This window comes from Lutra lutra, chromosome 2 (assembly GCF_902655055.1).
Source record: "Lutra lutra chromosome 2, mLutLut1.2, whole genome shotgun sequence".
NCBI lineage: Eukaryota > Metazoa > Chordata > Mammalia > Carnivora > Mustelidae > Lutra > Lutra lutra.
Genome location: NC_062279.1, coordinates 202802944 through 202947122, shown reverse-complemented (window position 1 = coordinate 202947122; position 144179 = coordinate 202802944). Strand labels below are relative to the sequence as shown.

Sequence of the window (144179 nt, the reverse complement as noted above, 5' to 3'; positions counted from 1 at the left end):
AGTGTTCCCAGCTTGCTAATTATCCCCCAACCCCACCTTTAATTTAGCCCTAGCCCCCATTTCACTAATTATTTGATTACTTTAATTTCCTCAGCCATGATGTCATTTATTTCTTTCTTCAGCTGGTCTTGAGAAGGTGAAAACGTAGCATGTTCTTTGCGGGGTGTGCTGACATGTGTGTGAGGTGGGGGAGGGGAGAGATGCTTAGCTCCCCTCATCTTTGTTTTCTAGTGAGGTTCTCTCAGACAAGCCAGTTAATCCCTCTCAGTTTTTGTGTTCCTTCTGTAAGAAGGAATTATGACGCCAACCTCATATAGGTGTCACAAGGATAAAATGAAGTTAGTATATGTGAAAGACAGTTGACCCAGATAGATGCCCAACAAACGTTAATGGGATTGGATAATTCTTTCTAGCCAGTTGTAACCTCTGAGCTACAGAGAAAGGATTTACTACAGGAATTAAACTCTATGCAATTGTGGGAGACTGGGAACGTGGAGGTCTGAAGGGTGAGCTGGAAGATCACAGTGGACAACGACCAGCCAATCTGAAAGCCAGGCACTTCCGGCCACCAAAGCGAGACCAAAAGGGGAGTCAGTGGAGAAGTCTTTGGGGAACTATTGCCGGTCTGGATCCAGAGCCACCCATCTGTTGATGGATCTGGGATCTCTGTTAAACAGCAGGGTGAGCAGTCAGGAAGAAGAGCTTGACCTTGGGTGGAGGAGAGTGACAACAATATGGAACCTGCTGGCACCTGCATCGTCTGTCACCCACCTCCAGGCTTGAAGACCCCAGAGAATAATGGCTGATGCTTCATTTCCACCTTAGACATCTTATGCAAATTCTAATTTTCCCCAACTTGAACTCCATGTAATATACAGATAGAAGTATTCTGGGAAATGTAGTTTCAGCTTTACCAGGTTGACCCAGAAAAACCACCATACCGGTCTTTTCCATTTTATGGCTAACTTCTTTTAGCTCTGATTTAAATTATCTTTTTTTTTTTTTAAAGAAATGATAAAGGTTACCAGTTAATCATGATTTTAAGTTTATAGAATTATAGGAGTAATATTCTAGAGTGGTCAGGCCCTTTACTTTGAAATGCAATGTCACCTGAGAAGAGGATTTTTAATGTAATCATTTATTAGTTTCCTTACAAATGGGAAAGGGAGAGTTTATTGACTATAATTAGGTTTAAATTTCAAATATAGGCTACAGTCACTATAGCCAGGGTCCTTCCAGTTTATGCATTTATTTGTTGTTTGTCTCCTCCCACTAGATTTTAAGTTTCATTGTCTATCTTGCCATCTCTTTTCTGAGCCTCTTGGGACTCAGGCACGAGAAGTCTGGATGCTCAGATCTGCACTTTTCTATTTTCAGTGGACCCAGAACACTTGTAGGTAAAGACTAAGTCAGTAAGTACCATCTCTGATTTGTTGAGGAAAAATAAGTGTTAAGGTTCTTGAGTATGTAAGGTGAGGTTAAAATTTTCTTAATAAAATGTGCTCTCCCTTCCTCGAGGCCGTGAGTGCAACTGTGAGGACACCGACTTCAGGAGTTCAGTGTAGTTTAAAGCATCCATCATCTTCCTCATTGAACAACGGGGAACGGAAAGATGAGTAAGATGCCTGGCACTATCTCAGGGCATTTAAAACCTAGTGTGTCTGGCGGGAGGGAAGTTAGATAGTGAAATAACTTTAAGAGTGAGGTTCTCTGGAGGAAAACATGACCAGTTCTCTGGGAGAAGAGGATAGAAACTGGGGGAAGCACCCCGAGAAATGCATTCAGTTGTCGGCCCTTCAAGGAGTCTGTGGAGCCAAGAGAGCAGCCAGGGTGTTTGTCCCCAGGGGAGGAGACTCAAGGAGATGTGGGTGGTTGTCTTTCAACAGCCCTGGTTGAGTGACCCTCCGGAGACGTTTCATTCTTATTTTAACAAATTAAAATCTGACCAGAATGGATGGGGAGAAAACAGAGAAGAAGCCAAACAGAGTGAGTGTGTGATTGTGGAAGGTAAATTATTAAGGAGAGGAAGTTTATTTTTAGCATCTCCTGTTATCCCCTGGGGGTCCCTCTAACTGCTTGGCCCTGGGGTTCCAGTCACCGTGTGCTCTCTGTGGTTGCTCTCTCTCCTGTAAGGCCATTCCCTGGCTCACCGGGACTCCCTTTCCCCCACTAAACCACTTGTGTCTTTGTCTTCCTCTTCTGAGGCTGTTTAATAGACTCCTTATTTACCCAGATACTCACCATCATCATCCAGACACCTGACATTTGTAGGGTTCTTGAAAGCTTGCTGTGTGCTTGTACATGTCTAAACCACAGCATTTGATCAACTTATTAGAGCAAATTAATATATCAACAAATTAGTCCCTCTGGGTAATATACTGATACGTGAACAGGAGGCTGTTGGAAATAGTACAAATGTCCCCTAAATACCTTAGATTTGCAGGGTTTTTTTTATACTTTGTGTTTGCACAATTGTTGCTGAAAAGGCTCTAGGAACTGGGCAGTGTGGACAGACTGGCAGAGGAGATTCGAGGCAGAGCCACCACATGGACAGCCCCAGAGAGTGCTATTGTCATTGTTGGTCCTTGTAGCTGTGCAGGGCACTGCCTGTTAGCCGCCCGACACAGAGCCCTTCATGGTCTTCAACTCATTACTCTGGTTCCTCTGCCTGTGCTAGAGAAGATGGCTTCACCTGCCAGGCAGTTGCGAATAGGAGGGGCAAGACGGAAGGAATCCTAACCCTATGCTCCCCAGGATGGAATCACTAAAGCCCCCATAGTGCACCCTTCTTCTCCAAGTCCAGGGGCGGCTGGGAAATTATGCTTAGCAGAGAATTATTTTCTTCTTCATTTTTTGCCTTCTTAGAGTTACAATGAGAGCAGAGGCTGGAGATTATAAAACCATATAAAGCTGAACAATATTTTTTCCTTTTTTTTGCAGAAATAAGTACTAAATTTATTAAATTTGTTAAAATTAATGACTGTATTTCTGTTTTTTTTTTTTTTTAATTTTTATTTCTTTTCAGCGTAACAGTATTTGTACCACACCCAGTGCTCCACATTAGAGTGCCGTCTCTAATACCCACCACCTGGTTCTCCCAACGTCCCACCTCCCGCCCCTTTAAAACCCTCAGATTGTTTTTCAGAGTCCATAGTCTCTCATGGTTCACCTTCCCTTCCAATTTCCCTCAACTCCCTTCTCCTCCCCATCTCCCCTTGTGCTCCATGTTATTTGTTATGCTCCACAAATAAGTGAAACCGTATGATAATTGACTCTCTCTGCTTGACTTATTTCACTCAGCATAATCTCTTCCAGTCCCGTCCATGTTGCTACAAAAGTTGGGGATTCATCCTTTCTGATAGAGGCATCATACTCCATAGTGTATATGGACCACATCTTCCTTATCCATTTGCCCATTGAAGGGCATCTTGGTTCTTTCCACAGTTTGGCAACTGTGGCCATTGCTGCTATAAACATTGGGGTACAGATGGCCCTTCTTTTCACTACATCTGTATCTTTGGGGTAAATACCCAGTAGTGCAATGGTAGAGTCATAGGGAAGCTCTATTTTTAATTTCTTGAGGAATCTCCACACTGTTTTCCAAAGTGGCTGCACCAACTTGCATTCCCACCAACAGTATAAGAGGGTTCCCTTTTCTCCACATTCTCTCCAACCCATGTTGTTTCCTGTCTTGCTAATTTTGGCCATTCTATCTGGTGTAAGGTGGTATCTCAATGTGGTTTTAATTTGAATCTCCCTAATGGCTAGTGTTTGTGAACATTTTTTCATGTGTCTGATAGCCATTTGTATGTCTTCATTGGAGAAGTGTCTGTTCATATCTTCTGCCCATTTTTTGATATGATTGTCTGTTTTGTGTGTGTTGAGTTTGAGGAGTTCTTTATAGATCCTGGATATCAACCTTTTGTCTGTACTGTCATTTGCAAATATCTTCTCCCATTCCGTGGGTTGCCTCTTTGTTTTCTTGACTGTTTCCTTTGCTGTACAGAAGCTTTTGATCTTGATGAAGTCCCAAAAGTTCATTTTCGCTTTTGTTTCCTTTGCCTTTGGAGACATATCTTGAAAGAAGTTGCTGTGGCTGATATTGAAGAGGTTACTGCCTATGTTCTCCTCTAGGATTCTGATGGATTCCTGTCTCACGTTGAGGTCTTTTATCCATTTTGAGTTTATCTTTGTGTACGGTATAAGAGAATGGTCAAGTTTCATTCTTCTACATATAGCTGTCCAGTTTTCCCAGCACCATTTATTGAAGAGACTGTCTTTTTTCCACTATATATTTTTTCCTGTTTTGTTGAAGATTATTTGCCCATAGAATTGAGGGTCCATATCTGGGCTCTCTACTCTGTTCCACTGGTCTATGTGTCTGTTTTTATGCCAGTACCATGCTGTCTTGGTGATCACAGCTTTGTAGTAAAGCTTGAAACCAGGTAACATGATGCCCCCAGTTTTATTTTTATTTTTCAACATTTTCTTAGCGATTTGGGGTCTCTTCTGATTCCATTCAAATTTTTGGATTATTTGCCCCAGCTCTTTGAAAAATACTGGTGGAATTTTTATTGGAATGGCATTAAAAGTATAGATTGCTCTAGGCAGTATAGACATTTTAACAATGTTTATTCTTCCGATCCAAGAGCATGGAATGGTCTTCCATCTTTTTGTGTCTTCTTCAATTTCTTTTATGAGTGTTCTGTAGTTCCTTGAGTACAGTTCCTTTACCTCTTTGGGTAGGTTTATTCCCAGGTATCTTATGGTTCTTGGTGCTATAGTAAATGGAATCGATTCTCTAATTCCCCTTTCTGTATTTTCATTGTTAGTGTATAAGAAAGCCACTGATTTCTGTACATTGACTTTGTATCCTGTCACATTGCTGAATTGCTGTCTGAGTTCTAGTAGTTTGGGGGTGGAGTCTTTTGGGTTTTCCATATAAAGAATCATGTCATCTATGAAGAGAGAGAGTTTGACTTCTTCATTGCCAATTTGGATACCTTTTATTTCTCTTTGTTGTCTGATTGCTGTTGCTAGGACTTCTAATACTATGTTGAACAAGAGTGGTGAGAGTGGGCATCCTTGTCATTTTCCTGATCTCAACAGGAAGGCTGCAAGCTTTTTCCCATTGAGGATGATATTTGCTGTGGGTCTTTCATAGATGGATTTTATGAAGTTCAGGAATGTTCCCTCTATCCCTATACTTTGAAGTGTTTTAATCAGGAACGGATGCTGGATTTTGTCAAATGCTTTTTCTGCATCAATTGAGAGGACCATGTGGTTCTTCTCTCTTCTCTTATTAATTTGTTCTATCACATTGATTGATTGATACATTGGGCCAGATGGACCTCATAGATATATACAGAACAATCCACCCTAAAACAACAGAATACTCATTCTTCTCAAGTGCACATGGAACCTTCTCAAGAATAGACCACATACTGGGTCACAAATCAGGACTCAACCGATACAAAAAGACTGAGATTATTCCCTGCATATTCTCAGATCACAATGCTTTGAAACTGGAGCTCAATCACAAGGAAAAGTTCGGAAGGAACTCAAACACCTGGAAGCTAAAGACCACCTTGCTTAAGAATGCTTGGATCAACCAGGAGATCAAAGAAGAACTTAAACAATTCATGGAAACCAATGAGAATGAAGACACTTCAGTCCAAAACCTATGGGATACAGCAAAGGCGGTCCTAAGGGGGAAATACATAGCCATCTAAGCCTCCCTCAAAAAAATTGAAAAATCCAGAATACAGCAGCTGTCTCTACACCTTAAAGAACTGGAGAATCAACAACAAATCAAACCAACTCCACACATAAGAAGGGAAATAATCAAGATTAGAGCAGAGATCAATGAGGTAGAAACGAGAGATACAGTAGAACATATCAATGTAACTAGAAGCTGGTTTTTTGAAAGAATCAATAAGATCGATAAACCATTGGCCACACTAATCCAAAAGAAAAGAGAGAAAGCCCAAATTAATAAAATTATGAATGAAAAAGGAGAGATCACAACTAACACCAAGGAAGTAGAAACAATCATCAGAAGTTATTATCAACAGTTATATACCAATAAACTAAGCAACCTAGATGAAATGGATGCATTCCTGGAAACCTATAAACTTCCAAAACTGAATCAGGAAGAAATTGACAACCTGAATAGACCAATATCTAGTAATGAGATTGAAGCAGTGATCCAAAACCTTCCAAAAAACAAAAGCCCAGGATCTGATGGATTCCCTGGGGAATCTACCAAACTTTCAAAGAAGAAATAACACCTATTCTCCTGAAGCTGTTTCAAAAAATTGAAGCAGAAGGAAAACTTCCAGACTCTTTGTATGAAGCCAGCATTACCCTGATCCCCAAACCAGGCAAAGACCCTACCAAAAAGGAGAATTTCAGACCAATATCAGTGATGAATATGGATGCTAAGATTCTCAACAAGATCCTAGCAAACAGGATCTAACAGCACATTAAAAAGATTATCCACCATGAACAGGTGGGATTCATCCCTGGGCTACAAGGATGGTTCAACATTCGCAAATCAATCAATATGATATTTTTTTCCTTTTAATATACAGTCCTGTCTCCTAGGCAGCTGCCATTTCCAGCTAGGTTACTACCCTTTTGTTGCCAAGGACCTGCAGACAGGTGGCTGTGATTTTCAGTTTTCCTGGTAAATTTGGAAGGTACCCTAGTTTTAGACATAGTTTGAGTGCTGTGCACTGGCTTCTTAGAATCTTTTATACATCAAAGTAGTATTTTCAGGGTGTCTTGGTTCTTCTGCTATACAGTTAGTCTCGCTGTGACATTTCTGCTTCTTAGGTCCAGGAGGTCTGAATGGGCTCCCAAGGTCCCTACCCAGTGGTTCATTGGGAAGTCTTCACAAAGTGTGGCAATTTTACAAGAAAAAGGACCATTTTGTCCATACTTATTTCACATATTTGCAATGTAAGATTAGCAATAGGCTTCAGAGAAATTGCTACATTCCTAACAAACCAAACTTTTCTAGAAGTGTTGCTTATGTCAAAAAGCCATGAGGGTCAGCTGCCCCTGCCCCATTACTGCGTTTCTGCTGGGTGGGAATTTCAAAAAGTTCCCCATCACTTCTCCACGTGCAGACAGATTTTTGTCCCAGACTTCATAGGAACCAAAAACAAATGGCAGAAGCAAGATGTTTTTAAACATTCAGCCTTTCCCTACTTTTCACGACCCTCTTTGCCTTGGTAGGGGATTCAGAAGCACGTCACCTTCTCTTATTCTTGCCTGGAAAGGTGGAGATGCACAGAGATAATGTGATACGTTCGAGCAGCCACTGGGGGCTTCCAGCAAGTGAGTGTACAAGTAGCAGGTGCTCCGCACAAATACTTCCATGGAAGCTGCCCACAAAGCCACTTTATTTGAGGGCGGCATTGAAAGTTTGAAGGAAGTAGGGTTTGTGGGTTGTAGGAACCTAACCTGCGTCCCAGCTGCCAAACCCTCAGCCAGAATGGAGATCTGGTCCTCCTCTCTCTGTTCACAACTGTTTTCTTTGAACTATACTCTAACATTCAATTCCTACCAAAATCTGGCAAATGGTTCTTACTTAATATTACAGATGAAAAAAACAAGTAGATGTTATCTTGGTCATCAATTTAGGATCAACATCTTAATGAGTGTTGTTATTTGTCATCTTAGGTAGTTTACGGAAGTGAGTGAATACTACGTACATGTGCATGCCTTGTGCTCTCACACCAATACCTTTTTCCTTTAAGATGTCACACTCACAGTCTCTCTGTCCACCTCACACCCAAACTGGATGGGAGGCCATTACAAACTGTTACACATAGAAAAACCCGGCAAGGTAAGTATTCTTCCTCAACCCCTTTCTACAGTTGCATTTTATTTGCTGTTAGTGTTAATGGTTATTACTCTTGATTTGGGCTGTTGTGTATCTCAATTTTAGCACAATAATTCAAAGGCTTAAAAGATTTTCTCAAAGTCTAAATGTAATGATAACAATAGTCACATCAATACTATAACTCAGGATATACAAACAGAACTTCTTACAATAGAATGTGAATATAATGAACATAACACTGTGAATTTCCACCGAGACAAGAAAATCCATGAGAATGATGATTCTGCATAAGAAACAAAAACTCAGTATGATTACAAGGCATAATCATAAATATCTGAAAGTTGAATGTTAATGGACTGATGACTTAAGTTTCCTAATACTTAGTGTATTATCTATTGAAAAACATAGTCATTAAAGCTTTTGCATATTTTAAAAACAGAGTAGAGTAATATATCCACTTAGGAATAATTTTAGCTGCATTTAAGAAATTGACCTCAAAATAACAGTGTCTCATACAGAGAGAGATTAATTTTTCTTTGTCAAAGAAGTCTCAGGCAGGCAGTCTAGGTTTGATATAGTGGGACTCTGGCATCCTCAGAGCCCGTGGGTGGCTTCTGTTCTTATAGTTACTTCATGGCCGAAGATGGCTGCTAGAGTTCCAGACATCTCATCCTACTGTACCCAGCAAGAAAAAGTAAGGCTAGACACACCTTTCCTTTCAAGGAGACTTCTCAGAAATCTTACACAAACACATTTATTTATACTTTACTTACCTGATCTTAGTTACATGACCAACTTAGCTGCTAAGGAAGTGGACACGTAGTCCGTCATCTGAGCAGCAGAGTGTCCATCTAAAATCTGACATTCTGATACTAAGGAGGAAGGGGAGAATGGACATTGTCTTGCACTTTCTTCCACAAATGATCTCCAAAGCAAATTAATCAGTTTTCAAGAATGAGCATAAAATGGAGCTTTCCAGTATAATACCAATAAATTTTGCTGCTGAAGGCAAAGAAGAGACATCAATGGAAGAAGAATCCCTTAAAGTAGTGCTATTTATGACAGAATGAGTATTTGTCACACAAATCACAAGAATCTTGTAAAATCATTCACCAAGTTCATGATAAATATGCATAGAGTTATTGGTAAACCTCTTTATGAAATGGCTCTGTTGTATATTGCTCAATATCAATGAATTATCATGTGAAGGGGTGATTACTATCACGAGTGCCTAAAATAGTAAACATTTTGTTGTGTGGTCTTAAAAAATCACCAGTTTCAGAGTTTTAAATAGTTCTTGACATTGGTCACATTATGTCTGAGGGAAAATTGCTTGATAATTTTTTTTGTTCTATTTATTTCTGAAAACCCATGATATGGGAGATTTTAGTTCATTCAGTTATTCATGATTCATGTAAGTCACGATGCAGATGGGAAGATACACATTTGAGATTAGTTCTGAAGGAAGACCAGCCGTGTTCAGAGCAGAGTCGACGGGAATGTGAAATCACTCACTGCTTCATTCACATGGAATAGCTGGCATTGGCCTGGGCCACAGTTGTAAGTACAAATAGTGGTACCTAGTGCATTATGTTCAATGTATTGTGCAAAAAATTGGGCAGCAAGTGAAATCTACCCTATGGCAGGTGCAGCACAGCCTGGGGCAAGGGGTGATGGTGGTGCAGTTGTTAAACCTTTTTTAAAAAAGAGATGTATTTATTTATTTTTAAAAGTTTTTATTTATTTGACACAGAGATAGACAGTACAAGCAGGCAGAGCAGCAAGCAGAGGAAGAGGGAGAAGCAGGTTCTCCACTGAAAAGGAGCCCGATGTGGGGCTCAATCCCAGGACCTTGAGATCATGACCTGAGCCGAAGGCTTAACCACCTGAGCCACCCAGGTGCCCAAGATTTATTTATTTTTATTTTAGAAAGAAAGGGAGAGGGGGAGTGAGAGATGGAGTGTGAGCAGTGGGGAGGGACAGAGGGAGAGAGAGAGGGAGAATTTCAAGCTGATTCCCTGCTGAGCATGGAACCCATCATGGGGCTTGATCCCACAACGCTGACATATGACCTGAGCTGAAATCAAGAGCTGGATGCTCAACTGACTGGGCCACCCCGGCACCCCAATTGTTAAACCTTTTAATAGCGGTGAATTGGGATGGTATGTAGCCAACACCTTGACTTTGGCCCTGTGAAACCCTAAGCAGGGAATCTAGTTAAGTCTGCCTGATCCTCTGAGCTACAGAACTGTGAGGTCATATATGGTGTTGTTTCAAGTAGTTAAATGTGTCGTAATTTTTGCAAAGACAGAAAATTAATACAAATTAATACAATGCATTCCAGAGAGTGGGAGTTAAACTCTTAAAAGACTCTGGGGCCCACAACATTAGTGCAATTTTTAGGCAAATGGTCTGAAGCAAACTAGAACATTCTCTCCTGCTAGGGGCAGATTATTGTGTCTTGCACTTCCCACTACCAAGAGGGAACAGAGCACCCAATGGCTGCCTTCGATATCTGGAAGCAGCACACTGAGAATGTTGACTTGACCCATTTACAAGGATGACCCATAAGATTGCCATCATTGTGTGGGTCTCAGAACAGAAAAGGGATCTGCAGTAGGTCCAGGCTGATGGGCTTTTCCACACAATGCTTGATGCCTATTCCAAATATGCATTTGCTTTTTTGGCCCACAGTGCTTCAGCCACTAACCAAGGGCTTAGAAAGAGTTTGATCCATAAACATGGGATCCCACATAAAATTATACTGGACCAAAAGACTCATTATCATTACATAGCAAAGGAGGTGAGCAGTAGGCATGTGACCATGGTATCTATGATCCCATCATATATGTCACCATCCGCAGGCTGATAGACTGGCAGAACACTGGGACAATCTGTCCAAGGTCTAGCAGATGTGCCATCTTGGAGAGAATACACTGTGAAGATTAAACACTATCCTTTAAGATGGGGTATACACCTCAAATCATTAAATACTATATGGTGCCGTGTTTTCAGGATGTAACAGGCACGGATCCAGGAAGCAAGAGGTGAAAGTATCAGTGACTCTACTTCCCATCGGCCCCAAGGGCCCCTTTAGGGAGTTCGTGCTTCCATTCTTTACAACAGTGAATGTGGACACTTCATAGTCTTGATTCTTAGCAGGGTTATGGGTCTACTAAGGAACCCAGCAAGATCCTGTTAAGGTAATATAGGATTAGGCTCTTAGTTGGTTACCCCAAAGATCTTGTCTCAAGATCCTACCAGCAGGCAAGGAAAGTTCTCCCCATACTGGTAGGAATAATTGACCCTGACCATCCAGCACAGGTAGAGCTGCTGTTCCACACTAGGGTCAGGGAAGTATATATTTGGCACTCAGGGGTTCCACTCGGGCTGCTCTTGGTAACTGCCCAATTCTAATGATAAGCATGGCAGCAACCACAGCCTGGGAAGGTCACGGCAATAGGTGTCTGTGTCTTCTCAGCAGCCTAGCCACCTAGACCAGCAGAGATGCTAGTTGAGGACAGAGAGACTTCAGAATAGATGGTGAAGGGCAGGCAGGATGAGCTTTTTTATTTCCTCAAGATCAGGGGCAATGGCAGGGATGGCTAGTTTTTCCCACTAAGCTTCCTCCTGTAAGATTCTTCCAAGAAGAGAATACAGAATACCAGAAGAGCTTCTCTTAGAATTTATTATATAGAGTTAGCGGATCCAAGTGGAGCAAGGAGTTGTCCACAAAGGATGAGGCTATTGTCTGCCACCCAGATCCCCTCCAGGTCGGTTCATTCATTCCTCCATCTGGTAGGTGTGTGGTGGCAGATGGCTCTAGCTGAGTTCCTCTTCTGGGACTTTGTATAGGTTGGAGAGAGCTGTCTTGCCTAAAGTTCTACAGAGGGGAAACCTGCAATTAACACCCCAATTTGAGACAACTCTGAGGGACCATTTCAGCCCCCGAGCTCCCTTTAGGATTGACCTAGACCTTTCTGCAATGGTATTAGAGTCCCAGTTCACCCTCTGCCCACTCCTGATTCTTGCTTTCCTTCTCAGGTGTTGGTCTTTATGTAAATCACCCCCAATAAACCTCTTGCACATTAATCTCTATCTTGGAGCCTGATTTTTGGCTTTATGACCTGTGACAGAAGATTTGCACCAAATTATATCCCACTAGAAATATATGAAATAATAGTTTCATCCCAGAATTTCTGCTATTGGATGCCTTCATTTTTTTAAAGTTGGGGATTCAGTTTTCATATTCTAAATTTATAATGCAAAATGGTGTGCTAGTTTTATTTGGAATTTTTACTAGCAAGGTTGAAAATAATCTTAAAATGTATGAGGCACAAATATTGCCGGACCTGGTCTTTACATGTCATCTAGCCATTTCTTTTTGCCTTTCCTCCTTTTTTTTTTACGTGACTCATGGCAGAAGATTTTGAGGTATGCTGGTCTTGTTTACCATCAAATAAGATACTAGTCTGTCCTTCAATCTCCCAGATTCCTAGAAGGGCCAATTAATAAAACTGGGTTGGAAATGGGCTAGATATAAATAGGTATTTTATTAGAGGACTGTAAACATGCTTCATGACTTCCCTTTGTTTGTTTAAGCTTTTCAAGCTTGTGACTTCAAATTTTCCAAGGCTGGACTATTTTCTCTGGATGCAGGGGTACATATTTTGGGACAAAATGTGCAGACAGAGCACTCAGCATCCATGGCCGTGAACTGGGATCACACTTCAGACTGACAAAAACTTCAGCTTTTATCTGACTTCATTAGGAAAGATTAAACACAGTGAAGGATATTTGGAAACCTTTTCAGAAACCAGAAATGCTTTAATAACACTCCAAACTGCTACTGACATTTAAAAACTTGATTATGCAAAGAACTTCATCTCTGGGACACGGAATTACCTACTGCCAAAAATAACTCATCTTTTTCCAGCTCAGAGAGAGGCAATGTTAGTAGGATTAGTTAACAGACCAGAATCCCCATTTTGAGCAAAGACATCATATGTACTTAACAGAATATTTGGAAACAGACACCACCTGACTTGGGATGGCTTAAGTTGAGAAGTGCAATCTTTATAGGCTTATCGTAAGTAACGCTTTAACCACGCCGAACAGGCTTTATGTTTATGTGTACCCACCAGCTGAACCTGATGTGTTTTTAGAGTAGACTTTAGTCAATGCAGATTATTAGTGTTGACCACGTGGTGTGCTGTTTTGAAAGGTGAAAAAAAGCATTGGAAGGTGTGAATTCCTGGTTGGCTAAGAAGCAAGTTCCTCAATTGAGCTATGAATAGGTACTGGTTGTCACCTTTTAAAACTCTTATGGACAGAGCTTGGGAAACCATCAAAAAATGTAATTAATGCTATAAAGAATGGTTTAATCTTGGGGTACCTGGGTGGCTCAATGGGTTAAAGCCTCTGTCTTTGGCTCAGGTCATGATCCCAGGATCCTGGGATCGAGCTCCACATCAGGCTCTCTGCTCAGCAGGGAGCCTGCTTCCCTTCTATCTCTGCCTGCCTCTCTGCCTACTTGTGATCTCTCTCTGTCAAATAAATAAATAAAATCTTTAAAAAAAAGAATGATTTAATCATTAGGAAGAGGACAACTGGCTGGTAAATTTGAGATTTCAGGGGAAGCTGAAGGGGCTGGTAAAGACATGGACAGCTTCTCTGGAGAAGTTGGCTGATGTCTTCGACGATGAAGGTTACTGTTCAAGATCTGTGTTTAATGTTTTTGAAACGGGAACAGGAGATATTGTAAGAGAGGCTACCTTTGATGCCCTCCCTGAGAAGTGACCATTTATGTTCAGTAACTCATCTGTGGAAAATTTTTCCTGAGGTGAACCAAATATTGAACATATGTAGGGTCCCTAGAGTAATGACAACTGTTGATTCTGATTATAAAGAAACCTACTGGGAAAGGAGACCCCTTCAGTCCACATTTTGCTTGAATCAAATTTTCAGGAACAAAAGTTAGCTTATGCCAATCAAGATATTTTCAAATATAGATTTATATTTGTGTTTGGTTGTATTGTATATATTGTGTTTGGTTGTATATTTAAATATATGTTTGTCAATGTGTGCATCTAAAGTGAGAGGTTTTTCTTTTTATGATTAGTATTTGGCATATTATTATTATTTTTTATTTTTAGTTTTTAGAGAAAAAGAGAGAGCCTGCAAGCCATGGGGCAGGGGTAGAGGGAGAGGGAGAGAAAGGCTCTCAAGCAGGCTCCATGCTCAGCGTGCAGCCCGATGTGGGGTTCGATCTCACAACCCGGAAATCATGATCTGAGTGGAAACCAAGAGTCAGACGCTTAACTGACTAAGCCATCCAGGTGCCCCTTGGTGAATAGTAGTTTTTTATTATGATTGGTCAGTTTGTATCACATTGTAGCTATGTGATCTTGAGTAAGCTACAGTTTCCCCATCCTTAAAATCTGTAAAAATAAATTATCTTACATGGTGGTTCTATTCAGCAAGCATATGCTTTTATAGTCTTTGATCTGTGCTCTGTGTTCTTCAGGTATTAATTCCTCTAACTTCTGTAATAGGCTAATGAAGTAGATACCATTCTGATCCCCATTTTATAGATAAAGTAACTGAGAGAATGAGAGATTAAATATTGTTTTCAAGGTGACACAACTGGTAAGTAGCTGAGGTGAGATTCAAATCCAGATCCTTGAGCTCCAGAGTCTGAGTGTGTAATGTCTATTCCATGCCACAAAGCACCTGTCCTGCTTGCGGCACACGGCAAAGGCCGAGTAGATGTCAGTTCCTTTCCCATCTTCTCAAGAAATACCTTTGGAGAGGTGCCTGGGTGGCTCAGTGGGTTAAAGCCTCTGCCTTCGGCTCAGGTCATGATCCCAGGGTCCTGGGATCAAGCCCCACATCAGGCTCTCTGCTTGGCAGGAAGCCTGCTTCCTCCTCTCTCTGACTGTCTCTCTGCCTACTTGTAATCTCTGTCTGTAAAATAAATAAATAAAATCTTAAAAAAAAATACCTTTGGAAATTGTCGTGGGAGGCAAATTGTGAATTTATCAGTCGGCCAACATGCTTTCCTAAAATGCCCATGTTTGGACATTTTTGGCACCCTGTGGTCTTTGGGGGTGCCAAGCAATATGTGAACATACCTCTCTCTGATGAGGCCTCTCTTGTGTCATCTCTTCTGTTGAAACATTGGATTTCCAGGAAGCAAGACAACCACATGCATTCATGTGTGTGCAGTGACAGCCTGTAGAGCAGCCAGTGATGACAGTTTGGAGCTGAGCAGCTGGAGGGCAGAGCTGATATTTCCAATGACCAAGAACAAGGTAAGGCAGCCAAAGGGATTGCATCTGACAGTAGTGTGCCCCTCAGCCCTGGCCAGCTGCTGCTCAGGGTTCCTTGATGATGATGCTTTAGGAATTTCAGGTGAGACAGTCTGTACTGTGTAAGACTGTCCCAAGAAAATCAACCCCATATTATTTCATACACTGAAGGATTTGAGGCATCCTTAACTCCCAGATCTGAAATGCTGGTAACTCTGCCAGTCATAGCAACAACTAAGACCCCAAGCCAAAATATGCCACCACACCTTGCTGCCCTTGGGTAAGAGGTGGTGTTATCAGCCCTACTTAGAAGGGCTCACTAGGGCGTACCTGGGGTTATGCGTAGAAAGCTCCCTTACTTCTCAAAATCAAGGGGGCAGCGAGGACCCCCTGGCATCAGCACCAGCTGGGAGCTTGTTACAAAGGCAGATTCTCATCCCTGATCCCCCACCTGTGAATCAGAACCTGCATTTTAATGAGATTCCCCAATGATTTGTGTGTGCATTAAAGTTTGAGAAGCACCATCATTCTAGACAGAATACGGGCTTTGGAGTAAGAGAGTCTAGTGTTGAAATCAAGACTTCGTCTCTTACTGGCTCTGTAACAATGGGAAGGCCACCTAACCTTCCTGAGCCTCAGTTTTCTGGTCTCTAAAAAGATCTAACAATCTTCCTCCTGGAGTAGTAGGCACAGCACAAGCCTTCAACAAATGTCATTTCCTTTCTCCCTCTCTTCCATCAGAGGATACAGTCAGGAAAACCAGTTAAACTTCCTGGTGATCCTTAGGGAATTATGATCATAGAAAATGTGGCAAGATGAAGAGAGGATGATATTCTCTCTCCCTGGCCCCTCCTCACTCCTCCTTTCTTTCTGTAGTGAGAGACACAATAATTACCACGTTCCAGCTGAGGCATCCTGGGCCATGACAAACCCTGGGAGCAAGGGCTGATCTGGGTGTGACCAGGGTAGCGAGAAGCCAGGACCCTTGGCTCAAATGTCAGTCAGGAGGAACAAATTAAATTTCTAAGATAAAATCTGGGACTGATGGCAAAGGACAGATCTTCAAAAGCATAGCCTAGAGGGCAAGTTCAGATCCAGGAAATTGATTAGGCAGATGGTGGGGGAATGAGCATCAGAGAGACATCTGGGAATAAGGAAGATGAAACTCAGCTTGTCAGGATACTGTCCGCTCTTTTTACTACATCCTATCCTGTGCTCTCTGTGTCTCTACATATTACCTAGCATCCCGTGACTCTGTGCGGAGTCCCTGTTTTATTTTTAGACTGTTCTATTCTTAGACTGAAAGCATTTTGAGGATGAATATTATCTTGAGGATCATGTTTTGTTTCACTTGTTTGTATATCTAGAATATATAAATCAGTACTGTTTGTTGAATGGTGAATAAATGAAAATTTTGCTTCCAATGGTACATTCCATCACAGTCTACTCCTTACTGGAATCCATGGGCCTTTAATCGAGCAGTGAGGCTCTCCAAGAACAAGTGCCTCCCAGTTGGCCCCTAGTCCCATAATGCCTCTGGCAGGTAGCACCCTGGCTTTCCTGCTGCCCACTCCCTTCCTACAGCTAGTGTCCTAAGCATTGAGGAGACACAGAGAGGGGAAGGATACAAAGCAGAGCAGAATACCTAGCCTACCACTTCTCCTTTGTCCATGGTTTTGACTATGGTTGGACTGAGAGCCCGTTAGTCCCCTGGGGACTGGATGCCTCAGTTTCCAGGAGATTGTGGGGGCTAGAAAAGAATGATTTGCCTTTTTTAAAAAAAGAGTATATTTGTTTATTTATTTATTTATGAGTGAGAAAGAGCATAAGCAGGGAGAGCAGCAGGCAGATGGAGAAGCAGGCTCCTTAGATCCTAATGCAGGACTCGATCCCAGGACCCTGAGATAGTGACCTGAGCTGAGGACAGATGCTTAACCTACTGTGCCACCCAGGCGTCCTTAATGACTTGCCTTTTTTTTTTTTTTTTAATTTTTTTATTTTTTTCAGCATAACAGTATTCATTATTTTTGCACCACACCCAGTGCTCCATGCAATCCGTGCCCTCTACAATACCCACCACCTGGTGCCCCCAACCTCCCACCCCCCACCCCTTCAAAATTCTCAGATCGTTTTTCAGAGTCCATAGTCTCTCATGGTTCACCTCCCCTTCCAATTTCCCTCAACTCCCTTCTCCTCTCCATCTCCCCTTGTCCTCCATGCTATTTGTTATGCTCCACAAATAAGTGAAACCATATGATAATTGACTCTCTCTGCTTGACTTATTTCACTCAGCATAATCTCTTCCAGTCCGTCCATGTTGCTACAAAACTTGGGGATTCATCCTTTCTTTCTTTCTTTTTTTTTTTTTTTTTTACAGCTTTATAAACATATATTTTTATCCCCAGGGGTACAGGTCTGCGAATCGCCAGGTTTACACACTTCACAACACTCACCATAGCACATACCCTCCCCGATATCCATAACCCCACCCCCTCTCCCAACCCCCTCCCCCCATCAACCCTCAGTTTGTTTTGTGAGATTAAGAGTCACTTATGGTTTGTCTCCCTCCCAATCCCATCTTGTTTCATTTACTCTTCTCCTACCCCCTCGACCCCCCATGTTGCATCTCCTCTCCCTCATATCAGGGAGATCATATGATAGTTGTCTTTCTCCGATTGACTTATTTCGCTAAGCATGATACCCTCTAGTTCCATCCACGTCGTCGCAAATGGCAAGATTTCATTTCTTTTGATGGCTGCATAGTATTCCATTGTGTATATATACCACATCTTCTTTATCCATTCGTCTGTTGATGGACATCTATGTTCTTTCCATAGTTTGGCTATTGTAGACATTGCTGCTATAAACATTCGGGTGCATGTGCCCCTTCGGATCACTATGTTTGTATCTTTAGGGTAAATACCCAGCAGTGCAATTGCAGGGTCATAGGGTAGTTCTATTTTCAACATTTTGAGGAACCTCCATGCTGTTTTCCAGAGTGGTTGCACCAGCTTGCATTCCCACCAACAGTGTAGGAGGGTTCCCCTTTCTCCGCATCCTCGCCAGCATCTGTCATTTCCTGACTTGTTAATTTTAGCCATTCTGACTGGTGTGAGGTGATATCTCATGGTGGTTTTGATTTGTATTTCCCTGATGCCGAGTGATATGGAGCACTTTTTCATGTGTCTGTTGGCCATCTGGATGTCTTCTTTGCAGAAATGTCTGTTCATATGACTTGCCTTTTTTTAAGCTGAAGAGTCACCTGTCAGCTCCTTGGATAGCTCAGGATGTCAGCCTCTGAGGAGCTAGTTCAGGGTTTACCTGAACTCATGGGTGCATTGAAATTGGCCTGTGGGAGACAGATATAGAAGCCAGCCTCTCCACTCTGGAGGAGAAGAGTCCAGCAGCCAGGTATTGCCAGGAACCCTTGGCAGGGGCCAGGCAAAGTCTTCAATGCTGTGCCCCCATGGTTAGGGCTGCTTAGTGAGTTTGGCTGCTTTCCAGAAATGGCTATTCAGAAGGACAGGCACCGTCCCTCAAGCAGGCCCTGGGGCCTCAGGACTTGAGATGAATTGCCATTGGGGGTCACTCATCTTGTAAGTTAAAAGTATTTCAATTCATTGCTTATAAGCTCCAGAGCTTAGATCCTGAAAGGATCTAAACTTTGGCAAGTGTAGAACAGACTCCATTTACTGCACTAAAACAGCATTTATCAGGAGTAGGGGTGCTGGAGGGCAGAGTGGCCATGGAACGTCTATGTTGTAAGTGAATGCATGAAAGGAAACCTTTGCTCTTACTGCTCCCCGCCCCCCCCCCCAACTCTTCCCAGCAGGACTTTTATCAAGTTCTGGCTTTCTGAACCATGCAGCATTGTCCTTAGGAGGCCCCAAGCAGAGATGAGGGGCTGGGAGGAGTTGGTGGGTGGGGATGGGGGTGTGGAATGACCCAGGGCTCTGCATGCAGTAAGGTAAGTGCTGAGAATGGTTTTGAACCTCTTCTCTACCCTACTTTTTTTTTTTTTTCTCTTTCATGGGGGTGGATGAGGTGGGCTGGAGGGTTGGGGTGGAGAGAGGAAAGAGCAATGAAAGTGGGGAAGGAGAGTACTGGGCACTTGGGGACCATGTGGGCCTCTCTCTCTCTCTCATGTTCATTTGTTTGTAGTATCCAGTTCAGGAGCTCCTTTGCTTTTCCAGTCCCCAGATTTTCCTCACATTTCAGCAGAAGGTCTGAGTCCCTCTGCCACGAAAAGAGCCATGTCCAGATGAGATGTGGCTCCAGACAAAAGAACACGGAAAGGCTATCTGAAGAAGGAAGTTCTCAATACCAGCGTTGTCTGTCTCGTGATCAGTTGCAGCAAGGAAGTCTTTTTGTAACTATGCATATTCTCTTCCTCGATTTTACACACACGTGTGTGTGTGCGTGTATGTGTGTGTGTGTGTGTGTGTATTCATCAGTTCCTCTTCTCTTTCTTCATCCTCCCCACCTTTATCCAATGTAAGGTGGTTAACCCCATAATTGGGCATTTAAGTTGTTGGATATCAAAGGAAGATCGCATCTTGACTAGGAGTACATGTTCCCAGAGCTCAAGTCACACATGGCATATTCTATGTCTTTCTCTTTCTTTTTGGGGGGCAGGTGAGTGTACCCTTAGTTGTGTAAGGGACAGTTGCTTCACCTTTGGGATCAAATGATGTTGTTTATTTTCCTTTTGGAGAAGTTCTAATCTTGGAGGAGAGAGGGTAGACTGTGCTCACTTATTCACTGCTCAGCATCCTTCCCACATTGTCTAAGGTCTCCTTGGCAGGCCAGGGGGAAAGCCAGAAATCGCATTTCTTCCAATTCCCTTTCCTGCAGGATTTGGCTGGAGGTTGTCCATGAGAGGTTCTCAGGTGAGATAGGAAAGATGGAAAAAAGGGAAAGCCATTCCCCGGAAACCAATGTAGTCAGGTGTGGGGGCAGCTGGGGCTCCCCAGTGAGCTCTTGAGGACCCCACCTCTTTCCCACCCCCACTATCTCCCTGCTGGAGCCAGAGATGGGGGCAGCCTTCCAGACACCCAAGAATTTCAGCCATTACCTGCTATGGCTCCCCTACCCACTTCTCTTCCTGCTCTTGAAAAGTCTGGGTGAGACTGATTTCTATGTGAAATCCTTAGCTTTGTATTAAGATTTTAATATTCCAGGAATACATGGACAATTGTTTTTTGTTTTCTTTGATGAGTGCCTGTTCCCAGCCTCAGTGTCCTTGTGCGAGGCACGCATCTCCTACCACCTGCCCACCCCTGCTTCTGACGGGCTTGAACTTCTCAGCACTTTGCCCAGCAGTGTTTGCTGTGGTGAATTCCGTCCCCATGCCCAAACAGGCACGGTGAGTGGGAGAACACGAGAGTGTTCTGCACTGTGTCACCACAGCCACCGTGTGGGTCTGGTGACAAGGGAAGGGTCAGCCTGGAGTCAGTCACCTGCTGTCGAGCTGGGTGTTGTCAGGTGGGCGACCTTGCCCAGAAGCACCAGAATCTGGACAGAGGCAGCCCAGAGTCTGTGAGGCCAGAGCCCTTCTGATGGAAGGGACCTCTCTTCTGCCATAGGTGCCCAGCCTTGACCACAGCGGGTCCAGACACACGAGCGTCTCAATGGCGAGTGAAGCAACTACGCAGGAAGCCCTGGCACTGAGAGGGGGCCTCTGTGGAAGGGACGGAGAGCATGGACTCCAGAGTCCCACTGCTGGCAATTAGGAGCTGCGGGACCATGGTCAAGTTTCTACACCCTTGGCCCTTAGTTTTCTCATCTGTACAATGGGCACACTGCATTGATAATATCCACCTCCTAGGGATGTTAATCCAGGTAATGTGCTTGGAACAGGATCTGACTCATTGAGTGTTAGGTGAGAATAAGCTATTATTACGATACCAAGGAAAGACAAGTTCTGGAAATAATGGAACCTTAGGGCAAGAGAGGAAGAGAGTCTGAGGATGGAATCTCTAGTCCAGGCTGCTGTGGACTCACACCAGTTTCTGTCGGGGAGCAGGGAGGCTGCAGGTGGAAATGAGGGGAGGTTTCTCACTCAAGTCTGGGAGGCAATGGGGCCTGTGTTGGTGCTCAAACAGAGTTGGGGAGGCGGAGGCAGCCTCTTCCTTAGCAGAGAACACAGCCCAGTAGGGTAGCATGAAGTGGCAGGGAGGTGACAGTGCCTGGTAGGGGATATGTGCCTGGGAGCTGACCGGGCTTGCTCTGGGCCACCTGCCAGACCTCCTTGAGATCACCTAAAATAGCTGAGGGGAGACTTGGCAAGAGGTGGAAGGTCCCATTTTAGTAGAAGGTGTGAGCACTGGGTTATACTTAGATCAGAAACCAGTCCCTTGAGTGGAAAATAACCTAGGACTTTGGTGACAGACCTGGTTGGAATCCCAGCCCTGCCATCGACTAAACTGTAAATATGTGGTGAGCAGGGGCCCTCTTACCCGATACAGAGTCCATAGAAGGAGTCAGTACTTGCGGGACTGCATGTTGTGTCCTGGAACCTCAGTTTCCCCATCTGTAACATGGAGAGGGCAGTGACCACGACCTTGATGCAGGACGGCATCAGACAATGCCCACGGGCACCCGAAGTTCCTACTGGAAAGTATGTTCCTTCTGTTTTATAGTAAATATTCGGTATCTTGCTTAAAATAGAAACGCAATACATTTCTTGAGTCAAACTGATAAATGCTGCTTGAGTGCAGTAAATGGCGTCTGTTCTACACTTGCCGAAGTTTAGATCCTTTCAGAGAAGAGATCATACCTCTTTCAGGCTTTTTTCCCCAACCTGATCGGTACTTTTCAAGCTCCATGCTTTCTGACGAAAATCAAAACACAGCCAGCTATTGGTAAATATCGCTGACCTTTAGAAGAGTAAAAGGTGGCAGACAGGTGACTAAATACTCGAAGGGTACTATGATCTGACTTGGAAAAGCTACAATGTAGGAAAACATCGTTTTGGACTCCGTAATTCGTAATAGGTAAACACTACGCATTACCATTAGGCCTTTCCTTTCCATGCACGTTTGAAGTGTTTTCTGACCGACGGCGTTCAGGCAAGCTTGGAATAATGGAGTTGGCACTTGCTCTTGTACCCATGCAAGGCCTCCAGAGACGGCTGCTTCACCAACAGGAAAGGGTCTGTTTCGTGTTTGGTCCTCTTTCTTCCTCCTGACTCATTCCAGTCAATCCTCTATGCTGTGCCACTGGACACCGGGCACCTACACTTACTAAATCTGACCCCAAGTTTTCAAATCGTCCGATCACCTCGCTCTAGCTTGCAGGTGTTTCCAGTCCTCTCTTATGTTGCAACATGCATGGGTTTTATTGTGGCTCTTTTCTTCTGAGTCAGGATAATCTTTGCTTAGCTCCCGACAGTTGATACTATATTCTGAATGATTGAAATTGCTTGCTATTTTAACTGTCAGGATGCGTAGGGTGAACTTAATTTTTTTGAAGGAGGATGAAACAGGCAGAGATCAACTGTACTGCTAATGCGGATTTGCCTTAATCTGACTTGATTTTGTATCCCTGCCTACTTATTCAATTGACGTGTTTATTTTTACATCGATTTTAGAAGACATGGTGTATTGTTAAAAGCAAAATCACTGCTTGGAAAGTTTCTTCATTTCTGACACCCTTCAATTCTGTTTCGAGATCAGAGAGACCTTCCCGCCGTGCAGAAAATATTATTTATTGATGTGGGATAAATTTTTTTTAAGAACAAGTCAAGGCTACTTAATATGAGTATATGAGCTGAATGGCTGGAATAACAAAACATATCAAAATGTGAATCACCACTGTCAGATGCAAGCTTTTAACAACTTTAATTGATATAATTATAATTAGTATGCAATATGTCTTACAACAAATGTAGATACAATTACATCAAATATCAAAGAAGTTGCACATCCAGCTTTAAATGATGTTGGCTACCTCACCCCAAGAAAGCAATCTGGCATTGGTCTCTTGGTTAGCACTATTACCAGTACCAACCAGCACTTTAAAAATCAAAGTTGAAATGGTACATTCATTTGCCAAAAGGAGGTTAAAGGCAAAGAAGGTGAATCAACGTGCAAATCAACATGGCCCAGTTGCAAAATTCATTTCCCACACACGAGGGATCGAACCATGCATCCTTGCAAGCAAGATGAAGGGCAAACGGAGGACATCAAACCAAAACCAACTCCACCAAGAACTCAGAAGACTTCAGGATGGTGAAGGCCAGAGGCCAACTGCTCTCAGCACTCAGGTGTCCATCTTCTGTTCCCCTAACCTTCTGGATCCTAACTGAAGAGTCTGTGAGACCCAGTTCTGGGGCTGTCTTTCCATTTGGAGACAGGAACCATTCTCCTGGTCCTGGGCACAGTTCACCCTGCGGTCAGCCGCACTGGGGGGTCGCTCAGAGCTGGACCAGCTGCCTGCCTGCTGTGGCCAAGATCCAGCTGTCATTTTATAGATTTAAGTCAAAACAACACGCCAGTGTAACAACAAATAAGAAACTGAAACCGAGATCACTTATATATCTAGGTAATACTTAAGATCCCTATAAATATTTTTCTCCAGAAACTGAAAACACTGTAGACATCATTTCGTGAATCCTCACAACACATCTGTGAGGTGGCATGGAGTGAGGTCAATAGGAAAGCATCACCCTCATTTAAGAAATGAAGACAGACATCCAGGGAGGGCAAGAGACTTCACGAGGGCCAAAAGCAAAGAAAACAAAGTTGAATCCCACTCTTCATCATTTGCAGTCTACGGTCTAGAAGAATCTGCTTGCCTCCTTCCTGCTCTGACAGTCTATCACTTTATGACTAGTCCTATTCCTGGATGAAATATGGTGGTTTTAGATCTCCTGGAGCAATTTCCCTTGGACAGATCTGGACAGAATCTCTCCCCGATGTAGAGGACATTAATTATCAGCGTGTATTTCTGGGGTGTGTGTGTGTGTTTCAAGCAACATGTGTTGAATACAGTTCAAATTCTTTGGCCAACTCAGAAAAAAAGTACTTGGCAAAAAAAGTTCAACCTATAGGTATTTTATACTGACATAACAAGGAAAGTTAGAGTTTTTTACGGGAAGCTGTCACCTTGCTGAATATATTTGCTTTAGGTCCAGATCCCTCTCTTTGCCATAAGGATTTGGAAGTTAATAGGAGCAACAAACCCATCAAATGCTGTTGCACAATAGAAGACTCTGGTAAGGGAAGATGCTTACTGAGTCTGTGGTCATAACCGGTCAGTGTACCCCGTGAAGACACCGGTCCCTCTGACCCAGTACTTAGGACTGGAACAGCATCTAGAAGAGAACCACTCTGAAGGTGTTCCATAGACATTTTGTCAAAATGTTTGTGGCCGAGGGAGGAATAAAAGGGATGTCCTGTTTTTATTGAATTGTCCTTTGCTAAACTGAAGGCCTACAGGCTTTATAAAGGGAGTGAGGGTAGAGATGAGAGACAATTATTCAGGCCCAGCATGGCCAGAGGGGGCACAATGGGTCATCCCTGGGCATTTTTCTGAGAATGTCCTTTTTTTTTTTTTTTAAATAATCAGAGCTATCAGAATTCCTGGTGGCCTGCTTCTTATTATATAGTCCTATTGTAAAATACCTCTGGGGCTTGCTCATTCTCCTTTGATCTGTAAGGAATTTAGGGATAAATTCAGAGTGTGGAAAGGCAGGCTGTGGAGAGTGGCCCAGCTCCAAGCATCTCGGAATAGCGTGGCCACAGCAATTTTCCTGTTGGCACTTTGCTGGACCACAGTAAGTGACAGGTTGAGCTGAGGGTCAAATTTCTGGAAACAGCAAGGCAGCAGGTTCAAGTTTAGAAATAAAAATTGATCAGTTTCAAGTTCTCTATGGCACTAGGACACTGTAGGACAATAGGACGCATTCTGAATCAGGACCTAATCCATGAAGTTTCCTCCTGCAATCAAGACACCAGATGGCCGGTCACTAACATCAGGTGCTTCAGGAGGACAGAGTCCTCACCATGAAATAAAGCTATCTAGAGAACACACAGAAATAAAAAGGCAACCACACATGCCAAAACGATCCATCCGCCCACAAACTGAATACTTTTTAGGGAACAATTTAACAAATCATTTCATTTAGTTAAAAGTAAAAAATGTTACTAATCTGGGTGTGTCTTGTTTTGTCCACCGTGGGCATTTCAGTAAACCAGGGTTTCTCGAACTCAGCACTCCCAACATTTTGGGCCAGGTGACTGTGGGCTGCGGTGGGCTCTCTTGTGCCTCGCAGGATGTTTAGAGCATCTGTGACATCTACCTCCTAGTGGCACCCCCAAGTCGTGGCGCTCAAAAATGTCATGAGACATTTTTAAAAGGTTCACGTGGGGGAGCAAAATTGTCTGCTTTTTGGTAACCACGTTGTATCTGGACATCTGCAAACCATACCAGTTCTTCAAAATTTTGAGACCAAGGAGCGTAAGGCCATGTACCCAGGAGTGTTCATTAATTTGAGAGCAGAATTAGGAAGGTAATCGTATGGGAAGAATAAGCGGATTAATCGTGGTGTCTATTTCCTGTGGAAACGCCTCACTGAGCTACTGCAGATAGACTAATCCTTTACAGTTTTTTACAAAATGGTCTGCAGCCGTTTTCCAACAGACAGAAGGCAGTGAGCCAGCTGTTCTGTGCCTATAAAGCAAGGGTTCTTTCTAGAGGTTCCTTCGAGCAGTGGATGTCTCTGTTAGTTATTGGGGGCTGATTCCTTGTTCCCCCCAGGCGGTCATCTGTGAGGGTCACCCCTTCCCTCCCAACCCAGTCTCCTCCACTGCCCACCGCACGCTCCCCCGCACACCTCCCCTTTTCTCTTCTCTAACTGAGCTCCTCTCCCAGCCTTCTCCTGGGGACAGCCTGCTGCGGCCGACCACAGTGGGCATCTCGGGCAGAGCTGGGCGGCCTGGAGGGCGGAACAGGTAGAGGGCACGCTGCGATCTGACAGCAACATGCCACGCTGTCCCTCGGCCTGCTGGCCTTCTCCAGGGCACCTTCTAGTTTCCTCCTCCACTAATTAGGCCGTTAAGAAGCCGGGACCCAGCTCACAGAGCCAAGCAGGCAACCTGTCAGATACACCAGGTAGAAACAGAGATTAAAAAGGAATCGGAGCAGCCCCTGCTTCCTCACCTGCAGGGTAAAATACTCCCAGGGCGCATTTCCTTTCCCTGAACCGAGATCTCATGCAATTTCCTAACTCGAAAGTTTGAGAAGTACCACCAGCAAAAAGTTCCCCTAAAAGTAACCGCCAATGCAAGGACTCACTCTCTGGCCCTCGGTCCCTCTTATAGTGGATCCCGCGGCGGGCACGGAGGCTTCCACCACGGCGGTCTGGCTCCGGGTCTGCCTCCTTCAGCTGCAGAGAAGCCTCCACTCACCTTTAAACAATGATTCTTTTTGTACCAGAAAGGGGAAGTGATAGCAGCCAGAGGAGAGGGAGGAAAACAAAACAACCAAACCAACGAAACAGGGCTTAAGAGATTGTCGCTCGATGCGTGTCAGGAACTTGTATTAATTCTACTGGGAAAGCGCTTATAAATAAACAGTTCCTCCTCGTCCCAGCCTCGCTCCTTCGTTAGGAGTCGTCGTACAGAGGGTTGTTGTAGTTTCCCCAGGATCCGTAGTCATGATCGTCCAGAAGCCTCCCGTAGGAGGAATGCCTGTGGGGGGAGGAGAGAGCTGTGGTTATTTGGAGCGGTTGCCTGTCCTAGGGGAGCCGAATGCCCGGCAGCCTGCATGGGGGAGGCTTTCAGGGCCCACAGGAGGGGACACGTGATTCTTCCACCCACCAATCCTGGAGGCCTCAGTCTACAAACTCATGGAAGTCAGGACGGCTCACGTGGGAGCCCGGCTGGCACCTCCCATTGAGGTCACCCGGGTCCTGGTCTCTGTACGTGATCTCTAGAGCTGGAGAAGCAGGAGGGCCCATTCCTCTGGCTACTGAGTAAGAAGTAGTCGTGAAGGGAAGGTTGTGTTCCTGGCATTTGACTTCGGTCCCGGACGGAGTTTTCCCAGGAGTCATGAGGACGCCACCACAACCACTACTGCTCTCACCGTATCGTGTTTTACAATCTACACCATGTTTCTGTGTTCCATTTTCACTTGATCCTCAAAATAAGGCCACGGGGCCAGTATTGCTTGTTTCTCTGACAGGGAAAGATTTCCCTCTCCGAGCTCTTGAATGATGGGCACGAAGTTACCCAACTGAGCTATGGGTCAGATTCTCACCTCCTGGGTCTAGATCCCGTGCTCTGAGCTTCCTAAAGTGTGATTAACATCGTTAGTTCAATGGCACCTTGGGTTTAATCAGCTTTGATTGGTCATTTTGGGAACCTGTCTCACAATATTATTTCTGAAACTGAAATCAGATAGTTCTCACTCCTCTGTTTAAAACCTTAGAGCCACAGAGTGAAAGCCAAAGTCATTAGCATGGTTTGCAACACCCTCTGGGATCCGGCCCCTGTTATTTTTCTGAGCACATCAGCTGCCATTCCAGTCCTTCTTGTTCCCTCTGCTCCAACCATGCCTCCTTGCTCCTCCCTATCACGTCTGGCACACTCTTGCTTCAGGGTCTTTGCACGCACCATTCCCTCAGCTTGGAGCAGCTGGCCTCCAGATCTCCTTCCTTCACCTCTGTCAGGTCTTTGCACAAATGTCACCTTCTAAGTGAGGCCTTTCTTAAGAACCCTAACTTGAAACTCCCACCCCCCTCTCCCAGCTTTCCTGGCTTAATTTTCTCAAAGTACTCATCACCTCCTAACATACTATATGATTTACTCATTTATTTCGTTATTGCCACCTTCCCTGACTAAACTGTACATACGGATGATCTGCCCACTTTGTGCTTGGCACTATCTCCAATGCCCAGAAAAATATCCAGCACATATAAGTCCTTAATAAATGTTTACAGAAGACACAGTGATTGGAAAAAAAAAAAATCTCCAATCTGTTCACAAGAGGGGAGCTTCCCAGAGAGGATTACAGTCATTGTATGACTAAAAGTGCAGTCAGGATTAGGAGAACATCACAAAATGAGCATAGACTGGCTCTCAGCTTCATGTTCGTGCGTGGATGATTACACCCGGCCACTGTAAATCACAGCGGCTGTATAGTGTACCAACACACAGGCCGCTCCCCCTAATTTTTTTTCTCAGCTCGACAGGAAAACTGAACAAAATGAAAATACAATCTGAAAGGCACAAGAAGCATTTGTTATACTTCTATCTGTTGCTAAAATCACTGCTGTCGCTCTTCTGAAGTTATTTACTTATGCCAGACATCTGAAAAGAGAGGATCTGTTGCAAAGCACCAGGCCCCTGCAGACTTGGTTTCAGATTCTTAGTCCTCTGGATTCTGCAGACCGGCTCAGCTGACCCCGCCTGGGCACCTGCAAATTTGAGGATGTTCCACAAGACCCTTTCTTCACCCTAAAGGCCCACTCATTTCTGTGGGTGTGAGGAGGACAGAGACCGCAGATAACACACCAGTGATCTTCTGATCCCCGGGAAGAGGGGAGGCCAGTTTTGGTAAACAAGGTCACTGGCCACACATGGCCAACCCCTCCCCCACAGTTAACACCTCGTGCCTCGATCAAATCCTTCAACAGGACGGGATGGTTGAGCAATGGGAGCTCGATGAACAAGTAAAAGCCTGGGGATTGCTCGACTGGAGCCAAGCCTAAGTTTTAGTATGACTTACTGTTGCAAGCCTGGTCAACATCTACCTAATAAACCTGCTCCTTTATTGATGGGATACTCCTGCCTCACCTTTGTATGGTAATATAACTTCTCGCAGCATGTTATATCTATCATATAATTTTATTCCCACGAAGTATCAGTTAGGTCAACAGATGTATGTCCTCGGCTATTTTTTTAATCCCGTGTTTCTTCACCTATAAATTGGAGAAACTTAAAATGTGTTATTGCTGGCGGGAGGATGAAATGAGGTAATGCATATAAAGCCCTGGCACATAGTAAATGCACAGTAAGTGTTGGCCAGTACCGCTTTTTGATGTTTATTATAATGAAACTTACAAAAGCACATGGCAAACCTGCAAACAGTGGAAAAGGGCACAGAGGGAAAATCAAGCCTCCCTCTTGCCAGGAACTCCTAAAAGCACACTCCGGGCACAGTTATAAAACCGGTTTCTTATTTGATTATTTGCATTTTTTTTTAAAAAAGCATTATGCTGGAGGGTCAGAGGATTAACAATCTCTTGGTCATCAGGTTTTCCTGCTTATAGTTAGTCCAGGCAAGACTATTTGATCAGAGTTCTGCCTGAATCTGCTGTATTATAAGAAACATTCCCTACGCAATTACAGAAAAATAAAAGCAAAGGATGGATCTTTACTTTCATTTTTCTTTGCCCTCTTGTTGGAATGAACAGGGAGTTAAGCAGAATACCGACAGCCAAGGAAGGTGAAGCCAGAGATATAGATAAGCCATATTTGGGAATGTACTGAAGCTGGAGAGCTTGTTTTAATATATTAATGTGTCTGAGCAAGAAGCATTGGGTGTGCTGGGACGCAAGCCAGGTTTGGGTCAATCCTCTAATACTGTAGAGAGAGGAAGACGAACACGTTTGTGCATGTGTACATGTGTGTGAGATAAGAATAACTAACGATCCTTTTAAACTCTCTCTCTAGGTCAGAACTTCTTCAATCATGCACGTCTTAGATGGCGAAGGGGAGGTTTTCATATTGGTCCTCGGGGAGTCCCTGAGGGGGAACTCGCCTTCGAGTTAGGGAAGGTGGGGCTTGAGGAATCCACGTGACTTAGTGGCAGAACTGGTGCTGAAATCCGGGTCTTCTGGCTCTCTTGTGCAGCACTCCTTCGGCTCGTTTCACCCGGAAGAGCAGGGGGTACCAGCGCATCATCGCCGGGGCACAGCAGCTTCGTTTCCTCAATTTCTTCGTCAAGCCTGGTGCCGTCCCATACAGCCAGCGCAGCCTCACCGTGCCTCGGCTCCCTCAGACCGTACACCTCTTGGGGGCAAACCGCCTCTTTTCTGTGCATCTCACACGTTACTCTCGAGGCAGCGGTTCTTCCACGAATGCCTGATGCCGAGGGCTCCCACCGGGTACACGTGAACAGTATAGACGGAGTTTGCTCCATCAGCACCAGCAGGGACTCGTACAGTCCAGGGCAATTCCTTGTGTAATATAACCGGAGCAGAGGGGAAATATTATTAACCAAGCCAACGGGTCAGAGCCACCATTTTGACCTTAATTATGAGAAGAGGAAAGAGAATTTTAGCTAAATTCTCTGAGGCAAGGACGTAGCTTTAAAGCACTCAGCACAGAGCTCGCGGTCCCTGTGGATCAATGGTCATGCGCTGTGAGCCTTGTGTTGCTGCTACTGCGCAGCTTAGTGAGCTAAAAGCAGAACCCACGGGGGACAAAACAGGGCGTGATTTATGTCAAGTCCTGGTCTCACGGCTTCCTTCTCAAATGGCTTGCTTTAACGAAGCAGCCCTTCCTCCTCCCCTCATTCCTAATTGCTGATGCCCTGTGACAACTGGTACGTGCAGCGATGACATCTGCAGTTGGAGGCCTTCTCCGCAACTGCACTGTGGTACCTATTTTTTTTTTTTAACTTTCTTTCTTTCTTTCTTTCTTTCTTGGAGAGAGAAACAGAGAAAAAGAGAGAGAGAGAGAGACAGCATGAGCATGGGGGAGGGGCAGAGGGAGAAGCAAGTTTGCCGCTGAGCAGGGAGCCTGAGGGGCTCGATCCCAGGACCCTGGGATCATGACCTGAGCTGAAGGCAGAGGCTTCACCAACTGAGCCACCCAGGTGTCCCTGTGGTACCTCTTTTAAGATAACTGCAGAGGCAATACTTAATGGAACCCAATTGTCTTTGAAAATGAATGAAGTGTTTTCCTTCCCTTGTGTGGACACATAGTTGTTGGCGAAAACGCCTTCTCCTTTCTAAGGGTCAAGCTCAGGGCTTCCTCCGGGTTCCAGCTTTGCTTACTATCACACCGCCCCAAGTTCTCTCCTCTCGAGTCAAGTGATTTTTGTCATTCAAACGTGAGTGCTCATCTGCGCTAAGAAGGAAGGATATAAAGATGGAAAAAATATGGCGTAGTGCTGGGAAAGCACAGCCAAACTTATAGCTCATTAGTTGCTGGTAATTAAGCCTCACACTCCTACATCCACTTGCAAAGCCAGTTTGGTTTAGCTGCCACTGTCTCCTTTGCTTACGTTTGGGGCTTCTTGCTTTCTCTGATTGTCCTTTCCCTGCCTGGCTCCTTTCATTAAAGATTCAGTGAAACCTTATGACCCATTAGGCCCTATTTGGGGGCCGGGAGATGCCTCAGTGAGCTAAACAGACCAAAACCCCTGTTCTAAGGAAACTTCCATTCTGGTGGTGGGGGGGACAGGCACAACAAATAAGACATGAAAAATAATATGGCGGATGGTAATATGTGCCGTGGAGGACAGCAGAGCAACAGAGGGGAATGAGGAGTTCCAGTGCAAGGTGGGGAACGGTCATTAGGAATATGGCGATCAGAAAAGAGTCTCACTAAAATGACGCATGAACAGCAGGTGAATGAGGTGTGGGGTGAGGCACGTGGATGCCTGAGGTAAACCATGCAGAGAGGACAGAAAGTGCAGAGGCTTTGAGGAAGGGGCAAACAACATCTCTGTGTGGCAGCTACCAAACTATAATTGTTTCAAAATAAATTATTCAATTATCGGAATGATTTTAGATTTATAGAAATATCGCAAAGATGGTACAAAGAATTGGCGTATGCCCTTCCCCTGCTTCCCTTGTTAGTGACATGTTGTATAGCCATGTCACAACTGTCCAAAGTAGGAAAGGAACATGGCCAGTGACGGTGTTGAGGCTAAGAAAGCTGTGACCATTAGGGGTGAATTTACAGCTACTGTAGCAAGATAGTGGCAGGATGAGTATCATAATTTAGGAAACATATCAGTGCTGTCTTTCTGCCCAAATCCCAATGTTGGAAAGCTTCCAATCAATCACTCATTTTCAAGGTGTTCTGCCCACAGTCTGCATTTCTTTTAAAGAGCAGTTACTTTTGAATTTATCTTTAAATAATCACCTTTCCTTTGAAGGAGTAGATGAAATTTGTTTGTTTTCTCTTTTAAAACTATCTGCTGGTATCATCCTGGCAGACGCTCACCACAGAAAAGGCCCATATATTGAAACACTTATTTGTAAAGAAGTTCAGAGTCACGAGTAAGTAATGACGAGTATATGGTTTTAACAGATTCCCACAAGCTTCCCCTTCTCTAAACCCTGTTTCGCCATATTAAGAATAAACGAAGACTGCTGCTGTACCCCAAATTTTGCTACCCAGAATCATTCACTCCTCCAGGAAGTGTAAGTGTGAAACAATTACTGTATGTCGAGTACAGCCAGGGGCTCGCTATCCTTCTGGTGGAGCAGACTGACAAAAGTGGCAGTGATTCCAGGATAAGGAACTGAGTCCTACAAAGGAGACACATGCAGTAAGGGGGCGTCCCATAGAGATGGTGGGGAGGAGGCTCCTCAGAGAGCATCTCTTTCAAGCTAGACAATTTGGAATTAGCCAGATAGAAAAAAGGATGACTCAAACACCTCCCGCTGGGGGATCAGCACGTGCAAAGTAACTAAGACACGAAACAGTGGAAGTACCGCATCTAGAACGTGTGTGTGGAGTGTCGGGAAATGGGTAGATCAGGGTTACTTAAAGGGTGGTTCTCCCAGACAGCAGCACTGGCCTCATCTGTGAGCTGCCACACTGCTTCAGCACCTATGGGGACCGGACCCAGGAAACTGTGATGGTATTTTTTTGTTTTTGATTTTGGGGGGACTTTGGGGGGACATGTCTTGAAATGTATTTCTTCTAAAGACCCACGATGATAGATATGGGAACAGGGACAACGGTCATGAGGAACGCACTAGACCCTTGAAGAAGACAGAGTGATGAAAGGGTTGTATAAGTGAGTTCAGATATAAATACAGATTTTTCAATCATAAACATTTTTATCGACCGGTATTTGCTAATCCCACAGGTTTTCACAGATTGGTATCGGCCTCTAAGTGGATAGAATTGTTTGCTAAGCATAGATATATTTAGTTGGAACACGACAATGAGCTGTCTAATACCCGTTGAAGTTGTTTTTCCAATGTTAAGCAGAGAGGAGCACCTAACTTTGCTTGGATGAGCCACGTGCACATCCTGCAGATACAACACAGGATACTAAATTAAATTTCATTTTCATTTAATTTCTTTGAAGACCTTCTTCCTGAAGACCTTGAATAGTATCACCTCTAAGCATCTTCCTCTGTTTTTGGATTTTTGTCAAAATACGTTAAGACTTGACTCAACTGGGTTTAGGAGAACATTCAGGAAGAGCTGCTAACATTGCCCAGTCATCACCTGGAAGGAAACTGTGTTTTTAATGAGCTCCCCCATCGATTCTCATGCACATTAACGTTTCAGAACTACTGAGCTGAGAATCGAGTGAGCCGGACCCAGAGAATGCCGAAAGCAGATCTTAAAAAGCCAAACTGTCAGTAACAAATTCTAGACAATCTCAGACCTTATGGCTGGCTGGACCAAGTCTTTAAAGCCACCAACTACCAAAAGGCATCCAGCTGTATAACATACGATCGCTGGAAGACTGAAAGCAGAACAGGTGACTTCTGACAAAATGCCTTACAAGCCAGGCCCTGTTGTGTCTATAAATCATGATCACATTTATTTTTGTGACGGGAACAGCCCGTGTTGTCCGCCTGGGTTACTCACCCCTAATTATAGCAGCGTCCTCATTGCTGGCGACAGCAGATACGGTCTCCTGAACAGGGGATTATCTCATGGCAGAAGAGTTTTGAGCCAATTTCCACAAAAACAAAACCGACTTCCCTCGGTCTTCCATCAGCACTAACTAAAGGCACATTTCTGCAAGAGGCACATGGGGCTCTTGCTTTCTTTTTGGCAGACAAGCCTTGGAATCAAGACTGCTTACAAGTAGTTTCTGCTGATGAACCTATAACAGGGGTGCGGCCTCCCCGGTGCAAGAAAACAACACACCTGAAACCATCAAATAGAACCTGGACGTCTGCCCCTTAGTGCATAACTAGAAAACTGAGCTGCTGCGTCGTCTGCTCCCCCGCCCTCCTCTCCCTTCTCTGAATCCCTGGAGCCTACTGAATGGGACTGAGCACCGAGGTGTAAGCACCCTTGTAACAGCAATCACGATGACAGGACTTACCCCGTCCACCGGACTGAATGTTTCTCTATATTATAATTTAATCCTTGTAACAATCCCGAGTTAGGTATTAGGCCTTATATTAGTCATGTATAGTATTACCTGACCTGAGTTAGACACCAGTACCATAATACTAACACAACCACATATGGTCACAGAACTATAAAACTGATCATGGAGTGACTAATCAATTTGCCTAGAGTACGTATTCTTAGCCACCAAAGGCTCCACATTTATTACTCCGTTTCATCTTCCGAACAACTTTAAGAGATGGGTGTTATCCACTCTATTTTTACAGATGAAGAAATGAAGGCTCAGGGAGATTATCGTTCACCCAAGTCCACGTCAACAGGAAGGGGAAGGGTCCGTCTTGAACCTGACCACAAAACCCATGCTCCTCCCTCCCCCCACCCCCAACTGCCAGCGAAGATGCTGCGTTGGTGATGGAGAACAGCCTCGGGGCTCAAGGGCAGTTCGTCTTTATAAGTCATTTCCACCAGCGGCTTAGTGACAGAAGAAGTTGGCCCTGTAGGCAGGGGACACTGTGACAGAACAAGGGGTCACGTGTCCCTGAAGAAGAGGAGCATGGAAAGAGATGGCGGAGGTGGCCGACACCTTCTGAGGGAATCAGGGTTTGGGAAAAGGTGAGACTACTGAGCCGGCAGCAGAGCTTACAAGACATGCCCTTCTCCTGGCTGTGGGGCTGCCCATGGAAGCAGATTCTTCTTTGGCATTTGCAGGGACCCAGGCTGGGCCAGGCTCATGGCCCACTGGCTGCAGGCCAGAAGCGAATGGTTCCCCCGCCGGCTGGGCTTTCAGTCTCTTCCTGCTCCAGCCAAGTGAGCTGAAGGACCACAGGAGACAGACCTCTTTTCATGTGATTCTCCTCAGAAACTGGGATCATAGGAAGGGAATAAACTTCCAGCCAAGGGGAAACGTCAGCTCGGGTACACACGCCTGCATGCGTGTGTCTCTGCGTGCACACGCGCACACATGCACTTGTCAAGTGATCCACATGTACTTCTGATGAATGATACAAGTGGTGCTTTCCAAGAATCTGGCAAAATAACACTTGAAAGGGTTGTGGCACAGCCTTAAAATTCGTGAGGGCTCTTCATCTCCTTATGTTATCATTTTGCCAAAATAATTAACAGAGCAGCAGAAAGGGGCTTTCCTTAGGGGCTTTCTAAACAGGGGTCTAATCGCTTGATCCGTCCTTAAATTTATAATCCCAAAGATAAATAACCATCTTAAACTCATCCCACTGGGGCCTTCCTGCATTTAAAAAGGAGGACCTACATGGGAGAGAGAAACAGTGACTACTTCGTTTTAATCATCCACTGAATTAATATGGTGTTGAGAATGTCTGGAGAAAACACTCTTTAAATTTTTAAAATAAAACGTTATGCAATTTTAATCAGCACTCATTAGAACCGATTTTAATGACCTGCTAACAAAACATTCCAAGTGCAGTGCATTCTGTGATGGCAGGATCGTGTCTCATCACTGGTGGACCCCCAGTGCTTAGAGGGGGGCCTGGCACACAGCTATCACTCAGCAACTGTCAAGCAACTGTTTTACTGGAGGCCCTTCCTTCCATTTGACCACTCTGGTGATGATGATGACAGTACTGTGTACTTGGGAAGCAGTGTCCATTAATTTGCCCAACAGTGCTACCAAGTAATATCACGGCCCTCATCTTACAGGGGAAGGAGAAGTGAGGGTTAGTAAGGCTCCGAGACAGGCTCAGGTCCCACTAGAACCCACTAAAAACTGGTAGAGCTTGGATTCCAACTGGGGTCTTCTTGCTTCTGGAGTCTGTGTTCTTCCTCACTGTTGTAGACTGCCTGTCTATAGTCAGTGCTTTGAGATGGTGAACCTGAATTCTTGCCTGGAGTCAGGACGAAGATCGTTTTTGGCAAGTGTGTGGCAAGAGGAAAGCATTTCTATTCCACTCCACACTCCAGGGGAGGTCATATTTTTTGTGACCTAGCCCTTCAGAAACTCACCACTGTGACTGCAAAGTGATTTTGAAGTTTATCGGTAAGTTCTGTTTTTGCCTCCTTGCACCCTGACACAAAGAGACACTGCTGCAGGTGGGAATGAGGGTCCCAGACTAGCTCATAAAAGCCAATTTAACTCCTAATGAAAACAGCGTATCTGCAGTGATAAACTAGTAACGAAATGGATGGAAAAGTGTATCATTTAGTAAGATAAAATTCATAAAATTAAGTTTACTGGTCAAGGAAATACAGACTTAGTGAAGAAAAGAGATTATTTTCAGCTATGAAGGAGCAAGGATGCTTCCAGAAAGGCTTTTAGACACAGGTAAGGCTGGCCCTTTAATTCCAAATTCTCTTAGAAATCTGGCTTTCCTGTTCTTTGTACCTTAGAAAGAGGTGATAATACGAGGCACTCTCATAATTGACACCATCATTAGATTGATCTGGGGCACGATTTAGAACAAAAGACGGAGGGAGAAAAAGGGAAAGAAAGAGGGAAAGAAAAAGAAAGAGAAAAAGGGAAAGAAAAAGGGAAAGAGAAAAAGGGAAAGAGGTTCCTGGTGGGTCTTGGTTTGGGTTGGGGTGAGCAGAGAAAATGAGAGAGGGCAGCAAAGGGAATGTGTGAAGGAGATGATAAATTAAATATGTTGTTTACTTATCCAGTTTATTGAGTATCTTCTTTGAGCCCAGTGCTGTGCTCACCAAGTCTGGGTCCTCATGGAGCTTAACATTTTTTTGTGTATGGGGGGGGGGGGAAGGGACAATAAACAAGTAAACAAATATATAAAACAATGAATAAAATAATAAACAGTGGTCATAGCCAGGACAAAAGTAATGAGGCACCAAACTGGAAGAGAAGTCTTCTGGAGGACGTGATGTGAAAACCTTACATGAGCAAGAGGTACAAAAAAAGCCTTCAGAGAGGGTCGGGCAAGAGACAAGAATGTGGAGAGAAAAAGAGCCTGGTGTGTTCTAGGAATAGGACGAAAAGCCAGTGTGACTGCGCCTTGTGGTTGAGGGAGAGGGAGAAGTGATGAGTGAGAAGAGGTAGGGCAGGCTCCTTGAGTGATCTTGAGGGCGAAGCTGCAGGGTTAGAATTTAATTCTAAGTACAGAGGGAGGCCACCAGGGCTTTTAAGGGACAGAGTGACAGGGTCTTCCCAGAGTCACCATGAAGATGCCCCCAGCAGTTGACAAGAGAAGGGGTTGGAGGTCAGAGGGTGGCTGCACTCATCATGGTGGCACGTGGGCTTTTGTCCCTTGTTAGAGGCGCTCCACAGACTGGCAAATAGGACTGCCGCTTGCCATTAGGCATGTTCAGGGTAAGTAATGTGGTTTTGGAGACTTTGGGATTTCACAAAGCAGTAGACGACAAAATTGGGGGCTCACAGACTATTGCAACTTTCTATTTGGCTAAAGCAAATAAAAACCCAGCTGCCGTCTGTGATCACCTTCATTTCAAAAAGACGAGATATTTTGAAGCCAAAAATATAAGGACATAATCTCAGGGGGGAAAAAATCTAATTTTATAGAAAACACTACTCCCTCCTTCCTTTCTTTCTTCCTTCCTTTCAAGATTTTTTTAATTTGAGAAACAGAGAAAGAGAGCACAAGCAGAGGGGAGAAGCAGAGGGAGAGGGAGAAGCAGGTTACTTGCTTCATGCCAGGACCTGAGCTGAAGGCAGACGCTTAACCAACTGAGCCACCCAGGCGCCCTGAAGACACTACACTTTCCTTTTGTATTTTCAACATTTTGCTTTAGCATCAGTGAAAACCTCCTTACAGACTGGACACACATCCACAGTGGTATTTCAAACATCGGTATTTGTAACCCACTGAGCTCCCGCCTCTACCCCATTTCCCAGATGAAGAACCTGAGGTTAGGGAGGTATGTGGCTTTCTCAGGGTGAGGAGGGGCCTTGCGGGCAGGGGGCCAAGGCCTCCATCTCCTGACCGCATGTTCCTTCACCATCGTGCTGTATACTTCTTCAGCATGGCCAAGGTTCAAATACCGCACCGTGGGTTCCCGTCCAGTGCACACTACCATGGCCCTCGTTCCATTCCTACCAGCGTTTCCAAGAGCTAACATACTTACCAGGACACTGGCACTCGGCAAACCAGCTCTCCGCCTGGAGCCTGAAAAATGGAATCTTTTCCCCATAAGGAAGAGTAAGGTGCATCTCACCTGATCTTCAGATACGCTGCCACTCCAAACACCAACAACACCACGGCAATGACTGTCACCGTAATGGCGGCGATGCTGCCTGTGGAGGAGGAAAGGCACAGGGAGAAGATGAGGGAAGTGCATTCACTGCCGATCAGTCTGCACACAAGTCAGAGCTAGAACGAAACCAGGCTCTTCATTCTGTTACCAATACTCTTCTTAGCCTCTAAGAGTTTGGATAAATGGCCAAAATTATTAAGACCTTTGGGCCTGCCTGGAGTTCAGAAAACAGCCTCCAGTAATATTTATTGTTCTAAGAGAGACAGCAATCTGTTGCTGCTGGTGGTGGTGGTGGCAGGAGTAGGGGATTTCAAATCTCCTGACATCTTATTTTCTTCTGTTATAGGCTCTGGCTCCTCTTTCTACCACTCGTGAGATCTTGAGAGGCTTAGGATGTTTTATTCAAGGGTCACTGCAAAGCACTACGGCTGGTTTTTAAATAAACCAGAACCGCACAGCTGTATCAGTATTGTCCACTTCAAAAGGATCATCCTGGTAGGAGATGCACTCATTTTAATGATGCCATCAAATCAAAGCATTTTTTTTTAAAAAAACTCCTTTTGGGGAGTGTGTTGAGTTTCAACCCTTGAGAGGTGAGTTTGCTTTAGTAGAGAATAAAGTCAAGCTTGCTGTACAACCAAGGGCTGCTCTGAGAGGTAACACTATTTTCTGTGTATGGAAATAACCAGGTGTAATTATAAAGTAACATGAATGTTTTATTGTGCAATCTGAAATCTGGCTCCAAAGGCAACTATTAACGGACAGTTGAAAACCCTTCGAGCACGTAGCCTTGTAAGAATAACCATATGGCTTCCAAAGATTACCACTTAGAAGCACAACACTCTTTTTTGTGTGAGTTTTGGGCTAATAATGTATATACTTCAGCTATATTTCACCTGAGAAACTCAAAGAATCAATTGGGCTCTTGTCCCCTAATGGTGGGAATGACCTTCTTGGCACTAAGGCTGGTGTCGGGGACTCCATGTGCTCTCCCAGGCTACTGGGAAGCTGTGTTACTACTTCAGCGAGTGGATGGGACTCAGCCACACTGGAAAGAGCATCAGGGGTCTGGAGTCCGGATATGCGGACCCATGTGTAGCTCCATCATTAGCTGCGTGTGTGGTGTGGGTTACTTACATAACGCTGACTCGCACACCAATCACCCGCGGCAACCGAGGAGGAAGAGCTGCCCGCCCGCCCCCATGACTTTAGGAGGGATTAACTGAGGTGCCATGCACACCAAGTGAAAGTCTTATCCAAAATATACCGTCCTGGACCAGTGCCCACCTGTCGTGTACTGGATCTCAAGAGTGATGGATCTCCCCCACATTTTTGGAGATTTATAGGTTATCTGGAGATTTGTAGGTTATTTGTCATTTCTCCTTTTCTTTCTTTCCCTCTCTTAGGAACCGCTTTTGTATATTGTTCCCATTAGTGCTTCCACCAAGGGAATTAGAGCAGCGCTAAGAAGCAAATCAGTCTAGTTTTTAACTCTGTAGTAACTCTGCAAAAGTTCTGAGTGAAAGAAGGCTCTCTCTGCTGGTGAGAATGTCTAGAAGAGAGCCAAAGAGGTCCACTGCTAACTAACACTGAGGCGAAGACCAGAGCCTGATGTGTCCACACAGACTGACCACGTTCTACCATTTCAGAACTGCCACACATGTGGACACTCACATGCCCACCTCCTTGTACGCGGAACCCTTCAGAGCCAGATTCATATAATTATCATGTTAATTTTCTTCCCCTTTATACCACGGTAAAGACAGAATTATGGCATGGAATGCTCAGATGTGCACATCTGATCAAGTAGGGAAAGTTCAAGGTCAGATCCCCTCGTGGAAAACATCCACTCCTGCTTGGAAAGACTGCACTCGGCTTCACGGCCTCCAGCTGTACTGAAATGAGAACAATTCAGTTCACTGAAGCCTCTTAAAAGCTCTTTTAAGAGCTTGTGACATGAGGATTATGACTGCAAGGTAAGGTGACGGGGGTCTGTCGAGAGTCAGAGATACAGTGGTTGTAATTAGGAGCCATTTAAAAACTGACCTTTACATTTAATTTGCCCCTTCAAAAAAATACAAAAAACAAACAACCCCCCCCCACAAAAACCAGGAGAAGAGACAGACTACAGTTGATCTCTCTGTAAGACTCTTCTTTCTTGCTCCAGCAGAGTTTAATACAGGAAACGGTAGGTTTGACCTTTTCAAAGTTTCTTTCCTAACCCTAGGCAGTTGGATCGCCTCCAATTATGCTATTTACTGGATATATTTATACATTGCCTCTTCCTAAAGATAAATCCGGCAGTTCCCCAACTAAAGTGCTCCTCTTTTTCAAAACATGGTAAGTGATGGAGTGACCCGCTGCCCCTCTCAGTGGCTGGTGGCTGTCTGTTTAGCTCTGGATGTAACCCGAGCCCTCCAATGGGGCTCTCCAGGCCATCCTTCCTGGTTCACAGAGGGCAGCCTCCATCACCAGAGCTGGGATTAGCAGGTGATTTCCCCCTGATGGGCTCCTGAGGGCAGCTGAGCAAAGGGGCACTTCTGAGGGTTGGTACTGCTTGATATGAGGCTAAAAGGTGTGGGGCAAAATAGGCTCTGCTTAAATATTCAGGACATCTTAATTATTCTGCCAGCCACTGGCTCTTCTCATCGGGTGCCAGCCAAGGGAGCCAGGGTCTCCTGGAGGCCGATCTCTATCAGGCCCTGAGCTTAGGAGGTCCTGTGGGCTGAGCCTGCTCTGACCCCCCAGAGCAGCTGCTACCTACAGAGGCAGCCAGGAACCTCATCCTGGGAAGTTCCACACCTCAGGGCATTATGGTTCGAGCATATGAGGGGGTTGCTGAGCCAAATTAGCACAATTTTTATGGTAACTGAAAAAGCTTGATTTCCTCCTTGTGAAAACAAATGTCATTTCCCCCCCTGAGTTCTGTTTAAACTAAACTGGAATTCCCCTTCTCCTCCTACTTACTCTTTTTTCAAGGAGGATCAGGGAAACAGAAAATGAGGAAGGTGTGGCTGGGGCAGGGAAGGGCTCTGCCCTGTGAGGAAGGTATGGACCCTTGGTGGGCAGGAGGCTGAGAGCAGGGAAGGGGAAGATAGCTGGCATTTCAGTTCCTCCTCAGTGGGATTTGCCCGTTACACACTGGGTGTGACTCACGCTAAAAAGCCCTGGAGCCAGAAGGAATTAGAGAGAATCGGAGGAAACCTATCTGTATATCTTATAAGCTGAGAGGCAAGAAAATTCTACTGTGCTAGCACATTCCACCGTGCCAACATGTTCTGCCTGACCAGAGGGCTGCCAAAGATCCATGCAAAGCCTCCTGGAACACTGGGCCTCTCTGGAAGCTGGGGTTTCTCAGGGGGCCGCTTTTCCAGCTTCACAACAATGCAGGACAAAAAGAAGCAGACTAAAGAACAACCATAGTTACCTCTACCTGTGGGTGCTTTGGGCTAGTACCACGCCAAGAGCCTTACAGCGATCATGTCACTTGACTCTCTTTACAAGATGAGTGGATTGATTCCCATTTTATGGATGAGAAAGTTAAGGCTCAGAGAAAAGAACTTGATTCAAGCTTTATAGTCTGATAAATGGCTGAGCTGATGTTCAAACCCCAGACCACTTCATTCCAGGCTTGGCATTTGTAATCACACACCAGCAGGTTACTTCCACTGGCCCTTTTCTCAGCTTGGCCAACTCCTACTCTTTCTTCTTGACCTAACTAAATACCAGCCCTTCTGATTAGCTTTCCTGACACCCCCAATGCAAATGACCGCGTTACTGTGATTCTCAGCTCTTTGTGCTTCCTTCTTTCTGACTCTCCCTGTTGTGTTACGATCCTCGCCCCGCAGGCTCTAACCATGTTCGTCCGGCTTCTCTTCCCCTGCTTCCTGCGCTCTAAACCCCAGGCACAGTCTCTAGCTCATCGTGGGCACTTGACTCATTTATTTAATGTCAGAAGAGTAAATGCGATACTGGCAAAAAGAAAAAAAGAAAGAAAAATAAAGAGAGAAAGAAAGAGAGCAAGAGAGAAAAGAAGAAAGGAAAAAAAGAACAAAAGATAAGTGAGTACTGGCAATTTTTGAGCCAGTCGCTGTGCTGAGAAGTTTCCCGAGCAGCAGCTTTCCCATCTTTCCTTGGAATCCCCTGCTCCACTCTTACCCGAGCAGCTACTCCTATGACTCTATAGCGATGGTCCAACCCCTGCCCCACGTGCCTGGGAGTTCCCACAGATGATGGAACTGGAGGAGAGTTATTTTGGGAATAACTGTCCGAACGGAGTCAGCTGACAATCCTTGAGGTGCCACAGCCAACGCCTACAAGACTGCGCTCCCCGTCAGACCTGGCACCCGCAGGAGGCAGGTGGCTGCCCTAGAGGTCATCCCTTACCCTGCTTTGAGTCTGTTCTCTGCCCTGGGCTGGCCTGGAATAAAGGATGGCATGCAGCTAAGGAGTCTCTTTCCCCACACCTGCCTCTCACACAACAGACATGTCTTGTTCTTTTCTTTCCTCTTCCTGCTCCAGAAAGTAGGTAAGAAATGGAGAAGAGGAGCAGGGGACCACTTTAGAGTGTGTGGCTGCTCCTTCAGTCAAGGTCGCAGAGAGAAAACGAACCTTTGTTTCAAAGGAATTCTTCCTAACAGTATGGTCTGTGCATGTGCTGGAGGAGAGGGGAGAGCAGTGGGGTGAGAGAAGGGGGTCTGGGAGGTTAGACCTCCACGGGGGCCTGAATCTCTGCTTATGACACTAGGAAAAGCCCCTCCCATCCTTACAGTCATAGTCTCAGATCACATCTCCGTCCTCCAAACAACAATGTTAATAATAGTATTAACAACGATGACAAAAATAATTGCAACCGACACTTTCTCTTTCTTACTCTGGACCTGGGTCTGTTCTGTGAGTTTCACTTCTTCGAATTCATGTCCTGCTCATGAGAACTTTGTAAGGTAGGACTCTCATTATCTCCATTTTACAGATGAAGACAGACACCAAGGCACAGAGAAACTAAGGGCTGGGAGGCACAGAGTTGATCGCTGAACTGCTGGGACACCAGCACAGGTTCCTGGGTCCATGTGGGGCCTCGATAGGCTCTCCCGCCGCCCTGGGCTATAGGGGTCCATGCGAGTCTGCCCAGGGATGAACCCGTGGCCCAGCCCCTCCCCTATCTGCTTTCTCTTTGTTGTCTGGGACGCACTGCCTAACTTGGGGCTGTGCGGTGGTTTGGGTCTTCTTGTAGGTCCTGGTGAAAGCTGGTTAAGACTCTATTAATTCAGAGTAACTGTAGGCAGGACTTGTTAGAGGTGGACAACAGTCATAGAACAGTGCGCTAATCGGGCCCATGTCATTGGTTTCCAGCATGAGTTGTGGTCCAAAAGGACCACTGAGAACTCTGCCCAGTGTTATTCATTGCAGTGTATGAAGTGAGTTGGGGTAGATGCTAGCTGCAACTTGCTTTGGGGCATGTGTGTGTCCCTCCATGTACATAGGATGTGGTATGGGGGAGACAAAGTGAAAAAGGACATCTCAGCTTTTGGATGCTCTCACCCAGGTTGATCCTAATTTTACCATTATTTCAGTTTACTTGGACTTCTTGCCTTGAATTCTGTTTGGATTTCACTCCTGGTTCTCCTCCCACTCTCCCCCACAACAAGGGAAGAAGCTGAGCTTATCTCCCTCTGATCCCAAATTAATCCCATGAGCTTCTCCTGAATAAACTGCACGGGTTCCTCAAGCTAGGACAGTGCAGGGTGTGGAGAAGCAACTAGTGGGGCTCCCAGGTTTCACCACCCAGTTGCAGAGACAGTTGTCAGGTTCCGGAACCACCCAGCAATGCAGGACTAGGTGGACAGATAAGTAGATAGTTAATGTGGGAGGTAGATGGTATCAAACTCTGTATTTCTGCCTCTAACTTGGGGGGTGTCCATAAATGTTAGGATCTCGGGGATGCAGCTGTTCTTCGAAAGATAGGCAGGCCTTGGGCAGCAATGAAACTGTGAGGCTGGAGTGAGCGGGACGGAGAATAGACACCTCACATTTGCAGGACTGAATGGTCAGCACTGGGTCTAGAGATATAAGCATCCTCAACTGGTGTCCTTGTCCTTCTCTAAAAAATGGGATAATCCTTATCTTCTCCATTTCACAGGAATATTGGGAGGACCAAATGAGACCAAGTGCTTTGTAAATTAGCACAGATTGAGGGGACTGTTGAGATCTCTGCATAACCCACTTTAGGATTCAAGAGACCTTAACACTGAGGGATTCGCTGAGTAAATTACCCAAGGTCACCCAATTCACAGAGCTGACAAAACCAAGGCCACAGTCTAAATAAAAGAATGTGATAGAAATGAGTAGGGACCATGGGAGTAGTCTCAAAGCCAGACATGTGTTTGGGGACACTATGACAGCGTGGGGAATGGGCACCATGGAAGGGTTTTGGGCAGAGGGCTGATTTGCAAGAACCTTCTCAAACCCAGTCTCCTCTTAGAACTCATCCACAATGATGCCTGTTCATCTTGAGCCTTCTTTTTCTAGAGGTTTGCCCTTTTCCTTAGCATGGCACAATTTAGTAAACTTATTCTAGTATATAGCTAATACTGACACATGTAGCTATAAGTAGTTATACACATACATACAAGATAAAGACAATATATGCTGTTACACTAATGGTTTTATGTGAGCCCTCTCATGACTTTATGTCAGCTCTCTCGATTGAAAGTCCCTTAAATCGAGGGACACAAACATACTTCTTCATCTGTCTAGGCCCAAAGTAAGAAATTCATAGGATATACGATTTCTTCTGAAAGTGTAGCTATTTTTAAAATTGGACTTTATTAGTAGTTATGATGCAAATATGGAGCTCCTTTATAAGGCATACAGCTTGCATGCAAATATGCCACAGAAATGTTTTTAATTAGCAAAACCTAAATTTGTCTCAGTAAGTTAGTCTTTTTCCTCACTGCCCCACATCCCCAAATCTTTAAATCATTAAATGATTGCTTACTCATTCCTTTCCACAGAGTGGCAGAGGTTAACTTTATCAAATTTGGCCAAATATTATCACAACTGGGACCTTTTATTTCATGTTTATTTGCTTATTTAGATGTTCGTTCACAGGAAGAATTGGTTAGTGGGCAGATCGGGGATCCAATCTTTGGGTGGGATAGCCAAAACCTACCCTTTTCCTCTTATAATCAGAAGACCTAGTTTGGGGACTGGCTTCACTTTTATCTGAGCATTTGACCTATTTAGGTAGCATATAGTTAAGAATGTATACTGAAAATATTAATCTCTTTAAATATGTGTCCTGGGAACATGAATATTAACTAATTTTAATATTAATCCAGCAAATGCTCCTTTTCTCTTCCTCACGGCCCTTTCATGTGGGCAAAGGAGCTATATTTTAGGGAGCCAGGGTTTACCGTGAACATAACCCAGGCCACACAAATGGGCACTGTCCCTGTTAGTCATGGTTTTAAAGTTTCTTCATTTTACTCACAATTATAGTCTCTCCCAACACAAATGAAGCCTCCTTCCCATCTGGAATTGTTTGAGCTACGTGTTCAGGTCCCCCAATCCCAGCTCTCCTTTGACACTTGCAATGTGAACTACTGGGCTTCTAGGAACAGCAAACGGTGCTCCCCATCCTCCTTTCCCACAGCATTTCAAAGGTCACAGGGCAGGCTCCAGCCAATGTCTTGGAACATTCCTCTCGCTCAGCACTCCCCAGACCAAAGGAGCCTGTGGGGAACGAGAATTTCTCCTGAAACGTGGCTGAGCCTCCATCTGAATGCTATTCACAGAGTCTCCTTAGAGACCGCCCTGAGTTCATTCTTGGCTCAACTGTTCTCAGGGGACATGTGTAGTATTGTGCCAAGCACAGTAAAGAAATCATAAAGGAAAGCAGCCCTGGTCATCCAAGTCAGAGTCGCCATTGTTTCCTCGAGCTTCCCTGGGCCGGGTCCTAGCCTGGAACGGATGTGTCAATCTCCGTTTGGGCATTTAGGAAACAGAGACTCCAAGAGGTTCCCAAAAACTCAAGCAGTTACTCAAGTAATGTAGTAACTCAAGAAATTACCAGCTCAATCGGTTAGTGGGCAGAAATGGGATTCACCCTTTAAGGCTGGATCCCCCAAACACTTGCACAGAGACTGGCCTCATAAGACACAAGCTGAATAGTCTTTTTTTTTTTTTTTTTAAGATTTTACTGAATTTTCCGAGAGAACAGGCAGAGGGGAAGGCAAAGGGATAAGCAGACTCGGCCCTGAGCGAGGAGCCTGACGGGGTCTTGATCTCACCACCCGGACAGCAAAACCTGGGCTGAAACCAAGAGTTGGAGGCTCAAACTGACTGAACCACCCAGGCGCTCCCATGAGTTGAATAGTCTTGGGCAAGTCACTTCACTCCTCCCCCCCTTCCTGGCCTCAGTTGTGTCTCTATCTCTGCCTGTAAAATGAAGATTCATTCAATCACTCCCACAGCTGAGGTTAATTGTTTACGAGGTGTCAAACTTTGAGGAAACACACTCTTCCTCTCAGAGCATCTTTCCAAATTAAATAGTGTATTTAAAATGCTTTTTTCATCAGGAAGTGCAATACAAGGGTCTCACAGTCTCTGGGCACCTCTTATCCATAAAATCCCAAAACCAATAAGAAAGCTTGATGTGAGGAGATGTGAGCCAAGCTGGGTATCTCAGAAATGACTGCGGATCTCAAATTCAGGTTTTGTTTTACTTTGACATTATTTACTTTGACATTATTTTATCTTGACATTTGTTTTACTTTGACATAGCCAATGGGATAATGTCATTTTACTGTTGAAAGGAAATTCTAAGAAGGCTCATTGAATCTAACGTCTTCATTTTACAGATGATAAAATGGAAGGTTATAGAAATTAAGGGATTTGGTTGAGATCAGACTCTATCAACTGCAGAGCTGGGACTAGTTAGCTTTTGATTTCTGGTTTGCATTCTTTTAAATTCTCTAGTGATTGGACTCATCCCCAGTGAAGCTGGTAGCTGAGACAATAACGAGGATAATAAGATCCTGGCCTCTACCTCACAGCATATTTTTTCCAAAGTTCAAACATGTCCATACCACTTTCATGGTTTTTTTTTTTTCTGCCATCTCCACAGCACCCACACTCTAATTTTCTTAATATATGTCTTTAAATCAAGTCATTTTTTTTTCTTTAGATACTTACTACATATTGTTTAATGATGAGCTATGGAGTCATGAATTCAGTGTGCTATTTTATTCTTTTTTAAAAATTCACATGAAAACAAAGCAGGTTTTATTAGGATAAAAAAATATTCAGCACCTTGCATGCTAACCCTGTAGGGACCATATTTTGGGAACACGGCTCCCATGACCACCCGTTTCTCATAGGGGCTCAGGGAGGAGATGTCGGGCTGGGGGGAAAGCAGCTGCCCTCAGGCCCCTGGAAGAGGCCACAGAGAATGGACGGTTGAAAGTTGGGGCCAGCAGCACCTGTGTCAACTCCTGCCACTGCTCTAGGGAATGCGGCAGCTTCATGAATACTGCTGCTCGGTGGAGGCCAAAGTTGGTGGAAATGTGACATAGGGGGGACCGCAGTCCTGCCTCAGCCTCTCCCAGGAGCAGTGCAGACATGGAGGAAGACTGGACTTCTGGGTCCATGATGCTAACTAAACCCCGGCATCTGTCCCCTCACATGCCCCATGTCCGTTCTGCTCTTCTCCGTCTCTCCTGTAGCACAGATCTACAGTGCCTGGCATCATAGCCCATCATCACTATTTTTTAAATTACTTTATACAATGAACAAAATTGAGCTTGGGCTGGGAGTTAGAACGTCTAAGGAGCTGAGAGCAGCACAACTTGCCATGGGTGGGAATCTCAGTTCAGATTCCTGGGGGCATAAAGAAGGGTGGGGGGGTTGGAGTGATTTCTGGAGGAAAAAAAAAAAAAAAAGAACAGAGAATCCCTTCTATTGTTTGCCCTGGATGAGAATTCTATTCTGAAAACTCTGATCTGTAAGTGTGAGTGGGTCGTCTATGTCATGTTAGCTCACCAAATTCCTCGACTGGGGGACATAGGTATTTCTGTTTAGGAGTCAACCAGAAAGAGGAAAAGAAATCCCTAAACCACTTTGCCACCAGAGCATCCTTAATGCAATTAGCATTGAAATGATCCAAAAGAATTTCCTGGGGGTTCTTTTCTTCTGGGGATAACTAGCTGCATGGCAGGGGGCAGGAGGAGGAAAGTGTAGGCTGGCAAGTCTGCCTTTTGTGGCCTCTGACTTTAGACATGAAGGACCAGATTGGGAATTATCCCTTTGTGAATGACTCAGAGGGGAAAAATAATGGATGGCAGGAAGCAAGCCACGGTCTTGCTTAAGAGCTCTCATTTATCTCCATGGACACCGAAGGAGAGGTTTTTCGTTGTTGTTTCTTTAGTATTTCAATGATGACAGTGAGGCATGACCATGGATAAAACAATCCTGAGGGTAAAATAAACCAGAGAAGTTGGCATATGCCTTTTTGAGACTAAGCCAGGCAGGTGAGGCTCAGGTTCCTTCAGGGTTCACCAGCCTTGGCAAGTAAGACCTTTCAGAGGGCTGTTTCTTTGGTTCCGAGGCCGTGAGTGAGAAGAAAGGAACCTCAGAGTTGGAAACAGAGTCCTAACCCTGTGTGCCACGCAGTGTGCAAATTTATTATTTTTATCATGGAATACGGGTGAATGGAGTTACTTTTCCCTTTCACACACCGCTTTCTATTTTGGGTTATAGACAGGTACTTAAATGGATCCTTATTCCCTAAGATTTACAGTAATAATCCTTTTGGGAGTCTGCAAGTGTTTTACAAACATTCTGATTTTCCAGGTTAAGAAGATTAAAGTCTAGAAGAGTCAAACCCATGTGGGTATCTGTGTGAAGAGCTGGCTAGCACTGTAATAATAATCGCTAATATGTACTTTAGTGAGGATTCTGCAAGACACACTGCATACCCTCGTCTCAGTTAATCCTAACGAGCAGCCTCTGAGGCAAGGACAGCAATTCTATGGCCTTCGTTTTAGAGATGAGGAAGATTTGATGCCCAGTGAAGAACATACTTGCCCATGTCTCCCATCCAGCAAGTGGTGTGGGTGAGTTCTGAACCTGGCAGTCTGAGGCCAGAGTTTGTATTATTAAGTAATATAAGAATATTACTTCTAGTCCTTCTAGAGCCTGGCTTTAAAATGACCCCACAATCTCTCCAAACAGAAATACGGCAAAGTGTTTTTGATGGCCTACTTCCATGGACTGACTGAGATTTTATGATCTTAACCTAAATTCATATTCATTTTTAAATTTACTTTATTTTTCTCAAAGATTTTATTTATTTGTTTGAGAGAGAGAGAGCGCACAAGCAGGGGGAAGAGAATCTCCAGAAGACCTCGATGAGTGTGGAGCCGGACAGGGGGCTCGATCTCATCAGTTGAAGATCACAACCTGCGCCGAAACCAAAAGTCCCACACTTAACCGGCTGAGCCACCCAGGCACGCCGCACCTTCATTTTTGAGACTGTGGTTCCCACCTGAAGACCGTGAGTCTGATGATAGAAGCAAGGTACTGTTAAATGAAATGTTGTCTCTTATCGGCCAATATTTTTCTTTCATAAGACCTGAGGCACAAGGCATGCCAAGGGCAGTATTAATTAAGCCTCCATTATGTGTTCTCCTAGTACAATGCTCCCCGGTCAGTACTCTGGGGTGGGATATTTAGGTTCTTATCTGATAAAGACGATGGCTGGTGCTGATCCATTTTCACTTCCCTGTTATCATTTGATAATGAAAAGACACGATCTTTAGAGTGAGAAGATTACGGTAAAGGGTCTGGATATAGAATTGAGTCTCCTCCAGTCAGTCTCCCCAGTGAGACAGCAAGCCATAGATTCATTAATGATATCAGCTGTGCTTATAAGCGAAATCCCACTCTCTCAGCGAAGCATTTCCAGAATCACTTTAGTCATATATGACTGGTGAAAGTATTTGAGACAGAAAATAAGAAAAGTGTTCCGCCGAGACAGAAACTGTTCAAATGTAATGAAAGGTGATACCGAGACAATTAAAATATGGGATGGAGTTGAACCGTTACCAGGTAACAACAGAAATGGTAACTAGCTTGCTTACTAGCTCCTAGGCAACAACATAAATGGTAACTACCTGGTTTTATTACCTTGACATATATTTCTCCAAGGATAATTTGGAAATATTTCATCGTTAGATTTCAGATTAAGATTTAGGTAGTAAAAGTAAACCAAAGGAGAGATAAAAGTAGTAGAGATAAGAATTCAGAATAATTTTGACCTAAAATAAAATCTGATCATTGGAGCTTCTTAATGGGAATTTACTTGGGATTCACAAGCTTTGAGGTTTAGGCTAAGTGTCAAAAAGTGGGCCCAAAATTTGAAAATTGTGAGTGAGGGTTTATAGCAATCCATAACTTCATCATCTCTGAAGTCTTTGGAAACCAAAAGCAGGAGGGGGTCCGCAGGGTAGGAGGAGAGTTGTGGTGGGAAGGGGGATGCCCTGAAACTCACAGTGGTAGCAGAGAGAGCTTTAGACAGTCTATAACAATGGCTGTGTATTAGCGGGTATCTCTGTGCGCAGGTATTATGAACTGAATGTCTGCACCCAATCCCCAACTCATACGTTGGATCTTACCCCCAATATGGTAATATTAGGAGGCAGGAGGCAGGAGGCGGGGCCGTTGGGAGATGATTAGGCTGTGAAGGTGGAGTCTTCATGAGTGGGATTAGTGTCCTTATAAAAGAGACCCCAGAGAGCTCCTGTGCGCCTTCTGCCATGGGAGAACACAGTAAGAAGACCGCTGTGTGTGAACCAAGAAGCAGGGGGCCTCGCCCGGCACTAAATCAGCAGGTGCCTTCATCCTGCGCTTTCTATCCTCCAGAACTCTCAGAACCACCCTGTAGTTTAGGACACCCACCCCCAGTGGGATTTTTGTCCTCATCGCCCAGACTGATTAAGACAATAGGGGAAAGTGTTTTCTTCATTCTCGATCAAAAGTCATCGTTTTTGAGGCTAAGAAAATATGTGGGTTTATTATCTAAAGTTTGATATTTAGTCATTAAACCAGACCTTCAGGTGCTAGGAATATATCTGTGAGCCCACACAGACAAGGCCCCACTCTCATGTACCTGGAAACACAGCATAAACAGTGAATAAAAAGCCACAGGAGGGGCACCTGGGTGGCTCAGTGGGTTAAGCCTCTGCCTTCGGCTCAGGTCATGATCTCAGGGTCCTGGGATCAAGTCCCACATTGGGTTCTTTGCTCAGCGGGGAGCCTGCTTCCCTTCCTCTCTCTCTGCCTGACTCTCTGCCTACCTGTGATTTCTCTCTGTCAAATAAATAAATAAATCTAAAAAAAAAAAAAAAAAGCCACAGGAGTATATGTGAAGAAGAGATACAACCAAACTGTGACAGTTTGTACCCGAAGACCAGAGCGGGGCTGGGGGCCAGGACATGTGTCCTGAGCAGCTGATCTTTGAGCTGGAATGAGTTAGAATTAAAGGGTGAAGGGATGTGTTTTGGGTTCTCAGGAGAAGCATTCTAATGAGGAAAGGCCTTGTGTCAAGAGAGAGAGGTCAGCATATTCATGGGACAGAGGGAGCACAGTGTGGAAGGTACAAGACCTCTAAGGGTAGAGGGTGGGATGAAGCAGGGATGGCAGGCACAGCCCAGCCCTGCAGGGCTCTTTGGGCTGTGGGTTTCATCCTCAGGGCAGTGGGAGGCCCCAGAGGGGCTGGGATGCAGGTCGTAGTGAGGTGATGTGTGACCTGAGCAGATCTGTGTATAATCGTCCCTCTGCTGCCCTGTGGAGAATGGGCAGGATGAGGCTGGGGCAGGCGAGCATGTGGCAGATGATCACAGTGGAATTATGGAGCCTGGACACGAGAGGGAGAATGAAGAGAAGTGGACGCATCTGGCAGCTACTAAGACTTTGGTGATGGCAAGGACATAGGGAGTAAAGAAGGAGCAACGTGGAAAGATGACGGCACCATTTAGGGTAAGAGGTCAGGCCTGGGCATGCAAGACGATGGGATGTCTGTACCACTGAGCTTAAGATGGATAGAATGCATTTTAGGAATACCGTTTCCTGACACATTCTGGGCATTCTGAAAGAATCTGATCGGTAAATGTTTAACATTTTTTTTTTAAGATTTTCTTTATTCATTTGAGAGAAAGAGAGTGAGAGAGAGCATGAAAGGGGAGAGGTTGAGAAGGAGAAGCAGACTCCCCACTGAGCCCAGAGCCGGATGCAGGACTCGATCTCGGGACTCTGGGATCATGTCCTGAGCTGCTTAAGCAACGGATCCACCCAGGCGCCCATGTTTAACATTCTTTTATTTTATTTTATTATTTATTTATTTATTTATTTATTTTTAAAATATTTTATTTATTTATTTGACAGAGAGACAGATCACAAGCAGGCAGAGAGGCAGGCAGAGAGAGAGAGGGGGAAGCAGGCTCCCTACTGAGCAGAGAGCTGGATGTGGGACTCAATCCCACATCCCTGGGATCATGGCCTGAGCCGAAGGCAGATGCTTTAACCCACTGAGCCACCCAGGTACCCTAACATTCTTTTAGATGATCTTCCCACCTCTGTGTTTTCAATAGGTCATATATTTTTAACAACACATCATTTAAATATTGCGGTTATTAACAGTGTATTAACAATATACACATTTTTTTTCCCTAAAAGTTTTCCATGTGTACTTTAAAAAGTAGTCTTCCAATTTTTTAGGACTTCATTCTTTTTCAGATCTATGGCTCCTCCCAAGAGTTCATCATGGAATAAGGAAATGTCGTGTGGAGCTAAAAGTCCCTTGCAGGTATGGTGGCAGGGCTGTCTAGATGTCTCTGTCTGCCAAATGCCCTTTATGGAAGGGGATTTATTAGCGTAGTTCCTACCAAATAAAGACTGGGGTTCAGACTAGTAATTTAAAGTTCAAAGACCTTCATCAATTTTCACAATTACGTGGCCTTCCCCTTGTCCTGGGAAGTGTGAGTGGCACAGTAAGGCGGCGGACACTTGGATTTTACGGACAAAGGAGAATATTCACTCTGCAACAAGCAAAGTGACTATAATCTTAAAGTTTGCATTTGCAAGAATTGAAGATATCTCCAATATAACTTGGTGTGCAACGTCAGTCAACGAAACCTAACCGTAACCCCAACTCTTTGGCAGAACAGATACCATCAAGATCACCTAACTGGAATGTTCTGGGGATCACCCAGGGTCTTCCCTGCGTCCATTGCTAGCTGGACTCTCAGAACACGTATATTCTGAGACTCATATGAATATGAATCTCGTTTCTTCAGCATAGGATAATTGTATTACACAATTTCCTGGCATGATAAGCCAGGAAGACTGCCCTTCTTGTATTTGGTTTATAGTTAAGAGCCCTTAAAGCCAGAGTAATGAAGTGACATGGTCTATCAGTGACAACGGGAAACTGGAAACCAGGTAGAAACTGGTTCGTGTTTCTGGTACCGAACGCCTTGCAACTTACCATACCTATTCCTGCCCAGGAATATCTTTAAAATATAATTCTCAGCATTTTCTTCTCTCTGTGGAAACTTGTGATGACTCTCTATGGTCTGGCAAGTAAAGTAAACCACCTCCTCCTGTTACTCAGGTCCTCTAACACTTGTCCTGAAACCTTGTTTCTTGCTTCTACAAGTTCCCCTTCAGTGCAGTTCTGGGATTCGCTATCCTAGGCTACTTGCCATGCTGGGCACATGCTACCTTGTAGGCTCTGCGAGGACAGTGATGCCTTATTCATGGCCGAATCCCTCGTACCCAGCCTCACAGCCAAAGCTCAGTAGAAGTTTGTTGAAGACGGTGGATATTCTTCGTTATGATAAATACAACAACAAAAATAACAGTAAAAATAGTAAAATGCAAATCATGATGATGATGATGATGATAAATCACAGTGCAATAACAATCGTAGACACTGACTGAGCCATTGGTCAATAGCTGTTAAGCTGTAAATTTCTTAATTAAAACTTACAGTAATCCCGTCATGGGGATACTATCCTTATCTGACCTTACCGATGAGATGACCAATGCTCAGAGAGGTTACAACCTCTGCTACTGGTTGACTGACTCTTTGATTCACATATTCAGCAAACATTACTAAGGGTCTCCTACGTATCAGGCTCTGTTCTAGGGATCCAGGATGTAACCTGCATCCTCCTCTTTGTGAACAAATTCCTTGCTTTCATGGCGCTGACAGTCTAGTGGCAGAAAACAGACACCCACTTGCTAAATAAATGAGATAAAGTCAGAAGGGGTAAGTACTCATAAGGAAAATAAGTCAGGGTAACGGAAGCAGCAGTGACGGGAAGACGACTTCACAAAGACGTAAGGGGAAAGGCTCACTGTGGGGATGGATATCAACAAAGTCTCGGCGGGTGAAAAGGAGTGAGCCACTGAAGACCTCGAGGGAAAATATTTCAGGCAGAGGGAACAGCAAATACAAAAGACCTGAGGCAAGATTGTCTTTAGTGTGTCCCAGAAACAGTAAGGCTTCCCCTGTGCTTGCAGGTGAAAGTGGAAAAGGAGAGGAGAGCAGACACTGCATGGGTTAGACCGTGGGAGCACTGCAGGTGTGACACAAACTTGGCTTTGGCTGTGCTTCTGGAGGGGAAGTGATGGAGCAACAGGGTCTATCCTCAGTGTTGAAAGGATCTCTCTGGCAAGGGAGAGCTAGTGGGGATCCGTGATAGGACTACTAAAGTCATACTGGTGAGAAGAGGGAGAAGGCTGAGAGGAGCCTGGGCTCTGATGATCTGCACGAGGAGTCTGTGAGGAAAGAAGGAGCCCAGGACTAGCCCAGGATTTCTGGAAGGTGAGGGAGGAGCAGTTCCAGATGAGGAAATCAGGAACTCACCATTCACATATTCAGTGCGAGATGACTATGAACCACAGCAGATGACAACGAGCCATGATGGTTGACAGCTGGATACACACATCTTTAGTTACATTGAAACAAACGGCAGCTGTGGAGGGCACTGGGTCCCTCTGCAAGACCAGTTCTGGTGCTTGCAGTGCTGGGTGGGTTCTCAGCTACTTTGCCATCAGTTCCCTGAATCTCCCTGGCCCTGTCTCTCTTTAGGTCCAAATTCCCTTCCCCTCCTTGGACTCAGCTCATGGGCTCCCTCCATCATGGAACCTTCCCTCGGCCCCCAGTCACGTCACCCTGCATGACACTCACCTGGTTTTAGCATTATTCACTAGTGACCATGTCTGGGTATCTGTTGAGTGGATGAGTCCTTGGATGAATAAGAATATGCCATATGAACTCCATCAGGAATAAGACAAAAACGCTAAACGGAAGTGTGGTATAATTATCGACACTATGGAAGGCAGCTCAAGGGTCTCTAAATGAGAACACCCCCAAATGGTAATCTGTCAGCACTGGCTCTGGGTGCTGCTGGCCGGAGGGGCTGGGGAAGGAGCAGCTCAGTGATCCCCACCGGGTAAAAGAAGGCTTGTTTGTGGTTTCCGGGATCTGGGCTCTATGCCCAGTTCTGCCACTGGGCGGTGTGACCTTGGGCGAGGTACTTCAAACTTGTGTGGCATAATTTCCTCACCTTTGAAATGAGCAGATTGTATCCCATCTGCTCAAAGATCCTTGTGCCCACTCTAGTTCCTTCTCAGATTAGAAACTTATGTGGTCATGCTAGTGGTATGAGGAGTTACTCGTGCCCTTTCTCTCTACTGAAGTGATGAAATCTCAAAGACTGGTCTTCTCTTTCTTTGCCTTGAGCACAGGGTACTGGTAGATGCAGAGTAAATAGCTTTTGATTTAGTAGGTCAGTGGATGAATCCTTTTTGATCTATGAAATGTACCCTGGACCGATCTCTCTGCAGCCTACCCCCAGATCTCTTCTCGAGTCAGTCCCTCAATCCTTCCTTAATTCACCCTGAGGTTCCCTGGATGCGGTACCCCCTAGAACTATCACGGCTCATGACCCAGGTCCGTCACTGATTTTGTGCTTCTTGACCCTGCTGGCTCATATTTAAGGAAATCAAGACACAGGTTCTACAACACAGGCCAGAATGCTGGGACTGGACTGCCTTCGCTAACCCGGCCCGTGGAAGGAGGGTGCTTGCCGGAAGTAGCAGGTAGTGTCAGATTATGGAGAATCTTGCTTCCAAGCTCAGAGTCTGTGCTCAGGAATATGAATCTACCATGTCTGGACTATCCCGGAGGGGCAGCAAGTGGAGAAAGGGAAATCAGCTGGAAAACTGAAGAAACTATGTCACGGTGGGGTGGCAGGGAGGGCTACACTGGGACAAAGAGAGAAGAGATCTGGACAGAGATCTGGAAGAGATCTCTGGGACAGAGAGAAGAGATCGGGACCTCTTTGAGCCTGTATCTTGCTGGACCCTTTGCTAGGGACAGTCCTTAAGATGCCTTAAGATGCCAGGTCCAGTCCACACCCACCCTGTTCCAGGAACCGTGTCCATGCTAAGATGGTCCCTGAACATTGGGACCATGGTGAGTAACAGGCAGCAAGTGGGGGTGTGGGCTTGGTGTGGAAAGTGCACATCTAAATGCTGTGGGATGAGTGTTGGCTGGACGTGTAAACAGGGTGGTGTGGGTTTGGGGTCTGCACAGAGGAAATCAACATTCGAACTGGCTGCGCCCCTCTCCAACCTTCTGATGAGCCCTCCGGGGGTGGGGGGGGTGAGCTGTGGGACAACGCTGTGGCTTTCCCTGTTCTTGGCTTCTGGCTGCAGAAGGAAGATTTACTTCCTTCACTCCCAGAGATGAACCTTGGGTTAGCGGTGTCTCAGCCAAGAGTCACTGCTTCTGTCAAGGTAGTCTGTTCCACAAGACTCTCCTTCTGGGTCTGGTGATCGTTCCCTCCTCCTAGGCCTGACTCATAACGGTTCTGCTATTATGCTCCCCTGTTGTTCCCCCAGACCCCAGCCAAGACCTTTGTGATTAATTCCTTTATCTCAGTGTGACTGGATCTCTCTCTCTCTCTCTCTCATTGGGACTGTCAGTGATATACTGGGCCTTTGAAATAAGAATACCTGCTTCTTTGGGACTTTATCTCCCAGTAAACTGTGAGCTCTTCCCCGAGGAATCAGGTCTTGCTCATCTCAGCCCTCTTTCTCCACTTCTACTGTCTACGGGAGCTTCTTTTCATGCGGGTTCTTTACTGATTGTTAAAAGATGTTCATTGTTCCTCAGTCACAACCATGCCGTGCCTCTGACCCCAGCTAGTCGTGTGGCTGTGTTCTGAGCATTCCCCAGGGAAGGGGCCGTAGCTCCGTTTCCCCCTTCACCTTCTGGCTGTTCCCGCCTCACTGTTTCTCACTCGAGACGCCAAAAACTCCCACTAAGGCCTTTTCCTGCTCAATACCCTGAAGTTGACCATCTTTACGTCAATGCCAGAGGCATGTGACCTCAGAAGAGACCCTAAATCTCTCTCCACCATGATGTCCAAGATTGCAAAACCAAGATAAGAATCATATTGACTTCAGAGGACCGCTGGGAGAATTAAAACAAATGCAATGACCTGTAAAATTTATTGTCTTTCTCATGAAATATATCAGTGACTCTAAAGAATAAGCCAGTTCTCTACCCCCACCCCCCCATCCTACTTGGCTTGACTGGTTTCCATGAGGTAAGCACTCCGTTAATACACCAAGCAAAATTCTAGTAACTGACCTTTCCTGAATGCTCCCTCCCCGCTGGGAACTGTTCTAAGTATTTCACAGGTCCTCTCACTCAAGCCCCACAAGAATCACGTCCGACAGAACCTATTTCGTTCCCATTTTACAGACGAAGAACAGTAATGGTACAGAAAGATGAAGTCACTTGCCCAAGGGTAGGCGCCAGTTTTAAACCCAGGAAGCTGGGCCAAAAGCAACACAGATCGCCCCTCTGTTGCTGCCGTCTCCCCTGCTGACATTGTCGGTGACATATGTGAGGTGGAATCATAAGGACCCGAGGCAATCAGTGAGACAGCATGTGGGAATTAACCAAGGGACTGAAAGCCACGTTGGCCCCTCGCTGGAAGTTCTTGTGGATGGACCTCCGGCTTGGCCCCCCATGATTCAAACCGAGGTCAATGGCGCGGGGTTAATGGGGCTGCTTTCTTCGCACCTCGGGGTTCCGGGACCCAGACTCACCTGAACTGAGCGCGTGCTCCACTTCCTGCATGATCACGCCCGGGGAGGCGGTGGTCTCCATGTCCACCATCAGACAGGTCACTTTGGCCGGCGCTGTGGCTTGGGGCGTCGTGTCCGCGGGCCCTGGCTGGGCTGTGACATGGGAAGTGGTTGTGCGCGCAGAGCTCTGCTCTTCCGTCGGGGACCCCGGTGGGGTTGGGGATCCCGGTGGCGTTGGGGATCCCGGTGGGGTCGGGGACCCTGGTGGGGTCGGGGCTCCCGTGGGCTCGGTGCTGGTGTCCGCAGAGCTGTGATTGGCGCTGGTGGGGGAAGCGGACGAAACCTCCCCGGCTGGAGAGGTCGACGGGGGTGGGGGCGAGGAGGCCGGAGCCTGAGGAGAGGGGAGCGTGGGAGACCCAGCGGGGGCCTCGGAGGGGGCCCGGGACTCAGTCGGGGGAGCGCTTGGCTCCTCGGGAGTGCTCGGGCCGCGCTCCGAGGGTGTGGGTGTTAAGGGCGCCCCGCCGCTGGCGGGGGAGGCCGCCGCGCTCGGGCCTCCCCAGGGAGAGGCTGGGCTGCTCGGGCCCGCTTCTCCGGGCTCTGCGGAAGCGTTCCTGGGGCGTGTGGGCGCCGGGGCCGAGGCCGGAGCCGGGAGGACCGCGTGGCCGGGGGCGCCGCTGGTCGGGGAGGCAGGAGGGCTGCGGGGCGCGCTGGTCCAGCGGGCCGTGGACGGGAGAGCGTTGGCCGGAAGAGACACGGGGAAGGGGGCCGACGACGGCAGGCTCTGCACCCGCAGTCCTGTGGAAGAGCCAGCACAGACCGGTTAGCGCGCGCACTGCGCCCCGGCACTTTCACAGGCGTCTCTCTCTTTGCGCGATGCCCTCCCAGCTGGGAAGGTGACCTGTGCCTCTTTTCTTCCCACTCCCTGCTCCCTCCTCCCGCTGGGTCTCTCAGTGGGAACCAGCCTGAAGGCCCAGGGAGACCGTGGGTCCTTCAACACACGTGTAGCCAATACATGGAAGGAGCTCATCTTGTCCCCTGCTTGCTTGAAACTGTGCCCTTAACTGGGGAACTGACCTTCACCGGGAATTTTCTGGATTGCTTGGGGGTGTGTGTGTGTGTACCCCAGTACCTGCGCTGACGGTGGGGGATCTGGGGTTGGTGAGTACAGAGCTGAAGGAGCTCCTGGGTTGGCTGTTCCCTGGCCCAGAGGTTGTGAGCTCTGCTGTGAGTGTGTGTGTGTGTGTGTGTGTGTGTGTGTTTGTGCGCGCGCGGGTCGGGGAGGCAAGAGGGCTTTTTTTTTTTTTTTTTTTTTGGTGTATTTATGTGTATTTATGCACAAGGATACTAGGGCTGTGGGCTTGCTGATGGGTTGAGTCAAGATGTGAAAACATTCTCTGTGAAGGGGGAAAGGCAGGAAGTCCTGGAAGAAAACCTGACGGTAGGAAATATGTTTTGGAACTATTATCTGGGACCGGAACACAGTTCTTTCAAATTCTAGCCTGGGGTCTTTACAATCATATCATTTTGCAAAATGTTTCCCCTTCACGTTTTGTAACATTTAGAATTAGTTTCTGTTCTTCCTTCCTTCCGTCCTGCCTCCCTCCATTTACATATTCTGTTTAATTAATTCTTTCATTTATTCAAGTACTTAATAAATGGCTTCTATCACTGAGTGCTATCACTCACCCAGTCTTGAATTTTTATTTCCCTTTTTATGTAAACCACCTTCTGATTGAGTCCCCATGGCCCTCAGCATCCCCCAACGAGCTTTTCCTCTAGTCATTTCCATTCAGTGGTTGACAGCTTCTTTCATTCAGTTGCTCAGTTAAAAATGGAGACATGACCCTTAATGCACCCCTTTACCTCCCACCCCATATCAAATCCATTGGTGGTGAATCAGGATGACTCTACCTTGAAAATATATCCCAACCCAATCACTTTTCTCCACCTCCCCATCATCTCAAGATCACCTGAGCCACCAGTCACTTGCTGAGACAACTGCCATAATCTCTTCATGGGTCTTCTGCCCTTTGGATTTTCTCCCTTTCAGTTTTTTTTCACAAGAGCAGCTGGTATGATCTTTTAGTGGTATATCAGAGCATGTTCTTTAATTGGTCAAAACCCTCCAAAGCCATTCTGCTGCACTTAGAACAAAATTCCAAACTAATCCCCTATGTCACTCCGTGCTCTCCTCATCATTCAGGTTGGTCTCTGCTCAAATGTCACCTCCTTCTCAGAAGAGCCTTCCCAGATGATCCCAACTGAAATCATTCCCACTCCAGCTCCTTGTTTCGTTTTTAAAAGATGATTTTTTTTAACTGTTAAAGTGCATGTAACATTTACCATTTTAACCATTTTAAAACCGGTTTATTTCTTTGAAAGAGAGAGAGGAAGTGCGGGGTTGGGGGGAAGGGGTAAAGGGAGAGGGAGAGAGAGTCTCAAGCTGACTCCATGCTGAGCATAGAGCCTGATGCTGGGCTTGGTCAGGGCTCCATCTCACAACCCTGAAATCATGACCTGAGCCAAAACCAAGAGTTGGAGGCCTAACTGGCTGTGCCACCCAGGTGCCCCATTTTAGCCATTTTTAAGCTCAGTGGCATTCAGTGCCATCACCACTAACCCATCTCCAGAAGTTTCTCATCTTCCCAAACTGAAACTCTGTACCATTAAATAACAGTAACTCTCCTTTATTCAGTGGAAACCACTATTACACTTTTTGTCTCTGTGCATTTGACTACTTTAGGTAATGCATGTAAGTAGAGTCATATTATAATTGTCCTTTTGTGAATGGGTTATAATGTCTTAACATAATGTCTTCAAGGTTCATCTATACTGTAACTTGTGTCAGAATCTCCTTCCTTTTAAGGCTGAATAATAGACTTTATACACATAAGCCACATTGTATTCATCCATTCATTCACTGATGGACTTCTACCATCAAGGTAGAAGGTAGCAAGGGTTGTTGCTACCTTTTGGCGACTATGAATAATGCTATGAGTCTGAGTGTACAAGTATCCATTTGAGACCCTGCCTTCAGTTCTTTTGGGTTTATATCCAGAAAGAGAAGTAGTGGATCATATGGTAATTCTATTTTTGATTTCTTGAGGAACTACCATATCCTTTGCTCATTTTTTTTCATAAAATAGAAGTTTCTTCCTGAAATCACATTACTATTTATTTACTTGTTATTCTCTCTCTTCTATCAGAATGTAAGCTCCATGATGGCACAGGGACCTGGTCTTAATCATTAATATTTCCCCCCAAGCCTAGGACAGTGCCTAGATCATGGTAAGTGCTCAGTAAATCCTTGTGGAGGGAAAGAATGAAGGAAGGAAGGAAGGAAGGAAAGGAGGGAAGGAGGGAGGATGGATTAACTTAAGAAGTTTATCCAAAAATACTTCAGAATCTCTCTATTCTCTTCTACATCTCACTTAGTATGGCCATATCCACCAGAGCCACCTCGGGAATGGCTGCCTGCCTGGGGTTACATGAGCACAGGAACCTTGCTTTCAAAGCCAACCTCACTCTCTGTCATTCTACCACAACACATACCTATGCCTGATGTCATTTTAGGTCTTCAACTCTTTAACTCTCCATATTCTGAGGAGATTTCCTTGGAGATAGCATCCAAGAAATGACCAACCATTATAAAATTCATAAGGAATGAAACATGGGTTAGATTCCAGCCCAAAGGATGGGGGAAGAGATATATTTGGAGGCATTCAGGCATTCGTGGGAAAATTGCTTACTTCTTCATTCTGGCACACAGTAGACACCATAGCTGATGACAAGTTATGCTACAGAAGCTATCCTGAAGACAGTTTTCTCATATTTAACTGAATTTAACATTTGAATTGTTATAGAAGTCCTTAGTTTTATCTTATTGAAAAGGAATTGGTCAAAGCCATAAACTATAAGAGAGTTACTCTCCTAGTAAATAGGAGGGCACACCGTCTAAATTAGGTCACATAATAGTCCATGTTGCTGTAGTGGAGTTCTGGCAGCTCTGAAGTGCCAATGATTTCAGAACAAATACAGAGCAAGAGATCTTTAAAATATGGACAGAACAATGGTTGGGACAATATTATTAAAATGCTGGATCTTCACATGCAACCTTTGGAGCTTTTTGGCTCTGCATCCTAGTAACTCCCATGGCTCATTATTCTGTGGCCAAACCCCAAAATGGCAATGTTGAACTACTATTGATAGTATTGGAGACAGAAGGGGGCAGAGACTATCGCAGTCTGATAGCCAAGTCAGAGCCTTTAGGAACCTGGGATACCTGAGGAATGAGCTGTGCACAAAGGAGCATTCATTCATTCATTCATTCATTCTTTTATTGAGTAGCTTCTACACCTGTGGCTTTGCCCTCAGAGAGTTCAATATCCAGCAGGACAGAAAGGACCCCCAACTTCCTGTCATATGATGTGGTAAGTGCCTCACTGAGGTAAAAGTGGTTTATAGTGGGAGCCCTGAGGTACGAGGGATACATTCTGTATGGGGGCCATGAAATGCAAAAGTATACAAATGTCATTTTCAAATGACATTTAGAAAAGCCACAGAAGAGAGGACATTTGAGTTGGTTCTGAAAGAATGAGAACACATACAATGCCACTTATGGTGTATGATGTTCAGGGTGACAGCTGCATTGTCATTTCCAGTGGAGCTAAAAGCTGGACCATGAAAATCATTAGTGCTGAAAGGAACATGCCTGGTAATTGGTTTTGTTGCTAGAAATATCTATTTCCTTGTTTAACTCTGACTGATATACTTTTATAGCTCTTATCCTTCCTGCTTCCAAAGAAGACCCGAGGTGGTCATTCATCCCCCATGGCTACCTTCTGAGTATTTATTTACAATACTTTAAAGCCTAGGGACACCTGGGTGGTTCAGTTGGTTAAGTGACTGCCTTTGGCTCAGGTTATGATCCCAGGATCCTGGGATGGAGCCCTGCATCAGGCTCTCTGCTCAGTGGGGAGCCTGCTTCGCCCTCTCTGGGTCTTCTCTCATCATGAAGACTTCCAAGGCCCATTAAGACTCTCCTAGGGAATGCCTGCTGTCTTCATCTGCTCAGGCTGCCAGGTCAAAATACCATGCAGACTGGGTGGCTTTAACAACACAAGTCTACTTCTCACAGTTTGGAGGCTAGGAAGTCCAAGCAAGGTGTGGGCCCATACAGTTTCGGTGGCCACCTTCTCTCTGTGTCCTTGCATGACCTTTCCTCATGTGTGCTCGTGGAGCAAGAGAGAGACGGCAAGCTCTCTGCTATCTCTTCTCAGAAAGGCACTAATCCCATCCTGAGGGCTCCACTCTCATGATCTCATCCAATACTAATCACTTCCTCAAAGCCCCGTCTCCAAATACCATCACACTAGGACCTCAATGTTCAGAATCACAGAGATGGTCTGAGGAAATATATTTCTACTTTCTCATGATAGATTTATGTTTCCAGAGGAATACCAAACTAAATAAGTCAAACATATAAGGATGTATACTTTCTCAGGATTAAAAAAATTTGTTTTAGAGCTAGAAAGGGGGTATGCTGTGTGAGTACAGCTCCTCATTTGATACATGGAGGACAGACGTGGAAAGTGGAGTGTTATAAGTGAAGTCATACTTCTAAGAGCAGGAGCTGGGCTATGTGGCCCAGAGAGAATCCTGCAGGGTCAGAATCAGACCTAGAGCTTCCACCTCCGAGCCTGCACCCTCCCCCCCACCAATACACATACAGTGTGTCCTTGACTTGAAAAGAGTGGTAGAATGTACTGTAGCAACTGCCATTATGGGATAAGCGGGGGGGGTCCACAGGAGGCCAGACAGCTGAATAAGCTGAAATAATTGAAATAACGCCCCGTATACCTTCCCGTTCCAAATAGAGCCACTTTCCCCGGAAGAAAAGAATTAACTTTCATATTTCCTTGAGGAAATGGCAGAAAAACTAGAATGAAGAAATCGAACCCATTACTCTCAATTTAGAGGTGAATGTGCTTTGTTCCAAAACAGTGACATTGCTAGGTGTGGCATGCCCGGCCTGGGCAGTGACAAGCCTCCGTGCCTGAAAGGGACTGACTCAAGGAAGGAAATCTCTTAGACTTGGCACAGAGGAGAGTTCTAGAGGAATGATGGCCAACTTCACCTAATCTGAAATTCCTCTGTGTAGGCTTACAGATGGCAGCCTTTCCTGAACTTTGGTCAGAAGTTTGGAGCTTTTCTGTTGCAAGAGGAGCTGATTGCTGCTCAGAAGAAGAGCGGATTCTTAGTTGGAAAGAAAATCGTTCGTTTCCGTGTACATTGTCCATTATTATGGGAGAGACCAGTATTGGAGTTTCTGTCTCTTTGGTGTATGAAATAAAGGTGTCTGGCTTGAGCCCCAGTTTCTTGCCTTGCCTTCTGGGGGGTTGCCCCATTTGGGTAGGTGAGTTCTCCCCAGGCGGAGGTACTCCCGGGTAGAAAGCCTGCATTCTGCCCCCATGCTCCACCTCTTGGCCTCACGGGACGTCAGCGGCATCCGGCCAGGCTGGCAGCCAGTGGACAATGAACGCCCGAACTGTCACCTTTTCCTGGGTTTCATGAACAGCAACATGGGCCGGTGCCAGAGTCCCAGGTTGCCTGGGCGTTGCTTACCCATCCCCCCGCCCAGCACATGTCCTTTCCTGCCCTTCGCTTGTCAAGTACCTGAGGAAACACGTGACAAAGCTTTGGCAAATTCAGTGAAACTCGATCAAAACGCAGTCGGGCCCTTTCCCGTTGCTGCCAAGTCAGGCTGAGTGTTGCCTTTGCCTGTGGTCTCGCGGCTCACGCCAGGCCTGCTGACAGGGGCCCCCGGGGCTGCTGAGGGGCTGCACGCTAAATGACCGCTGAGGTTAGCCAGACGGCCACCACCGTGAGCTTCCTGAAAGGCCAGCCGGGCCACATCACACCCCCTGAGGCTTGAGAGGAGGATGGGCGGCCGCGCTGGTGTTCCCCTGACCGAAGGCAAAAACTGCAAATGCCCCGCAACAATGTCGTTTTGGAATATAGGTGAGGTCCGGAGCTAATGGCCAAGGAAGAATTCTTGAGATGTCTTCGGTGCAAAAAGGTGGTTTATTAAAGCCCAGGGACGGGACCCTTGGACAAAAGAGCTGCTGCCCTGGGGTCTTGTGCAGCAGTGATTATATGCTCCAGACTTGTGCAGCAGTGATTATATGCTCCAGACTTGTGCAGCAGTGATTATATGCTCCAGACTTGTGCAGCAGTGATTATATGCTCCAGACTTGTGCAGCAGTGATTATATGCTCCAGACTTGTGCAGCAGGGATTATATGCTCCAGACTTGTGCAGCAGGGATTATATGCTCCAGACTTGTGCAGCAGGGATTATATGCTCCAGACTTGTGCAGCAGGGATTATATGCTCCAGACTTGTGCAGCAGGGATTATATGCTCCAGACTTGTGCAGCAGGGATTATATGCTCCAGACTTGTGCAGCAGTGATTATATGCTCCAGACTTGGGAGAAGTAAGGAAAAGGGAGGTTTCATATGCTTTTTTTTCTTTTTAAATAAAGATGTTATTTTTTTATTTATTTGACACAGAAAGCGACAGAGAGCAAGCACACGTGAGCACGAGCAGGGGCGCGGCAGGCAGAGGGAGAAGCAGGCTCCCCACTGAGCAGGGGGCCCAATGACAGACCCGGTCCCATGGCCCTGGTATCCTGACCGAGCCAAAGGCACACGGTTAACCCACTGAGCCACCCAGGCATCCCCCAGATACCTACAAGATACCAGAGGCCTTGCCATTGGGGAGTTAAGCTTGTTTTCCTCTCCAGCAAGGTATTAACACTGACGTAGCTGGGAGACTCTTGGAAGAATGTCACACATGTCCTACCCAGGAGTGTTGCAGGCTGTCAGCTTATTTACGCTTTGTCTTCAGCTAGCCTTTGGCTCCCTCATCAGCAAGGCCTGGAAGGCTCTCCACAGTCCAGTCCCAGTCCGTCCATCCAGCCTTGCTCCCCACCAGGTCCTCAAACACACCAGGCATTTCTGCCTAAACAGCACTCTCTCTTTTCTCTGCCTGAGTTACTCCTATTCATCATACCAGTGTTAGCTGAAGGGCCTTTGCTGATTCTCTCCTTAAATCCCTCCCTCGCCCACCCCCCAAGCCCTCCTGGACTCAGAGCATCCCATACCTTAACCGCATAGCACTGACGTCTGACATCTGAGTGTTACTATGTGATTGCTTCCAAGAAGCTTTGTTTAACACACGCCTCCCTCTCCATCCTCCAAAATGCACATGCAACATGGGCCGTATTGGATCTGCTCACCACGCGTCCTCCTTGCCAGGCTCATAATAGGAATTCAAGCAATTCATAAAATAAACATATTTGAGCAAACTGAACTATGCCCGACTCTCTGCCTCCTTGCCTTTGCCTGTGCTGTTCTTCCCACCCCGAATCCCCCTCCCCGGCCCGATTCTGAGAGCCTTATCCCCTCTGTAAAGTATTCTCCAAACTGATGGGGGTCATAGCACTTTGCACAGATTTTAATTGTAGCACACATTATAACGAGCCATGCTTTCTCTCCGTGCTTGTCTCCCATCAGTCTGGGAGCCTTAATCATAGGGAGTGCAGCTTGGTTTTTGTGTCTTAGTGCCTGGCACAGATAAGGGACTCAATAAATATTCATTGAGTGAAAACATGGATTCTCTACCCTTTGAAAGACAGAAATGTTCTCTGGCTTATAGGCTGGGCCCTGAGAGCACAAACGCATCTTCCCTTTGATCTGTCTGTAAGTTCCATAAAAACCATCAGCTCATACAAAACTGGAGATGGGTCTCCAAGCAGACGTTTGCTATTTTTGCGTGCTCGTTTCCACTCTGGAGACTGCAGGAATTTCCTCTCTCTGGGCGTGATACAGACCAGAGTCACCAGCCCTGGAGAGGTTGGCCATCCATCAGTTGGTCCAAACACAGGCCGGCCTTACTTTTCTTTACTCAATGGGCTACCCTTCTGTTCAAGGGACAGAAAAAGAGAGAGTAAAAATAATCTTATGGTGATAAATATTTTTTAATATCAAAACTAGGCTTTTGCAATCTTTAGTTGAGTGAAGCCACTGATAGGGACTCACAAAAATGCCCAACGGAGGGCACCCACCGCTCCAGAAGATTCCTCTAACATCTGCAAAACCACCACTAATCTGAGGCTGGTCCGACCATATGGTATTCGACAGCTATCATATGCCTAGACAGAATGTGTATGTCCCAAAGCCATCAAACTGTGTTTAAGACACTTGTTTGAAGTAGAAAAGCCATATTCTCCAGAGTGTTTTGTTTATGGAAATGAGATGCAATCCTAGTCCAAAAAGAGGAAAAACGCTTCTGTTTTTAAGCCACAAATGCGAACCTACGGACGTGGTATGTGACTCAATTTCTTTCTCCATAAAGTCAGGGCTCACAGTATCACCAGGCTCTCCTGAGACTGCTGGGAAGGCTAATGACAGAATAACATTTGGGATGAAGGTTGGGTTTCCTGGAGGAAAAAAATATAAGATTTTTCTTTCCTCCCTCCAGAAGCAACAACTGTTTTTTGTGAGCAGGATGTCCTCCCACAACTCATTATCTTTGGTTGTGTGGGGACTGTGGTGCTTGGCTCAGGCAGTGGCTGTGCTGAGCAAGGATGCCCACTGGTACCTGAAATTCCAAAGGTACCATATAGGGGTTCCGCAGGGGGGAGCACCGGAGAGAAAGAGACAGTGTAGGGAGGGCGAGACCCTTCTCGATGGCTGCTCTGTGGTCACGGGGACATGGGTGTGTGCCGTGAGTAGTAGGCTGGAAGAAGGAGGCAATCCATCACCTCCGTGAGGTGTGTGGGGGGGAATTTCTGAACAAGCGTCAGGTTCTTCTGTTCTTCTCTTCTTCAGGTCCAGTCCCAACATTTGTGGGATCTGGGACGAGAGCACATGCAAACGTCCACACAGAGAATGTCTCAGTACGTACCTGCTATACGTCACTTCGTGTCTGTGGCCCAGTCTGTGTTCCATCCAGGGCCCTGCAGCCCACAACGAGGGGATCCCTCGGTGCCCTGGGAACACGTGTCCCACCCCCCGGGGATCTGCTGGGGCACTGCAGGCCAACGCCGGGCCTGGGCCCACCCGAAGCCAGGATGGAGACAGCCCCAGACATATTCCACGGGCAGCCTTGGTGGGCAGGCTCCCCCTCCCTAGGCCTCACTCTCACGGCAGGATTTCCAGGCATTCTCAAGCACAGGGGACGGACGGAGCGCACGCAGCACTTTGGGTGACTTGTAGTGACCAAATTTAAGCAGAGGCCGCCACTCCTCCCCTTACCCGGACCCAAGGCTTTGAATCTCTCTTCCCCTCACCCCTTGGAGTGGTTGCTGGCCATACTTTCCAGCCTGGGGGCACAATTCAGCAGCCCTGTCCCTCTCCTGTTTGCTCTCTCAATTACTGAAATTCCAAAAGAAAAAGAAAATCTTCATGGGATTGAAGAGAAAAAAAGATCTTTGTGTTTGGGTGTTTGTAAGATGCAGCGTCTCTTGCCTGATTGGGGGGTGGCATATCCTTCCTTCCGCGCTACCCCTGATAAGCCCAAATCACAAACGAGCTCTTTCTCATCCCCTGTAGCCCTTGCAAACCATAAATGTAAGAAAGCCCCTAATACTGTCCTGGTCTGACTCTGAACCTCTTCCTTCAGAGGATCTCCTTTCAGGCTTCAAAATGCTCAAATGGCCGAGGCAGCCCAGGGCCATGGGCACTACTGCCCGCTCAGCCTGCATACCATTGCCACCAGGTCAGCTGAGGGCACCATCCATGACCCCTTGTTCCACACAAAGAGCTGGAGCTCTTCAGGGGGTCAGCTCCATGGCAGCCTGCCTTTGGAAGGACAGCCCTCGGGGTCATCCCGGGCTGATGCGTCTGGGCATTCATGTCAGTCAGTTAGTAGGTAATCCGACTCATCACAGGATAATACCGAGAAATGCAATTAGATGCTGTGCTTCTGTTTGCCTCACCACTGGAAGGTCACCCCTGACCATCCCGGGGTCAGTCAAGAGGGCAAGGAGGGCTCCAGTGCAAACATAGCTCCATGACTGGGCAAATGACTCAGAGGAAGCTTCCGCTGAAGGGAGGAGGGTGGGCAGAAGAGGCTTTCTGAGAGAAGACCCATGACCCTCCTTCCTCTTCCTGCCGCCATTTTCTTTCTAAGACTGTCCTCCAGAAGTGCCAGTCAGCGTAAACAGCGATGCTTCGTCATCTCTGTTTTCTTCTTTTTAACATTTTTTAATGTAGTCTTAAAATAGAAATATAACATACACGTAGGATAAGGTACACATCTTAAGTGTACAAATCAATGAATTTTCACCTGTGTGTATACCGGCATAATCACCACCCTGATCGAGATACAGAATCTCTCCAGCAGCCCAGAAAGTTCCCTCATCCCCTCTCGCAGGCAGAACTCTCCAAAGGTAATTCTTCTTCTGACTTTCATCACAACAGATCAGTTTTGCCTGTTCTTAAACTTCATGTACGTTGGATCCTTTAGTGAGTACTCTTTCATGTCCACATTCTTTCACTCCCTGTAAGACTGTCTTGTGTTGTCATGTGTGTTAATAACCCACTCTTCTTCATTGCCGCATGGTATTCAACAGTGCAATTATACCACGACTTATTGGTCCCTTCTGCCAATGGTGGGCATTTGGTTCTTTCCAGTTTAGGGTTGTTATAAATGAGCCCGCCTCATAACTTCTTAGTAAACATGTTGCTAGTGCATTTTTCCAAGCCAAATTTTCTGGGTAACTTATAAGTATTAAGTCACTTAATCTTCACCATAAGTGGGAGGTTACCCCTATTTTACAGGCGAGCAATCCAAGGTGAAAAAAGGTTAAATAACCGCTCAAGACATGTAACTAGAAGGAAGGAGAGTTTGGATTCAGAGTCTAGAAGGCAATCTATTTCAGCGACTTGCCTTCTTAACCATCTTACTGGAGGTTTGACTGCTATGGTGAACGTTATAAGCCAAACAATTTATCAGCTGCTTGATCTCGGGAAAGTCTCTTAATTTCTGTCTTCTCGCCTGCACACTGGGGTAACGACAGTACTCCTTTCACAGAGCTATTGTGAGGATGAAATCAATAAACCATATAAGGCAGACACTGTTGCTTGACTACACTAACATCCACTCCCCATTCCCTCTTGCCTGCCTCCCTATAAAGGCTATGAAAGTTATGAAAGTTAAACGCTCCCTTCTTGGCCTCCTTTGCAGCTAGAGATATCTCTGACCCCCGGTTCTGCACAGTGAGATTGTTGGGAGGTAGGTTAAGGGGATTTTGGAAAAATTTTGTTTCCTTATAAAAGGGATATGTAAGAAAGGGAAATTCCCATGGTACCTACTCTTTCCCCCTTCCTTACTTTAATGCAGATGTGACGTCTGGCCGAGGGACAGCATCTTGTGAAGCTAAGGATGAAAGTCAATCCAGTAGGGATGAGAGTGAAAGAAAGAGCCTTTCTCCTTGACGACACTGTAGATCTTGCCAAGCCAAGACTGGTTTGCCTACCTCCAGACCTCCTGCCATATAAACCATAAATGCCTTTGGGGATTAAGGCACCATTGGTCAGGTTTTCCATTCTTTGCAATATAGATGACAGACCACGTACAAAGGCCTGTCCCAACGTGTTTTGCACAGAGGAAGAGACCAATAAATATTAGGCTATTGTGCTGACCTCTGTTTAATTGGAAAGTGGGCCCACATGACTTCACCTCCTTTAATCTGCTAATAATCTGCAAAAGACACTTTGTAGGCACAATCCGAGGCAGACGATCACTCTTCATGGCATCGGCTGTGAGCCTTGGGGACAGAGAGCTCCCCACATCCTTCCAGGAAGCAACAGGCAGCGGGACCTGTCAGCGTTCCTGGAGGCATTTGCTAGGCTGATGCGTGTAAGACTGAGCTGCCTCCCACACCTAGAGGATGCCGCAGAAAGGGAAAAATAACCAAACCAAAACCCAGCTAAAGGTGATTTGTGTTTTTCCACTTTATTGAAAAAAAAAATTCAGAAACTTCCAGGGCAGCTGCACCATGAATCTCGATCTGACATGAATGAGGCTGACGGGCTTCAGTTGCTGAGAAAGCAGCACCAAATGGCCACCAGGGACCTCCTTTCCCTATTCGCAGACCGGCGGGCCGGCCCTCCTCGGCGCCCGCAGGGATAAGAAGAACGGCCTCGCCAGAACGCCACCCTCCTGTTATTTTCAAATTGTAGACTTCGCTCAGCAGTTTACTTTTTAAAAACGAAATTAGACTTTTGTTTGTTTAGGTCCAACATGACAAGGCCCTGTCGAGTGCCTGCTCATGAAGACGACCTACTATAAGCGATGTAAGTGGGTTTTGTGTCTCATACAGGCTTTCCACTGACCGCGGCAGTGTGGCTCTATTTTCCCTCGGGTATGTTGATGCTTAAAGCCTTCTGCACCTGACCCTTCTGAACAAAGGCCTCTGATACTGGTGCAGTCGCGATGGCCCCTTGACCGCTTTTTCTCCCCACAGATCATCTGTTTCGCCAAGTATGCCGAAAGCTTGACACTATGGTCTGAATGTCTGCTTTCCCCCAAATTCGTACGTGGAGTCCTAACCCTCAACCCGAAAGCTCTGGGAGGTGGGGCCTCTGGGAGGTGCTTGCGTCCTGAGGGTGGGCCCTCGTGAATGGGATCGGTGCTTTTATAAAACAGATCCCCAAAGAGCTTCTAGTCCCTTCCACCATGTGAGGACGCAGAGAAGACACCAGCTGTGAACCAGGAAGAGGACTTTCAACAGAACGTGACAATGCCTGTGCCATAACCTTCGGCTTCCCAGCCTCCAGGATTGGGAGAAAGAAATTTCTGCTGTTTCTAAGTACCCAGTCTGTGGGATTTAGTTGCAGCAGTCTGGACAGACTAAGACAGAAGCAGGTAAACAACGAGGTGAAAGGGATTGGTAGACAATTAAATGACACACCAAATTAATTAATTGTAATTTCTATGCTTTAGCTTTCTCCTAAACAACAGGTTTAAAAAATTACAGTGTTACCATGAAAAGATGCTCAACATCACTCATCATTAGGGAAATGCAAATAAAGACCACATTGAGATATATCCCCCCACACCTGTCAGAATGGCTAAATTCAACAACACGAGAAACAACAGGTGTTCATGTGGATGCAGAGAGAGGGGAAGCTTTTGCACTGTTGGTGGGCACGCAAACTGGTGGAGCCGCTCTGGAAAACAATATGGAGATTCCTCCAAGACTGAGAAATAGAACTACCTCGTGACGCAGCAACTGCACTACCAGATATTTACCCAAAGAATACAAAACGACTCATTCAAAGGCATACATGCTCCCTGATGTTCATAGCAGCGTTATCTACAATAGACAAACTGTGGCAACAGCCCGAGTGTCTGTCGACAGATGAAAATGGATAAAGAAGATATATAGACATATATATGTATATATATGTATACACACACACACACACACACACACACACACAAACATAAGCACAATGGAATATTACTCAGCCATAGAAAAGAATGAAATCTTGCCATTTCAACACGTGGATGAAGCTAGAGTGTGTTGTGCTAAGTGAAATAAATCAGAGAAAGACAAATACCATATGATTTCACTCCTGTGGAATTTAAGAAACGAAACAAATGAGCAACGGGGACAAAGAGAGGTACACCATCCCAGGGGAAGGGAGAACCAAGCGCCTGCTGTTTCCCGGAGGAAAGAGAAGGGTCCGCGGTCAGGAGGAGTTGCAGTCACATGTGCGAGCTCCTGGCTCACGTGAAGGTACGAAGAACGGAAGCTAAGTGAGAACAGATCTTACTTCCAGTTCACATGCTGTTCGGGTACCCTGTTCATTTTGCCGGAGTGACTCTTCTCTGTGGAAACGTGCCTTGCAAGGAACTAAATGAGTTGAAATCAGTATGAGGAACCATGCTCGATAGAAGGTGATGAATGTTAATCAGATTCTTTAACTGATGCGGGGAAACTGATGGTTTGAAGGAATTCCACAGTGAATCCTCATTTAATGTGATTAATTACCTCCTAATTTGTCACTTGTGTAAAGAATGCTTTCTGATTTTCAATTTGCCTAAAAATCCAGACTCTCTTAGGCTCTTGCTCCTAAACACATTCACTACTCCAGAAAGAATTAGCTGACTCCCCTTAATCACAGGGTTTACGTCTCTGCTTAAAATACCATAAATCACTAGTTGGGAACACACAGCCACATAAACATGGGCTTCAGGCTTTCATTTGTTAACCGACTTGCAACGGCTGCTTCTCAGTATCTCAGCAGCCAGGCCACCTCGGCTGGGAAGAGCATCAGCAACGCCAACACGACAGGCGCCCTGGCCCTGTGAGCGGCGTCCGGCGTATTCCAAGGAAAGTCTTTGGGACCCGTTAAAATGCTGCCCTGCAGCCACTGGCTGGTAGGTGCTACTGAACGCATCGATCTGGAAGGACAGCAGCTGGTGACATGAGCTAACGTGGGTGAATTGTGGAAGATGATTCAAAATCGGTAGCTCAACCTGAAGGGTCGTTCTGCTTTTGGTATACTTACTTAGAATGCATCTGTAAGTGCGGCGGCTCAGAAAAAGAGTTATTCAAAAAGTGACTCTGCCATCTGATACCTTCTGAACCTTCTGACACCTTCTGAATATATTCTTTAATATATTCCTAAATCCCCTCCAGCAATGTCGGAACAGCGTGGTGATGCCCGAAACACGCACGTGCTTCCTCTACCTCGTGGCTTTACTTTAAAAGCAATTCCCAGGTCTGCCTATCCAGGCTGCTGTGCTCTCCTGGGTTCCAGGTCTCGCTCTGTTCCTTTTGGGCTCTGCATTCAAATTCAGTAAGTCCAGCAACTGGTTTATCTTTCCCCATCAAACCAGTTCCTCCAGGCTTTCTTTATTCCTGTCATCACCCTTCCCTTTATGCAAGTTCCTTTTATTTTATTCTTAAAAAATATGGTATATATTTAAGGAGCATGTTGATTATATATATATATATGGTGATATGATTACTATAGTCAAGCTAATTTGCCTATTATCTCTTCATGTAAGTTACCATTTTTTGGGTGTAGGATGACAGCACCTGAAATCTACTCTTTTAGCAAATTTCCAATTTTCACTAAGTATTCTTTTCAAAGATTTATTTATTTGTCAGAGAGAGAGAGAGCACAAGAAGGGGGAAAGCAGGCACAGGGAGAATCAGGCTCCCCACTGAGCAGGGAGCCCCATGCAGGACTCCATCCCAGGACCCTGGGATACTGACCGAGCCAAAGGCAGATGTCTAACCAAATGGGCTAGTCACGGTGCCATCCATCAGATCTCTAGACTTATTTATCCTATGTATCTGCAACTTTGTATCATTTAACCCACATCTCCCCCCATTTCCCCACCTCCAACCCCTTGGTAACCACATTTCTACTATTCTCTGCTTCTATATATTTGACTTTTTTAGAATCCACATATAAGAGAGATCACTCAGTTGTTTTTTTTTTCCTTTCTTTGTTGGCTTATTTCATTTAGCATAATGTCCTCCAGGTTCATCCATGTCGTGGCGAATGGCAGGAGCTCTTTTAATGATTAACAATATAACTATATATGCTATAATTTCTTTATCCATTCATGCAAAGCCACACAGCCCACAAGAGGCAAAGCAGGGGTTTGGGTCCTCATGTGTCTAATTCTTTCAAGTAATCCTTCAGGACTTTTTGTAAGGAAAATTGTATTCCTGTGGATGTGGAGGCTACAAGGGAAGCATTTTGTTTGCACTCTGGTGAAATATTAAGCTACACCTGACTGCACACACACGCACACACACGCACACACACCCGCACACACACACACACACGCACACACACACACGCACACACACAGAGTCCAGCCAAACATAGAAATTCCTTGTCTATTTAACTAGAAGGAAATGTGTGGGTCATTCTTAGATTAGAGGACAAATGCGCACATACACATTGGCAGGGGTTGTCTGCCAGCCAGACTATCGACACGCCTTCCTTCCAGCTCAGAGGCTACTTTGAACATGACAGATTCACATCTCATCCTAAAAGCACTTATCAACTCTTAGCTGGGTTTCTGCAGGCAGAAGCAGAACCACTTCGGCTTGGTATGGCTACGGGCCTGGAATCGCAGTCACAAGTCTTCATCCAGAAAATCTACCTTTTACTGAGTCCTTCTCAAGTGATGATCTATAGAAAAGCCAAATTATTCTTTGCCAGATCAGGAATAGCCTTTCTATTTGCTGTGTAATTGAATCAAGAGCATTTCGGCTTTGGCGTCTCTCTCCGAAATCCGCCCTTTCATTTACGACCTAAGCAAAGAACAGCAGAAAGCAAACTTTGTGAACCGTGCAGAGAAAATTAATTCTCCTTCCTGTGTATGGTTGTACACACAACCAAGAGAGGAATATGCTTGATATTGATACTTCAATGTCTGTTTCGCTGTACTAAAGCCACAATCAGTCTAAGTAAACAGTACCACGCAAAGACAGGGAAGGCAAGATTCTCTTTTATAAAAGGCGGGGAAATGTTCAGATGGTAACAGTAGCAAGCTTGGCTCTCCAGACTCACAAATGAGTCCCGGTTCCGTCATTCCAGCTGCACACAGACCAGTTCTTCTGGGGATGACATTTTATTACCAGATTCAGCAGGCCCCAGTCTAACCTGAGCAATTCCCAAACAATTTTCCTAAATACCCCCTTGGTGCTGCCAGTGGCACTGGTTAGGTCCGGTGTATTAGAAGAAAGTTTGATTTCTCTCTCAGTTTTGTTTTCTATATCCTGTGAAACTCAATCCTTGTTAATCCTCCAATTTAAAACGTTATTTGGAGCCCACTATGTCCTAGGTCCCATGCTAAGTGCTGGGGATATAATAACGACCAAGGTCACTGCCCTCATAGAGCTTTTATTCAGGGGAGTGAGCCAATTAGGAAGTGTGCGGTTAGACTGCTGTGTAATTAGTGAAGGCACAGGGCGCTGGTCAGGCACATCAGAGGAAGGGCCTCAGGCACACGCGGCTCAGGGTGTCGGTATAAAATTTCCGAGGGAAATTCTGGCTCAGATTGGATGTAAGGGATGGGTGGAAATTCATCCATGAAAAATGGTGAGGGTGGGAAGAAGGGGGAGCAGTATTTTGGATGGAAAGAGCATCATGTACCAAATCCCAGGAATGAGAGAACTTGAAGTCTCATGTCATGTCTGGAACCCAGAACATCAAAGGATCGGGGACTAGATCATGGAGGGCCTTAGAAGGAATGGATGAACTTTGGACTTCATCCCCGTGATTTGAACCGGGGGGGTGGGGTGGGGGTGGGATGTGATCAGCGTATGGCTTTTGGAAGATCGCTCTGAGGTGGGCAGAGAACTGAATGGAGGCTGACAAGTCTGGAGCTGGGGAAGACAGCTGGAGGCTATTTCAGGGAAAAAAAAAACCACTGTCCTGGGCAAAGGCAGGGGCCATGGGCATGGAGAGCAGTGAGTGCACTCAGGGTCTTGTGGACTGGGCTCCTTTCATGTCATTCTTGGTACCATCATGGGGCCCATACACCCTGAACATCCGAGGGTCTGCAGAGCCAACATGGCACGGCAGGGCCAGACCACCCTCTTCAAATCTCAGCTCTGCTCCTCATTAGCTCTCTGACCATGAGGGGAGTTACTTCTTCTTGCGGTGCCTTGGTTTTCTCAAATGTAAACTAGAGATAATAACAGTATACACCCCGTAGTAAGTACACAGTCAATGTAGAGCTCATATATATCAGCACTTAGAAGAGGGCCGGGTGCATAAGAAGTGATTGATATTAATTATTAGTATGACATGTCTTTGGTATTACGCTGCCACCTGCTTTATTCATGCTTGTCATCTACCCTGTGGTGACATCTCAGTCCTCCTGTCTCACTCCTTCCTTGCCTAACTCTACTCTGCTCATGCCTTCTATGGGACCATCAGCACACCTGGCAGCTTGTCCCTCCTCTTTTCCAGACAGCAGAGGCCTCCCAAGTAAGTCCCAAATTCTTAGTCTAACAATAAAACCATTCCTTAACCTGGTCTTATTTGCTCTTCCTTAAGCTTATAGTTATATCCCATTATAGTTATATCCCAGAGCATGCCCTTCTGGCTTACAAGAATTTAAATTTGCAGGGAGTTTCATGTAATATTGGCTTTTGGTTATGATGATGCTTTTATTCATATTTATGAGAACTGCTTTGGATGGTGGGTACTTCCCAAGTTGCCGAGCGCCAGGAAACAAGATCCCCTATGAGGTCATCTTCTCAGTGGCAAGAGTCCCAGTGATTTTGGTTTGCAAGTCTACAGTAGGACAATCTGATCCACTATTTACATTGCTTTTATTGATTGATTTTGTCTTTTGTTGGCTAAAATAGAAGAGTAAACCTTTAAATGTATGGGACAACAATAGCCATAAATGAGCTGAACTAAAGCATTCAGCCTTATCACAGAGGAACTGAAGAGAGGAAATTGCCTTGGAAGGCCACACCATGATAACTAATGTCATTTACTTAAGTGACAGTGTCCGTTTCAAGGGGATTTGGTATTGTTTTAGTATAAGCAGCTTAATTTCCGGGTTCAGGAAGTATCAGCATTTCTTAAAATTAATAGGATCTATCTATGTCTTAGACTTATAGGAATTTGCCCCATGAAGATATTCAGGAAGAAATTACCCTTGGAAGATTGAGGAAGGTGGTTTTCTGGCTAAATCTCCTGTCCGCACACCAATACCACTTCCTGCTTCTTGGTCTTGAGTACTCTACCCTCTGCCTTACTGCTTCCTCTCTTTCCTTCTACCACTCTACCAAAGCCTGACTCTGTTGCTAGGCCTTCTGTCCTCTGTGACTTTTTTTTGGTAATAATTACAACCTACATGGACTTTTTCTTTCTCCAAACTTCTATTATTTGTTTTTTATTCCTTTATTCACATCTTTTTTGAATATATAAATAATGCACAATGAACAGCACATACCTAAATTATACAAAATCAATGAGATTTAGCATATATGTACTCTTATGAAACCCTCACCACAATTGAGAGAATGAATATATCCGTCGCCTCTAAGTTTCCCTCTGGCCCCTTGAAATCCCATCCTTTGTATCTCGTCTTGTTTCTAAACAACCGCTGATCTATTTTCTGTCACACACACACAAAAAAAATTGCCAAACATTTCATTTCTTCATTTGTTATAAAATTATTTTGCCTTAAATACTCAATTATCTTATAAAGATATGTAAAAAAATAGGGCAAAATATTTTACATTTATCCCTGTATATATCCCATTTCCCTTCTCCTGGCATATCACCCCAAAACTTAGTATCTTAAAACAACACATATTATTTTACAGTTTCTGTGGGTCGGGAATTAGCATGGGACTTGGTTGGGTCCCCTGTCTCCAGGTGTCTCACAAAGCTGTAAACAAAGTATCTAGAGCTTCAGTCAGCTCAAGATTCAACTGGGGAAGGAGCTGCTTCTAAATTCATTCATCTGGTGGTTGGCAGGATTCAGGTCCTGAAGAGTGTTTAGACTGAACACTTTAATTCTGTCATGGGCTTTGGCGAGAAGTCACCCTCAGTTCCCTGACACATGGGTTTCTCTATAGTGCAGCACAACATGGTGGGTTGTTTCATCCAAGTGGGCAAGCAAGAAGAAACAGAGAGTGTCAGCAAAATGAAAATGAGATCCCAGCACTCCTGCTCTATTCCATTCACCAGAAGCAAGTTTCCAGATCTATCTCACACGCAGGGAAAGGGATTATACCAGGCATTGGGGATAACTGAGAGCCATTTTAGAATTGGACTACTAATTTTTGTTTTCATTGTTGTTGTTTTGTTTTTTCAGTACCTATGTTGTAGAGAGCACAACATGCTCTTACCATGTTTGTTTTAGAAAGAGTTCCTAGAGTGGCTCATTCCTTTGGTTAGATCCAGATTTCCACATGGCATCATTTTCCTTCTGGAGTTCCTTTAACATTTCTCACATTGCTTGTTTGCTGCTGCACACACAATCTTTTAGCTTTTACATGTCTGAAGGAATCTTTATTTCACCTTTGTTTATTAAAGTTAGTTTGTTTGTTTTTGCTAGGTACAGAATTCTAGATTGGCAGTATTTTTTTTTCAAGTATTTTAATGTTGTTACTTCACTTTCTTCTGATTCGCACTGCTTCTGATGAGGAACCTGCTATGATTTTAATCTTTGTTTTTCATTGTATTTTTTTTTTCTGGCTGCTTTAAAAATTTTCTCTTTTTCACTGGTTTTAAACAATTCGATTAAGATGTCACCTGATGTAGTTTCCTTCATGTTTCTTTTGCTTGGAGTTTGTTGGAATTTCTTGGATTTCTAAGTTTATAGTTTTTAATCAAGTTTGGACAAATTTCAGCCATAAGATCCTCAAATATTTTTTCTTGAACTCCCCATTTCCCTCAAGGACATGTAGGGGAGGCCACACAGAGAGGCCTCACCACTTACTGTTGCCTTTTTCAATTATTATTTTTTAGCTCTTTTTTCTCACTATCTTATTTTGGAAAATTTCTATCATTTTGTCCTTAAATTTACAAATTTATCTTATGCCAGGACTAAGTTCTGTTAGTTCCCTTCAGTGCTATTTTGCTTTGCTTTTATTTTTTTGGTTTGGTTTGGTTTTTCAGCATTGTAATTTTCTTCTCTATATATTTGATTTGGCTCTTTTAAAAATCTCCCACATGTCTCCTTAAAATGCTATTCATTAATTTTCTCTTCCTTATAAGTTGTATTTTATTGCCTCTTTATGTGCCTGGTGATTTCTGATTAGGTGGCAGGCAGTGTATCTTATCATGTTGGGTATTTATTTATACATCTATTTATTTTTGCATTATTGAAACCGTTTATGAACTTTGTTCTGTAACATGGTTATTTGGAATCATTTTGATCTTTTCACAGGTTACCTTTAAGCTTTGTTGGGTGGGACTACAGTTGGCTTTAGACTAAGGTTAATTTGGCCCCTCTATTTAGGCAATATCCTTTTGAGTACTAAGTCTAATGCCCCATGTATTGTGGAGTTTCTCTCCTCTGGCTCCTGGGAACATGAATTAGTTCCAGTCTTGAATGAATGTCAGAAATTTTTCTGTCAAATCATGTTCATGTGTGGTGATTCTTACCTCAACTTTAAGCAGTTTCCATGCAAGCATGTGGTACATAGTACTCAGCTCAGGACTTGAAAGGAAACTTCTTCAGGTTCTGGAAACTTCTTCAGGTTCTGGAGCTCTCTTTGTGCATATTTCTGGTACACTGCCTTGGGAATTTTAGCTGCTTTGTCCTCCTCTAAGATTCTCAATTCTATCTCTTCAACTCGGGTAGATTGCTTGGTTCTCCCTAAGTTCTTTTTCTCTGTACCCCAGCCTCACACTCTGCCTAGGTATCAAACTGAGGCAATTGTGGGGCTCATCCTATTTGCTTCCCTTCTCTTAGAGATTCCTGCCTATTGTCCAATATTGGGAAACCATTGATTTATATAATTTGTCTGTTTGTTTTTGTTTTTTAGTTGTTTAAGGCAGAAAGTTAAATCTGGTCTCTGTTACTCCATTATGTTCAGAAGTAGAAATCTGTTCCATACACTTTATTTAGTAACCTATAACACAGTTTACCCTCCTTCCTTCAATTTTCATATATCCCTTATGCTCATGAAAAAGTGCTCCCAGAGGACAGAACATGTATCATTTTACTACTTTTGCACCTAATACCGTGCTATGCAAATGTTGGAAAAGATGTTTCTTTTTACAGTTTCCTAGAAGGGCTGACTGTGAAGTATCTTCTGTTTGCTCTGTAATAGTGCATCCTCGTGGTCCTTCTCTTATCTCTGTTTTCTCCACATTTAGTTTTTCTTACCCCTGCAAAGAGACAGGAGCTCCTCTGTATAATGCCACTGAATCTGATGGATTCAACTATTATCTCTGTTAAATCCTAAGTGGCAGCTTTACAACACCAGAGGGCCCCAAATTTGAATTTATGTGCCAAACATCTTAAAGAGGAACACAGCCAAAAAAACCTGCCACCTGAAAAAAATTAGTCTGATTATCTTAATTACTACACTTGGTTGACTCCCACTATTTTGGCCATCTCCCTGCCTTCTGATCCCGAGCTCCAGCTCTCTGCTGTGATTTTCAATGTCTTCCCAACTAAGATGGTTACAAACTGTGACTTTCCAAGACTTTCCCTGGATGATCCTAAGTCTCTGTCCCTTGGAGCACAGACAGATCCTAAGGTCCATTTGCTGTTTCTGGTACTGTTTTAAATTTCACCTTTGGCTAGATCTGTTTTGTGCTGAGGCCAACAATAATCTGAAGGAGCTCAATAATCCCTATTTATACTGCAGTTGCAAAACTCTTCCAGGCAGAAAAACTGGATTTGTAGATGAAGATATCAATGAAATTACTATCTCATAGGTGAAAGTCATTCCCTTAAGGACCTACTGCAGTGACTCCCAGGCCTTGCTTACTTGATTTAGAAACTCTGTCAACCACGTGGAAACTCTGCCATCACCTTGAGCCCAGTCTGTCCACAATTCACTTTCTCATCTCTCTTGCCTTTCTGATCCCCACCCTGTGGTTCCCATTTTCATTAATGTTACCTTCAGTCTCCTAATTAGGTAAGCTTGAAGCTCAGGGCTCTGTTTTCATCTAATCTGTTTGCTAGTTCCAGCAGTTTCATATTTATGATGTCTTCTGTATGCCATAGATTCTCACCGTCCAGTGGTTCTCTTGTTCATTTCTTCTCTACACTCCCATCATCACTCCTTTCCTTCAAGGCCTCATCCCTGACACCCGGCCTCTCAATCACCAGTCCATTCCACATCCTCCAGCACCAGAGGCACTTGTCTCTTCTCTTGGAATTCTCTTGGCCCAGCTACAACTCTTTAAACATATGAGTCTGAACTTCAAGGTCCAGCACATATGCCAACTCTTTCATGTCATTTTCTCAAAGTTTCTAGCCAGAAGTAATAGCCATGAGCTTATGCTTAGAACAGTGCCTGGCACACAGAAGGCACAAATGAAGTCTTTTTCTGATGAATGAATGACTCTTTCTCTTCTATGCTTTTGTAACATTTTGTACTTGTCCAACAGCACTTTTATCATCCTGCCTTGATCACTAATTAGTTTATCCTTTCAACAAGAAATGACTGAGCACCCATGATGTGCAAGGTTCCATGCTAAAGAGTTCACTGAATAATGGTCCATTTCTCTCAAAGCAGTGTGAATGTGTCTACTGTGTACACGGCCATCTCTCTCAGAGCAGTGTGAATATGTCCATTGTATACACAGTTATCTCTCCCACAATGTGAATGTGTCTACTGTATACATGGCTATCTCTCCCATAGCATTGTGAATGTGTCCACTGTATACATACATGGTTATCTCTCCCACAGCAGTGTGAATGTGTCCACTGTACACACATCCATTTCTCCCATAGCAGTGTGAATGTCTGCTATATACGAGGCTGTCTCTCCCACAATAGTGTGAATGTGTCCAGTGCATACCTGGCCATCTTTCCCACCACAGTACCGTCCTGTCAAAGTATATATGTCTGTCTCTCTCATAGCAATGTGAACCGGCCACTGCCTAAGTGGTCATCTCTTTTCCATGGCTCTGTGAATGTGTCCATTGCATACACGGCCATTTTTCTCCCAACAAGGTTCCCAAAGGGAAAGACCACATCTTCTTCCTCCTGGCTTCCTTCATGGAATCTTTGAATGACTTCTGAATTAATGAAATAAATGTAGCTCAAACAAGAGTCAGGATACTGACAATCTGTTTATGTCTTAAATAATTGAAAGGAGGACAAAGGTCATTTAATACCCTGGAAGGAGGTAGATGCTGACTTACACCTTCTTTTTAAGATTTATTTACTTCAGAGAGAAAGAGAGAGAGAGAGAGAGAGAGCACAAGCAGGAGGGGGGAGAGGGAGAGAGAATCTCAAGCAAACTCCCCGCTGAGCACGGAGCCTGACCCAGGGATCCCAGGACCCCAAGGTTGTGACCTGAGCTGAAACCAAGAGCCAGCCACTCAACTGACTGAGCCACCCAGTAGCCCCTTAGTTACTTCCCTATATTTGACGTTAATCCCTTTCAGAACAGAAAGGATCCTGTCCTTAGTGATCAACCATAAGGGAATACCACAAGCAACACAAAATCTGTCAGGTTTAGTTTCTTCAAAAGGAAATTAAGCTAATTGAATGGCAGACATTAAAATTCAAATTCATCTGTTGACCTTGACAACATCTGGCTTAAATAACCCTCAGATATTTTAATTTTTAATATACAGAATAGATATTCAGTGAAGCTATTATTTCAAATTTAAAAGAAGTCTTTACATAAAAATAATCTTACTTCATGGTCCTCTTGCATACATTTTAAATAGGGTTTGCTTTACACACACCTTTTCTTAATATAATTATGGTTTATAGATAGGGCTCCGAGAATATTCCCTACCTCTAACTTTTAACTGTGAATATTTATAAGGAATACAAAGGTGTTATGAAAATGTTATGTGCCTTCTCTTCTAAGAACAAACAATGGAATGGGCCCTGTAGTCACACCCAAACACTGGTCCTGTCCTCCAGCACAGCTGACCAGACCAGGGGTAAACATGTGACTCAAGTTGGACCAATCAACCCCTTCCTCCTGAAAATTAATTGTATTTGGGACTGAAACTTTAGGTAGTTTGTCAGAATTAGTGTTTACATTGGGATGACATCATCCCATATGCATAAAGAAGAAGGAAAGGGAGACAGATTTTCAGATGGAACAAAAGGAAGCAAACATCAAAAAGAAACACAAATAATACTGAGCATTTAGTAGGTGACCAAGTACTATCTCATTTAATTCTCAGAGAACCCAATTAAACTCAAGCGTTTGTAGTCAAGGAAACTGAGGCAAAGAGAGGTTAATGGGAATGGCAGAGTTGTGATGTGAATCCAGCAGTCAGACTCCAGAACCGGGCTTGTTAGCGTGACCTTAGACTGCTCCCCAGCCCCAGAGATGGGGCGGGGGCCCCGAGACCCCAGGGAGCAGAGCCACTGGCTCCTTCATCAGATTTCCTCATCTTAACCTGAGACTTGTCTGAACTTTCTGCCTTTGGATATTATAAGGAAGACCAATTTATTTTTTCTCCTTTTTCTTTCTTTCTTCTTTCTTTCTTTCTTTCTTTCTTTCTTTCTTTCTTTCTTCCTTCCTTCCTTCCTTCCTTCCTTCCTTCCTTTCTTTTCTTTTCCTTTCTTTCTTTCTTTTTTTTTTTTTTTTGAGAATTTTATTTATTTACTTGACAGAGAGAAAGCACATGCAGTGAGAGTGGCAAAGGGAAAGGGAGTAGCGGAGAAGTAGTCTCTCCACTGAGCAGGGAGCCCATCATGGGGCTCGGTCCCAGGACCCTGGGCTCATGACCTGAGCTGAAGCCACCCAGGCCCCCAAGACCAAATTCTTTTATTAAATTCTCCCCCTTTTGATTAAACAATTGCAGAGGTTTCTGTTACCTGCTATGTGAAAGTCATATACCATGGCCCCGCCCCCTTCACTGACACCCCAAGTCAGACCTAGTTCTGTCATTGAATTTCACGTGCAAGCATTCCCATTCCCACTTCCAGCAGCCTCCTTTGCTGCTGTGTTATTTCCTGCGCATACTCGACGCACGCGCGCCATCTTTGCACCTGCTTCTACGCCATACATACAAATCGGTTACTTGTTTGTGGAAATGTAATGAGAATAATGCAAAGGGTTTTGGAAGAAGATGCCTGGGACTTTGCTTAATTGATGGGCCTGGATAAATTAGGAGAAAACATTTTATTGTGAGTTGCTGTCTGTAATATATCTGCAATTAATGTTTTTAGTGTAATTAGGCAGTTCCAACATTAGCTAGAGAAGGGTAATTAAATCCGTGTTTTGCTTTTCATAGTGCAAAGGAAACCTTTCAAAACAACTGAGAAAAGTAAAACCTAGCCAAATCCATTTTTTTTTTTAACCAGGAAAGTTTGTGGCAAACTTTTGCTGGCATCTAAACACGTATAAATCTTTAAGCGGTTATGCATGGCAGGCCCTGTGCATTTAAAATGCCATCTCTCAGCATTACTGTTGTTTCAAGCAAGAAGGCAAAACAGTGAATTACTTTACCGGGTATAGAAAGTACGCCTAGCCCTTGTGGTCTTAGCTTCCTGCTGAATTAAATGAGGCAAGTTTGCTCAGGGCTCTGCATTCAGACAGATCATGGTTAAATCACCTCTGAGCTATGTAATCTGGAGCAAGTTACTTTTGACTGGGCAGGTTACTTTGTTGCTTTCCTTCCTCTGAGCCTGTGTCTTCATCTGTAAAATGGGAGATCGGCAGTACTTGTTTACTTTACAGGATTGTGGTGAGGACGAAACAGACGATCCACCGCTGGAAAAGACAGTGTGTCCCAGACCCAAGCATCTGGAAACTTCCCTACTGAGTGTGCCCAACTGCAAGGCCCAACCGTCCTCCGATGCTAAACCATTTCTATAGCTAGTCATGCAGCCAATTAAGTAAGTGAAGGTGACACAGAGTGACTGCCTTCAGACTATGAGCTCCCAGGGGGAATCTGGCTTGTTCGCTACTTGCTCTAAGATGTGCTGAGTCCTTGGCCCTGGATTCCTCGGCTGGAGCACACCTGCCTGCAGAGGCACAATCTGGTTCCATCCTGTCGTGTGGGTCTTCGTGGCACCTGTGCTGGCACCATCAGGTGATGCCCCTACTGTTCATCACACTGTAAGGAAAAATTGTCTTGCTGGAATCCGTTGAGGCTCATTGTCTACTTTCGGCAACTATGGAGTTTCGGCAAGCCAGTCGTCCTGTTTGCTTACTCATGTCCTTTGGAATTTTGGGGCAGGGGAGGCTTTTTACCTCTTGCCATCCTCTGTGACAGGAGTCGACAAACATTTTCAGTAGGGGCAGTCAGTACTTTAGGCTCTGGGGCCACATATGATTTACACTGCATATTATTCTTTGTGAATTTCTTTTAACGACCTTTCAAAATGTGAGAACCACTTTCAACTCACATGTTGAACAAAAATAGTGAGAGCTGGATAGGACCCCTGCTTTTATGAAGCTGGCGTTCTTCCTTAATACCCACCTAAAGCACTTAAAACAATCTGTGCTGGATTAGTGAAAATGCAGAAAACATTAGTTCTTCCTACACTTCATGCTCTTCGCTTGTTCATCTCTAAACCCAAGGCAACCCTTTTAGTACTCAAAATAATGTTCTCAAATAATGGAGAACTTTCTGGTATACATGTAATGCACAGGGACCAGTTTTTTCCACTCCCGCAAGTGAGTTCTGCCTCTTTGGTTACAGGACAATTATTATCAGGCTTCCCGATGCAGAGCCAGGAATAGATTACAGGTTAAAAAAAAAAAAAAAGAGAGGGACGCCTGGGTGGCTCAGTGGGTTAAGCCGCTGCCTTCGGCTCAGGTCATGATCTCAGGGTCCTGGGATCGAGTCCCATATCGGACTCTCTGCTCAGCGGGGAGCCTGCTTCCCTCTCTCTCTCTGCCTGCCTCTCTGTCTACTTGTGATCTCTGTCTGTCAAATAAATAAATAAAATCTTTAAAAAAAAAAAAGAGAGTCTCAAATAAATAAATAAAATCTTAAAAAAAAAATGGGGCGCCTGGGTGGCTCAGTGGGTTAAGCCGCTGCCTTCGGCTCAGGTCTTGATCCCAGGTCCTGGGTTCGAGCCCCGCATCGGGCTTTCTGCTCAGCAGGGAGCCTGCTTCCTCCTCTCTCTCTGCCTACTTCTCTGCCTACTTGTGATTTCTCTCTGTCAAATAAATAAATAAAATCTTTAAAAAAAAAAAAAAGAGAGAGTAGATTACAAGTGTGGGTGTAGACATTGAACCCCTCAGGTTTCAGGGCAGCTGGGCAACCAGGCTTGGACACTCTCTTCTGTTTACCCCATGTCCTGGGCAAACGTTATCATTTTTAACATGATCAAGGTTGTTAAGTTCTGTGTCAAGCCAGTAAGTTATTGTTTGATTAAATACAGCTCTGGTCTACGGGGGTGGGGGGTTTACATTTTCAAATCCCTATTTGTGACTAGAGTAGGGAGCCTGGGACTCAAAGGGGCTCACAGTTCTCTTTACTGACCCCAGGTGACTAGGGGATGGTTTTTCCCACATGACAGGAGCTGAGGTAAGTCTCACTACCTGGTTAACTCTTAATGCTGCAGACGGCCTCTGAGGAGAAGGATGACCTCAAATAGCCAGGAGGACATCAGGGACATAAAGACTGAAGACAAGGTAAGTCTTGGAAGATGGCTAGACAGGAAGGTGAAGGGTCGGTGGAGAAAGGGTAGTCAGAGGGAAGCAATAATTCAGTTTCCACGAATTTCCAGGCACTGGTTCTAGTTCTAAAGGCAAACTCTCTGGAGCCTAAGGTATGAAAAGAAGAGAGGAAAAGTAGTGGGAGAGAAGAGTAAATGGGAAGGAGAGGGAAAAAGGGGGGAACAGAAGCAGATGCGTGACAAGGGACCCTAGCCCTCAGCTGTGGCATGGTCCCCGGCACACGGGAGGACACACTCCCACTGGGTTCTCGTGGCTGGACACGCCCACATCCCACGGCATTGCTGCATCTCAGCACTCCTGTAACAATGACCTCGCGTCACCCGGAGATGCGAGAATGATGTACATACAGTCTGCTTTGTTTGCAGAGTCAGGAAACCATCCATTTCAGAATGATTTCTCCCATAAAAGAGTTAGGGGTTAAGATTTCAAACACATCCCTCCAGAAAAGGGTAGAGATATTCATTTTCTGAACTACCTTGTTCCAGACCATCACCAGTAACAAAAGCCACGCTCTGCTATGACTCTCCCAGCATGTGAGGGGCCGTGCAGATCCCCCTCCACGAACCGGTCCTGGTGCCCACCAGCCGTTGGCTTCTCTGGTTTTCCTCCCATGGAGTCTAAGATTCTGAGCTGTCATCGTAGGAACATGACAGTATCTGGTCCCTGGAACAATTTTTTTAATGAGGGTGAGGTAGGGCAAGGGAGACCTGAATTTTTTTTTCTTCCTGTTAAAGTGTTAGTGGAAAAGTAGGAAAATATGCATGAAGCTAGGAAGCACCCTTTATGGGGTCAGGGCCCAGACTCCTCTGAATAGTGAGCTGATTGACTCCAGAGGTAATAATGATTTTCTGTATAAAAAGAATTAGAACTAAACTCTACTCCTTGGAATAATGGCACCTTAATTCAGGCATATCATTGGGGAAATTGCTTTAGAATTTTTTTCTTTTATTTTTTTTAAAGATTTTATTTATTTATTTGACAGAGAGATCACAAGCAGGCAGAGAGGCAGGCAGAGAGAGAGAGGAAGGGAAGCAGGCTCCCCGCTGAGCAGAGAGCCCGATGCGGGGCTCGATCCCAGGACTCCGAGATCATGACCTGAGCCGAAGGCAGCGGCTTAACCCACTGAGCCACCCAGGCGCCCCATAGAATTTTTTTCTTTTAAAGCTCGACTGAACTTCTCCAAAAATATTCCTGAAAGAAGTATTTCTGAAAGTCCCTGGAAATGGAGGGCCATTGCCTCTGGACTAAAGTTCACCTTCACCAGTGGTGGCCAGGTTTGGAACCTTAATTCCAGGTCACAGTGACTTTATTTGAAAAATATACTCATGCACTAAGATTGAACAGGGGTGATCTATAGGTGGTTGGAAGAGGAAGTTAACTTTTTTTTTTAAAGTTTGCTGGTTTGAATTTTCTAATTTTCTATAAAACATATACACTGCAACTATAATAATGCAAAGCTCATTTAAAAAAAAAAAAAAAGAAAAAACTATGTCCAAGCCATTGCGGAAAGGTTGATTTTACAGGGTTTGGTAAACTACCAATTCATTTGCCTCTCCTAACTATACTAATCTAATCAATACAATGAATGGAGTCAAAGGTGACTTGATACCAGTGTTTCCCAAACTTTGGCACCTGGATGCGTATAAAATGTCTGGTAAGGGTCAAAACCTAGTAAGGCACATCCTTCCTTTGTATTCCCAGGCAGGCTTATGTCTTTCAACGTCCTCAAAACTCACAGACTAGGTCAAGGAAATTGAGATCAGTGAACTACTGCTCTTGGAGCTTTGTATCACATATTTTTGTTTTATTTTGTTTTGTTTTCCAGAAACAAAAACAAAATCATAATCTAGCTTGATTGGGACATGCCAAGCTCTCATTAACTACATTGTCTGGTCATGTCTAATTAGAGCTCACTGAACTCTAACGCTAGGCTAAAGATGCTTTTAAGAAAAATGATACATCCAAATTTAATGCTTCTGATAGAGGCTGTAATCTTTCAATAACTGGATGCTATGGTTCACCTGTTCTGGCTTTTCAGAAGCTGTGCTGACAATCAAAGGTGGGGTGGGGACGGGAGAAATGTGCAAATTGTTTCCTGAGGAACATGAGCTGGGACAGCAGCTTTTAGGGTAGTGCTGGACAGAGCCTTACTGACAAGTGCAGTGGAGTGGGAGTCGTTGCTGTGTCCGGTGCTGTCCCAAAATGCATCCCCTTCAGGTGACCTAATCGGGAGACTCTGCTGTGGATGCAGGCACCTCCACGGTGTCTGTTGATAAACCCAAACAGGGAGTGAAAAGCTTCTGACAGGCTGGTATGGCCAATGAACGTCTTCTATGTCTCCATGTCTCCTGCAATGGAACAGACAGAGCCCTGCTGGCATAGATGTGGAAGTCTAGAAAGCTGGACATGACCTCTCTTGAATGCTATTCCACACTTCCCAGGGGTCTTTCTCCCAGCACTTCTTTGCTAGGTCAGGAGGGAGCTGGGGGTCTCAGGGTCCTGAAACCTGAGGGAGGTGGCCAGGGCTCCCTTGCACCAGGAGAGAGGACAGAGCCAGAATCCACAGTGTGTGGACACTATGGGTTTTCTACACCTGAAAAATGTATGTTCAACTCAATGTCCCACTTGGGGCTTATGCCACTGCAAGAAGGTCTGTGGGAGGATCTGAGATGACCCAGACGCCACAGCAGGACTTTGTCTTCAACTCATCCTCCCTTCCAGGACTCAGATACAGACGAGGAGACCTGACTCTCCTCCAGTGTCCTCCAGAAGAGACAGTGTCTCCAGCTCTACCCCTGCACTGTGGTTTAATGCCGGGAAATAACTTGACTGCTTTCAAGATGCTGAGAATTTTATGTGGGAAACAGAAGTATTTTATATGCTGAGATCATTTACTCTTTTATACTCTTTAAAAGTCTGTTCACATTTATTGGAAAAATATGTTACTTTTTTCCACATATATTCCCCAGCATCGCCTAAATGGCAGGTTTTGCTACTTAGTCTCTTTCAAGATTATGTTGCATACACATGTATTGCTGTGAGAATACCCAGATTTTACACTCTGCCAACTGAAATACAAAGGCAAAACCAAAATTCAAACCAACAAAAATACTGAATAAAGCTTCTAAAAGCATGGTGGAAATGGGAAGGAAGGAGTAAATTTAAGTACCTACTGTGGGATGGGATTGTGGTAGGTACATTTGTATACTCTTTGCTTAACCTTAAGAATAACAATCTGGGGGCGCCTGGGTGGCTCAGTGGGTTAAAACCTCTTCCTTCAGCTCAGGTCATGATCTCAGGGTCCTGGGATCAAGCCCGACATCGGGTTCTCTGCACTGCAGGGAGCCTGCTTTCTCCTCTCTCTCTGCCTGCCTCTCTGCCTGCTTGTGATCTCTGTCTGTCAAATAAATAAATTAAAAAATCTTTAAAAAAGAAAAAAAGAATAACACTCTGGGGGGCATGTGGGTGGCTCAGTCAGTTAAGCATCTGCCTTCAGTTCAGGTCATGATCTTGGAGTCCTGGAATGGAGACCTACAGGGGGCTCCCTGCTCAGCGGGGAGCTTGCTTCTCCCTCTGCCTCTCCCTGTTTGTGTTCTCTCTCTGTCAAATAAATAAGTAAATAAATAAAATCTTTAAAAAAAAAAGGCTAACAGTCTGAGAGGTTCACCTGGGTGCCTTAGTTGGTTAAGTCTGTGCCTTCGGCTCAGGTCATGATCTGGGGTGGTGGGGGGTGCTGTTCTGCAGGGAGCCTGCTTCTCCCTCTCCCTCTGCCTGCCGCTCCCTAGGCTTATGCACTTTCTGTCAAATAAATAAATAAAATCTTAAAAAAAGAGAGAGAGAGAATAACACTCTGAAGCATTATTGTCTCATTTACAAATGAGGAAAATGAGGCTCAGAGAAACAAAGACCATTTAGCCAATAAGGGGCAGAGCCAGTGTTTTCAACCATCACCTGCCTGAAAGCGAAGCCCATGTCTTCTCTGTGACTCTGGACCAGCTCCCAGACGCCCCTCAATTCTCCTAAGCCCAAACTGTACACTTTCATTTCATCTCTCTGCCTGGAAACACAGTGCATTATCAAAATTACATCATCAAGGACTTTATATTTAAAATGCAGTCATCCAGAGGTCACAGAGGACTGGTCATGTGATGAGGCTCAGACTGAGTGCATCACTTTCTTAGAGTTTCTGCCGATCTGAAGACGGAATTGTGGAGAACGACTCTGAATGCTTCTCAGGAGTTTCCACAAGGGGTAAAAGGGGAAGATAAGTCCCTCAAACATAACACTTGTTCCTGAGAAGCTACTTACAGCAGAACGTCAGAGCCCCAGTAACGCCAGTATGGAAGAGCCACACTACGAATTCTGAGACCATTCGGATTCCACTGCGCTGTTTAAACAGGCAAAGATTTCAAAAAGGTTTTAACTTGGATTTGTGCTTCTTTCTGAAGGTATCTTTGTTTTAAAAAAAAGATTTTATTTATTTATTTGACAGAGAGAGAGAGAGATCACAAGTAGGCAGAGAGGCAGACAGAGAGAGAGAGAAGGATGCAGGCCCTCTGCTGAGCAGAGAGCCTGATGCGGGACTCGATCCCAGGACCCTGGGATCATGACCTGAGCCGAAGGCAGAGGCTTAACCCACTGAGCCACCCAGGCGCCCCAAAGGTATCTTATTATGGTCAGACAGATAAACATACAACTCAATGATACACAGACCAGCTCTGAAGGAAACCGTGTGGTTTGAAAACCAAGAGGATGAACACGGTGTTCCTCACATATGTTTTTGTTAACATTGTAAAAAAACAGAGCACACAAATCCAATATTTAGGACAAAGGGCAGGGATCCCTCACAGGAGCACAAGATGTGGATGGTCGGGAGAGTCCAGAGCTGAGGGAACAGCCTTAGCTTATCCTTCCTCGGCTCTATGGTTCCTCAGGAAGGGGAGGCAGGCCGCAAGGCAGGACTCGGGAATTTCAAAGTTTCCGCCCCCGACCTGCGCAGAGACAGGGACGTGATATCATCAAGACCCTGTTCATGCTTGCTCACGCTTGCACACCCCAGCCCAGCCCCTTCGACCTCTGACGTCAAGGAGCTGTAGGTCAATAACGAAGGATCTGTGACAAGAAACCATTCTGCTGGTGGCTGTCCTCGGGTCCTAGCGGGGAGGAGTGCTGACCCGCCGACCTGTGCTGCAGGAAGAATGTGCTCTGATACCTCTGACTTCTGGGACACCCTGAAGACTTTCTCCTGGAATGAAGAGGGCAGTCCTGGATGGGAGAAAGTTAGGATCACGTATAAGGTTATTAAAAGGTGAAGCCGCCCCTCCTTCGCCCCACCTGTGGAGGAAGGCAGGGGGCGGGGTGTGATGTATGATTCAGCAAAGTGGCACTCAGAACCTCAGAGCTGGCCTCCCCAACCTTCATTGTCAGGTAAGAGGGCAAAGGCCACATGGGGGATGGCCCCCTCTTCAGTGCCTCCTCTGGGCAGGCTGGCATCAAGGCATAAATTAGGCTTGGAAGAGATTGATCTGGAATGTCTCATCTGGCTGATACCCAAGAACCTCTGTGTACCTCTTATCTACATACTGTCACTTCTAAGTTTAGCTCGGAGAGGCATGGCCTCTAGTTCCTCACGGGGAGGGGGGCGGGGGGGACAAGCCTCCTTAAACTCGGAGCATTCCAAGACCTGGATTGCAGGAGAATGCGTGTAATGTCCCTCTCGTCCCCTCCCCACGCCCCACCCCTGTGCCCAGGGCTGGTCATGTGGCTGGGAACCACCGTGCTTTCCTGAGTATGCCAATGCCTTAGACAAGAAAGAAAAAAAAAGGTCGCACCCAGATTCACTTGGTCCCTGGTTAGGGGCCCTGGGAGCTCAGCCCACAGATCTCCAGATGGGAGTGCGGTGCACTGTGGTCTCAAAAGCACAGGAAATAAAACCCTGCTGGGCCCTGGCCACTCTCTGGTTGCCTGGCCTGACAGAAAGGTGTCCGAGAGCACCGAAAAGAGAAGGAGCGGCTAGGTGGCCCTTGCCAGGACAGGAGCCGAGGCACTGCCTCCCCACGCGGTATTGGCTCCCATCAAGCCGACCCCAGGCATTTTGGCCTTTGTCTTCTTGGCGCTCCCTGCCTAGGGAAGAAAGGAAACACTCTCGGAGACTTGCCTTCTACCCGCTGCTGGAGAAAATGTATCATTCCTCTGGAGATGCTGTTTTCACAAGCAAGACAGCCCCTTCAGCTCCCGGGATGACATGGGAGGCCATCTGCCCCGGTGTCTTCTCTACAGGACTGCTGCGGGACTCAGGGAGGCAGGCCAGGTGGGCCAACCTGAAGAAGGTGGGGGTGGCAATGGCATTCCAATTTGGTGTGTGCACGGCAGCAAATGGGATAACACAGCATTCTGGAGGGCCTGGTTTAAGTGCCTTCTCGTATGTTCCGTAGGAGGTCAGGTTTGTGCTTTCCTTCCTAATGCCGCCTACAGACCCTCTTTAAGCTACTTAATAGCCAGGAAGAGGCCCCGGACCCCCCAACGTGACCACAAGGGGCCTGTGAGTTGGGCTCTCTCTGGGTAGTCCCGAAGGTGAGCCGGAGCAGTGGGAGGCTATGGGCCACTCCTCCCCACCCTCCTCCTCGTCACCAGCAGAAGCCCTATGTGCGTCCACTGAGGCCACCTTGACCACAGCCTCCTGTCCTGAGAGCCCGCAGCCACATGCCGTTGACTTCCAGCCAGAATTTCATCTAGTCTGGTTCTCTGTCTGGAAGGTTATTTCTATTTTTGAACATGAACAGCTCAGGCATACGAGCTCATAATCTACTCTTGCCTTTTGCAGCATTTCCTTCCTCTTCTTTTGCAAAGAAATATTTTTACAATTGTGGTTTATCACTTGAGGTATGCATCAGAGGCACGTGGTGATGCTGTGAAAGTACCAGGATCCAAGCTCTCTGTTCCCAGAGTTTCAGGCTGAAGTGTTCTGGCATGGGGCAGGGAGGGCGGGAAGGCATGAGCATCACACCTCCAGACATTAATCGTGTCCTTGGAGACATTCTTGCTTCCTACGGGAACGCACTGCTACTCTCAGAAGGAGCAGAAACCCAAATCCTGCAGATCTGTATTTCTAGGATACGATTTTGACACCCTCCCAAACTTCGGCTTTGGTTTAATTCAGCCTGCTGAAATCACATCATGTATTTCGCTACCTTTCAGTAATGGGGAGGCAGAAGTAAATGATCAAAAGGAAAAGTTACTTTAAAAAAAAAGAAGAAAGAAACTGGATGCAAAATTGGTCAAAGAAAGCACAATGGATGACTGATCCTAAACTGCCTTTTCTCTCTGGAGTCGGCAGGACCATGTCAGGGGGAGGGAGGCTGATTTCACAATTAATTACTATTTCAGTTCATTTAAGTGCCAGCATTATTTTCCCCTCCTTTTCCTTCTTCTCTGCACACTGACAAATAATTAGAGTATGACATATGAAAATTTCAAATCTCTTCTGAGGTTGAGATGGTATAGAATTCAGGAAGCACAGAAGTCTTATTACAGAATACAATACCCACATAAAGGGTGAGGCATAAAACCAGAATAAATCGACTTTCTTATTTCCTGACCTGTACAAACTTAATTATCTAGACCTGATGTTTCAGTAATCTGATTTCCAAATGATGCAATGTTCTTTTCCTTAATTTTTCTTGAGACAAATGCTCTAATTTTATTTGTAGTATTTGGGGGAAAGGAAAGTTCAATGTCTAATTTTTCTGATATATTTAGAGCTATTTTCCTCTGCTTTCTAGGAGACAAAATAGAGAAACAGAAATGGGATCACATTCTATAAATAAAATATGGTTGGCTTGTCTTTAAATATCATAAACTGCTGAAAAGAAATGAAGTCATAGACATAGATGAGTTTTATTTTGAAAGCCGGCTAAGAGATGACGTTAAAAGTAAAGAGTTCTGCAAGAAGGAAAATAAAAAGCAGGAGGAAATCCTGGGAAGACTTCAGAAATAAGGAAACAGCTAGACATCCTCCCTGGCCTCTTCCAGGATATCAGCATCCGTGTTTGCTGCCTTGCCCACTGTGCTGGTTCAGATACTTAAGTAACCCACCCAAGTGCTGGGGTTACTAGCTGACAATCCATCACTGTGTTGCTTAATAATGGCTACATTTTGCCCAATATTCTAGCCACTGGTTCACCCTCTTGGTATCTTAAAATATTCCCCAAGGAAAAACCACAAGTTAAATAACAGAACAAGAGGACTTTACAGGTAGACATGGATTTGGCTGGATTTTATGACCTTCTTTCATGTCCTTTCAGAATTTATTTAAGGAGTTGGGAGAGTCAGAATGTGTTAGCTTATGAAATTATTTTTGGAACTGAAACAAACAAACAAAAAAAGAAAACAACTTTGAACTTGAGTTTTCACCAGCTTGGCCCATGTGCCAAGGTCAACCTCTGCTGGCCCCCACGACAGGTTGTCCCGCCTCGAGCTCCCCATGACACAGTCTGTCTCTTCGTAGGCTGGCCTCTCCAGTGTTCCCATAGCCAAAGCCAGCTGGAGAAATGGGACTATTGTGAAGATAATTTTAGGTTAGAGTACAGGCCAAAACCAAAAACTGTTCTGCTCGAAATGGCCTGGCTGTCCTCATTTCATCGCTTGGCTTTGCAGGGAGAGACACCACTCCAGGACTTACCAAATGACAAACAACCATGACATTCTCCACCAAAAGCAATGCAAAGTGGAGATTGAGCTTATCAATTTTTGCAAAGCCTTGCACACCTGGGTATGTTAATGCAAATGAATGTGTTGGACTGGCACAGAGGGAAATAAAAGCCTCCTATAGTTCATCTTCTTGACCTAAACTAGAAGATTTGTGGAATCTGTGTTTGTACTATATCCAAAGTTCTTACAACTGCATAAGGATTTTTGCTTGGAAAAAGGACTCCTGCCCTGGGAAAAAACTGCTGGGTGGAATTTGGGTACCAAAGCATTTGCAAAATTGCATTCCAAATCCTCAAAGCTTGCTGTTAGCAAACCCCAAAGCCAATCAATCTGGGAGGAAATTGGCTCACAGAATATCAACCCGGTCATGCCAGTAGCCACTATCCAGCTGCTGGATGTGAAATCCCAGGGGGAATCTGCTGCCAGTCTGTAACATGCCAAGAGGATGGGTGAAACGAAATCACCTGGGTAGGAGTCAAGCTGATGGTATAGGCGCCACTCAAATTGGAATCAGGTGGAAGAGCCCTGTGTGAACTGTAGGTACATGCTAAAAACACACCTGGCCCTCCCTCCCTTACTGGCCACCCTGCTCCTCTACACCCACACCCACATCTCAGGAAGGACAGCAAGGCAGCAAACCCGAAGGTCAGCTCCCTGACACCATTCCCAACCAGCATCTGATACAGTTAAAGGGAGAAGTCTCCCTCTCCGAAGAAGGAAAGAGCTACATCTGTACCTGGTACCATACTGGTCCCCTGAGCACGCCTGCCTCTGAATTCAAGGATAACAAACTACAGTGGTTCTTGTAAAAGACTCATGTCTACCCCCATCATCCCTCCTCAAGCCGTGACTCCGATGAACGGTTCAACAGCCTCAGTTTTCCAATGATAGTCCAGGCTCGTTTTTTTTAATAGTATAATAAGGTCCATGTTTTTGTCCACGGTTTGATTAACAACCAGGCAAAGCCACAAAAAAATCATAATGGTATAATAACCACAACAACACATCACTAGTTATAAAGATAGTGGTGGTCAGCATTTTGTACCAAATGAGCTGCTGCTGATACCTAATGCCCCCATTATCGCTTGTCAAAACCAGGGGCTAAATTTCATATGTCAATGAGTTGGGGATTACTGGGGATCTACTGGGCGCAGCATGTGTCTGAGAAACAAAAGGAGCAGAAATGTTTATGGTGAGGGAAGGAGAGGTGGCCCAAGGCTCTGATCCCACAAGGCTTATGCACCAGGAACTTTCTGGTGTGGAAAAGATAATCCAACCAAACTTTAGGATAATAAGAGCCTCGCCCAGGGAGCACGAAGACCTGCTGGGTTTTAACACTAAGTTTGTCATTAACGATCTGCATGACCGTGGGCAAGTCAATGTCCCTCTCTGAGGCTCCATCTCCACATTAGGATAATGATGTGTGGAGGGGGAAGTCTGAAGAACATTTACATCAATCTCTAGGGTCCCTAAAAACTTGAGTTATTTATGATTCCATGATGCTGGACCTTCACTGTGTCATATAGTAGCTGCTACGCACATGTGGCCATTTGAATGAAATACAATTAAATGAAAATGCTGGTTTCCCAGTTGCACTAGTCACATTTCAAATGCTCAGCAGCCCACGCAGGTGATAGCTAGAGCAGAAAGACAACGTTTCCATCACTACAGAAAGCTTTTTTTGGACACACTGTTCTAGACTGTTTTCTTTGAAGGAGACTCTTGAGGAGTCTAATGTAAACACTATTCATGTTCCTAGTGATTGATTTTATTGTAAAATTAACAATGGCTACCACAAACTATTGCTACCAATGAAGAGCTGATGTTTTTTGAGCACTCCTATTGCTAGAATTGTGCAATGAGCTATTTTGCTTTGATCCTCACAACAGCCCTTAGAGGTAGGGGCTGTTATTTTCCCTATTTATATAAATGAGGAAAACAAGATTCAGAGTGACTGTGTCAGTTGTTCAGAACCACACACTGGAAGTGGCAGGGGAGGTCTGGAGCCCACTGACTGTCACAGTCTAGAGCCCCCGACGATTTCACCCTGGCCCTAAGCTTGATCTCTCGTCTCACTCTCTTACGACCAAGGCTTTTGGACTCCTCATAGTCTCTCCTGGGGTGGACATGGGACCTTTGCACCTGCTGTATGTAGGATGCCCTTCCTCTCCTTTTCTCCTTTGCTTGGCAACTTCTTGTTTATCCTTTTTAGATATCACTTGTCCGTCAGGCAAAACAGTCACCCTGTCGGCTTTGGGTTTCCGATACACTCCATTCATGCCTCAAACACAGAGCCCACGAGGTTCTGTTAGGACATCTGTTTGCAAGTCTGGTTTCCTACCAGACTGTCAGTGCATTCAAGATTAAGAGTCTGTGCCTCAATCATTTTTATGTCCTCAGTTCAGGAAAGGTGCTGAGTCAATGTTTTCTGAACAAAAATGCCAAATATCTTTCTAAGATGACAAGAGTCACCTCCTTTTCCAACGACTCCAGCTTATCGAGATGCTTTCCATTTTCCTGGAACTTACAGGTTAGATGCATTTGGTTACAGGCAAGCAGGGGGTTCTGGGGCTTTCGGACAGGGTGCAAAGTTCAATACATGTACACATACATACATGATCATTACTTTGGAGACAAATCTCTCTGCAAACAAGCTGTCATTTATAGACAAGGAGGTGTTCCCACTTCCTACCAATGCTGGTGAGGTTCTATCCACATTTTCCACCAGGCCCCAGGCCTGGGCACTGTTCTGGACTAAGTGCCTACAGTGACACAGGACATGCAGAAACCCTGCAGGCCTCTCAGGGTGCAGCGTGGCTACCGTCTTGCTCCACACCCTCCCCAAAGCAACGGGCGGCAGAGCTTACTGAAGGATGTTAAAGTTATTCACAGTGCAGTTACAAAATTACCCGGTAACCCCACACAATCTCTGCAGGAACAGAACAGCGTGACCCCACTCCCTGCCTTTGGTCTCCCTGCCCTGCAGCTCTTCCCCCTAAAAAAAGCAGGAGAACCAAAATTTAGCCCTGCTTGCCCTCCTTTCCTCTAAGGTCGCCCCTGCATTTGGAGTTACCATTTGCTTCTGCATTTTAAAAAGAACCGAGCTAGGTCCAGATCTTCAAAACAAAACAAAACCCCTATCCGATTAACCTAACAAACAAAAACAAAACAGAGCTATGGACACAACAAGGTGTAGGAAGAGAAATATTATCTATTGAAGACCTCCTGCCTAGCAGCATTGTTTTGGGTGAATCAATCTCTTGTAACCCAACAATGCTGAAAGGTCATGTCCAATGATCACATTTTACAGATGGAGATACTGAAGCCCAGGATATAGGCGCTGGGCTGTATAATTAAATAGTTAAATAATTAAAATAATTACAATTATTCATTACAAGAATGCTTAATTAAAGGAGGCAGGACTTCATGGCAGAGAGAGATGGGCTCAAATTTGGGTGTCACTAGCTCTTTGGTTTTGAACAAATTGTTGGATCTCCTTATGTCTCTGTTTTCTCATTTGGAAATAGAGACCAGTAGTACTAGCCTTCCACGGCAGCAGTAGAGCTGGGCAAGAAAGTCTCTGTAAAAGGCCTAATGTGGTATCTGGCACCTTATAGATTTAAGGTTAGTTTCCCCTTCCCTTGTCTGCTACATGGCTGAGTTGGAGTTCAAACGCAGGGTCATGGGCTCCAAACCCCAAGTTCTTTGCAAACCTGGAATAAGAACTTGACCGAGGGGTGCCTGGGTGGCTCAGTGGGTTAAGCCGCTGCCTTTGGCTCAGGTCATGATCTCAGGGTCCTGGGATCGAGTCCTGCATCGGGCTCTCTGCTCGGCGGGGAGCCTGCTTCCTCCTCTCTCTCTGCCTGCCTCTCTGCCTACTTGTGATCTCTGTCTGTAAAATAAATAAATAAAATTAAAAAAAAAAAAAAAAAGAACTTGACCGAGGTGCTTCTCTACCACTAGCTGAACTTGCGTGGTCTGGCAAACACTCTCCCCATTATTTGATATATCTATGCCCAGTTGTAAGTCTTCCAGAAATCAAAATCAAAATACATAAGTCATGCGTCTCCCACTACATTTTAAGGTACCTTCAGCACAGCCTGCTCATAAAAATGTCTTTGCCAGCCACTTAATGTCATAAAACTACTTAGGAAAAAGGTTTAATGTCGGCAAAAGATAATAGAGTAATCATTGGGTTTCCGTTCCTACGGAATTTGCAAAAAGCCAGTAAGACATGGTGGGAGGACAATAGCCTTTCTGCCCTAAATCTCTCTTGTAGTCCCCCTGCTTTGAAGTAGGCTACATATTCTTTTGGGAAAAAAAAAATATTTATTTTATTATTATTATTTTTTTTTTGTAAAAAGTTGTAGGCTGCATTGAGGACTGGAGAGGGTTTCAGTTTCAGTAGTTTTCTTGCTGGCTGGAGATAAAATTGTTCTTTGCTTGGTGTGGTGGAAGATTCTAGACTTTTAGAAAAATTCTTCAAATCTAGACTCCGGGGAATGCACTGCTGATGCTGCCATGGAATTTCTTCCGCAGAAACCTTCCTCTCCGATGCAGGAGTCTCCGCAAATGTGGTCTCACATTTTCACAGATGTTGTCATGTGACAACGTATTACCCAGCCTGTCCACCCCTTCCCTATGCTCAGTGCTCTCAGACGCTGTAAAGACAGCTGTGGTACAATGAGAAGGTGCAAAGTTGGAGTCGTGAGATTGCCAATGAATTCTGGCTCAGTGACCTTCAGTGGGACTTTGGACATGTCGCCTCATTTCTTTGAGTCTTGATTTATCTCATCCATATAATGGGGGTATGAGCCAACTGCTGAGAGCTTGTGAGGATGGACTGTCGTTTTGTACCAGAAAGCTCTGTGGAAACCACAGGGGCTATTCGAACGTGTTTATCAGAAGTTAAGGATCAAAAACCTGAAAGACCTATATGCTTAGGGTAGTATTTTCCATTTTTAAATTGAAATTCATACTTGCCACTACTCTGATGTATTTTGGATCAGGTATCTGGGAAGCTTAGAGTTTAAAGACTTCAGCTAATGTAAGTGGTTTTCAAAATACTACACCATGCATTAAAATGTGGCTTTTATGTCATTCTATAGAACAGACCGTCATGGAAAGAGCCCAGAGCCGAGAAGTCAGAATACCCATGGCTTACCCCCAGGGCTCTCACCGACCCACCACTTCAGGGACACATCTCTGAACTGTTCTGCCCCGACCCACCATGACTTTCTTCTCTGTAATCAGAAAGGACTATCTCTGCCTTTGTGGGTGATCCGAGGGTGGCATGGATACACACAACATCAGTCTGCACACTGGAAGCCGTGTCAACATGAGGCAGCACTACTGTTAGGCCAAGGCCATCCTCTAGCACCAGACCATCCTAAGGAGGCCTAAGGATCTTCAAAGAAAGAGTAAATCACCAAAGTGTAAAATGAATCACAGAATGAACGGCAGATGTTCCTTCTCCTCGTTAGCGACCCAGAGTTCAAGTAGTGGATACAATCCATGGAGCTTCTCCCAAGAGAAAAAGACACATAAATCCCAAGTATGCAATGTTGGGTACAATTTTAGGCGTTTCATGGACTTCCTGGTACTCATTCATGGGTCATCTAGGCTTTGGTGGACCTCAGGTTAAGTCTGTTGCAGATCATAAAGAGCAGATGCCAAATGTCATTGCATTTAAGACTTTTATTTAACAGATGACACATGGATGCATTGAGCTTATCAGGGACCTGGCCACAGATGTTAAATATAGTTTGAAAAACACTGTTCTTCCATTTTTAAAAACCAACAACCCATATTGCAAAGAGAAAGCTCAGTTATTTGGAGTATTTTATTTACCCAAATATCGAATTCATCATCCCTGTTAAGCAAGACAAGCTTATGCATATCTCATCCATTTTCCATACCATAAATTGAATTTATACCTTGAAAATGTTGTGTCTCAAGGAAGGATAGATTGAATTAATCCAATGTCCCATTTAAAGCCAAACTGGTAATGCTTTTAGAAGGATACTTTATCTACCAGGGCTTAAACCTAAATTCTTAGATGAATTTTGATCTAAGTATTAATCAGGCTTCCTGAATTTGCATAGCACTTAGCTAATTGCTTATGTTTTGTCTGATTCCTCATCAAAAAGAAAAATCGAGTGTTGCTTAAGTCTGATGCTAAAAAAGCATACTCTTATAAAATTAAATGAAGAAAATTTGTGAACAATATAATTTCCACATTAAGGAGTCCAGGTGATGAAGGCTAACATTTCACTCTCAGATGGGGATCTGGTGCTTGTTACTTGTTCACTGTCATCACAACCAACAGAAATTTCTCTCTTGGGGTACAGTGGGTTGGCTCATGTTTCCTGAACATGATGCCAGAATATACCATCAGTGTCACAAGTGAAAAGCAAATGAGCTGGTTTAGAACACTGAGTTTACAGCAAAGTCTGATCTACATATTGCTCACTGGGCCCTTTCAAAATAGCAGCATTTTAAAAATTTTGTCAGTCATTATGAATCAAACACAGGCCAAATTTGGGTTATTAAAAACCTTGTAGTGTGTAAAAGACAACCTACTTGGGGAGTATAAGGAATAACATGGAGGACGTGGGGAGATGGAGAGGAGAAGTGAGTTGGGGGAAACTGGAGGGGGAGACAAACCATGAGAGACTATGGACTCTGAGAAACAAACTGAGGGTTTTGGAGGGCGGGCAGTGGGAGGTTGGGTGAGCTTGGTGGTGGGTATTAAGGAAGGCACGTATTGCATGGAGCACTGGGTGTGGTGCATAAACAATCAATGCTGGAACACTGAAAAGAAAAATAAAATAAAATAAAATGAAAAAAAAAAAGAACGAATGAAAGAAAGAAAAGACAACCTACTGAACGGGAGAAGGTTATTTGCAAATGACATATCTGATAAAGGGTCAGTATCCAAAATACAGAAAGAACATATACAGCTTAACACCAAAAAATCCAAATAGTTTTTAATTAAAAATGGGCAGAAGACACAAACAGACATTTCTCACCAGAAGATATACAGAAGATATACAGATGGCCGAAAGGTACATGAAAAGGTGCTCAACAGCACTCACCCTCAGGGAAATGCAAATCGAAACCACAATGAGATATCACATCTGTCAGAATGGCTAAAATCAAAAACATAAGAAACAAGTGTTGGCAAGGAGTGGAGGAAAATCAACCCTTGTGCACCGCTGGTGGGAATGCAAACTGGTGCAGCCACTATGGAAACCACTCCCCGCCCACAAAGAAAATGAAAACATGGATTCAAAAAGTTACATGCACCCTTATTAGGTTTATTGCAGCAGTATTTACCACAGCCGAATTATGGAAGCAGCCCAAGGGTCAATCAACAGATGAATGGACAAAGAAGGTGTGGTGTATGAACACAGTGGAATATTACTCAGCCATAAAAAGAATGATATCCTGACATTTGCAAACCACAAGGATGGATCTAGAGGGTGTAATGCTAAGTGAAATAAGCCAGCCAGAGAAAGACAACTACCATATGGTTTCACTCAAATGGGCAACTTAAGAAATGAGACAGACAGAAGGTGACAAACCAAGAAATAGACTCTACAGAGAACAGATGGTCACCAGAGAGGAGGTGAGTGGGGAGATGGGTGAGATAGGTGACGGGGAGTAAGGGTACATGTATTGTGATGAGCACTGAGTAATGTGTAGAATTGCTGAATCACTATACTGTATGCCTGAAACCAATATACTGTATGTTAACCATACCAGGATTTTTAAAAACTGGAAGGAAAAACAAAACAAAACAAAAACAAACCTTTGCAGTAAGCAAAAAACATAGGTGCCCTTTTGAATCCAAGTTGCCACTGTTAATAGTGTGACCAGACTAGGCACAGCTGAAGAAAGAAGAGAAATGAGGTCACTCTAGCTAGCACCGACCTGGTCAAGTCCTACCTGGCACATGTCAGTGGAGCCTGTGTCTCTACTTCAAGTTTTCTGTGCCTTCCTAGAAATCCAACAACAATGTAGTCAAGGAGAAACTGGGTCTTTTCCCAAGAACTCCTGTCTCTTTCATGCACCATCTCTGAAGGCTTTTTAATTTTTCTGGGGTAGTTCCTGTAAAAATAGTGAATGATCTCATCTCTCTCGAGAAGAATTTGTTGTGGGGACTGAGCCTTAGACCTTCAGAGTTAACATTCCAGATCTGCTCTCAGTTTCTGCCTCAAGTGTCTCGCAGTCCCACGCAGCTGCCACGTCCAGTTTGGAGAGGAGGTCATGGGGTGGCCAGGCCAGTCACGATGGGATTGGTTGCCTCCAAAGTGGCCAGCTTGACTTCCCAAGGGAGACAAGCAGTTTCACCAGACCTGACCCACTTTCCTTCCTCTTCCTGTCAGGCCCTTGGGGGTTCGAGCCCCAGCTGGCTCATCTGCCTTTCCTCAGTCAGATGTCTCTGGAGAGGCCAGGATGTTCTCAGATGTCAGCGGTGGGGATCGTTTTTCAGACTTTAATGTTTCTTGTCACTCCTTTCATTCTGGAAGAATTATCATAAAGAACAATCTTCCATGGAAAAGTTCGGTCATCCCAAGCATGTGCCCCAAACCAGATATATGAGCTGCTTGACTTGCTCAACCCTTATATAACCTCAGATTTCCTGATTAACTCCTTTAATCTTAATTGTTTTAGAAAAAAATTCAAAGCTTCTAAAGCTCTTTACTCCTAGTCTCCTGGGCACCGATGTTGGGTCCCAGGCTGCTTTACCACATTGCTTTGGCAAAACAATGGCTTTCCCTGGGATTTTAAAAATATAATGAGGCCGTTCTCTTGCTCTGTAACTTTTTATCTCAGCATGAACTCAGTTCTCATCAAGGAGCTTTGTTTATAGCTTTAAATTTTTTATTCCTTTGAGAATAACCCAAATCAGTAATGACTTTAGACAGCACACCTCTCACTCTTCTTAGAATATTTCTCTTGCCTGTATAAGCAAAACTATCTGAGTAATTAAATCTCCTATAGGAGAAATTGTATTTTTTCCAGGGAAAAGAATTTTGAATGTTGATTTTTCACCCTGACTTGTAAGGAAATCTATAATTCCAAAACAAATGACTAGGTAGCTATAGAACCAAATAAATGCCCATGTTCTACCTAATATCCTAGTTACTAATCAGAAGATGTGGATGCATATGATTATGGATAATTAAATATATATAGAATATTCAGCTTCTTATGGAGAGGAAGAGTTGAATTTCAGATACTATAGAAAATGTATGAATTCCTTGAATATTAATTTTCCCTGAAAAAAAATTCTTCCCCATGTTACCTGGCTTCCTCCTCTTAAAATTCTTCTAATTACTTTGGTAAGGAAGGATGTAGGTGAGAAAGGAGGGAAACACACGTGCTACCCACGCATATGCATATACATATGTTACATACACAAGCACACACACTTCACACTGACAGACAATAATCCACTGTTCTGGAATGTCACAATTTCTCAAGTTTCCCATGAAAGATTCCTGTGACCTATACCCCACATCCAATAACACATGACATAGAAAGGGGAAAAGAGGCTTTTTTTTTTTCTTTTTTAGCTTTCCCTCCACATAGAGGAAAGGCATCATATCTACAGGCAACGAGCAACACTAAAAAAGAGCAGAGGCTATTTTTATCCCTTGCAACTTTTTGCTCGTTACTATTCTCTTTCTGACTCTACCTCAGGCAAAAAGTTTGAAAACAATACTGTATTAACCACGGCTGAGAAGAAGTGAAACAACGCCCTCAAATTTGCCCCATGCCTCCCCAAAGCACACATGTTACAAATCATGCCAGTATCAGAATGTTCTGGAAGCATCCAGAGGATTCTTGAAGTTATTTTGGCTACATAAGCAGAACTGCTATTGTTTAGTGCAACCCGCTCTGTGTCCTAAGGAGAGCCAATAAAAATCTCATTAATTTACACCATTGGTTTTCAATGAGGCTGATAACTTTAGAAATATGCCAAGGCATTTCCTTTTATTCCCCGGCCCCCTCCATTTTTCTCCTATGTTGCTTGTCACAATGTCTGTAGGATACTACTGTTGCTGAGTGGTCAGGGACCAGGGACGCAGTCTCTGTATGCTCCATCCCCTCCAAATGCCCATAGCACTCTAGTTGAGAAATGCCGGATTTAAAGGGTCTCAACCATTCTTCTATCATCGAGAGCAATAAAAAAGTAAAAAAGCAAACAAGTTAACCAAAAAAATACTTGAAATGATTACAGCTGCTATCTTGAATAAAAGTAACTTATAATTGATCAAGTTATTAACTGCTTTTATCAGGTGGGTCTTTCACAAATACGGCTTAGATGTGAGAACAATATATCTGACTTGGGTTGAACTGTGTCCTCACAAAAATATATAATGAAGCCCCAACCTCTAGGTACCTGTGAATGTGACCTTAGTTGGAGATCTGGTCTTGGCAGATAGAATCAAGTTATGATGAGGTCACACTGACTAGGGCGGGCCCTAATCCAGTATGACTGGATGGCTGGTGTCCTTACAGGAAGGGGATCTGGACAGAGACAGACTCGAAGGGAAGAAGGTCCTATGACATCGGAGGCAGAGACTGAGGTTAATACTTCCACAAGCCAAGGAAGGCCTGGGGCTACCAGGAACCAGAAGAAGCAAGGAAGGTCCTCCCCTCGAGGCTTCGGAGGGAGCATGGCCTTGCTGAAACCTCGACTTCAGACTTTCTGCTTCCAGAACAGTAAGAGAATAAATTTCTATTTTTTTAAGCCATCCAAGTTTGTGGTAATTTGTTATGACAGCCCTAGGAAACTAAGACAATAGCTAATCTATATTTATCCCCAGCTTGGCAGTGTGGAAGAGTCCAAGGGAGCAAGCAGTCTGTGGCAGAAGGGGGGAGTGGTGTTTGGGGGCAGGACACTTGCTGGCATCCTTTGCTGCTGGGTAACAGAGAGGGCAGGGGCCCGTTCCCCCTTCTACCCAGGAGGGCACACTTTCTTTTGAATTCCTCTACCTAGGCCTTCTAAGATTTTTTTTTTTAAGATTTTATTTATTTATTTGACAGACAGAGATCACAAGTAGGCAGAGAGGCAGGCAGAGAGAGAGGAGGAAGCAGGCTCCCTGCTGAGCAGAGAGTCCGATGTGGGGCTCGATCCCAGGACCCTGGGATCATGACCTGAGCTGAAGGCAGAGGCTTTAACCCACTGAGCCACCCAGGCGCCCCTAGGCCTTCTAAGATTTAAAGGACAATCTTTTCTGGATTTCCTGGTCTAGAGTGAAATTCTATTTCATAAATATGTGCAGCTAAGTATGGTTGCCCAAAGACAGCAGGCTTGTTTGGAAAGTGGTTACAATTCCTTTCCAAATTTCATGAGTGCCATCATGTGAAGCAGGCTACTCAGATCTCCTCCCCTTTCTGTGCTTCCCCGGCGACCTTTGGTGTCTAGCGCATACACTGTGTCTCTCCCTGCGCAACTCCTTCCCCACGTGGTGTCCCAGCTCCCAGACCACTCTGCACTCTCGGCTCGTTTTTGTCTGACAGGCCAGCCCCTCAAGGCTCTCCACCCTTCTACCTGCCAATCCATAAATCACTTTCAGCTGCTCTAAGTTAACGCATATCTTCTCTCAGAGATCACGGAGCCTTCCCAAGTCACGCTCAAGTGTTGGTGTGCCGGCAAGCAATGTGGAAGGGGGTTTGGAGTCTTTGAACTCAGGCGACTTTTTATACATGAGATGTGTAATCTAAGTTCAGCCACGAATATGCTGGGAGACCTTGCGATCTCCATGTTTGAGCTTCTGCTTCCTTAGGCCAGTTCAGTAAGTGCTGAGCCTCTGCTGTATACACACTCACACATGGGCCGGAGGGATACGAACCGAAGACTAAGATCCCTGCTCTCCAAGGGCCAGAAGTCTAAAGGGGTAACATATGCAAACAAGTGGAGGGGAACGTTGAACGTGCAGGACAAAGAGAATTTTGGCCGGCAGACAACGGAGTATGGCATTCTAGAACGAGGAACTGGCAGGGGCAAAGGCCTGAAGTTATGTGACCTGTGCTTCTGTCCTGGGGAAGACCTTCCAAACAAGAATGATCTATTTGCTTCTCTAACCTCTCCCACGGTGACTACCTGCACCACTTTTCTTTCATTCTGCCTCTAACTCAGATCTTAAGCCCCTTGGGAAGGGGTTGAGAATTGTTTCTGGAGAAATGGGGGCTTCTGGAAGATTCTTTTTAAAAACTTTGAATAATGGAAAAATTTAATCATCTACAAATTTGGAGAGGAGAGCATAATGGATCTTTAGGTACCTTTGTTCAGTTTCAAGAATTATAAACTCATGACAATTTTTTATCTGTAATACCCTCACCTATATATCACCCCCATATTATTTTGAAGCAAATCCCAGGCACAGTGGTGCTTCTTATATAAACATAACAGTGTGTAACTCTAAAAGATAAGGGTTATTGTTGAAAACATACAGGTTACGTCATTAGCTTACTGAAAATGGTAATACATTAATATCATCACATGTCTAGTCAATGATTAAATTCACAATCGTCTCATGAAGATCACAATTTATTTCCACAGTTTTGGTTTGATCCAAACAAGGTCCCCAGTTGTGACTGGTTGCTATAGTTCTTGAAGTTTCTTTTTCATCAATAAATCCTGCCTTCTCATCTTTCTCTTTAATCTCTCTTTTCTCCTTGCAATCTATTTGTTGAAGAAGCCGGTCTGTTTGTCATGTAGAGTTTTCTGTGGTCTGGCGTTTGCTGATTTCACTCCTGTGGTTTTATTCAACACCTTCTTTGGTCCTCTGTATTTCCTGTGACTTGATAGTTGGATGTGGAGGCTTGGTCAAATCTGGGTTCCTTTCAATGTGGCAAGGCTGTTTCACAGGGGGTATTGCACCCTTCCATTTGGAGATATGGTATCTGGCCGTCACACTTCATGATGTTGGCAGCCATGGTAGGTCAATGCCAAGACCACTAACTCACTGGGTGATGCCGTATGGTGCTGTCCTGCTTCCACTGGGCCATCTTCACTTACTATCTGGAAAACATGTATAAAGATGGTCCTCCCATCATCTAATATTTGGTTGCCCAGGGATACACCTTGTAAAATAAAGGCAAAAAAAGATCAATCGATCGATCAATCAAGAATTTTAGTTCTTCCCATTTATCTACTATTTTTCAAAATAATGTGTCGGTTTGTTAGTATCCTCAAATGGAGACAAATGAAGTTTCGTGTTATTACTGCTTTGTTTTGGTATCATAATCAGCTCGTGAGTTGGAACAATGTGATTCAGTCCATTGCTGTTATCCTCAGTTTGCTCCATCTTTGGCCCCTGGGGGCCTCATTAAGGCGTTCTGAGTCCTTTCCACCAGAGTCACGGTTGTCTTTGACAGCATCCTTGCTAACTGGTATGACAAGGTAGTCTAGACTCATCTTACATGGTTTCTAGACCATCCCTGGAAGTAACCACTTCTCCCAGGAGTCTTTATTCTTTTTTTGGTGGAAATGGGATTTAGTAGCCACAGTCTAAGCACCTGGAAAACTCTGAAGCAGATTTAGGTTGGCTTCTGCTCCTTTGGGGTGGGTGGGGGGAACAGGCAGTCTGGGTTGGCCTGAATGACTTCCAAAAGAGTGGCAAGAGATTGTGAGAAGGTAAAGGGTGGCCAGTGACCATTCAGGAGTTACCATGGCAGGCTAGAAAGAGATAACAAGATTCTCGATCAAGTCTGTAGGTGTGGGGATGGGAGAGAGGATCAGAATTGAGAGAAACTTTGGAGACTAAGTTTGCATAGTCTGATTTGGTCATTCAAGACAGTAGGGATTAAGGAGGGTAAAAGATGGCAGGCTTGGTTAAAGCCTAGCTTAGTCACTTACCAACTGTGTGATCTACATCTCATTACTTCTGAGACTTGGTGACACTGTGGGATTGGTATGGTCCATCTCATGGGGTTGTTAGGCGCATTAAATGAAGTTGGAAATGGAACAAACATCATATAATGCGTGATACCTACAAAACGTTACAAATGTGGAATCTCCTTCCCACACCAGCATGTTTAGCTTTATCTAGAATATGAAGGGGTTGGCCTATCTGCTCATGAACTATTAGTAATGGATGCTCCAGCATTTGCCTAAACCACATTTTATTGATTATTTTATTGAAAAGATAACATAACAAATTTAATGTTGTCAAAGGAAAACAAATCATATATTCTTTTGAGGGCTATTTCTTCTTATTTGTTATCTAAGATGACAGATTTCATTATAGAAAAGCTTGTTTTAATTTAAAAATTGTTCCCATAAATGACAACCAAGGTATTGAAACAAAGTATCTCAAATACTGATCAGTTAAGTCAGAGTTTCTTAAAATACTATCCAAAACGGTTGTTCTGATCAATGATTTATGTAGCACTCTGGTTTTATAAAATATAATATTAAAGTCAATTTATTCCCAGAACCTCCCCCCACCCTGCCCACTACATTAGTGATATCCTGTAAACCTTTCTGAAGTTATTTGCTTTTCTAAGATGTATTTTTTGAGGGATCCATCAGAAGGATTTCTGAATCAAGATTTTGAGGTTAGAAGTAGCTATCCAGCAGTTACGATAGCAACATTAAGTGTGGATAAAGAGGGATTAAAATCTTGATATTATCTTTCTTTCCTTTTTTAATTGTGAAGGCAATACAAACTAGTTTAACAATTTCAGACAAAAGAGAAGGTCATAAAAAGTGAAACTAACCCAAAGCTCAGGTGCCAGAAATAACCACTGTATTCTTCTAAATGATTTTCTCTACAGGCACACACATAAAAATGTTTTGAATATTTCATCACAATGTACATTTCTTCTGTAGCTTGCTTTTCTGATATAATTGTGAAATATAAAGTCATACTTGTTAGTTCAATATATTGTAACCACTTAATGTGTTAGTACATAAATGAACCAACTGCCCCACACTTCTAAGCAGCTGCTTGATGTCGCCCATTTGAATGAACATTGAATGTATGCTAGTCTTTCTGACTAGTACTTTATAGTTAGACATTTACATGATTTCCAATATATTAATATTTTTAAAGTTCTTTATCAAAACAGACTCTGAAATCAGGTCTGAAATAACTAACTTTATAGTTAGACATTTACATGATTTCCAATATATTAATATTTTTAAAGTTCTTTATCAAAACAGACTCTGAAATCAGGTCTGGGTGACAGATACATTCTTGTCCATTTCTGTGCCTACTTATAGTTTCCATAATGATTAAAAAAAAGTGCTTGAGGGCAGCTTTGAAAACTGTTATAAGACATGACTTTCACTTAATGACATTTTATTTTTTTAACCAAAATTTGGTTGTAAATTTCCTCATTTCAAAAACCCTATCTTCCAATTTCTGATACCCCTCCCAACTCAAAGGTTCTCAGTGATGTAATAATTTCCCCTCCTTCAGCAGCCACACTTATCATTGAGATCTGGGAAGGCTTCTCTTGTCAGCGCATGTGGCTTTTCCTTTCTTCTCTTAAAAAATGTACTTGAATCACTTTATTGAGATAGGATACACAAATACAAAGCGGTGCGGTGACTTTGGAAAACCATCTGACAGTTCCTCAAAAATGAAACCTAGAATTGCCATAGGCTGTGCTTTCTATTTCCTTTAGGAACACAGTCCTTCCCATAGAGGAGAGGTGGCAGAATGGTTCCCAGTCCTCTGGTGTCATGCTCATATCACCCCATGCAGCCCCCCCAGCACCAGGAGAGGCTGACTGCCCTTGGCCACTCCCCGGTGTACAGCCCAAGCTGTCCTCCTTCAAGCTGCCCAGCACCTGTCCCCCTCAAAAATGGGCAAGCAGACCTCACTGAACAAGCGAGGCAGATGTTTTTAATATAAATTGTCATATTTTCTTTTTTTAAAAAATTATTTATTTATTTGAGAGAGTGAGAGAGAGGGCACAAGAGAGGGTAGAGTTAGAGGGAGAAGCAGAGTCCCCACTGAGCAGCAAGCCCAATGCAGGACTCGATCCCAGGACCCCAGGATCATGATCTGAGCCTAAGGCAGTCGCTTCACCAACTGAGTCACCCAGGCACCCAAATGTCATCTTTTCTGTTCTTTGGTTTGTTTATAGGTTGCTCTGCAAGGGTAATCTTCAATTATACCATTGTCCCAGAGGCAATGTTGTTATTTGTATGTTGTTATTTCCTAAACTCATGTTCTTTTAGGCAGCTTCTAAATACTTAAATGTTTCTATTTGAGCCCGAAAGTACCATGAGTATTTGTTGGATGATGAAGCTGACAGCCATGCCAGCCTCTGTGACTGTAACACCAGCCACGTGAGGGGGCCGCCCTGCAGTGTTGATAACAAGCATTCACAGGAATGCGGGTCTGATACCAGTCAGCACTTCCACCACTTGGAACTACTGCTTGGATGACAACACCATTCAGAATCACCAGTGCAGGTGCAATGCAGAGTCTTTAAGGCCAAGAGAACGCCTTGTTCTTCTTACGATCTCAACATTCAGCACTGGAATTTACTTAACTTTCTCAAACATCACTGGGAAACGGCCGTCATGCTTCATTTAGACTCAATTTACTTTTTATCATCAGGTTATTTTTATTCAGAAAATTCTCAAAAATGTTCAAATAGTGGAGATTTATCTTTATCTTTTCTAGCTGAGCTCAAAGGTGACATTTTCTTAATTGGCCAGAGAACTTAAAATGTTTCAGCTATTTCTTCTTCTTCTTCTTCTTTTCCCTACATTTCAGCTATTTCAAAGTGATATCCATGGGGTGGGGGAGGGGGGTGAAATGAACATTTTTAAAATAAATGTTTTGTAAAGGCATGCTCAAAAAAAAAAAAGAGCTGATTTTAAAGTTTAGCTTTTGTAACCCTCAAAGAAAACTAAAGGCTGACTCATATTTTTTTCTAAAAAGCTATTTGGAAACACTAGGCATAAGCACCTGATTATAGGCAAGTTTGCCAAAAGTCTCATTTTGGGGTGATCTAAGGCAAAATTTGAATTGAGCCTTCACTTTGCCAACCCTCAAAAATGTATTTTAAAAAGATTTTATTTATTTATTTGAGAGAGCATGAGCAGGGAGAAGGGCAGAGGGGGAGGGAGAAGCGGATTCCCGCTGAGCAGAGAACAGGTGGGGCTCGAGCCCAGGACCCTGGGATCATGACCTGAGCCGAAGGCAGAGGCTTAACCGACTGAGCCACATATGCCTCTCAAAAATATCTTTTAGTCATTCGGTTCAACAAATATATTCTGAGTATACCCAAAGTGCCATGTAGTATTTAGCACTGGGGAAACCACAGAAAATAAGAGACAAAATCCCAGGGGGCAGGGATGGGTAAGGGATGGAGGAAAATTGACATTAAAGAAAAAGTGGAGGCAAAAGGCAGTGAAGGGGCATTGGTAATGTGGTGTTGTCAGGTGGAACAGACTGCAATTTTAAAATGCTGATCAGGAGGAATCTCACAGTAGGTGACAAATGAGCAAAGACTTTAGGGAGGTGAGGGACTTAGCTGTCTGAAAAATTATGTCCTAGACAGAGGAACCAGCTGCTGTATGCTCTAAGGAAGCCAATGTGGCTGGTGTAGGGTGAGCAAAGAGGTAGAAGCCCGGGTCCAAGAATGAATGGGGCAGGGTCTCACGTAGGGCTTGATGGTCACATGAAGGACTCGAGATTTTGCTTTGCATGCAACAGGAAGCCATTGCAAAGCTGTGAACTGAGCAATGACATCATCTGCTGTATTCCCATTGGATCAAGTGTTACCATGTGGAGAACAGACATTAGGAGGGTCAGGGTCCAGTTGGTAGACCTGAGAGGGGGCTACTGCAGTACTCCAGGGGAAAGAGACATGGTTCCCCTGGAACAAGACGGTGGAAACGGCAAATAATGTTTAAATATATATCTGTTTTAAAGGTAGGGCAAAGAGATCTGAAAGGATTGGATGAGGGGTGTTGGGAGAAAGGGACTCAGAGAGGACTCATGATTTTCAGCCCGAGCAATGAGAGAGTTGACTTGCCATTAATTGAGATGGGGAAGGTTTCATGCATAGCCTCCTGGGGGAGGGAAGTCCGGGAGTTCAGACTCGGACATGCTGAGTTTAAGATGACTATTAGACAGTCAACCATTCATTTCCTTCTGACCAAGTCAAAATTCATCATCCTCAAAGAATGAAAATACTCTGAGGGTAGAGTTCCGTTTTCTTCATTGTTGTTTCTCCAGAATCTTGGATAAGGTTTTGTACATGTAGGTTCTCAATTAAAAATTAATTTAACAAATATTTGCTAAGCACTCGTTATGTATCTTGCTCTGTTCTACATGTTGGGGACACAGTGGGGACAAAGTAGCTAAAATTTCTGCTCTCCCTGCACCTTACAATCTAGCAGTGGTATGCAGGCAAGCAAATGAAGTAAAATAAATCTATTTGTTGGTGTACCTGCTTAATAAACATTTGTTGAAGGCTTACTCACAGGGTAATCAATGTGTATATCATAACCCAACAAGGCAGAAGATTGAGATCTTGGAGTTGGCATTCCATGCCAGCCAGAATTAGCCAAATCCTGGTTCAGCCTTGTTGCTTCTCACAAATCTCATCCTCAGGCGCCTGGGTGGTTTAGTCTGTTAAACATCTGCCTTTGGCTCAGCTCATGATCCCAGAGTCCCAGGATGGAGTCCCACATCGGGCTTTCTGCTCAGTGGGGAGTCTGCTTCTTCCTCTGACCCTCCCATTTCTCATGCTCCTTCTCATTCTCTCTCAAATAAAGAAATAAAATCTTAAAAAAAAATCTCATTCTCACCTGATAAATATCAGGGCTCTGTGCCTCATCTTATAAGCACACGAGGGGGGGCCTGCTCAAAATAGAACTCTTTGAAGTGGAGGTCTAGGATGGCTGCCTTGAAGTAAGCACCCCCAGGCCACTCAGCCCTCCTTAATGGATCTAAGCTAAGCAGCATATTCCTTTTGACATCTCGAAGCATTTTCTCATTCTTTGTCCCCTTTTACAAGGCTGAGGATATCTTGCTTACCTGAAATTAAGGGCCACCACAGTTTCATCTGAAAGGCTCAATTTGCAACTTTTCACAAACCTAAAAAGGTATACTAAAGTAGGCTCTATATTCACATAAATCTGAGGAGGAATCTCTTATCCCACTCCCCCAACCCCTCCACCTAAAACGAAACTTGATGCATTTTCCATTCCCAGCAGGAGTAGCAGGAAGGGGGTGGTTTGGTCTTTAGTAGCCCCCAATAATTTTACTTATTACCCCCCAAGTATCCTTCCACGACCACCACATTCAGCCATCACACATACTCTCAGTCTCATGTAACAGACCACCCCCCAGCCTCTCCTATGGTCCTATGCAGAATTTCTGGAACAGCCATGACTCCTTCCTACTAACCATTTCTTACCAGTTTCCACATGGAATCTGATATCACACTTACTTCCCCACCAACATTTCCTAGAAGGTAAATGATGAGTGATCTTATGTCCTTCAAAACTCATCATGCCCTTGCTCAGACCTGTCTGAATAGCCCTTCAAAGGGAGAATTCCAGGGCTCTTTCATCTTGAATGCTGTCCCTATCAAAGTTGTAATTTTTAAGACAAAACATCCAGGGTTCCTCATCAGTTGGGTGATGGCCATATTCATCTTGGTGTTGCCTCTCATGCAGCAGATCCACGGAGAGCAAAAATTTCTCATTGGCAGAGTGTGTGATTCACCAATGATTTGCCCCCTTTCCCAGGCCAACAAAGAGGTGTTCAGTCCCCCACATTTCTTTACGTCCCTCTGATGAACAAACGGGCATCAAGACTCCCCTATATTGTAATTCTGGGACGTACGGAAGTCTTCCTGTAATTTGACATAATTTGACACCCTATAGGAGCTCAACAAAATGATGGCATCTTTAACATTTCCCTAAACACCTACAGCAAAGGCATTGTAGCTTTTGTACAGTGAAGAAAGAGCGCATCTTTTTATCCTTAGATAATTATCGTTCTTCCTAAAGAATCTAAATGACAGTACAAAACAAGAATCACATGGCATGGAGTGTATAACAATCAAAGAAATGTTCAACACCAGTAGAATGGTATCTGTCTGCTGTCCATCTGTAGGATTACAAAAGCTTTTCTAACAGAAACTGAAAAGATTTCCTAAGAAGCAGAAGCATCATCACGGGACATGATATTAAGTGAACAAACTGTCCATAATGAAGTTATGCTTCTGGACAACACAAAACAGGCAAGAATATTGTCATTTAAAAGGTTACATGTTTTGATCACCCCCATTCAATCACGGCCAAAACACACACACAAAACCAAACAGAATTTTCTCTGCTCCAGTTCTTTTCATGTTCAGCACCTGTGCTCAAGTTCCTATGTCCTTATCTCCTCCCTGATAGAAAACAAAATCAGGTAGCAGAATGTGGACTGGAAGTGGAAGATATTATCATCAAAGTTGTAGTCTACCATGCATCTTATTGTGTATTGAATAGATGTGTTTTCCTAAATATCACGCTGGTATTTTGCCACAATTTTTTTCCCCACTTAACAGTTACCTATTCACAGACTTCACAGATTTTGTCATAGATACCATAGAAAGTGTAATTTCCACCTCAGTCCAATTGCTTAAGGGTTTTTTTTTTTTTGTTGTTGTTGTTGTTTTCCAATTTGCCTTGAAATTCTAATATGATGCTTCAGGCTTTATACCTACAGATTTCAAGTGTACCAATAGACCTATCCTGCAGGAATTATGTAAGCCTTATAATAATTAATATTTGTGAGATGTATTAAGATCCTGGCACAGAAAAGAGCATTGAAATCCAAAGCTATTCTATAACTTTCTTTTTTAATCAGTTGCCAGCTGGATTGTAGAGGGCTTCTAGTTCCAGCTCCCAGGCAAGAACATTGCTACCATTTAAAATACGTATGCTTTTTTTTTTTTTTTAAGAGAAAAGTCACAAGAGGCAAGGTAAGGTAGCTTCAGGAAGCCTATAGAAATCCTAGGTGTTCCGAAACACGTAACAACGCACAGTTAATGGAAATGCAATTAGAGGGTTGCCGGGGTGGCTCAGTCGGTTAAGTGTCTGACTCTTGATTTGGGGTCAGGTCATGATCTCAGTGTCCTGGGATTGAGCCTTAACTCCGGCTCAGCTCTGGCTCCAGCGCTCAACAAGGAGTTGGCTTCCAGATTCTCTCCCTCTCCCTCGGTCCCTCCCCACCCCAACTCCAGCATGCACACATGCTGTCTTTAAAATAAACAAATAAATCTTGAAAAAAAAAAGAAATACAATCAGATTAAAAATATTTCATTGAAGAGCTGCCTCTGAACCCCATTCCTGGCAATTGCTATAGACTAAAGAGAGAGAGCTGCTCTGAAATTTCCCAGTTTCCCCATGAACAGACAGAAACGGAGCAGGCAACTTAACCTAGATTGGGGGCGGGGTTCAAAGTAAAGTGAATCCTATATCAAACCCATCGTATAGATGAACTGCAGATAAAAGGGCAAACATAGGGTTTCTAGATAAAATACGGGATGCCCAGTTAAATTTGGATTCAAGATGAACCATGAAGAATTACTTAGTTTAAGTTTGTCCCAACTATTGTGTAGGACATGCTTAGAATCCACTCTTTATTTGAAATTCAAATTGGACTGGGCAATCTGTATTTTTATTTGCTAAATCTGGCAACACTAGCCAAAGGAAAATTAAAACAGCTTATTTTCAATTGACATTATACTGCCCTGTACCATTGGAAAACACGGATAAAAAGAATTACATAATTGTCTATTTTGTTGTAAAGATTTCTGTTACTTAAAAGTGGCAAAGGTCTCAAGGTTTATAAATGACATTAAAACAGGTAAAAGAAATGGGCTATGCTGGTATAAGGATGATGATGAACCTTTAAAGATCCACACATCAGAAAATCTGCTGTTACACGAATTCTGTCATTTGAATAATTTAAGCTATGACTAAAAGCAAAGTAATGCCACACACAAATCAGTCTTCTTTTATAGTCACTTCAACTGGACGATAACCCATTAGCCTTGCATTTCCAAGTAAAAAGCCAGTATTGCCTAAGGCACACACTTACCACTTGCCCACCTCTTCTCAGAATTGCCAATGTCTTCTAATGAAACATTAATTTTTCCAAACAACTGTTTCAGTCAGTGTCTTATTAGCAAAGCAAATATCTGATTCCTAAACTAACATATCCAGTTTAAGGGACAGTTACTTCCGAAAAGAAGCAAATTAATAGAAATACTATGGCAGGATTCGGTTCATTTGGATGTTAAGACGCCAATCCCTTTTGAAAATATTTCTAAAATGTACCTTTCCATTGTTTCCAGTGGATGTGGTAGCCACGTCCCCACCTTCCCACTCCCACAGGGAAAATTATTGCTTAAGAAAATCTGAACAAGCAGGGTAAATAGTTGGCCAATATTTTCCTTATAAAAACACACACACAATTAGACCTGGCCCAAATGCTCAAGGTAAATTAAAGATCTGGCCATTACTGATGCTTCTGGGTTTTCGAGAGAGCCTTCTGGATCATTCAGGTACCAGGAGCTGCCTTTTCCTAAGTTCTTTGATTGGAATCATCTAAAATTTGTGGCTCTGGAAACCTGACTTAAAGGTTTAGCTGAGTTGGGCTTCTGAAACACACCAGTTTGCAAAAGACTTTGTGGAAAAAATAAAGTCCTTCGTGAGACTTGCCATCTATTTGTTATAGAGCATTCTTTTGGACTATTGTGCTAAATCTAATCTGGCACATTATTAACCTTTGCAAATTAGGCATTTAGTAGGCTAGGCTGAATATTTTCTTAATTTGCACATTAAGGTTTGCCAAAACAGCTGGCACTATTATGGTAAATTAGTTGAGATCTTTGATTTATATAGTTTAAGTGCAAACGTAGAAGCCCTACTTCCGAGAGGATGCCCTAACAGGTACCAAACACTAGTAAACATTATTAATAAGATTAATAGAAACAATGGCAGCTAATGCTTATTGAATGCTTCCTACGTTCCAGGCACTGTAAGTACATTTAGTCATTTAAAACTTTCAATAATCTTATGAGGTTTTATTTCCCCAATGTTGTGGATGAGAAAACAGAATGGTTAAGTTACTTGCCTTAAATTACACTCTAAGTAGTCAAACTCAGCTTTGTACCTCGGCGATCTAGTGGCAGAATGATCTAGAAGCAGAATCTACCTGCTTACCACTTTGCAACACTGCCTCAGCTCATGTATCAGATAACAATGAAGACCTTCCACCTTCTCAGGTCAGGTTTCATGGGAAGGAGGTGTCACTTCTTGGACTGAGATACAGATTTCAGAGGAATGGGAGTAACCCTTCACCCCCACTCCCAAACAACCACAGGCAACCTTGCTATTCTCTTAAAGTGTGTGCATTTTTGGTTTATTTTTAATATGTTTATGATAGGATTCATGAAGAAGCTTTAATATGCTTATGATAAGGTGTTGACATGTATCAGGATCTGCAGTGACAAGAGAGCTGTAAATGTGTAAGGTGGGGTCTCCCGTCAATGATAAGGACATTCTAGATGTTAGTCACCCAGAGAAGAGCAATCTGACAAGCCCAGAACACAGATGGGATCTCTAGCTGGGTGGCAGGCTGGAGTCTAGCTCTCCTGAGTTTGATCACCAATGGCCAAGGTCGTGGGGTGGGATGTGATGGTTTCTCTGTGGGAAGAGTAGGGACAGACATGGCAGAATCCAGGGTACCAGGAGAGTAGGATCATGGGGTTTGTGCCTCTTTTTACCTATGCTTCTTTCCCTGTTGTCCTCCTTGAGTGCTGGAAAAGGCCTTTTGAAAGTTCCAGTATATCTCCAATGTCTCAGTGAGGGAGTTTTTAAACAAATGGGGCCATAGAATACCAGAGGGGGGCAATGATGATGGTGGGAAAAAAGAAGAGAATCCAGAGGGGACAGGGATGAAGACAGAAGCTTCCTGAAGCCTGCCATCCTCCCTCCCTCATCAGCTCTGTAGCCAAAACTTGGGGGTGCTGCCTTATAATTTAATTTGGAGGCAGTATTCCTATGTGCCTTATACACAGAGATGTTTGAGAACGGTCTATAAAACAGCCATGATAATTTTACACCACAATCAACTTTGAAAGAACTGAAGACAGCCTGATCTTTCTCCCTTCCTTCTTTTTAAAATACAAGTGAATAAATGTAGAGATGATTGTTGCCGATAGTGCCGACATATTTGAAAGTGTCTGTTATTCAGGAAGGAGCAAATGCTATGTACTTAATGCATGGATTTATTAAGCTAAAAAAAGTCCCCAGCCAAACCCCATTCCTGGCTCAAGAAAGTATCACCCTAAGAGTTTTACTTCTTTTTAAAAAGAAGAAGGAAAAGAAGGTGGAAAAGGAGGAGGGGTGGGTGGGAAAGTTGGAGGAGGAGCAGGAGGAGGAAGAGGACCAGGAGGACAGAAAAGAAGCAATTGCTGGGTGAAACTAACCAGGGCTTTACAAGGGAGCTGGGGAATGTCACTTTCATTTCAGGAACCCCCACCCCCTCTCCTTTACCAACACGGCAATTATTTTTCCCTAGAAAAAACGTTATTTCGGTTTCTGAAAACACCCAACCTTAGGATGCAGAGAGTCTCACGAGGTATTTATGCCAATATTTATATTATTTTCTCACAGCTTATTACAAGTAGCTCTCACACCACAAGGATCCTTAACGCGGGAAGGCGGACGCTTCATCTCTCCGTTTGTAAGATGCACACAGAAACACAACCACGCCTTCCGGGTCGGGAGAGCCCCAGAACTGGGAGGCTGGGGGCCTCTTGGCTCTGACCCACTCCCCAACATGCGTGCACGGATGAGGCTGTTCAGTGGACCCACCCGCCCCCTCACTCCAGCGATGCACAAGGGCAATATTCTCACCCCAGAACAGCTGGACTAAACTCTACAACTGACCAAGAAAAAAAAAAAATTGAGCTCCTTAGAAAAAATGCTACTACACTGCTGGTAGGGTTAATCCGGGTATTGTCAGCTGCCAGAACTGTCGATTAAAAAAAAAAAAAAAAAAAAAAAAAAAAAAAGACAAGCCGCAGGATAAAATTAGGAAAGAAACCTACCCACTGGCTCTACTGGCTCACTCAAGTTCTGCGCCTCGGGCTTCATGAAAAGATGTCTAGTGAGGGGGAAAGTAAAGGCACCTTTCCTGTCGTTTCGCAAACATCTCTTGCTCGGAGCGTTGCTGGAACTGCCTCACATGACAGTCCCGTGGTTTGGGACGCGGCCGTTAACACCTGCTGGGATCCCGGAGCTGGAGGCTGCGAGGCTGCGAGCCAAAGCCGCCAGAGTGTTCGGGAACCGTCCGCGGACGCGACTGCAAACAGTGCGGATACCAACACGAAAACGGTTGCTTTTTCTCAGACTTTTCAGCAAGCAAAGCAAGAAAACAAAAACGAAACAGAACACGCTATAGTCTTAAGTTGGGAAACTTTTCCTCAAAATTGCATTATCCTTTGTGAGCGGCCGGGAAACCCCTAGCTTCGTTTTAAGGGATTGAGACGACCTGTGTCCACAAGAACACAAACCCAGGCAGTTCAGGAGGAAAAAAAATAAAAATAAAAATAAAAAAAATCACGGACTAGAAGCGTAAGTCAAACCGGGTTGTGCTGTGTGGCTTTGGAACATTCTTATCGAAACACCAGCGTCCGCGCGCTCGGGGCTGCTCGTTCCACTGGTGCCTTATCCATAGTCGGCTGTCCTGGTGCGGCTGCATTTTTCTGGAAAAACTGGGTCCCCAGCACCAGGCTGAGCGCGCTGTCTCCCGGCCGCCACTCAGCCAAGCTCCGTCCTCCTGCTCCTCTCTCCGCAGCCCCTGCCCGAGGCCGCCGCCGTCGGTCCTTAGACCAGCGAGGCGCGCGCGGGGAAGCCGCCCAGAATCAGTGTCGGGGCTGGGGGCACTTTGAGCCAACTTGGCAGTTTCCGCCACTGCACACATTTCCGGGAGGCTGCGGGCCACAGGGTAGAACTGCAAACCCAGGAGGCAAGCTTGAGCCGGGTGAAGGCAGCGGCCGGCGGGGCTGTTAGTGCCGCATCGCCCCCAGCGCGCAACCACGGAGGGACGCCGGGGACCCGAGACCAAGAGACCGCCGAGCCCCGGCCGCGCGCGCAGCCACTGCTTGGATAGAGCCTTCCGGACGCGGTTCCCCCCTCTTCTCCCGTCCCTCCCCGGGTCCAGCCGCCTCTAGAAGTGTGCTGCCCGACTCTGGCACGGTGGGCTCGGAGACCCGAGAAGCCTCGAGTCGCACGCAGTGTCGCCCACCCGGGGTTCGAACGCGTCGCGCAGCCACCTGTTCCACAACGCCCGGAGTTTGTGTGGGCGCGGGCTGCGGCAGGAAGGACCCTGCCATCCCCTGGGTCCCACACGACCCAGGATCCCGGCAGGCTGGCACCACCCCAAATCCAAGTGCGCACATCACGCAACTCCGGAGGCTCGCCCCACTCCGGCCACCCGCGCGCGGTGACTTACTTCCCGGTGTCGCCGCTGCAGCCCCAGCCCCAGCCCCGGCGCCGGCCACCGGGGCCCCGAGCGTGCCCGGCTCCTCCGGTAGGACGGCGCCCCGAAATACCTGCAGTGAAGATGCAGAGAGCGAAGAGAGTCTTGCAGACCATGGTACCCTGGTGTGCGGTGCCGAGCTCCGCGACTGACCGAGCGCTCGGAGCGCGTCCGGCTCCTCCTCTGCCGCGCTGGCGGCCGTGGGAGCGGGAGGCGACCGCGGCTCTGCGCGCTCGGGCTCGGGCTGCTCCGGCGAAGCGCGGAGACGCGAGACGAGCGCGGCGCGGCTCCGTCAGCTGCGTGTCCTCCGGCGCCCGGCGCGCTTCTGCTCCATCCCAGCCGCCCGAGCCTGGGCCGCCTCTGCCGCCGCGCGGGCTCCAGCCAAACCCCTCCCACCCGGGCCCCGCGGCGCTGACAAGGCCACCCCCTGGCCTCCACTCTCCCGGCGCTCGGGTCCCGGGAGCCTCGGCCCAGGGCGGCCTCTGCTGGACAGCGAGGGCGCGAGACTCGCGTTTGGACGGGGTTCCGCGAAGGTCCTGGCGTCTAGCACCCTGCTGGGAACCGAGGGGACTCAAAGAAGTGTGAGCGGATCTCTGCCCCCGGGAATTTATCTCAGCTTTTCTTATGCGAGCTTACCACAGGTGACCATCTTGCCACAGGTGACCATCTTAGGCGTCCCTTCGAAGAGCCAAGACCCCACTTACTGCAAAAGAGAATACACTTTACTTTCCAAGGAATTTTCTTTCATTTCTTCAGAATGTTCCTGCGTGTACTTCAGAACCTCCCACACATTCAACCCCACTGCACTTCCTGGTCCCTGAGCCAGGATGCCTTTTATCCTTTTCAGCTTCTTGCCAGAAGAAGTGATACTAATGTCAGGTAACAGTGATCATGGGACAACTGAGCCAGACAACCTCCTAGGTGTGGTATCATGACTCCTTCTAACAATCTGGTGACGTAAGAATTACTATTATTCCATTGTATAGACGAGAAGACCGAGGCACAGAGAAGATAACGTAATGCACTCTAGGTCACATGGCTGGTAAGGACTGGACCCCGCAATCGAACAGTATCGAACAGTAGTTGTGTATCAGGGCCATAAAAACAAGGGCCGACATTTCCTGAGTGAGTGTTGTGTGCTGAGCAACTGTGCTGTGTGGGTATTAACCAAGTGAAGTTCTCACAGTAATCCTTTGAGCTGGGCACTATTCTATCTTCACTTTCGGTGGAAGCAGTGGAAGCACAGGAAGGTTTAACTACTTGTCCGAGGCCACGAACTAGCAAGTGGTACAGACAGCATGCCTGCCCGGGCACCCTGTGTCATCCCTGTAGGGTACTCGCTCTCCAAAGCCCAGGGTTTCTGTATGCTCACGCAGATCAAAGCTGACCTTGCGCTTAGGCCTCCCCACCAACTTACACTGGCTTATGTCTCACACCTCTATCAGGCCAGATGCCAGATCCACGTGCCCTCTCTCTGCTGGTAGGAGTCCGCTGGTCCCCTCGTCACCAGAGCGGGAAAGCGGCTGGAATTAACGAGACTTCTTAAGGAATTAATTAGCTCAGGGCTGTTCGTAGACCTTGGGAACAGCTTTCTTTTTCCTGTGGCTTCTTTTTCCTGTACCAGAGCCTCGGGGTTCATTTTGTCACTTGTTTGGGTCTTATCACTGTACCCGTGACCACATCCATTCCTCTGCCTGACCCCACCATTACCACTTGTGTAGTTTGTCTCTCTTCCACAACCAGATTAAACTGGACTCATAGTTTCTTTTCTTTTTCCTTTTTAAAAATTAACATATAATGTAGTATTTGCTTCAGGGGTACAGGTCTGTGAATCATCAGTCTTACACAATTCACACCACTCACTGTAGCACATACCCTCCCCAGTGTCCATAACACAGCCACCCTACCCCTTCCCCCCACCCCACGCCCCTCCAACAACCCTCAGTTTGTTTCATGAGATTAAGAGTCTCTTATGATTTGTCTCCCTCCCCAGTCCCATCTTGTTTCTTTTTCCCTCCCTGCCCCTCACGACCCCCTGCCCTGCTTCTCAAATTCCTTATATCAGAGAGATTGTATGATAATTGTCTTCCTCTGATTGACTTATTTCGCTTAGCATAGTACCCCTTAGGTTCCATCCACATGGTCGCAAATGGCAAGATTTTGGTTTTTTGTTGGCTCCATAGTATTCCATTGTGTGTGTGCGCGCGCGCGCGCGTGTGTGTGTGTGTATGTGTGTGTGTGTGTATGTATATATATATATATATATATATATATATATATATATATATATATATATATATATCACATCTTCTTTATGCATTCATCTGACCCTTTGGGTCACTACATTTGTATCTTTAGGGTAAATACCCAGTAGTGCAATTGCTGGGTCATAGGGTAGCTCTATTTTCAACTTTTTGAGGAAACTCCATGCTGTTTTCCAGAGTGGCTGCACCAGCTTGCATTCCTACCAACGGTGTAGGAGGGTTCCCCTTTCTCCGAATCCTCACCAGCATCTGTCATTTCCTGATTTGTTAATTTTAGCCATTCTGACTGGTGTGAGGTGGTATCTCATTGTGGTTTTGATTTGTATTTCCCTGATACCGAGTGATATGGAGCACTTTTTCATGTGTCTGTTGGCCATCTGGATGTCTTCTTTGCAGAAATGTCTGTTCATGTCCTCTGCCCATTTCTTGATTGGATTATTTGTTCTTTGGGTGTTGAGTTTGATAAGTTCTTTATAGATTTTGGGTACTAGCCCTTTATCTGATATGTCATTTGCAAATATCTTCTACCATTTTGTCAGTTGTCTTTTAGTTTTGTTGACTGTTTCCTTTTGATCTTGAATGAGCTTTTGATCTTGATGAAGTCCCAATAGTTCATTTGTGCCCGCGCTTCCTTTACCTTTGTTTCTAGGAAGAAGTTGCTGCAGCTGAGGTTGAAGAGGTTGTTGCTTGTGTTCTCCTCAAGGATTTTGATAGATTCCTGTCTCACATTGAGGTCTTTCATCCATTTTGTGTCTATTTTTGTGTGTGATGTAAGAAAATGGCCCAGTTTCATTCTTCTGCATGTGGCTGTCCAATTTCCCAACACCATTTGTTGAAGAGACTGTCCTTTTTCCATTGGACATTCTTTCCTGCTTTGTCGAAGATTGGTTGACCATAGAGTTGAGGGTCCATTTCTGGGCTTTCTATTCTGTTCCATTGATCTATGTGTCTGTTTTTGTGCCAGTACCATACTGTCTTGATGATTACAGCTTTGTAATAAAGCTTGAAGCCTGGAATTGTGATGCCACCAACTTTGGTTTTCTTTTTCAACATTGCTGTAGCTAATTAGGGTCTTTTCTGGTTTCATATAAATTTTAGGATTATTTTTTCCATTTCTTTGAGAAAAGTTGATGATATTTTGACACGGATTGCATTAAATGTATAGATTGCTCTAGGTAGCATAGACATTTTCACAATATTTGTTCTTTCAATCCATAAGCATGGAATGTTTTTCCATTTCTTTGTGTCTTCCTCAGTTTCTTTTATGAATACTTTTCTGAGTACAGATTCTTTGCCTCTTTGGTTAGATTTATTCCTAGGTATCTCATGGTTTTGGGTACAATTGTAAATGGGATTGACTCCTTAATTTTCTCTTTCTTCTGTCTTGCTGTTGGTGTATAGAAATGAAACTGATTTCTGTGCATTGATTTTATATCCTGACATTTTACTGAACTCCTATATGAGTTCCAGCAGTTTTGGAGTGGAGTCCTTGGGTTTTCCACATAAAGTATCATATCATCTGCAAAGAGTAAGAGTTTGACTTCTTTGCCAATTCGGATGTCTTTTTTTTTTTTTTTTTTCCTGTCTGATTGCTGAGGATAGGACTTCTGGTACTATGTTGAATAGCAGTGGTGATAGTGGACAGCCTTGCCATGTTCCTGACTTTAGGGGAAATCTCTCAGTTTTTCCCCATTGAGAATGATAATCTTTGTGGGTTTTTCATAGATGGCTTTCATGGTATTGAGGTATGTACCCTCATCCCTACACAGTGAAAATTTTGATCAAGAAAGGATGTTGTAGTTTGTCAAATGCTTTTTTCTGCATCTATTGAGAGTATCATATGGTTCTTGTTCTTCCTTTTATTAATGTGTTGTATCACATTGATTGATTTGCGGATGTTGAACCAATCTTGCAGTCCAGGAATAATTCCCACTTGGTCATGGTGAATAATCCTTTTAATGTACTGTTGGATCCTATTGGCTAGTATTTTGGTGAGAATTTTTGCATCTGTGTTCACCAAGGATATTGGTCTGTAATTCTCCTTTTTGGTGGGGTCTTTGGTTTTCAAATCAAGGTAATGCTGGCCTAATAAAATGAGTTTGGAAGTTTTCCTTTCATTTCTATTTTCTGGAACAGTTTCAGGAGAATTGGTATTAATTCTTCTTTAAATGTTTGGTAGAATTCCCTTGGGAAGCCGTCTGGCCCTGGGCTCTTGTTTGTTGGGAGATTTTTGATTACCGGGTCAGTCTCCTTACGGCTATAGGTCTGTTCAGGTTTTCTATTTCTTCCTGGTTCAGTTTTGGTAGTTTATATGTCTCTTGGAATGCATCCATTTCTTCCAGATTGTCAAATCTGCTGGTATATAGTTGCTCATAATATGTTCTTATAATTGTATTTCTTTGGTGTTGGTTGTGATCACTCCTCTTTTATTCATGATTTTATTAATTTTTTTTGAAGCGGTATTTTTAAAAATTTATTTTATTTTATTTGTTTATTTGACAGAGGGGAGGAGAGAGAGAGAGAGAGAGAGAGCACAAGCAGGTGGAGTAGCAGGCAGAGGGAGAGGGAGAAGCAGGCTCCCTTCCAAGCAAGGAACCTGACATGGGGCTCGATACCAGGACCCTGGGATCATGACCTAAGCCAAAAACAGTCGCTTAAGCAATTGAGTCACCCAGGTGCTCCTTGAAGTGGTATTTTAAAGCCAAGATATATATATATATATATATATATATATATATATATATTTTTTTTTTTTTTTAAATTAATTTGAGTCCTTTCTCTTTTCTTTTGATAAGTCTGGCCAGGGGTTTATCAATCTTATTAATTCTTTCTAAGAATCAGCTCCTAGTTGATTTGTTCTACTGTTCTTTTGGTTTCTATTTCATTGATTTCTGCTCTGATCTTTATTGTTTCTCTCCTCCTGCTGGTTTAGGCTTTCTGTGCTGTTCTTTCTCCAGCTCCTTTAGGTGTAGGGTTAGGTTGTATACTTGAGACCTTTCTTGTTTCTTGAGAAAGGCTTGTATTGCTATACACTTTCCTCTCAGGACTGCCTTTGCTGTGTCCCAAAGATTTTGAATAGTTGTGTTTTCATTTTCATTTATTTCCATGAATTTTTAAAATTCTTCTTTAATTTCCTGGCTGACCCATTCATTCTTTAGTATGATGCTCTTTAGCCTCCATGTGTTTGAGTTCTTTCCAACTTTCCTCTTGTGGCTGGTTTCTAGTTTCAAAGCACTGTGGTCTGAAAATATGCAGGGAATGATCCCAATCTTTTGGTACTAGTTGAGACCTGATTTGTGACCCATGGGCTCATAGTTTTGATGGTTTGTTTGTTGTTGTTATTGTTTGGTTTTGGTTCATTTGTTGATCACTGTTGGAATGAAAATTAAATGATGTCACAATCAAATACCTATCCCCTTTTCCTCCTCCTTGATCAGAGAAACTGCAAATTTAATTTGCTAAACATGTTTTCTGAGTGCTTTTGACCTTGAGGTTTTTCCAGTTTCTAGTATAATCTATATGATTATGAAGAATTTCTGTATCTAGGTTTTGGTTGTCATGGGGGCAAGGGCCACACACAGATGAATTTTATATATAAACTGAAATTTGTATATTTCTATGTGAAATTTATATAAGGTAACAGTGCCTTTAAAGAAGGGCCATTTAAGTAAGTAAGTCTATGACAGAAATAAAGATTTTTCAAAACCCCTGCAAAGAAAAAAATATTCAGTTGAAATTCAGCAAAACTTTAATGGAAACTCCCTGGAGTGCAAAGCATATGTGACTCTGACTTTGATACCTAAGATGATGGTTTGGTACCCAAAGGGTGGTGATCTCCACTTCTGAATCAGTTAAAATTTCCAAAGCTTTTCAGGGTACACAGAATAGAATTGAAAATGATTGATTTCTTTAACTGAAATAATTCATTCTTATTAATGATTAAAACTTTCAATTTATTTATTTATTTATTTTAAAAAAGATTTTATTTATTTATTTGACAGAGAGAGATACAAGTAGGCAGAGAGGCAAGCAGAGAGAGAGAGAGAGAGAGAGAAGGAAGCAGGCTCCCTGTAGAGTAGAAAGCCCGATGCAAAACTCGATCCCAGGACCCTGAGATCATGACCTGAACTGAAGGCAGAGACTTAACCCACTGAGCCACCCAGGTGCCCCTAAAACTTTCAATTTATTGATTTAATGAAAACATAGTTGATCAGCTACTAAATGCCAGACCTTATGCTAGGCTGGGGGAATGTCACAGGTTGTAATAATCAGGGTAGGCTAGGTTATGCTGCTGTCATAAAACACCCCAAAGTCTCAGAGACTTAAGCAATAATGATTTATTCCTTTCTCACCAACATCTGCTGTGGGTCCAGGTCATTTCCTAGAGTAGCTATCCTCTGTGTTGAGGTACTCAGTGTTGTACCTCCGTATCCAAACCCACTTCCACACTCACTGAGACAGGGAAAGAGAAGTGGAGAGTTCCATGCAGGCTTTATGTCTCTTCCTCGGAAGTGGCACTTATGTTTCATTGGTTAAAGCAAGTCAGTGGCCATGTGCAACTCCAAGAAAGCAAGGAAGCACTGTCTTTTTCTTTGCCCAGATAGAGAGGAGAGCTAGAGAGCAAGGAATATTTGTGATGTACACCACAGTGGTTCATTGTTTCTGCCATCAGGAAGCTTATATTCAAGTAGTGGAGAGTCAAACATTGAATGAACAATCAGAAAAAATATGCAATAATTTATGAGGTTAAACATGGAGGATGGGAGTAATAGGTGAACTCTTTTTGCATTTCAAATAAATTGAATTTGTAAAGAGTTTTAAAATATATGCAATAAATTATTACGTTAAATACTTGAAATAATGATACCCACTAACATTTATTGGGCTTCTGCTATGTATCAGGCATCGTTCCAAACAATTTATGTAATCTGTTTAAACTTTATACCCCATAAGGTCATACTAATTTTACAAATAAAGAGCTGAGATATACTTAAAGAGACTGTAAGTGTGAAGGAAACCAAAAGATGCTCTAGATATTACACCAGGGGGATTCACACTCCTGAGTGGGGCCAGGGATGGAATTTGCATGCTACTCTTTAGTTACGCCTTATAGCAAAAACCAGTTTCTTCATAGAATTCTTTTAGTTCCTTTATGATACTCCACTGGGATAAAATCTGAGATAAATCTGCCTTTTGCTGACTTCCACTCTTTTTTGATCACTGTTAAAATGAATTTCTAAGGTTGTAGACTTTCAACAGCTTCTTAAAAATTGCCCTTGGACTGGAAGAGATTATGCTGAGTGAAATAAGTCAAGCAGAGAGAGTCAATTAAAAAAAAAAAAAATTGCCCTTGGTTGACTTCGTTTTCAACATCCTGAATTTATTATAATTTACAGATAATGTCAAGTAATGTATGTTAGAGAATAGAGAAGCATTACCTTTGGGCTCTGGACTCTTCCTAGCCTAGGAGAGACAGAATAACTTAGTGGAGAGAGCTGGGCGAAGCAGTATTGTGAAGTGGTTAGAGGCTGGGTTCTGATGTCTCGCCCATGGCCCCTGAAGGCTGGATTTGAATCTGCTTTCTACCATCTACTCACTGAATGACTCTAATTACTTGGCACTGCTGTATCTGCCTTTCCTCCTGGCATTATTGGGAAGATTAAATGGATTAGATATGTATGTTCCCTGTGCCAATCAATGCTATCTGTTATTAGAGGGGAAACTTTGGGGGTATATTTAAAAAAAAAAAAAAACATTTTTGTATCTAAAGACAGGAGCAAAACATTCCTGCCTGCTGCAGCTGTTTCTTCACACGTTTGGTTATGTGACTCAGGCTCTGCCCTTCTGTAATTCCACCCCTGCTACAGCTGAGGTGCAGGGGAAGGCTTGAAATTCGCTCTGACAGCTCCTTCCCCACCTTGCTCTCCCCCCAAAGGCAGGAATGCAGCAGCCTGAAGACGCTGATCTATTTTGTCTTCGTTTTATTTCTTTTCTCACATTGCATTGGGAAAGTGTCTCCGTGGGTTCTGCTACATTTCCTCCCATCATTTTGCATTTCTCTTCTTAACTCTGATTCCTTCTTTTTAACTATTAATGGCGAAAAGAAGATTAAAAGCAGTTATGCGATATGTGTAAAAGCGTAAATTTGGAACTTAGCCAAGGAGTATTTGCTTGAACAAGAGCAATTTTAAAAGGGCGTGATGAAATGTGATTACTTCCCTGATTTAAATAAAATTGTTTGAAGCTACATGGGCTCTTTGAGGGCACAGAACCACATGTCACTAATTTTTATTTTAATTAAGGAGGAAACCCTTAAAATATATCAGGAAGGAAGAAACTGGCCTCTTGGAGGTGATGCACATAATGAAAACTCTTATTTAAACAAGTCTGAAACGTGGTTGCTTGGATGCTGCAGACCTGTGTTGTTCAAAAGAAGTAAAATACAAGTCACATATGTAATTTAAAAATTTCTGGAAGTCACATTGTAAAAAAGGAGAAAGAGGTGAAATCAATTAAAGTGTATTTAATAATATGTTTTTTTTAGCCCAATATCTCTAAAATACTTACCATTTCACGTTTAATGAATATAAACATGTTGATGAGATATTTTACATCCTTTTTCTCATTCTAAGCCTTCAAACCCAGTGTATATTTTGTACTTACATAACATCTCAATTCAGACTGGGTGCATTTTGAAAACTCAATAACCAAACGTGGCTAGCAGCTATCTTAATGAGCAGTGTGGCTGAAGCACATCTTTTGCATTGTCTCATGATACGTCCTATGAAAGTACAGAGCTGGGCTTGTGGGACTTTCTTAACCAACAGTGGGGGAGTTAGAAGTCTAGGATTTGCTGACTGCATGGCCTCTGACCCTCACTAACCTCTCTAACCCTGTTTCCCCTCCTATGAAAAGGAGGTGATGATAAATAATGATACCTTGCTTCAAAGGATTACCGTAAGGATTAAATGCACAGAAAGCATTTAGAACAGATGCTAGACAGAGCAGAGCCTGTCTATTTGGTAGGAATGGTTATGATTATGATGAAAAATGATTATTAATAGTAAAATCTTTCCAACTGGCATTATAGCATTAGAAGTTCCTTACTATTCAGAGGCATTGACAAGATCGCTTGTCTCTAGATGTCTATGTATGCAAGTGGAGTTTAGAGAAGTATTTCTCAAACATTTTGGTTTCAGGACCCCCCTTGCATTTTTATTTTATTTTATTTTATTTTATTTTTTTTTAAAGATTTTATTTATTTATTTGACAGAGAGAAATCACAAGTAGGCAGAGAGGCAGGCAGAGAGAGAGGAGGAAGCAGGCTCCCTGCTGAGCAGAAAGCCCGACGTGGGGCTCGAACCCAGGACCTGGGATCATGACCTGAGCCGAAGGCAGCGGCTTAACCCACTGAGCCACCCAGGCGCCCCCCCCTTGCATTTTTAAAATGGGCCAAGAACTCCAAAAACCATTTGTTTATGTGGGAGGGGCAATTTAAGGACACTTTCAGATAATTATGGCTTTTCTGCACCAAAACCCAACAAACAGTATTTTCTTATAAATGGGCAGCAATGTAGAATCTGAAAACATCTCAATGAAATTTTCATATTCAATTACAATAAAATCCATTGGTCTGTCTTGCACTTTTAATCTTTTACTCATATATGATTTTATAACATCATGCATTGGTCATATAGAAAATACTGGTTCAGGGCTATGAAGACCTTCCAAATTTTAACACATTTTATTATATACAACATCAAAAAGTTACATTTGTTAGTATCTCCACCTCTGTCATCAGAAAAGACTTTAAATATTAGGAAGCTATTAAGTTAATGGTGGAGGATACAAGTTTGGCCAAATTCTAATTTCCTTTCCTTTCCCTTTCTCTCTTTCCTTCTTTCTTTCTCTCTTTCCTTCTTTCCTTCTCTCTCTCTTTCTGTCTTTCTTTCAAGAGAAAAAGAGAGATCAGGGGAAGGGCAGAGGGAGAAGGAGAGTGGGGAGCTCCACAAGGGGCTCCATTTTATGACCCTGAGATCATCACCTGAGCCAAAATCAAGAGTCAGATACTGAACTGACTGGACCACCCAAGTACCCCCAAATTCTGATATTCACTTGACAGCTTGAATCTTGCCATTGGCACCAAATATTGTCAACTGTTTTCCTTGAATTCACAGGCTAACATCATGGAGAAAATGTCATGTAAATATCCAAGTCTGAATAACCATTGCCTGTCTTAGTAATTTTTTCAAATAAAGTTTGTGTCCCCCCAAAAAGTGGTTTGTTCATCTTGCAACTGGAGTCATCACATAAGTGCTTTTCCTTGGGATAGTCATGTCATTTTGGGATGCAACAAACATGCTTTATGGATACATCCCATTTAATTACATGGGATATGAAAAAGATGTGGGCTTAAGATGGAAATTTGATCAAGTTAATGATTTTTACTACTTCTTTAAGGACATTCCTAAGTGAAACTTGTTTTTTTTTTTTTTTCCACCTTTAAACTGAACAGGCACAGTGTGAGGAATATAATGGTTAGCAGTATAATGCAGTGCTGCTGCCTTCAGTTAAGTTAAGACACCAAAGTTTGCTTTTTTTTTTTTTGTGAAGATTTTATTTATTTATGTCAGAGAGAGAGCACACAAGCCAGGGGAGTGGCAGGGAGTGGCAGGCAGAGGGAGAAGCAGGGAGCCCAATGCGGGACTCAATCCCAGGACCCTGGGATCATGACTTGAACTGAAGGCAGATACTTTTTTTTTTTTTAAATTAACATATAATGTATTATTTGTTTCAGGAGTACAGGTCTGTGATTCATCAGTCTTACATAATGCACAGCTCTCACCATCGCACATACCCTCCCCAATGTTCATAACCCAGCCACTCCATCCCTCCCACCCCCCTCTGCGCCAGCAATCCTCAATTTGTTTCATGAGATTAAGAGTCTTTTATGGTTTGTCTCCCTCTCTGGTCTTTTTTTTTTTTTTTTTTTCCATTTTTCCTTCCCTTTCCCTATTATCCTCTGTTTTATTTCTCAAATTGTTCATATCAGTGAGATCATATGATAATTGTCTTTCTCTGATTGACTTATGTCACTTAACATAGTATCCTCTAGTTCCATCCACATCATCGCAAATGGCAAGATTACATTTTTTGATGTCTGCATAGTATTCCATTGTATATATATACCACATCTTCTTTATCCATTCATCTGTTGATGAGCATCTAGGCTCTTTCCATAATTTGGCTATTGTGGACATTGCTGCTATAAACATTTGGGTGCAAGTGCCCCTTCAAATTACTACATTTTTTGTAGTACAAATTGCTACTCTATTTTCAACTTTTTGAGGAATCTCCATACTGTTTTCCAGAGTGGCTGTACCAGCTTGCATTCCCACCAAGAGTGTAGGAGGGTTCCCCTTTTTCTGTATTCTTGCCAACACCTGTCATTTCCTAACTTATTAATTTTAGCCGTTCTAACTGGTGGGAGGTAGTATCTCACTGTGGTTTTGATTTGTATTGAAGGCAGACAACTGACTGAGCCAGCGAGGCATCCCAAAACACCAAAGTTTGACCTACAACTGCTTGTGTATCACCAATGCATAAGTCAACATCCACCAATAAATAAATAAATAAGTATATAAATAAGTAAGTAAGTAAATAAATAAATAAAATTAAAAAGGTAACTATCATCTTAGGGTTACTATGAGAATAGTTTTGACTTTGCAGATCTGACAGGATCTTGGGACTCCTAGGAGTTAGTGGACCACACATTGGGAACTGCTGGTGTAGTCAGACATCTTTGAAGTTTGCTAAGAATGTGAAGTGTCTTACCTGTCCCAAGAAGACCTCTTTTTCTTTCTTTTTAAGGGAGATGCTTATTCCCCTTGACTACATCTTCCTATGTAGACTGCTTGTTTTGCCACAGTAACTGGTATATGGTGGATCAAACTCTGTTTGCTTTACTGAGTGTACTTCCCAGAATTTTAAACCTTGGGGCCAGGGGATGCCATTAAGAACTGCTCTCTGAAGATGAAATGATGGAGTTCTTGTATTCTGGTGGACCACTCTAGCATGTGAAAAGAAGCTAGTCTGAGGTAAGATCCAGAAAACTGACTTTCCAGAGAAAAGGAGAAATGGGAGAAATGAGGTCTGTCTGGGGCTTTCTGCTTCCTAGCCACACTTGTCTCTGTGATGCCATCACACCTTTGCCCTTCTCGTCATTCTATGAGCATTTCAGTCAATTTCCCCTTTGGATCATGCTAGTTCAAATTGGGTTTCTGTCACTTGAAACCAAAAGAAATTAGCTCATGTAGAGGGCAGCAAAAGTGAACTTCCAAAGTCATTCAGTGTTCAATAATAGAGATTGAACCATGAGAGACTATGGACTCTGAAAAACAATCTGAGGGTTTTGAAGGGGTGGGGGGTGGGAGGTTGAGGGAACCAGGTGGTGGATATTGTAGAGGGCACGGATTGCATGGAGCACTGGGTGTGGTGCAAAAACAATGAATACTGTTACACTGAAAAGAAAGAAAAAAAAAGGGAAATCGTTGTTTAAAGTCCACTCACAATGTCTGGTATATCTCTAGAATAATTAATGGTTTTAAATTAATTAAAACTACTATTACCATAGTAAATTTACAATATTTTATAAAAATTCAGGAGACTCATTTTGCATTTTTATTGTGTTATTTGCAAGTTCACTTGCGTTAGTGAAATGTCATCCAAAAAATAATAAAAATGGGCTAATTGCAACTTAAAAAATAATAATAGAGATTGAAGGGAGTCTTCTCTTCAGGAAAATTCCATTCTCAGCTCTAAGCTAAAAAATAAAATCACAGCAAAACCACACTAAGTTATTTAACCAATGTATGATGGAGCAAGTTAGGATATTCAGCTTCTATTAAAAAAAAATTCATGCAACTGAAAGTGGTGAAGTTCATAAAAGAAAATGAGGTTCACCAATGACACAATGGGCTTAAAATACATGATAAATCCCAGGGATTTCCACAAATTGTTGTAATGAGAACTATAATGAATATCCTTGGCTGTAAACACCTTGCATTTTCATAATATTGGTAAATTTATGCAACTAAGCTTTTTTTTCTACTCTAGGTATGTTTTTGCCACTATCCGTTGTATTACATCTTAGTAGATTCTACCTCAGGTTGCACTGAGTTTGGATTTTTTTTATCTTCTTCGAAAATATTCTCGACTTTAGTTTTATTCAGACCATTCACAGAGGCTAATTTATCAGTCATTTCAAACCTAGTCAAATAACTACAGCTGAACAGCATTGGTAGCATCTGCTGACCCATCAAGAGCCAAGGAAAAACCATTAGAAATCATTTTCCTGGTTTTTAAATTGACCATTGCTGTCGCTCCCAATGTCCTCAACACTTGGAGCAACAGAAAGGCTAATAGGCCAAACTAGTTTACTTTTTCCAGACACTTATTTTTGGCTGCTGCAAGCAAATATGCTTTAATTAACTCAAAATTGGTAAATAGTTTTCCTCGCTTGGCTAACAAATGAGCTACTGAGAATGTTCCTTTGGTTGCAGCTTCATTTTGATTTTTAATTTTCATGGAAAATTCTATTTTAATGAGATATTTGTTTTAAATTTTATATTTTTTCTTTTAAAAATTTTATTTATTTGTGAGAGAGGGAGAAGCAGACTCCCTGTTGAGCGGGGTGCCCGATGTGGGGTTTGATCCTGTGTATTGATTGGTAAGAGTGTGGCAATTATTTAGTTTGGTACCACTGAACTTAGCTCAGCGATAGCCTGATGTTTTGCCGTTCCATTAGCTAACGTCATCCACATTTCATTGCTCTTTAACAGTATGATGCTTAGAGTCTACTTTTCATTGTTTAAATTTGTTTTGACACGATGGGTATTCAATAATAATAAAAAGTCAACCAAAACGTGGTGGTATGGAGGCGTGTGTGATATGCCAAACTCGGCCTGGCTGTGACTTCATCTTTGTGGTTTGAGCTGCAGTGTGAAGCCATGAGAGTGTCCCAGAGTGTGTCAGAGATTCAGAGAGTATCCCATGATAGTGTCCCAGACAGGAGTCTGTCACGATTCCTCAACTAACACACTGCTCTAGTGTGAAAGTGACTACAGGCAGCACGTAAACAAGAGAGCCCAGCCATGTCCCAATACAACGTCAGTGATAGATGCTGGAAGTTGATCTTCATATGATTTTCATGTCTTACGAAACATCTTTTGATTTTTTTTCAGCCATTCTGAGGTCACAGGCTATCCAAAAACAGATCTGGCCTCCTGACCAGAGTTCACCAACCTTTGCTTTAGCAGACATTTGCATCTGATTCTGCTGGGTACCTGGAATTGGTTCTAACCTATAACAACTTCAAATCAGCCTGCAGTTTCCTGAACTTGGTAAGGTGGAGTCACACCTCAAACCCTTGTGAGGTTAGGGCTCTGGTTCTGGTCATGAGGGACTATTTTCTCCTTACTACTATTTTTTTCTTTCTTTCTTTCTTTCTTTTTTAACCTGGAGCTGAGCAGAGGCCCTGACAGTTTACCTTTTTTGCTTCCTTTTACCAACAGACATATTATTTTTTCTAGCCTACCTTTTTGTTAAAATTATAGTCACCCTTCAAGGGGATTATGTCTTTGAAAACAAAATATGTGGTCACATATCACCCCTGCAAGAGGTCAGAAATCTAATCCTATTACTTCAGCTTATGCAAGTCAAGCTCTTATCTCTTGTTCCCCAGCTGGTCTTTAAAGCTAGGGCATCTGCAGTTTTAAGAACTGCTGACCACTCCACACACAGCTCTATTGTCATTGGGGGAAGGGAGCCTTTGCTTTCTTATGAGTCCAGTGATAGATTTATGAAAAGTTTGCAATCGTTTATAAAGCAACTTACAAATTGTTTGCTGCAGGGGGTGTTTTTTTCAGAATAACTAGACTTCCCTTGTATTTTCTGTTTCCCCTCCCATTTTCTCTTTAATTCTCTTTACTTTGTCTAACTCGATTTCTGTTATAAGCTTCACATCTGGTAAACTGGTGGAAAACTTGAACCCTAATCATTGTGATCTACCCCCACCTTTCTGGATTGTTCCAATTTTCTGCAATACTAATGTTTGGAGTGAAGATGATAGCCTCTGGCTATTGGGTCATTTATTTTGAAATCCATGTTATTACTGAGAATCAGTCATTCCCTTCAGCACAGCTGTTCAAATCCAGGGGCTCGCTGTGGGTGCGGACGCAGGAGTTTTTGCAAGGCTGTCCAGACTCTTGAAAGGGTAGTCTCTTCATGACTGAAGGCTTCCCCATTCCTCCCTAGACTTTGCCTAGAGTCTTTCCTCTGAATTTAGACCTTCAGACTTCTCTGTTCTCTTTATGCAGCATATGCCCTAAAATCCTGGGAATTTCTTTCCTGTTTTAGGGAAATCATTTTTCTCATCTTTTCTTTTCTTTTTTTAAAAAAGATTTTATTTATTTATTTTGACACACACAGAGAGAAATCACAAACAGGGGGAGGCAGACTCTAGAAGCAGGCCCCCTGCTGAGCAAGGATCAGGGACTCAATCCTAGGACCCCAGGATCATGAACTGAGCCAAAGGCAGATGCTTAACAGACTGAGCCTGGAGCGCCCCCGGAAATCATTTTTCTTTGATGATTACGGCCTAGATACTTTATTTGTTCTCTCTTTAATTTTCTCCCACTTGTAGAATTACGTCTTGGAAACAAAGGCCTGCGAGGTTACCAAGCTACTTCTGATTTTCGCTTTGCTGCCATTCTTTTCTCTCTGCCTCCTCCCTACCCAGCAAGCAATAAAAACTGGATTGACTATCCGGATTGGGGCAAAGGAAGAAAAAAGTACAGCAACAATTTAAGAAGTAGATGGATAGTTCAAAATATTCTCCTGCCACATATTTTAAAGGTGATGGTAGATGAAAGCTGATGGCACTTGGCAGTGAGGATGGAGGGATAAAAACAGACTTGATGTATATTTTGGAGGCAAAGGCAATAGGACTATTAACTGATAACATGGTGGCGTTGAAGGGGGAGGCTGGAATCAAGCCTGACTTCTGATTTCTACTGGGACCTCACTCTGTGGAGAGTGATGAGTTTGGCCAATTTTGCATCCATATGTAAATCCACTTCAGCATCCCTCATCTGCCTCGAAATGTGTAATATTTTGAGTTCTTCGAGTCCATTGTAACATCTTGCTGGTGCTCTCATTTCCTAGGGAGCTGAGTAAAACGTTTTATAGGCATTCATTTTAGGAGTCATGACTTTTCCTTTTAAAACTAATTTTTTTACGGGTTAATCACAATTTATGATATTATTTAATGTCTTTGGTCTAAATTCTTGTTAGAATAGTAGAATAATTACAATTACTGTAATGGATTAATACAATTAATGATATCTCGAAGGTGGAAAAATCTTGGTGGTTTTATTGTCTTTTTTCATTTTGCAGGTGAGGAAACTACAGAACAGAGAGGTTCAGTGATGTGACCAACACAGTAGTTGGTTTCAGAGAGAAACCCAGCTCCAACAACCTCTGGGTCAGTGCTTTGTTCATCCTCCCCTTTAGCTGAGTGTCAAGTTTCATCTTCTTGGCTTTGTGAAGGTAGGCAATCCATGAAGCTTCATAGTGGTTGCTTCAGGAGAATAAATTTAAGCTCTAATCACCTTACGTGTGTCTTCAGAGAAAAAACATGTATTCAGAAAGCACTGGAGAAATTTAACTCTGAGGCTGAGTTAAAAAAAAAAAAACGATTAAATAATACATTTATGTTGTATGTCACACTCTGAACACGGGTAACCCAACTGGTTTTGAGACTTATGTTCCTTCCCCTACCATTTTTGGTTGTTTTGAACATAAAAATATTCTGTTTATTGAAGTTACAAATACTGATGATTTTATGTCAACTTATGATTTTATTCTATTTGTTAATTAGTTAAATTCTATGTATCATTTTTAAAGTTTTGGAGTAACAGGTTCTTATACAAAGCAAGTTAAGTATCTTATGGCATTTTAAACTTCAATTATGAATTTAATATTTGTATTTCTCTTTTGGGGATTTCTGGTGTCAGGCTCAGTGAACAAGACTTCTCTGAATTCTTGAATAATTCTTTTAAGTCTAATAATTCTTTTAAGTATTTAAGTCTAACAAATTAGATTTGTAAACAGTGACTCTTTACTTCTTTTAAATATTAAAATGCTATATAAAATAAGAAATTTTCTACTTAAAATCACCAATCTAAATTACATATTTGTGTATTTTAAAAGAAAATTATGTCACTAGGCTCACCTGTCCCCCCCCCCCTTCTAAAACCACTCTTGGTTTTGGCTCAGGTTGTGATTTTGGGGTTGTGGGATTGGGCCCACTGCCTGGGCTCCTTGCTCAGTGGAGAGTCTGCCTCCCGTCTCCCGCTGCCCTTCCCCCCCACCCGCCCTAACCCTGCTCACACAATCTCTTTCTGAAATAAATAAATCTTTTATAAAAATTCGGAAAAAAAGTAAAAGATAATTACAAAATAACTTTATTAATAGGATAAATTTTCTAGAATGGTAGTTCATAAAGTCAAAATATGAGGAGATTCCTAAACCACAAATATTATTATTATTATTAATATTGGTTTATTTTAAATATAATTCTCTGAAATGTTTTTATTCTTAATTTTAAATCTTCCTGGGTTAAAATATTTACCCACTATAGAAACATTTACCAAATTCTATTTAGGAATACCTTCTCACATGTGTAATGACTAAAGATATTAGCCAAGGTGATGACAGGACTCTTGTTTCAACACCAATTATTAGGAGGACTTCATAAGGCAAAGTGTTTAGTCTTCCAGTCCATGTAACCCACCTCTCTGCTCTGCTCATGGAAGTCTTTATTGCCATCTAGGTGGCTTGACTGAAGTTGGCACAAAAATATTCTATTGCATTCTTTGGCTCTTAACCCAGCTGTAAAGTCTTTAAACTTGACAGAATTTCTTTCATATGCTTCTGTTTGGTGGAACTGTTCAACTCTTAAAGCTGTAAAAATGACCCAGTCAAATCTCAGAAATCTGGTGCCTTGCGGTAACTATTTGATTACGAATTTTAAAGTCTTAAGCAATAAATCAGTTTATTTGAAGGATATTGGCAACTCGAAATTGAAGGAATATTTATAGATCAAGCCTCAGCAACCAGGGGTCCTCTTGAACAGCAGGAACTCAGAAACTGTTTTTTTGGCAAGCACCCTCACGAGGTTCCAGTAGACTTTACTTCATCCATTTTTAGTTAAGACTGTCCCCACAGGATTATAAATCTTAGGGGGATGAGTTCATTGGTTTAATTTGTGTAAAGTGCCACCTGTTGGTCAAGGAGGTCTCCAAAGAAAAACAGACACTATGACCTCAAAAGTGAAAATCTAAAACTTAGAAGACTACCAAAGATGGCCCTACCGTCTTCTGGGGTAACAACTCTTTGGATAACTCTGTTTTCTTTCAAGACAATGAAATAGACTTTTTTTGGGTAAGCACTGGAATCCCAGCACTATTATAAACCTAACCTCAGTATTTAACCAAGTTTGATGTTATTACATTCTAGACGAAACTCATGCGAGAGAGCAAACTTGGAGCAGTATAACTTTTCCACCAAAACTGACTCCCATTTCATTTAATCTTTAAAGTTGTAATAAGTCGTCTGTCTGAAAGGAAAACAAAGCCACATAAATAATGTCAACTCAGCTGCCTCTGGCTGAAGAGCATAATATGTCTACTCCTTGAAATAGAGAGGATATGGCAAGTCACCAGTAGTGACCTGAGTAACTACTTCTTTAGGGCATCAACAACCATTGGATGGGAGCATCCTGAGAACTCAGGAGAGTAGAAATGGTCATCTCGGTAGCCACTGTCATAGAATCAGCATCATCTATCTTTGATGGTAAACACCACACATTTAAGTTTTTTAAATCAATGTGACTTCACAAGAATATTCTCCTTTGAAAATGTGATTTTATTGATATTTGCATTAAAATAGGAATCCATTTCCCTATAGTAAATCCAAGGAAAGTCTGTGATCCTCAACACATTTGTTTTGACTATTACTTGCAGTTATTTTCCGTTTATTCCACTTGACATTGGGTGTACACTTGCTAGTATTTAACTGACATTGTGTGCCTATAAAGCATCCAAAGACATTAACTAGTAATTCTTGTCTTCAGATGTGGCAAGAGTTCACTAAAATCAATTACAGATTCTTGTAATAGTTCTCCTTGATACTCATAAAAAATATACCGAGCTATAGTTTAAAACCCAGTGTCATCCTATTTAAAATTATTTACACTTTTATATATTATTGCAAAGCTGTTTCTGGGTATACAGTCATACCCAGGTTATACCACTGACAATTTAATAAGGACAGGCTTGGCAATTAGAAGAGAACATTGGCAGCCAAGGCAATGTTGAAAACACTTAAGGTCATTTTTGCTGCATGTAGAATTTTGACACACTATTAAATAAAGCTATAACAATAACGCAATAAAGCTGCAACAGCTTCAAGGAGGCTAAAGAGAACTTTGGGGACTTTACTTTTAATAATGTGAAATATCTGTATGGAAAAGGTCTTAATAGGGCCATGATTTCATGTGCAAAATGGAGCAGAAGTTTACGTCATTAACCAGCAATGTGTGGACTGGAGAATTTGGGCTTCTGTGTTTTTGGTAGGGAGGGTTGTTTTAGTTTGAATTGTCTAGATTAGCCTAATTGTATATTCATGCTAGTTAGATGTTAGCTGTCCACTGAGAATTTGGACTCTCTTTTTCATATGTGGTATTGTCACTGGGAGGAGAAAGCCAGACGAGGACTCCATTTCTCAGCACCTGTGCCTCCAGAAATGGCAGATGATTTGTCCCTTTGAATGGAGTGTGACCAGAAGTGATCTGTGTCCCTTCCAGGCTGAGACTTTTAAGATACAGATGAGGCTTCTCTAATGCTCCCTCTCCTCCCTTCCCAGGACAGAGGGACCTTCTGACTCACCATGAAGAGGATAGCCTCTCCCCAGCTAGGAACACCTGCATTAAAATACTATGTGAACAAGCAAAGAACTTCTATTGTATTAAACCATTATAATTTTGATGTTTTTGTTATCAAAGCTAGTATTATTTTGACTAATATAGTATCTCTATCAAGATACTTGTGTGATTCTCTCCTTTAATGCCCTATTGATCCATTCATTCAACAAATATTTATTGAGTATTATGGGCCAGGTGGTATGCTGGGCATATGGCAATGAAAACATAGGCAGGATCTTCTGATGTTTAGCGTGTGAGGGGTGGATTTGTTGGAATCAGTGGGGGAAAAAACCAGGAGAAGACAGGTACTTAAAAGAAGCCAGGGGGCGCCTGGGTGGCTCAGTTGGCTGAACTTCTGCTTTCCATTCAAGTCAAGATCCCAGGGTCCTGGAATTGAGCCCCAGTTGGGCTCCTTGCTCAGTGGGGGACCTGCTTC

The 144179-nt window shown here is 44.0% G+C and overlaps 1 protein-coding gene across 2 annotated transcripts; it reads right to left on the bottom strand.

The window, feature by feature from the left end:
• Positions 1 to 22986: 22986 nt before the first annotated feature.
• On the bottom strand, positions 22987 to 123831 carry PARM1 (prostate androgen-regulated mucin-like protein 1). 2 transcript variants are annotated; one of them, XM_047719537.1, is made up of 4 exons: positions 123510 to 123831; positions 58836 to 59609; positions 38607 to 38685; positions 22987 to 26855 (listed from the first exon to the last, which is right to left on the bottom strand). In XM_047719537.1, the coding sequence occupies exons 1-4, from the start codon at positions 123550 to 123552 to the stop codon at positions 26771 to 26773; spliced, it is 981 nt and encodes a 326-aa protein (XP_047575493.1). In that variant the 5' UTR covers positions 123553 to 123831; the 3' UTR covers positions 22987 to 26770. The 2 variants fall into 2 exon arrangements, with proteins under 2 accessions (XP_047575493.1, XP_047575492.1); XM_047719536.1 differs by lacking the exon at positions 123510 to 123831 and adding an exon at positions 122004 to 122317.
• Positions 123832 to 144179: the final 20348 nt, after the last annotated feature.

Excerpts from the sequence above, each read along its gene's own strand:
- PARM1 (XM_047719536.1), bottom strand. The coding sequence starts at position 122,049 with ATGAAGCCCGAGGCGCAGAACTTGAGTGAGCCAGTAGAGCCAGTGG. Across the intron at positions 59,610-122,003 it reads TGAGCCAGTAGAGCCAGTGG|GACTGCGGGTGCAGAGCCTG; the intron begins GTAGGTTTCTTT and ends GCTCTTCCACAG. Across the intron at positions 26,856-38,606 it reads GCAGCGTATCTGAAGATCAG|GCATTCCTCCTACGGGAGGC; the intron begins GTGAGATGCACC and ends CTCCCCCCACAG.